Genomic DNA, 144179 nt, shown 5'->3' on the forward strand with positions numbered 1-144179 from the left:
ATGAAAGGGGGTTTAAATAATTGAGATTACATTTAAGCCTGAAACAGTCCATTTCTCATCCTTTTCATGGAGAAAGAGGTTAATCTGCTTCCAGTGTGAAAGCTGTTATTTATTCTCCCTGTGACTTCCGTGCTGTAGTAAAATGGGTGACTCAATTTCCATTTAAGTCCTACTGAGCCAGTCAAGAACTCTTTGCTTCCACCTCTTCCTTTCCTTATTCCACTTTTGCCGGCTGTCATTTGGTTCCCCTTAGTCTGTGTGATTGCTTATTTTGCAAAGACAAATACATATTTGATTTTAAGGTTTCAGTTGACCAAGGGCTTGAGACAATTTCTCTTTGTGACTGGAAATTTGCTTTCTGGATACCAAGACACAGATTGCTAGAGGCAGTAAACTGGTACCAGATCTTTTCTCCGGATTTTATGTAAATACAGTAAAAAGGTCACTCTGTAAAATTAGTTGCCCATCCAGGTTCCACTCGTACTTTGTCACCACCCCCACCCCGCCACGTACACAGGTATGTACTCATAATTTCTTCAGATGTTTTCACATGACGTGCTGCTATTTTTCTAGTCACCTATTGTATACTTGCTTTCCTAGTAACTAAAACTGAAAATACAAAATTGTTAGCCTAAGTGGGAATAGGAATGCATAAGTAGAAAGAAATGCGTCATGATTATTTTGCCACTCCCATGGCTAAAAAGTTGTGCAACTGATGTCCTTCTCCGGAGGGGTTGTACATTTTCCCTCCTTCCTGTTTTAATACTGAGTAATACCTTTAGTCCAATAGTGCATCTGTTTGCAGCTTGTCTGGACTTGTTTCTAGACTTATATTTCAGTATGCTTTTTAGGATGCAAAATTTCTGTCAAATTAAAGAGTGCTCATGTCTTCCCGCTTCCAGCAAATCACTTGCAGCACCTAATAAATCCAGCTGGGGTCCCTTCCATAGCCCAATGCTGCAGAGAAATCATTATTGTCCTGCCTTGTTTCATGTCAGAGGCCTCTTCGCCTCATCTGTCATGAAACCAATTTCACTTTATTTACATCCATTTGCTAGTTTAATTACTGTGCTGATGAATAGCCTGAAGGAATTAAGTTACGAGTCTTTGGAAACCCAAAGCGACAGATATATGGGCTACCTTTTAACTACAGGGAAAGAAATGAAGGCTAGTGGCATGCACCAAAATTTAAAGATAATAAGTGTTTCTGCCTAGCTACTCTTGGAATTCCGGATGACTCTGTCTTTATGTTTTCATCATTTCCTGGATGAAATATAATGCTTTGGAAACTCTCATATTTACAGATTGACTGCAGTTCTCTACAATACAATTATCTGCTTCGGATGTATTTACTGAAAGAGTTACAGATGACTTTCCAGTCAAACCAAATATTCTAACATAATGCTGATATTTTTAGTTAAAGATGTCAACCAGTGTTAACCTTTCCTTGTAACTGGGAACTTATTTCTGTATAAACACAAATAGGTGCCTTTGTGAAAATAAAAAATATTTAATAATCTAATATAATACACAGTACAAAGAACTTCACTTATATACTATAAATAATGTAACATGATTTTTAATCGTTCAGCACAATTTCAACAAATTTCTTTAGTGTATTTTTGAATCACAAATAAGGATATTTTAGCTTCCTCTCTCTTTTGTATATCCAATATAATAGACTACGAGGAATCTATGTTAATGACAAATATTTTGTGGCATGGGGAATCTGTGTTCCCATATGTAAGGAGTCAATCATTTGTGTGTGTGCACACGCGCGCGTGCGTGCGTGTGTGTGTGTGTGTGTGTGTAAACCTAAGATCAATAAAGTTTTCAGTCATTCCATTAGCCTATAAATCAGCTACTGTAGTATAAGTCTACTAATCATGACACTATTAAAAATCATGCCTACTAATCATGGCAGTATTAAAACTCATTTTCAAGAGTATTCTTTCCCAAAATTTATAATTAATTATAAATTGTAAAACATGAAATTGATAACCAGAAATTAAGTCTTCATATGATTCATCACTGACTACCAATTACAATAATAATCTACCTAAATTGACATTGGATTTCGTATTTTCTCCATCCTCAGGTAATACTGCACAAGAAAAAATACAACTTTAAAATCTAAGTGCCTACATGTTTTCTTTTATTCTTCTGTTCCTGATATTTTAAAATCAGTGCCTTCATTATATTTCTCTAAAAATGATGAGTTTATAGCACATGACAAATATATCACCATTTCAGAAATGAATCTAAATTTTTTTCTTATACATTTTATATACTCATTTATACCATTTCCACTTGAGGACATACTTCTAAGATTGTGCAAACTTTCCAAACTATTTATCTTAATAGGAATTTAAAAAAAAAAAACATTCAGGACAACAGATACTTCTAAACAAAGCAGAAATGAAAAAATAAATGAGGGAATAAGTGCTTTCTCATTTCCTGTCTTCCTAAAAGAATTAAATACTTTTTGCACCCTGCAGACTAGTTTTATTTATCACAAAGCCAGTTTATGGGAAAGAAAAAAAAATGTAAACACTTTACATTTACTATCAGAAGACCTGATGGTGATGAAAACTACACTGTCTGTGCAGATATATATTAATAAATTATATATTCATCACAAATCCCCCAAGCATCTCCCTCCATGCCCCCCACAACCTAAACACACATTTGTTCCATTTCCCCACCCCTTGCACTTTTAATAAAACTCACCTACAAAACAACAAACATAACAGAAACAACATTTTTATACGTAGAGTCTTGCTTATAAAAGTTTTGCAATCAAGAAACCCTAAACAGAACCCACCAGGTAAAATCTCACTCTATTTTAATTGAACCCAATACAATTCCAATTATATTTACTAGAAATTTGTGAGCAGTCTTTAACTTGACAGAAAGGAAATCTGGATTTGGTTGAGTTGTCTTCAGTGATTTTTTTACACTTTTTTTATGAAAGAAATGGAATGGTAGGGGGTTTAAAATGCTTTCTCTTTCTATTTCCCCTCCCCCTCTGCTCCCATTCTCCCCTTTTCGAAGACCCTCTCCAGCTCTTTTTGATTAATAGATCCATGTGGCTAACGGCCTGACATATGGTGTGCGAAGCAGCTTGAGATAGTACCTTAGGCATCCCCTACGGCCATTAACATATTAGGGGCTTATGTGCAGTCAGACAGTCAGACCTCATCGAGAGCCTGCGATTTCAGAAAGGCTGCACCCCAGAGCTATTTGATAGAGAGTTTCAATAATGCACCACTCTTCAATTTTAAGGGAGTTGCTTCTGGTGCGGAAACACTGGGACTGAACTAGAATAGAGTTTAGAAATAAAGACTTACATTTAACAACAACAGTAAAAAATGTGCTTACATCTGTTTGTAGATGGATATGCACGTGGAGACACAGCTTCAAGCTCACAAACACGCACCAGCTCCTGAGTATTATCAGTAAACAGGCAACGTCAGCTGCCTGGATTTATTTTGTTTAAAGATTTATTTTGTTTAAAGTCCTCTTTATACTGAGAACACTAACAGTGCAATAACAGTACAGTTACTGCGAGAGATGATCCAAATGCAAAAACAAAATACAGCATACCATTCAAGAAACTGCTCTGGATCATGGAGCTTGATGTTTTGCCCGAGTAGGATAAATTACAGGTATTTTAACATCTATAGGCTTAAAATAAGAAACAGAAAGGAAACAATGAAAATATTAATTTTAAAACATGATTAAAGATATAGTTGCAGATCAAATCCCTGGAGAGTTAACTCTTGCTGTACAAAATGTGCAAGTTTACAAACAAAAAGTCTTAAAAACTCTGAAAGGTGGGGAAAGCCTCTGGATGCACATATATGCATATGTGTTATGCTATCTAGAAATATACAAGTACGATGGCTATTTGTATAAATTGTGAGAGAGATGGTATTCGAAATCAAAGCAGACATTCCATTTGAAGTTTATTTAATTCCCGTTAACATCTTAACTGAGGCTTGAAATTCTCTGAGCCCAACGTTCTTTTTTCAGCCTCCTGCTGATAAACCACTGTACCTCTTTTGAACTGTATTCTGACTGTTTGCTTGGCAAATAAATGCTGTTACGCCCTATTAAACCTTTTAGGTAGTTTCATCTTCGGATTTCTCAAATACAGAGCTAATAAGGAGATGCTTTGATGCTGCTTTACTTTCAAACTATAGCCTCGAGGCGTTAAAACGCGCAAAAGGTAACCGAAAAAAGTAAATTGCCACGAGCAAGGCGCACCCTCCCTTTCAAAATCGCTCCGACCCTCTGCAGTGCACTGCGTGGCAGCCGAGAACCGCCCGTTTCTATGCAGAACTAGGTCCCGTTGGCAGCCCCTGGGGTTCTGAACCCATGCCACGTTACCAGGGGGATCTGGAGAGGAAGCACTTTTAAGTTTAAAAGCTCTAGAATCCCTTGGGGGCGGTGATGGACGGGAAGAGAGAGGTGGCAAAGCTTTCCCTAAGTTGATTCTAAGCAAACAAATATCAGAAGGGAAGTGAAGACTAAGAAATGGCAGCTTGATTAAGCAGCCAGTAATAAAACTTTTACATAGGGCAAGAAGAACAAGATCTTGCTCACAGGCTCTAAAGCTTGTTTCTAATCTCGGACTCTGATTACACTTTGGAGAGAAGACCACAGGGCGCGCTGATGCCTGGCGCACACTTGATTCCCCCTACACATGCAGACGCACAGAAGCGCTCTCGCACTCTCTCTCTCTCTCTCTCTCTCTCTCTCTCTCTCTCTCTCTCTCTCTCTCACACACACACACACACACACACAACTCGGTGGTTGAATATAAGCAAATGAAACAATTGAAGCACCTCTGTTATTTTTAAAGTGGGGTGAAAGTCTCCCACTTAAAACCATCACAATCCGTCTTCCTTAGGTACATTTTCAGCAGAAATGCAAGCCTTCAGGAGTTACCTCTGCCCAGAGTCCAAAGGCTCCTACCTGCTTTTTTAAATGCCTGTATTTCCATGGCTAACTCATAAAACACATTTAAAGCGGGACAGTTGAGCTCCAATCTCAGCCTCAAAGCGCCTTGTCACATTCTGCTTCTCTGTCTCTTTCCTTCATCACAGCGCTCCCGTAAAGTCGCATAAGTGATCAAAATTAACATAAATCATTATTAGTTATTAGGATTTGCTCTAAATTACACTGTGAACATCGCACCAGCCCCATCTGCCGCCCCTGCTCTCGCAGCAATAGATTGCAGATAAAATAAATGTCCTTACCCCATTAGAAGGTTCCTGTCTCTGTAGCCAAAAGCCAAACAAAAGCAATAAATACCGGGCTTTTTTCTCTCCACTATTCAGCTGTGACTCTTTTCATCAGCTCTTCCTCTAGAAAAGCTCGATAGCTGCCTGAAAATATTGCATTTTATATCACCAAAGGGCGATTAATATTGCATTAACTGTATTTAACATTGTTAAGCGCGAGTAATCTACAATGAGTTAGTTTCTGTTGGTAAGTTAAGGAGGTATCAGAACCACTGCAGACCACTTAAGATATTCTTAGAAACGTATTATTTGTCTTACACGTTGTTGTTGTTTATGTTAGACTGTAGCGCGCGATGTTTGAAGTGGAAGGAGCCGTGCTAATGGTCTGCTTAAAGGATTCTGACACTGACTGGAGACAGCCAGGTCCCTGCCTTCATTAAATGTTTATTGTCAACACTTGGCGGGGGTGGGGAGGGGGGACTAGACGGATGTAAGTGAATTTCCAAGGCTGGAAATTGTCAACACTTTGTTTTATTCTGATCCACACGTACCAAAGTTTGTATACATTATGCGACACTGAAGCCAGGCGTCAGAGTCCCCAACTTTGGTTTGTAATTCGCGTTGCCTAATCAGTGCAAAGGAGTCTCTCTCTGAGTCTCTCTTCCTCCTCCATCAATCCTCTTGCCACCCGTCCCTCGAGGCTTTCCCTCAGCCCTTCCGTCCCTTCCGTTTCCCTTCTCCCGTTCCAATCTCCCCTTTCAAAATCCCAGAGACGCAACCTAGCCCCGAGCGCCCGCGCGCCTGGGAAGGGGGGGCGGCGGGGCGGGCGCTCGCGGGGCCCCGGCCGGGCCGCTGGGGCGGGATGCTGGTGCCGCGACTTGTGATTTACGGGTTCCGCTCGGACCCGAGTTTTTCAACCTCCGATTTGCGATCCGAGGTTCCCCTGGATTGCCCGGGAGGAGAACCCAGCGGGCGCACTTGCTCCTGCCCTGGTAGAATCTTTGCCTGATAAGGTCAAGTTCGTGGAAGCGCTTTGGCGGTGCGCCCCTCGACTGCAAAACAAAAGCCAAGCTCTTTTTGCTCCAAATTCCTTTCCCCCAAAATGTAGACCCGTTTTGAAAGTTTTGTGGTGTTCTAGGCGTCTCTTGACTTACTCCCACTGGGGAGTGGAGTATTTTTAACCACTGCGCGATACTGGTAGTCCCTGCGCTCAAGGGCCCTGGCGGGGTGCGAGCGGACCTCGGGGGGCGTCTGGTCCCCGGCTGCGGGGCTCAGCCCGGCCGCTCGGAGGGGCCGCGGCGCTCGCTGCGCATGTGCGGACCCCGCGCGCTCCGTGCGCGCCCCTCCCGCCTCGCGCTCCCCGCGGTGCGCCCGGCCGCCCCACCCTGTGCACGCGCGCGCGGGGTGCTGCGGCCCCAGGACCTTGACCCGCTCCCGGCTTCCGCGGCGCGGCCCCCTCGGGCCCGGGGCCGCCGGCCGCGTCTATCCCGCCGTCCGAAAGGAGCTGCGGCCTCGGGCCGCGGGAAGCCTCGGCCAAGCGTCTCCCGGCCCGGGGCGCAGAGGTGCAGACCCGGCACCGCGGGGTCCTCGGCCGCGTCGCGCACGGTCCGGGCGCTGGGGGTCCCCGCTCGCTGGTTTCGGGGGTGTCTCCGCGGGAGAGCGAGAGCCCCGCGTGGTCGGGGGAGGGCGGTCCCCTCCTGGCTGCAGATCTGATCCAATCAGCTCCGCCAGTGGTTTGAAACGACACCCGCCAAGCCGCTCGGCCCGAAGTCCCGCCGCGGAGCCCGGCGAGCTGCATATGGCCGGCGGGCAGCCGGAGCAGCCCCGCGAGGCCGCCTCCGAAATAACGTCCCGAGGCTGGGGTGCGCCGGCGGCTCAAGTTACGAGGCCCTCCCGGGCCTGCGCCCCGCCCAGGGGAGCGCCCAGATTTCCGGGAGGGGGAGCCGGAGGTCGGCCCGTCCCCCGTCCAGCTGACTTGACAACAATTAAGAAAGTTTTTAATTAGCTTCTTGTTATCATCCGTTTTATTAATTTCCAGAGCTCTCAGACCATGAATTATTCAAGGCGCAGGCCGGCCCGAGCGGGGAGCTGCGCGCCCCCGACGCACGTGCCCGGCCCGGCCCGGCCGCGCCACTCGCCGGCTGCCCGGGAGGGTGAGAGCCGCCCGGCACCGCCGGCCGCGGGGGCGCGGAGGTTTGATCAAATATTAAATAACGTAATTATGGCGACAAGACTTATCTCGCAGGTGGAAAAGAGGCGCCCCGTGAGAATTAAAATTCGGCTATTTTTTAAAAAATCAATTAAGCTCACGGTCTCCTCTGAAACCGTCCGCAAGGACTGCGTGGCTCTCACAGGGGGACTAGGGCCATGGCGGCCCCAGCACCGTGGAGCAGAACCGCACCAGACAGCAATTGTGCGCATCGCCTTTATCCACCTGCTGGCCACCAGCGCCGTGGCGTGGGGTGCGCAAGGCCAGGGGCAGAAGCCACACCATTCCAGCAGCTCGGACTGCTCTGCGAAAGCCCCTCCACGTGGAAGGTGGAGCAGGGGTGCGTCGCGCAGGGTTGGCGGGGAGGGGTGGGGGGAGAGGCCCAGGCCAGGCGACAGGGCTGGGGATGGAGGGCTGGAGCTGGTCGAGTGAGTTCTGGGCCCAAGGTGCCCAGTGCTCTCTCGCGTGGCCACGTGTTGGAACCAAGTGGTAGTATCACAAGAAAGTAAAAATCGATGCAATCATGGCAGTGGGTGCCTACGGTTTATTTATGAGTGTAATCGAAATTGAGAGCAATTTTAGAACACGCATGAAACAAACAAACAAAAATCTATCCAGAAGAAGATAGGTGTGTCTTGAGGACATCTTTTTTTTTTTTTTTTTTTAACCTATAGAAGTCGCAGGGCCCGGGGCTAGGACTGAGGAGGAAAAGAGAAAATGTAGGACGAATGGATGGCATAAATATATAAATATGGCAGGTGTGTTTCATGCTTATTTTTCTTTTGGCTTCCCTATTTCATCGCCGCCCGAGTTTCCTAAGAAGTTGAAATACAAGTGAAGCACAATTTCACACTTCTCAAACTTACTATGCAGTTATTCTTGAAAAAGAATCACAGGCACACGTACTTTTTCACACCCAGTGAGTGGTGCCGCTTAGAGTGAAGTTCTGCTCTTCCGAACCTGAAAACTTTGAAAAGTCAACCGCTGAGTGGCAAAGCTTTACACTCTCTTCAGGAGGACGTTTGTTAGTTTGTTTCTTCGTGAACTGACAGTTAAATGCCTTAGTATAGTCTTATTATTCGTCCCGGCGGCCTTACACAGATTCATTCACCAGATAGCAAAGACTATTTCGTTTTGCATAGTTTCCTACTGCATAAAATAGGAAACTCTGCAAAGCATGTATTTTCATAATCTGTTTTATTACCATAATATTGTCTTCTTTTTTATTTGGTAAGGAATTTACTTAATACAAAACAAATGCTTAAGTTCATATTACATACATTGGTCATTCTATAATACAAATGTATTTGCCTGCAACATTTCCGTTTGGGGCAGATTAAAAAAAAAAAAAGCCTCTGTAAATCTTTTCATTTGTTCATTTTCTGGTTCTCCAACAATGAAATCCGGTCATACTTTTCTATAAAATAACATGTCTTTTTACAAATGCATTTTATTAAAAACTTTGATGACATTTCAAGTCAGTAACAACAGAAACAAATCAATTTCAATGGAAGAGATCTATTTTTAAAAATACCTCTAGTGCTTATTTTTAACATGAACAACTGTTTAAAATTACAGCTTTTTAAATGTACTATTTGTTTTTTGAACATCAAGCGTTTTGTTTCACAGATCTGCCGGTGAAATTAAAAAGATTTGGCTAAAATAGGATGATTTCAGAATATATAATCCCAGCTATTAACAAACTTTGTACATTTGGCATCTGATCTAGTCCTAGGCCACCAAGTATTAGTGAATCTCAGGCCCCTTCTGCAGCAGTAGGTCGCACACTACATGTTCCAAATGAACAGAGGCATTTGACATGATGCCGGACAAATCAGTGATTTTTTTTTTTTAATATTTACTAACCTCCAAAGCGAAGTGATTTAGGTACAACATTTGTTAGAAATGTCTTCAGTTCCAACAACATATATAAACCTGCAAATGCCTCTGCTCTGAACCCTGAACCTCCATTCAAATATTTTGGGGATGCCTGGTTACTTATTACCTTCTACCACAGTGAGGCAAGGGCTATGGTTTAAGAGTTTCTGCAGTTAAAAAAAAAAAAGAAAAGAAAGGAAAAGAAACTTTGATCAACACAGGCAACTAATATAGAATTCATTTTATTCAGAGCACCGCTTTTCACATGTTATCTGAAAGTGAATTCTGATTCAGCAGAAAAATACATCATTCTCACCCTCTCCCCTCTTCTCACCCCCTTGCAACATCCTCTCCCTTCCCTGTATTTTTGGTTGAAGTGAGTCTCGTTTGTTAAACGACTCTACCAGGACTTGGCCCAGTATAAACACAAAAATGCACCCAAATCATAAAACTGTTCTTCTTTCAGTTATGTTTTATTTGTAAGTGTACTGGGACACATCCCCCGGTTGTATTCTGGCGCACAGAAATGGTTCTGCTAGAAGTGGGAGGGGGGGAGGTAATAGAGCAAAGACATAACCAAGGAGAAAGCTCAGCAGACATACATGGACAGATAGATCAATCCGTGGGACATTTCAGGATTAACGCTGGCAGTTTGCAACCACTATGTGAGTGTGTGCATGAAAGAAAATATTTACAATAATCTTCCTTGTTTTCCTTTTCTTCTAAATACAAGAATATGACAAGAATGTTGTGTTTTCGGTGAAAACAGGCAGTCGACTGTGAAATCACACTATCCACAAAACCGTCTATCAGAAAGCTAGCCCAGTTTAGTGCTCAGTTTCAAATGCATAGAATGTTTGCCCTGCAAACAATGATATACAACATAATTAAATAAATAATGTCTAACCAGAGTGAGTCCTAATTGTGTTTCTTTCTGCACCTTTCAGATCATGCATGGTTTATTTCAGTCTTGTAAAATAGCAGGGTTTTTTTTCTCATTTGTCCTTTTTTCGTTTTTTTTTAATGATTAAAGAATGGTCACAAACCATCTTCACATGAGCTCAAGAGTATCTTGTGCACAAAGCAGGCATTTTACCTAACCACCTTCAGCTGTCTGGTCTTCATTTCTCCATCAGCAGTTCATAAAGTACCTTGATAATTACTATGAAATACTATACATGATTTTCTATTTGGGAGACTGGTAGTGCAAATTAAAGTTCTTGCTACCCAACATTTATCCCCAGCAATAAAGTAGTTTTGAATAATAATTATAATAATGAAACGCGGTTGTCCTGCTTCCCTCCCCCACCCCCCATCCCCAACATGCAGAGGCTTTTGAAACAGAGGGTTTTAAATCTGTCTTCCTCTCCTCTGGACATTAGTTGATTTGCTCACAGTCAAGTCCTGCTCCCGTTGAAAGCTGAAACTCTTCAGTATTTCAGCGATTTCCTATTCTCCAAGAGAGAAGGAAAGGAGACCTGGAAGAACTAGATGGGTTTGTCTGCGGAGAAGACAGGAGAGTCTCTCCCCTCGTATCTTCCACCCCGTGTGTCTATTTGAATCGTTAGGGAAAAAAATTCAGTACCAAATTCAAACCATATTCAGAAAAAGTAAAGTAAATGAATTGGGCAAGCAAGTTGTGAGTGGGGAACAAAGCTCATTTGAATGGTCTGTTTTGGAGATTTTTGATATAAGAGCAAAACATGTAAAGGGGGGGGGGACCTTGTTAAAATTTTTAGTTTCCCAGAATAAAATATTTATTACAGAGCCCCTTAATTCTGCCTTTTAGTCAACTTGCAGACTGTGCCTGTCTCGTCCTGAAAACGTGCACCTGCACCATGCCCAGGTCACAGGAGCAGCGGCAGGGCCACAGGGGAAACTGGGACTCCAGCTAGACCAGCAGGCACAACCATCTCCCCCCCAGCTGCGGCCTGACTCACTTTCTAGCCCCGGGGAACAGCCGTCAGAGTCTCCTTGCAGGGGTGACCTAAGTTAAAGAGGACATGGATAGGGTGGAGGTGAGACTTAGGGGGAAATTAAACCAACAACTAGCTCCCTACCCAGAATTTTGGTTTTCTTATTTTGACTCAGTCCGCACGTGTGGCTGGGGCGGGGGTAAGGATGGTGGCGCTTTCTCTCTTCCTTTGGGGGAAATGAAGCTGCAGGATGCGGCTCCCCGGAGTTAAATTTCTAAAGCATTTTTTTTCCTTTGCTTTTGTTCTGTTTTGTTTTAGTTGGTCTTTACCTTTCTTTTTCTTTTTTCTTTCTTTTTTTTTTTTAGTTTTTAATTTTTTTTTTTTTAGTGGTGGTTGGTACATTTGTTTTTTATATAGTTCCTTGGTCCCCAGGAGATTTTTGTAAGTGTCTCTGGTCAAAAACAGTCCATTCCCATACCCTTCCCGAGCTTCCCCCCACCCTACCCCCCAGGACCATCCTGCTCCTCCAAACCCCTGCTCTGGTGCCTACTTTCCTTCCCCGACTCCCTGCTCACCCAAACGCCTCCACCCCTGCTTCTCCGGCGTCCACACCCAGCACCCCTGTCTTCCAGGCTGGGGGCAGCAGGGGCAGGGCGAAGAGAGGCACGCAGGCGGGCGCGGGAGGCCTCCTGGACGCGAGCAGGCGGCGGCCTCTGTGCGCCGGGGGCGGGCGGGCGGGCGGGCTGGGGGCGCGGCGCGGGCCCTGGGAAGCCCCCGCGCGCCCGCTCTGCGCCCCCATCCGCCCCTCCCGGCACCGCCCGCCCTCAGTAAGTGGCGGAGAATTTCATCCGCTTCTGCTTCTGTCTCTGGTTACAAAACCACACCCGCACCACGTTCTTTTTGAGGTCCAGTTTCTCGGCGATGGCCGCGATCTTCTCGGAGGAGGGCCGCGGCTGCACCGCGAAGTAGGCCTCGAGGGAGCGCTTCTCGGGCGCGGCGATGGAAGTCCGCTTGCGCTTCTTCTCGCCCCCGTTGAAGAGCTCGGGCTTGTTCATTTTCTCGCGCTGCGCGCCCTCGGCCTCCTCCAGCCACGCCTGCAGGATGGGCTTGAGCGCGATCATGTTGTTGTGCGAGAGCGTGAGCGACTCGAACCTGCAGATGGTGCTCTGGCTGAGCGAGCCCACGCCCGGGATCTTGAGGTTGGCGAGCGCCGAGCCCACGTCGGCCTGCGTCACGCCCAGCTTGATGCGCCGCTGCTTGAAGCGCTCGGCGAACGCCTCGAGCTCGCGCGGGTCCGTGTCCGAGTCGCAGATGGACGCCAGCCCCGCCGCGCCCACCACGGCCGCGGCCGCCGACGCCGCCGCCACCTGCCCGGCCGCCGCGGCCGCGGCTGCAGCCGCCGCGCCGTGGTGCGCCGCGGCCGCCACCAGCCCGGGGTGCGGCAGCCCCGACGGCATGTTCATGGCGGCCGCCGCCGCCGGGTGCGACAGGTGGCCCAGGCCGTGCATGTGCGGGTGCGGGTGCGCCGAGCCGCCCAGCAGCCCGCCGCCCGGGCCGGCGCCGCCGCCCCCCGGGCCGCCGCCGCCCCCGGGGCCGCCGCCCGGGCCGCCGCCGCCGGGGCCACCGCCGCCCCCCGGGCCGCCGCCGCCCCCCGGGCCCTCGTGGGCGCCGCCGGCGCCGCCCGCCGCGCCCGCGCCCCCCGCGCCGGCCATGAGCGCGAGCGAGGGCGAGGAGATGTGGTCCAGCAGGTCGCCGGGCTCCAGCGCCTGGTGGTGGTGGTGGTGGTGGTGGTGGTGCGCCAGCGGCACGGTGGACGTGGACGTGCAGGGCACGCTGTTCATCGTGTGGTACGTGGCGTCCGGCTTGAACGGGTGGCTCTTGCCCTGGGACACGGCGATGTCCACGGCCGCCAGCGCCTCGGCCCGCGCCAGCAGCGTTTCGTCGAGGCTGGCGAAGAGGTTGCTCTGCAGCTGCAGGCGACACAAACCAAACCAAAAACCACAAAACCAAAAAGGCCACACGCGCGCACACACACACGCACACACACATACAGACACGCACGCGGACACGGAACACAAGCCGGAAAGCACGAGGAGCAAGGGGCAGACACAAAGCAACCAAAATAACAGCGGGGGTGGGGAGGGCGCAGGCCGGGAGACACGGAGCGGGGGGCACGTTGGAGACGAGACGGGGGGCGACGAGAAGGGGCCGAGTGTGGGGGGGAGGCGGGGAGATGCGGGGAAGAGAGGGGAACACAGTCCGGGGACAGGCGTGGGAGACGAAAAAAGGGGGGAAAGAAGAAATGAAGATGTGACTCGCAGCTGGGGACCCGCGTCACGCGCGCTACACGCACGGAGACCCCCTTTCGGAGGCTCGGAATCGGCAGAGAAAGTGCGGGGAAGTCGAGAGTCGCGGCCCCGGCGGGGAGGCAGGGGCGAGGGGAGCACGACCCGAAGCGCCCCTGGACAAGACGAGCCCGGCGGCGGGGTCCTCTCCCCACCCCCGGCCGCTGATCCCCGCTCCGCGGCCGGCGCGCGCGCAGCAGCAGCAGCAGCAGCAGCAGCAGCAGCGGCCCCGGCCCGGCGGCGCCGGGGAGCCGCGGAGGGGGGCGCGCGCGCGGGCCGGGGCCGCGGGCGTGGGGCGCTTACCGGCGGCGTGGGCAGGCAGGCCCGCCGGATGGCCTCGGAGCTGGAGTGCAGCGACGGGTACTTGTGCTCAGGGAGGGTGGGATGCATGGCAAAGTGCGGCTGCTTGCTGTTCATGGACATCATCCTGGCGGCTGGGCATGTAAATCCACAAACACCCCGAAAGTCCGCGGGAAAAGTGCGCCCGCCGGCTGCCCCGGCCTCTCTCCGGAGGGTGCTGCGCGGCGGCCGCGCCGGGGGCCGCTGCTGCTCCTGCCTCCGCCGCCGGGCGCTGCCTCGGACCGCTGAGCGCGCCGCGCGCCGGCCTCGCGATCCCACTTCTCGGAGCGCTCTAGCCCGGCGCGCCGACGGGATGCTCTCCTCTTACACCTGCGCCCCACTTCTCGCGGCCGGGCCGGGGAGCTCTCGCGAGAGCTCGCGGCCCCGCGGCGCTGACAGGCAGCAGCTGGCTCCGCCGGGCTCCGGCGCGCGCGCCTCGACGCGGCGCCGTGCGTCTGCGCGCGCGCGCGCTCGCCGGGCCGCCGCCAGCGCGTGGGAGTCGCTCTGCGAGTGACCACCAGCAAGGACAGCGCAGGTGAGGCACCTGTAGCTGCCCGCACATGCGCACTGCGCGCCTCACCTTTCGCCGCGCGGGCCTGCAAAGATCAAAAGGGCCAGCTATTGTCTGAGGGAAGGCGCCTTTTAGGGGGGAGAAATACAACAAGGGAGCCCCCCCCTGGCTCCCCGCACTGTGGTTTCCGCCCGCACCCCGCCCCCCTACCCCGGATTCTCTCCGGCTGGCCCTGAGCGTGTGCGCTGTGCTGGGGCGCATCTCCTCTCCGGGCTGCCTAACGAGCTGTCACGTCCTGCATCCAGCTGGCCGTGCAAGTGTTGCGGGATGCCCGCGCATTCCTCTGTGTGCAGGGAAAAGAACGGCAGAGACAGGCAGAAGGTGCTGTCTTTTGCTGCAAGAACCTGTTTCTTGCAAGGCTTATTAATAGGTTCCTGGAGAATAATCGTGGTGACAGACGTTTGTTTGAAGCAGTCGGACGCTATTGATTTCCATATAATTTCATTTCCTGCACACACTTTGTTGTTGTTGTTGTTGTTGTGAATATAACTGTGTCAGGCACCGACAGTGACAGCCACTTAGGAGCCACAAGGAGCGTGTGCTTTCTACTCGAGAACCGCTGTTGAAATGGAATTGTGCGTTTCTCTTATTGTTTGTCTCCTTTAAGCGTGTACAAACCCTCATTTCAAACGAGCTCCGGGTGATCTGAGACTTCTGGTAATCAAAAGGAAAAAGAGTTAACAGGGTGTTCTTGGGATTCTTTCCTCTTCTCAGTTCTCTCTCTCCCTCTCTCTCTCTCTCTCTTCCTCTCTCTCTCCCCTCCCTGCCCCCCCCTCCCATTCCAGGAAAATGAAATCGTTTCAGAGAAAAAAGGGAATGAGACATTTTAAAGAGAACTTTCTTTTCCTTGTCATCGTTTTGCTGCTCTACCTCTTATCTCTGAATGGACGGATGGATCCATCGATTGGACAAGAGACATGATCAAACCACTTTATTAAAAATTATTAAAATGTTAATTCAAACCAATTTGAAAGAATGGGCCCCAAGCTCTGGTCTGGCCTTAACCTATTTTTTTTTCTTTTTTTCTTTTTTTTGGTTTTGTGAAAGCAAAACCTAAACAGAAGAATAAATCAATTAGCCGACCTGTTATATGGCCCTAATGTGGCAGGCAAATCTGAGCCTCCAGGGAGAACCACATAGTTCAGGTGCTGGAGTCTCCAGGGACTCAGCGCTTGCCAAGGGTGATAATAACAGCCCAGATGTTATCACATCTGCAATGAGAGAGCTGGAGAGCAGCAACGGGCTGTATATGGGAAGCAGAGATCAGATAAATAATCTTCCTGATCTCTCCAACACCAATGTAGCCTGTGTTTCCCAAAGAGTAGATCTTATTTTAATAAACCTAAATTAGCATTTGCATGGATTTTATCTTTTCTTTGGATAAACGCCTGCTTGTGTATTTAGCATATCCACTCCCTACTCAAATTTCCAAGAAGAGACCACAGGCGTCACCATGGTTTTTTCTTTTTCTTTTCTTTTCTCTCTACTGCCCCCGCCTCTTGCAGCCTGAGAGGGGAGTGAGAAGGATATTCACTAGCTGTTGCAAGAAGGAGCGGGGATCCATCCATTATGTGGTCCCCCTGGGAGTGCTAAAAGCAACTTAATCTCTATGGGGAATGGACGGGGAGCAGGACATCGCAGGGGGGAGCAGGGCATCGCTGGGTGGAGCAAGAGAGTCCTCTGGCAGTCATCGCTCCGGGTGTCCAGGCATAACTAATCCTTCCTGACACCCTACCGGGAGGTTCCCTGCATTCTCCCCTGGTGGGAAGGAAGTGCCCTGCAGAGGAAGGCCTCTGGGAAGCTGGGCAGAGACCCTGAAGGGGTAAAGATGACACACACGCAAGCTAATACAAGTTTGGGGCTAGGTGGACACTCAGAGATCAAGGCAAGTCCCTGAGTACCTCAAAGCTCACCCCGGTTTATCTTCCCCATCTGTGAAGGCACCTGTAAACCCACTGGGGGTTCATTGACCCACTGAGAACCCCCTTCTAGCTCACCTCTCTTTGGTCAACTGGAATTCCTGCCCAGGATATCTAGAATTTGCTGGGACTAGAAAGATAACGGCAATTCCCAGCCCAGCCTTCAACCAATGGACTGGAAGGCCAGTTAGGGCACATCTATGTCCTTGACGGTGCCCAGCAAGGTACTTGTCATTGACTAAAATTGCGCCTCATAGGAGGACAAGGAGCAGCAGGAAAAGCCAGAGAGGGTTCAACAAGCTGTGTTAACATGGGCTGAGCAGGAAGGCCCCCAAAGGCGTCTCCTCTTCTTCTATAAAGGAGCTAGAGCATGGACCTGGGACGTGTGTTGTCCTCATGCAGAACTAGGAATCTTGATCCGGCCTATTCTTTCTCAGAGGCCAGTTATTTTATTGCTCACTCCATTTCTACCTTATCGCCCTTCTGCAAATGCTACTGAGCATCAGCCTGGGCTAAGGGCAAGACGCTGGAGAGAAAAGGAGGCATAAAATAGGGTCCTTCCCCTCCAGGAGGTGGCAGTCTAGGAGAGTGGGGCGGCTACAGGTAAAGAGGTTTATGGTGCAGGAATTAGACTGGGTGCGGTGCCGTGGGCAACAGCGCTTGGAAAGTGATGCGGGCACACCTCTGCTGAGCCTCAGCGGAGACCCAGAGTGGCGCACATGGGCGGCGCGCTGGCCCTCCACAAGCCTGGCCCCACTTCCTCACAGGCTAGTGAAAGAAAGGGGTGGTGGGCTGGGCCAGCCTCCCCATATGTCACTGCTTTGTTGCCCCCTTCAGCAACCGTAGTAACTAGCCGGCCCCTGCCTGTGATAATGATGCCCACATGGGCTCTGAGACTTGGCTCAGATTCCTGGGCAGGTTTCCGCCTCCTCCTCCTTGTTTAATGACCAATGTAGACCCCTCCTCCATCACACCCCCATCTTAGAGCTTTGCATTTTATCAAGAGGGGCATAATGAATGCACAGCTATTGATTTCCAAGGAATTTCTGCCCCCAGGGACGGGGAGTCTATCATCTGGATCAGAGACACATTTCTTTCCCTCATTAATTAATTTTCTCCTCCTCCTTTGGCAGCGCCTCTCTCCTGAGCTCAGGGAGCAGACCTGCGTTGGCGGGAGAGAGGAGCCAGGAGAGGGGCGCTGTGCAAGAGCCCTCACTGTTGGAAGTGAACTTTGCCCGCCTTTGACCCCCCCAACACACACACACACACGTACACACACACACGCACACGCACACACACAGCTGTGGCGTGCGCCTGACAGCTGCTGCCCGCTCGGGCGCTGCCCTTCGCCTTGGAGAGGGACGCGGGGAAGTGAGGTCTGGGCTCCGCAGCCCCCGCCCGCGCCGCTCCCGCCTCTCCCCACACACCTCCCGGACTGGGCCCGAGTTATTGCTCGGGACTTAGAGACAAGGTGTGGCCCTGGGAATGTCCATGTAAGTGACAGCAGTTCCGGTGTGTGCTGGGGCGGGGGGTCGGGCCCCGGGCTCTTGCCGGAACTTGGTACCGGCTCTGCCCGCAGCCCCAGCCGCCTCGGGTTCTGGCGGCCCGGCCCCACCCCCGCTCCTGCCCCGCTCCAAGCGCACCGGCCCCCAGGCGGGTGCCCCGTTTGAAGCTCGGTCCGTGTCGCCGCTCGAGCAGCCCCCAGAGCGCGGAGACACCCAGAGCCCAGCCTCGGGGGTCCACGGGGTAAAGGCGCCGGCGGGGGAGGAGCAGGCCCAGCGCTGGGGCTTGCGGGGAATCAGGGGGTTTTAGGTTCCAGAAGCGGAGTGCGCCGGGCGGGGTCAGCCCCCTCCGCTCAGACGCCCGGGGGCGGGGGTGGGGGGCGGGTGGGGGGCGGGGGGGGGCAGAGCCCCGGCCAGGCGGCTCGGGCTGCTGCTCACCCTCCCGCCGGCTCGGGCCCCCACTGCGACTGCGTAGTTTGCTTTCGGCCTCTCGGCGCCCCCCTTCTTCGCGCGTCCTCACCCGGGCCCTCTGGTGGCGGGGGGCTGGGCTCCTTGCTGCCCCCGCCAAGGTCCCCGGGCCTCCCCGCGCGGTCCCCGGGGCGTGGGCGCCCCACGCCGCCCAGCCTCGGACTCTGGCCCTGCCCTCCGCCGCCCTCGGGCCCAGCCTAGACCCGACGTGCCGCCCGGAGCCGCCGCTGCTAGCTACCCAGCCTCGGCGCCAGGGGGGCGCGTGCCACTGGGGCGCGGGGGGCTCCCGCTGCACGCGCGGTCAGCCCCGCTCTTGCCCTGGGCGCCGGCTGGGACCTGAAAAGCAAGGATTTTCCTTGAATAACCGGTAGAAGACCCAGTTTTCTTTCTTCTGGCCGTTTAATGAAAATGCACCTTCCACTGGGGGACAGTTTCGGACGCCGCCCCCACCTCTCCCCTCCCCTCTTCAGAAGGCGCTGAGGCCCTCGCGACCGCTGTCGGGCGTCTCAGCACCGTCCCCGCCGGCCATCCTCAGGCTCAGGGCTGCGCCCGTGGAGCTCCGTGTCTCTCTCCACGCTGCGCGCTCTGTGGCCGGCAAGCCCACCTACCTGTGCAAACCCCACGGGTGCGGCGTGACGCTCCCTCCTGCAAAGGGGCGCAGCCTCCCCCGCCCGCTAGCTGCCCGAACCAGCCTCGCCGCCGCCCGGGCAGAGCCGGACCCTAGCCCGGCGGTGGGTTTAGGTCCCAGGGGGGCGGCGAGGCCCGCGCTCCGCCCCCGCCCCGTCGCGGCGGCAGAACGCGCTGGTCGGAGAGGGGGTGTCCAGGCCCCCGGGTTTGAAAACAACCGCGAAGAACCCAAACTCTGCAACAGACACACCCGCCCGTGGCCCCACTCGAGGTGACGGAAGTTCTGTCGCCTTCCCTTCCCCGCGCGAGCCGCCCGCCGGCCGCCCGGCCCCGACGCAGCCCCCCCGGGTGGGAGGGAGCTCCCGGGCTCCGCGGCGCGGGTCCGAGGACCGAGAGGCTCGCGCCGCAGGCTCAGCGCTGCGCGCAGCACTCGGGTCCCCAGGAGGGTCGGGAGGGCGCGGGGCAGCGCGCGGAGCCGCGCGTCGCAGCCGGGGAGCGCGGAGCCGGGTCCCGCCGCGCGCCGCCAGCCGCCCCTCCGCCGCCGCCCGCGCGAGCCCAAGCCCCTTGCGACGGGCTGGGAAATAGTTGCCTTGTCATGGAACACATTGCCCTGATTTATTATAAAATTTTAACGAAATCATGCATATTTTAACAGCCTTTAATCACTGCATGAAAATTTAATTCATGGACTGTAGCGCGTTTAAATAAATGAAGTGTTAATTCATTAGGATTAATTAATTTGTTAAAGGATTGTGTGCAAGGTTAAGGTGGAAAGAAAACTCTTTGTTGGCTTCGCGTCGTCTTCGCCAGGTTTCGCGAGCGGTGATCAAGGGGAAGGGAACCCGGAGAGCCGGCCGTGTCTTCGGGTGCTGCCTGGGTGGGACTGGCGGAAAGCGCCCTCCAGAACGCGGGGGGAGCCCCGACCCCAGGGGCTCCGGGCGGACGGGAGGGGGGGGCCGGGGAGCGGCGAGGCTGCGGGACTCCGGGAAGGTTGGGGTCGCTGGAAACAGAGGGAGGGGAGCGGGCTCGGCGGCCAGCCAGGCGGCCCAGACCGCACGTCCCCACCCCCAGCACGAAGATGACCCCAGTGAGGGAGGAGAGGTCGCCCCTGCCGGCCCTCGGAGCGCCAAGCTTCGGCTTAATGGACCTATGATGAGCCAGTCCTGCCACCTTCTGAGCCTTCCAGCGCCCTGGGAGCCACTGTCTCGCCATCGGGCCGCCGGCCCAGGCGGCGAGGGCGAGCCGAGAGCCCCGGGGGACGCTCGGAGAGAAGGCGGAGCAAAGGCAAACTTGCAAGCTCAGACTGGAGCAATCGGGAAACCTTTTTCAAAAAGGATCTCTGAGGTTAGAGAATAGTTCCTTCAGCACCTCTCCTGGGACATGGGCTGAAGAGGCGCCGGGGCTGAACAGGAGAGCTGACACACAGCGCAGCGCGGGGGTCCTCGTCGGCACCGAACTCTTATTCATCCTTGAAGACCCCGTATAAGTAGCACCCCCGTGAAGCCGCCCTGAGTCATCCCCAACACGGACACTTCGTAAGAATCAAAACTGACAATTAAGACCTCCCTCCTCACAGTAAGGCTCAGTAAATGGCCAAATCCAATTCTTGCCCTCGAGAACTGGATCTTCACAATTCCAAATTAAGACAAACGAGGCGCATACTTTTAATTATTTGCTTAAAACAGCGTAACATTTACCAGAGAGGGTCTGCTCTCAGTTTAGGCACAGCGAACCTAGGAATCTACCTTGTTTCAAGAAGTGGGGCTTCAATTCAAGGTATTCTACGCTGCCCTTATCGTGCAAAACTGAAGATCACCCTAGTCTAAGCTCCAGATGGGATCTTAAAAGGAATCTGCATCTTAATAGACGCTTCCTCGCTCAGAGTGGGGTTCCGAGAATTAGGCAATAAATGTTCACTGCACACTCTGAGATCATTGCTTAAAAGGTTTTCTCTCTGCCAAGTTTTATTAAAGAGATCGGATTACATTGTGATAGGCAGACTCTGTTGTAGGACTCCCACAAATAGGGATGAAAAGACCTTCTTAGGAGACTTAAGGAGAACCTAACAGGCCACACTCCATAAAGTTAAGCTGTTAATCTTACGTTCTCTACAAATATCATGCCAGGTACAGATGGGGCTGGGGGCGAGGGAATCTAATAATACTAGAACTGAAGAACTGAAAGTCACTCAAATATGTAGAAACAAGTTCCTGAAACATAGGGTTCAAGGACAAAATTCTCCCCTTGTTCAGGGGTGTCTTTGTTTCAAGCCAGTGTAGATACCAAAGAGATAAGAAAACAAAGTTGATACAAAATGGTCTGCTAAATTACAAATCAGTTTCCACTGATTAAAACAGGGAAAAGGCTTGTCATGTTTGGATGGGATGAAAATTTTTAAAATGAACACTCAAGGTCATAACCAAAAAAAAAAAAAAAATCTTATGATGTCACATTCCCTTAACCATATAAGAATGAAGTAAAAAAGACGCTTTTGCAAGGATATAAATTGATGTGTCTACTTCATCACTTGTGTATTTTTTCCCCTATTTTCTGCTATTTAACCCTGGGGGTGAAATTCATGTAAATGTCAGAATAGGAATCTTCATACTTCAAAGTGGCACACTTAATTCCCATAATTGAGCTTCTACTTACCCTCCGAGTTAGACCCAGAAACACAGACAGGAACTGTGTAGTAGTAGTGAATGCTATTTGACAAGAAACATTCCAAAGTACTTTATAAAGAATCCTTGGAAACTTCAAATCCATTCATCCTTTGGCCTTCAAATGTGAAGTTCTATGCTTGGGGACAGGAAGAGTACTTACCAGGCTCTGGAGTCAAAAGCCCAGTTCTAGTACATGGTTGCCTCCCATTCCAGCTCTGTGAGCCCTAATCTTCCATTCACTTCTTGGTAAAGTAGGGTTAGTAGCTCTTGGCTCTCAGGGTTTGAAAAAGATTGAGCTAGAAGTTTGCAAAGTATTCGGTATCATTAAAAGGTAGTTTTTGGTTTTTTTTTTTTTAAGAAAGTGTACAAACAGGTATATTTTAAAATGTGAGATCATATTTGTCACAACAAATTTGTTAAAGAATGCAAACCTGTGATTAAAATTAAACTCTGCAGATTCGCCTCAGCAGAAAACTATCACTAGGTCTGATTGGATTAATATGTGAAATACTATTTAGGGAGGATGGAAGTGTTCCTGAAGCTCCTGAGGATTGGGTATTAGTAAATCAAGTTACAGACTATGGATTTCCATGGAACAGGATCAGTGTGTACTTGGATTAAAAACAGACGCATTCTTGGTAAAGGAGAGTTTCAGACAGAATTAAAGTGGGACTTTATTTATCCAAATTTACTTTGACCATTAGTTCTGAAAAATTTTTTCTATTCTACATGGGATAGAATTTCTAATGTATAGCTTAACATTGTCAAAGATATTTATACACTGCTAAAATAACATCTCTCAAAATATCCATTGGTTTTAATATACCAGAAAGGCAAGATAATAGTTATTGGAAAATATAGATGATAAAACAAAAATTATCCTTTATATTACGTGGTTGGGGGGCAGTGGAGAGCTCTTATCACTTCTAAAAGTGGAGGGCATGATTCTCCAAATCATAAAAGTGATTTGTTATACTTTTATTGAATTCCCAGAGTCTATTATTACAGGGGGCAGCAATTTTTCTGTAAAAAGCCCAAGTAGTAAATATTTTAGGCTTTATAGACCATATAATCTCTGTCACAACTATTCAATTCTGCCGCTGCACTGCAAAGGTAGCTATAGATAATACATAAGCAGATGAGTGCAGCTGTGTTCTAAAACTTTATTTAGAAACATTGAAATTTGTACTGCATGTCATTTTTCTATTATGAAATATTATTTGGATTTTAAAAAACTATTTAAAATGTAAAAGCCTTAGCTTGCTAAAAGTTTTCGTTCACAGGCCTTTCACAAAAGTAGGTGCATACCAGATCTGGTCCAAGGGCTATAGAGGTTGTCAGCCCCTGACTGATAAGATCAAGTAAAAATGACACATTTTAGTGATTCTTTATAAACTCAACATCTGAGACAACATCAATGACTACAGTGCTTATGACATCCTTTATTCAATTCACATAGAAAAGCATGCAGTATTAATGTAAAACAGTACAGTATTAATGTAAAATGTTCAGTGCACATTAGATAAACAAGTCATTAGCATACAAACCACTTTTAAAGGCCTATATAGGCATACCAAACATGTTTAGAATAGTATACTTTTTCAGAGTAAATTAAAAATTGTGCTTAGTTCACCTACTTTCAACACCCTCTCCACACTCTTCATGGAAAAAAAAATTTTGTCCTACATAAATGGTATTTTATTAGCCAACTGAAACTTCTTTTTCATAAGTAAGGAAAACAGTCCAAGCAAGAATGCCACCATGCAGAGTTTTCACAAAGAACATTAACATGCAAACGACAACTTTATCACTCCAAAAAAAGCTTCCGGGGATGTAAGTGGATCAAGAACTTAGCAATGAGTTGCTTTTGCACCTGTGTATCTGGAAAACAAATGTGCGTGTGCAGGTTTCTCCAAACCCAAAGCCGAAACCAAGAGGGCTCAACTTCCCATTTAGAACACACATAAAAAGGGAAGCAAATGAAGTTACCTGACATAAAACAAATATTTTCATACAGAAAATGTATTCTTCCATACCAACAAAACATTTTTACAAACACTGGCCAACACACAACGTTAAAATGCAAACGTGAAACCTAAAAAAAGTAAAAGAACATCAGACTAAGATTAGAGTGCTATTTCTCCATCATGGCTTTACATAAAATTTAGGCCATAACTAAATAAACATAAATAAAAAGGGTTAGGCAAAAATAATTTCCACCCTAAGAAAAGTAAAAAAAAAAAAAAAAAAAAAAAAACTCAAATGTGTTAAGAACAGTGAATAGACAACACTTACAGGTTTTATTTAAGAAATTCGAGTTCTAACACAACTGAGGCTCATGAAAAGGTCACTGTATTGAACAGTTGAATCAAAGTCCAAAAGAACAAAATATACCCAAAACCAGAAACATAGAATATTCTTTAAAAAGAAGCCCTTTCCCTACCTTTTCTGGTCAAAAAGATCCCTAATGAAAATGAACAAAAGTATTCTGAGTATAGGCTAATCCACCATTGTGACTTGACACTTGAATAAAGATTATCAATTCCAAATTGTATAGAATTTTTATGAGGGTGAAAAAGTAACTTGAAACTTCTATTCCCCTCAGGACAGAAACATAAGTGACACTTTCTAAAAGTGAGTCAACTTTTAGTTGCTTTGGATGGGCTGGCATTGGAAAGGCTGCTCTGGATTTTTCGTTTTGTTGATTGATTCACATTTTTATTTCTCTTTTCAGGCACAAAGGCAGTAGACCAAGGAGACTGAAGATGGTTGTGAAGACTGTGCATCTCTGAAGACATCTTAAATAAAGAGGACCCAAACCTTTGATCTTCAAATAGCCGGTGTGAACTGCTTAACAAAACACCCTGAGAAAACTCAGTCTGAAACAAACAGCTTGGGGGTTTGATTTCCTCAGTCCCTGGGTTAGAATTGGAATGGAGTGAAAAATCCTCATTCATCTCTTGGTCAGATGGGGAGAGGAGGAAAAAAGAACTGGGTTTCCATTCATTTCCATTTTCTAACTGATCGGCAGTTAGAGACCCTTTGGAAAGGTTTGGCTTAGTTCTTTCTTCCAATTTACCAGGCTCCTCAAGAAAATCACTACCTTGAGACGACTTTGACAACCCATCCAAGTCCGCCGATTTAAAACCGCTGTTACAAGGACTCTTGCTGTTATCGGACTCTGACATCATCGAATCCAGCTCCGAGATCTTGTCAAGGTAAGCCGCGTCCATCGACGCTTCGCTGGATGTCCGGGTCCGATTCATTTCGAAAGAGCGAATAGAATTCAACCTCTTGGATGAACACGAGCCTGACTTCTCACTCAATTTTGAAGTGATTTCTCCAACAGAATTTGCTATCGTGCTCCCCTCTGGACTTTCAAAGCCCAAGCTTGGGGCATAGCTTGAGGTGCAACAATCCCAAAATCCTGTTTTGGGGGAAGTAAAGCGTTCTGATTTCTTTTCATTTTCACTTCTGTCGTCTTCTGAAGAATCTTTATTACAAACACTTGGAGAATCACAAAAATCATCAAACACCAATTTTCTGAGGTGGTTCGAGGGCTTTTTGGAACCTCCCGTTTGGACTACAGAGCTCTCTCTATTTTCAGGAGTGCTGAGCTGAAGGCAACTAAGGGACAAAGGAGTGCAGGGAGCTGGGAGATCATACAGTTCTTCATCCTTGTAGAGTACACAGTCACTGGGCTTATTACTCCATTCTCTTTCCAAGTAAGTGTCCATACTTGTATCTGGCACATCTAACATTATCTCCACGCGCTTCTGATACAGGTCTTTGCTCTTAGAACTATTTGGTTCTGTCTTGCTGGTGCTTTCCTGCCTGGCAGAACTGCTAGAAGGCTTTGCCAGGTGAGAACTGGAGGTGGATGTGCCAAGCTGTTTTCTGGCACCGTCACCTTGATTCTTTGATGTCAGAGCCTCCTCACTGCCTTTGCTGCTCTTGCCGTCTGCCGAAAGTGCTCTCTGGCAAATGGAATTCAGAGCTTCCTTCTCTTCACTTGAATTTTTCAGCTGTGCAATTTGAGATTCTAGTTCCTCTATATACTTATCACTTCGTTCCAGGGCTTTCTTGAGGCGATTGGTTTCACGTTCATACTGTTCTACCTTGGACTGAAGAGCAGCCACGGTAAACCTTCCGAACCTGCAAGGGACAAAGAGATAAGTGACCCTCACAACTCAAGTATTTTTTTTCTTTCCTTTTCAGAGTTGAAGAGTGCAAACTGTCTCAGTTCATTCTTGCATCGCATAGCAGTGACATTTCAGACAACTCAATAAACAGGGCAAAGCAATGCCAGGTGTAGGAGCATAGAAAGAGGGTTCCACACTTAAGTAGTAATCCATGTTAGAAAAGAAAGCCAAGATCTAATAGGATACTTTTGTGGTCAGATCACACCAGTGTGGTAGCAGAGGCAGAAATCTGCTGATGATTTCCCACATAAGAGCTAATTTTATCAATTCAGCTCATATATGCATGAGGAGTTATCCCCTAAAACAATGACAAAGATTTATGATAACATTTGAACAGTGGTCTACATCTTGAAATATTTACATTCAATCATTTTCCTATTGCACAGCAGTGTTTTACAATACATTTCTTATACAATGTCACCTTGTCACACATTAAATGCCAATTTGAAATGCAGAAATCTTAGTAGTCCCAGCAGGGGTGGTTTTAAATACTTATTTGGACCCTTTCAATTACAGCCACCCTCCATTTGAAGTTTTTACTTGGCTCTTCTGAACACTGTGCTTTAATTCATTTCAGCTCACCTTATTTTTGGCATTTTACAACTGTGTGGGCTATCAATCTCATTCCTTCCAACTTTGAAATAGAGAGTCAGTGCTTGTGGTTCCGATATAGTACACATAAAAACATTTTACGTTTTCTTAAAAGGAACATTTTGCAGAGTAAATGAAAAAGAACACATCCCAGATTCACCCTTCACTCAGGATTACCTTGTTTTTATTATAGACTGGGTTCAACTCAGGAAACAACCTGGCTGGCAGTATATTTGGAGCTGGTGATACAAAGATCAATAGGAGAGTCCCAACTCCAAGGGACACAAAATGTCTACCTTTATCAGACACCAAGGAAAATTCCATCTTTTAGGAAACTGCTTATTATGAGCTAAAAACACAAGCCTTACATGCTAACCCTATAAAAACAACTTCTCTCCAAAGTTCTTTCAAAAATCCTTTTCTTGGGCCTCCCTGGTGGCGCAGCAGACCTTTCCTGGCTCGCCCGCTGCTCCCCTCAGCAGTGTACTTCGGTCGATCTGCCTGTTCTGTTCCCCACTCTGTCCCTGATGAGTCCTCTCACCCCCCCGCATCTCTGGCCTGTACCCCAGCTCTTGTATGCACAAATAAATAAATCTTCAAAAAAAAATCCTTAGGGATTTTTTGGATGAAATTACTGATCCAGCTTGAAGAATTCAGGGACAGTCTGGAGGAAGGATTTTGAGAAAATAACCTCAAAAAATTGCTTGTATCTGTGGGTTTATCTTTATTTTATCTCCTTCCCAATTTAAAAAATAATTACAATTAAGAAAATGTACTAAGTATCAAGAAAAACTATAAAGGAGAAGTCAACAAAATTGCACCTCTGACTATGACTGCCACTTAATGCCCATCACCCCCTCCTAAACTGTAGCTCAATTCACTTTCCAACTCACCCCCAACATAATCCATGCTTTTGTTAAAAAAAGCAGGGGAAAAGGTAAATATAGTCATAAAATATTAGAGTTAGCAAGGGCCTTAATAGACACATTGCCGAATATTGATGTATTCAGCGCAATTAACTGAACTATCAGAAAGCAGACTCCCCTCTACCTCTGAAAAAAATGAAGCAAAACCACAGGTTTTGTTAAAGACAAAGGTTATTACAATGACTATTCCGCTGAATGAATTTTGGAAGTTTTTCCTTCTTAATGTTTATGAGTTCTTGATTATAATTACTCTGGCATAATCAAATAGCTCACATATTTTTAATGGCAAAACTATATAGAACATTTATTTAATTCAAACCAAAAAAGTGAGTCTTTCATCTACTTATCAAGATAAAATTCGTTTTTAAGTACACTTTTTATAATAAAGGTATACTCAGATGAAAAAAAATCAAACAAACAGTTTAAGATCAACTGTTACTTGGTAGTAAGTCACTGTTACAAAAAGATGTCACTAGGAACTCAGAGCTTACATTCAAAAAGACTGGTGACAAATCAGGAAGGTTTCCCAAAATATGCATAGCTTCTTATTCCAGGTTTTAGTTTGGACTTCCAGAGATAATGTCATCTAACAATGATACTGTATTTGCCTTTATGATTTTTTAAAATTGTGTCTTTAAAAGAAGTAATTTAACAAATGGTTCTGTGCAAAGTCAAAATGATCGTGTTTCTGCATTATTTCAGAGAGAAAGCCATCAGAAACAGCGATGGCCAGCAGCAGCGTATACATGAGTGGGAGAAGTAAGCGGCAGAAGTCACTGATGATGTCAGCTGTTTTCTAGAAGATCACCGCTCAAAATTCCACTTCAATACTTTGCAAGTCTATAATACTTTGAGTGATCAGACCTTTTTACCATGCTAATAAGGTACCTGTGCTGATGGGCAAAGTAAAAGAAATGTGTGGTGAAAAGCATGGAACTGATCAATTAATCAATCAATCCATTTAATTTATTGTCTTCTCTCTCTCTCTCTCTCCCCCCATTAGAGTACACGCTTCAAGAAAGCAGGGAATGTGGCTGGCTCCCCAGTACAAGTCCCCAGGTAGTGTATCCCTCATTTAATATTTCTTGAATACTGTCCAGATAGAGCCAATACCGCAGGATAAGCTAAACATTCTTGGACCCCTTTATACGTAAGTTTTATGAGTCACCATACTGCTAAACTAAATGTTTTATACATTTGACTATTTTCCTTTTTTCACTGACACCAAGGAAAGCAACAGAGAATGACACATAAACAGCTTTGTCATTGTACCTTGTTCCATTAAAAAAAACCTCCCATTTTTACCTTAGTAAAAGAATGCAAATAGATGAGAATTTTGATATACCTAGTGGGGATTTTTAGCTTACCCTAGATCCTAAATTTGGCAATGAGCATTTTACTTGATCATACAGAAATAATAATTAGGGATGCATATTTGATGTTATACATCCATGGAAGAAGACAATGAGGATAAGAGCTTCTTTATCTTTGGGTTTTTATACTCTCTTATTCCAGATATTTCACAAATTCCAGATATTTCCAGAGTACATAATATTAAATGAATCAATGCCAAGGCAAGCCGGAGGGATTTCTAATATCATTTACCATACTTCCTTTTCCCGAGCAAATTTCAAAATGGAGTATTTTTATAAACATTCCATTAGAGACCAAAAAGCTTTGATTTTCAAAGTAGCAGTGATGGCCAAAGGCTTCATTAAGCCACAAAAAAACATCGTAGAGCAGTTTGGGATCTGCAACTGATATCAGAAGTATATTCTGCTAGAATCTAGGAGAAGCCGAAGGGATTTTTCCGCTTACAATGTTAACTGATGTACACAATCTGTCTGAGGGTGCCCCTTGTCCTCACAGCCACAGAAGTACAGTATAATCGTTCCTGTCCTACTAAAAATGAATGTCCTAAAGGTCTGCACTTTGTGGTATCCTACCAGATAAGGATCTCTCTAAGAGTGAAAGGCTGCCAGTGGACATGTTCTCATAGGCCATTGCACAGTAGGAAAAGGACTGTCTAATGGGGGTCAGAAGAAAGCAAATGTGGTAAAGAAAAAATGCCAGAACCAAGTATTAAAAGTATTACCCTCTAGTTCTATATTGCCATTAACTAGTTGTGATTTAAGCAATCCACTTTGCCTCTCTGGTTTTCAACAGCATCCACAACAATAGGGATAAATGCAGCAAGCTCAGTGGGTTGTTGAAACCATAAAACTTTAGAGACACTAGAGAAGTGAGTCCACCTGCTTCCCATGTATCTTTGATTTATATCTTCTCTTTTCTTTCTGTGGTAACAGTGACCTAAAAAAGACAATAATTCTTAGATCTGGACCAATTTTTGAGATCTGGCCTGAATGTTGTCAATACTGATGTGCTTGCTGCAAATGGCTCTGATGTGCACCAATTTCAGTTACCACAGTTTAGTTAAGTAATACCAGTCACCTAACAATATGGTTCAAATGTCAGTTACCACATTATATTAACATAGTTGTATAAAGGTAAAACTTTGCCACTAGCTCTCAGTGTACAGAACACTATGTAAGTTCCAGACAGGCATCAAGAAAAGTGAAAATCAGTTCATTTCTTTCAAAATCTGAAAGTGACAGGCCACTGTGCATGTGTTACTCAGTTCACAGACAGTGAGGATGTAGTTGTGCAGCCACTTGACATTTTATAAAACTGGATAATTAAAAGATGGAACTGACCAAAAAAAGATAAAGGTATGGCGAAAAAAATAAAGGAAAATCAGTTAAAACATAAATATAGTTATAGGTGTCTCCTGTGCAACGACAGAATACGAGCTGACCAGGGGACTGTTGAAACTGCTGTCATTCCAGAGGCCCTAGACTTGCCAGAGGAACTTGGGAGAAGCATGTATTGACATAAATAAGAAAACAGTTTTGACAAGAAGGATAAAGATGTCTAAGGGAAGTGACAGGCTGGCAAAATAGCTTTACATTGAAGCAATATGGAAAAATATCACAACACTGGAAGCACAAAGGAAAAAAACGTTTGATGCTGATGGAAGTGTAGGAATGTGACAAAATTCATCAAGGCATTAGAAGAGATGCTAGCTTTGTGTCATGAGCCATACGATGAGAAGGTAAGCACTATACAGAATATTGTCAAGTTATTTACAAAGAAAACATTTTAATTTGCAATGTTTCTAATTTAAACTGTAGTATATAAATACTACTTCTACTATTTGTTTATTCTCACATATGTTTATAGTTGACAGAAAGTGTCGATGCCTTGACAAAAATTCCTAAGAGTTACACAGCAATTTGATTATTTCCCGTTGATTAGTAAGATTGCTTTGCAGTTTTAGCTTGAATGGTCATTTTAAGGTCCTATACAACCATGCTCCGTGAAGATTACCTATACTAAAGTAAGGGTTGGGACATGAGAAAGCCACAGAAGCTGAGTTTGATTTTTAAGAAAGAATAACCCAGTCACAGAATGGATTTTATTATTGAGTCGCTTGTTTATATAGCTGCAATTGCGTATCTTTTCATTTCTTTCAGACTCCCGAGGAGGAATGTATTTTCTTTACTTTAAACAGAGGGGAAGCAGAGTTTCAGAGGGAAGTGCTTTCTGTTGTACAGGTATACCCCACTTTTTGAAAGTTTCTTTTGTCACTTTTACCAAAGACCTATGTGAGCACCAGTTTTTGCAAATCGGAAAAGAAATTCAAAGAGGACTGACCTTCAGCCATTCCTCCTCCCTCTACCTCCCAAAAGTACTATTTCAAAATTGAGGCAGAATCTGCTTTGCAAGCTTTCAAATAAAAAACAGGATTTAAAAATAACAGTGCATATTAACACAATTTTAAGGAAAACTTTTTTCTATTTATTACCCATGCTTCCACAGTTAAAAATTGTGTTGTTTAAAATGCTTGCGAGATACCTAGAGATTCTTAAAAGAAACAACCTGAGTGCTAGACACTGCATGCAAGTTGTAGAGAGAGAGATTCCTGTTTTTGGTCTCTAATAAGGGCTGACCCACCTACATCTACTTTGGATCCTTATTCATGGCCTATGGCGGTGGACTGTTCTTTACTGTGGAATAAATTCCCTCCTATTTGATAAATATATTTCATTTCAATTCCACAAATACATGCCCTAATTCTGTGCTCCCTTACCCCATGAAAAAGATCCATCTTGATGTTTGCATGACATCCATGAGGACCCTAATCTTTCATGGAAAGAGAACCCTAAGGCATGCTACTTAATGTCTTCTTACAGGTCTAAGAGGAATAAAGGACTTTCTACCTCTTCCAAAATGTAATAACCTTTACAACAACAACAACAACATCTCAATAGTGTAAAAGAATATACAACTATTGTTAGGTAAGAAACAAGCTTACTTAAAAATCTCTGGATTTGGAAATTATATATATGTATCTTCAAAGGATATATACATACTTCTCACTAAAATCTGTTTCTCCTTCCCACCTCAGCATGAGTAACACTAAAACAAAATTAAAAAGTGTGATCCAGTCACCCTGTCATAACTACTCAGATGACAGTTAATGAGGATACTGTATGCTAAGGGAGGCTGAGGACGGAAAACAAAAGGAGTAGCAGGCATTACCCTTGTTCTGAGCACTTCATAATCTTTCTGACAACCTCACTGCTTAGTCATTAGCATGCATTGCAGGCTCCTAAAATATCTTAACACAATAAAGGCAAATTGATAGAAACCACAGTAACTGTCCATCTCCAATTAGGTGAACATCCAGAGAAGGGCCCCTCAGGCCGCGGAGGAACTGAGTATGGGTGGCTGTCAGTCTGGCTCCAGCGTAGCATCAGGCTCCCCTGACAGTCTACAAGGTCCCCTTTTGGAACAACCAAAGGGCAAGGCAGGATCAGTCACAGGATCAGGCTGGGGTCAAATACCAGGAATCACAGCGTTTGTCAGGGCAGATTTTGAGAAACAGAAAAGGTAAGAATAGGTCAAAAAGGCACAGTAGCCAAGACCAGAGTGTTACTGAGGAAGTCAAAAACCTGGGGTAGTTTGAATAGTACTGGCATGTCTGGATACAGGTTAGGAAGAGCAGGTCTGTGACCTAGGAAGGGGCCACATCTCAGCATCAGCAGGGAGAGGAGCAAGGGCAGAAAATCCTGTTTCAAGTAGGAGATTCAAAGAAGAAACCTGTTCCAGAGCCAGGCAAACCTTAACATCGACGCCTCCTTTCCCCTTTCTAACGAGCAGTCTCTGGTTCAGCTTAGACAGGAAAACTTCAGGAAATCCTCTGCTCTCTTCATTTAGAGAAAATGCCAGGGAAGCTCTGATTTTCTGGCCTTGTATACCCTTTGTACTTTAAGCTTCCAGAAAGCTCAAAATCTTAAGTGGTCAGTTCCCTCCAAGTGGCATCACAGAGTAGTAGAGTGGAAGGATATTTATTTTTCCTCCTGCCAGGCCCCAGAGAAGGAACATACACTCAGGTAGATGCACATAATTTGTATACATATATGCATTCCATGCATTTTAAAAATATGTTTTAGCTCCAAAGAACTCACAGAATTACTAGGCATCAGTCATGAAACTGATGAGCATACAATATAAAAACAGTAGAAAAAACAAGTGAAAAGTGATACCCCTGTCAGAGAAGGCAAAGAAAAGGGTATGAGACAAAAAGGTACAACAGTATGTCAAATTATGTTACATCTGGGCCCTGTGAGAAATTTGGTCTGGCCAGTCAGTTACAAGAAGGGGGACACTGGAGAAGAGGCAGGAAGGTTAAGCTGAAGACATATCAGTGGAGAGCCTCACACTAAGAGATCTGGACTTTAATTTACAGGCAGTCACCGAAGATAATTAAGGAGAGGAATGAGATGATCAAATTTATATTCTAAGATTCAGGCAATAACAAATAAAACTTTAGGGTTAAGAAAGGAGAACAGGCAAACAGTAGAAAGATTGTTAAAAGAAACTAGCAAGAATTCATGTGGATCTAAACTAGTGGGAAGGAGAGTAAGATGGATGATAGAGGCACTTACGAGCTAGGAGGGCTAGACTATACTGACCAATTAGGTGTGGGATGAGGAGAAGGGTTGTAATGAAACATAGGAGCCTGAGTGTTTTTATCTTGGGCAACCAGGTGAGGAGTTGGCAAGGAGTTAAGCCATGAAGGATAGGAACAAAGCAGGGGATAAACAATCTTTTGGGGGGTGGAGTTGGAGAGGATACTGGATACAATTTAGACACACTCCTACACCCCTTCTTTGTGCTGCATGATGTACTAAGGACATAAAATCATATCTGTTAATCCTTATACTGGCACATTATCCACATTTTACACACACTGGTTCAAAGAAGTTAATTTATCAAATGTTATTTATCTATTCATTTAATTATTTAACAAATATTTATCAGGTGCCTTCCAGGTGCAGGGGAATTGCAAGTGAAGGAGATAGGCAGCAAAGTCTTTAACCTTGCAGAGCTTAGGGTTTAGAATGGAGGAGACAGGCAACAAACAGGTCTCTTAATTAAATGAAGAAGATAATTTCACACAGTGATAAGAGCTAAGACAACAATACTGTAATATTGGTTGAGTGTTAATGGGCTCTATTGCAAGTGCATTTCAACTTTTACTTCATTTAACCCTTACGACAACCTTAACAAAGCTACTAACATTGGCCCCAGAAGTTACTACTATTGTCCCAAATAGTAGTAGCAGACAAAAACTCAGATAACAATGAAGTTAAATATCCTCTTCTCCCAAATCACAGAGCAAGTAAGAAGATAAACCAGAATTCAGTGCTGCGGAAACTGGCTCTGGAGTTTATGCTAATAATCACACCAATATTGCTTCCCCCTGCCAGGATGTTATTACTATGAGGTCATATAGTAAGTGAGTAAGGCAGTAGCTGGTGCTGGAGAAGAAGTCTACTTTAGACTGAATGATGTAGACAGGCCTCTCTGAAACTGACAACAGAAAAAGACAGCCACATAAAGATCAGAACAGTCTCAGAGTAGGAACAAGCCCAGCCTGCTGTAGAAACAGGAGGCGGCTAGTTTGACTGGAGCAGGATAAGCTGGAGGAGGGAGAATGCGATGAAGGGGGCCGGCATAGACCAGCTCGTGTAAAAAACAAATCTTATTTTTGAAAAATACTGCATGGTTTTAGGTAGGAAATTAAAACAATTTGATTTACATTTTATAAAAAGACAGTTCTGAGCATGGTGAAACGAACTGGGAAGGGAAGAAAGGGCAAAGTGCAAGCAGGGAAATGAATCCAGGCAATCTGTCTCCAGAGTTAAGCATTCAGCCATTATGCTTTGTGGTGAATTTAAGGTACAAGGTCTTGGGTAAAATTTTAAAATAGAACAATGGAAATATGAATCTATAGTTCAGGCCAAAAATAATTCAGATTTTATTTTGTAATCTCTGAAATAAAGGTAGATGATTATTAAAGCTATGGGAATAGATGAGATGGTTCCAGAAACACAGAAACAGCAAAAAGAAAAGCAAGACTAGGTCACAATCTATGAAGCTTATTCTTTCTTCCTCAGAGCACTTCTGTTCCTGTACTAATAATAGGAAATACTGCTCACATCCAGAGAGTATCTGGAGTCTGTCTCTTCCCCCAGGAGGAGCTGGGCCTGGGTGAAGATAAGGCCTGTGGTGGCTGTGCAGTAAAAGAGCTGCCTGCCGGGAGACATTACCGGACCCACAGATCTCACTAAAGACACAATGATAAGAACACGTAACAGTTCTGAATACATATTTATAGAAAGGAAAGTCATTAATTCAGTTATAACCAAGTTTGATATAAACAACCTACAGACTTATGTAAGCTGACTGTATGCTTTTTTTTTTTAATAGAGGCATGTTTTTTATTTATTTGTTTCGTTTATACATGCACTGGGTACAGTCAGAAGCACGGGAGGGTGAGAGAATTCACCAGAGCCAGAGCAGGGAGCAGAGCAGGCAGAAGGACCGCAGGACACTGCTGAGGGGAGCAGCAGGCGGCAGGAGAGGTCTGCGCGTCATGTGGGGCCCTCCTCTGGTGGCCGGGGAGCAGCCGGGGATTGAACCGGCGCCGCAGAGGCCGCAGGGAGCTTTGCAACCCAGCTCGCAACCGCTGCGCCACCGGGGAGGCCTGCTGACTGTATGCTTTTAAGGTGAGTTAGTATCTGAGGACAAGTAACAGCTGCTGCGCTAAAGCCTCAGAATTGCTGGCAACAAGGCACACACCCTGCCTAGCTTGGCAAGAGCAAAAAAAGGCACAACTGAATAGACAAGTCTCAGAGAATGGGTATGGAACGTTCACATGTTTTACAAGTCAATTCTTTATACCTCTTCAAGCTAAAAGATCACGAAGGGACTCCTAACTTTATCAAGGGCAGATACATGCACATTTCCTGGCACAGTTTAGAAGTAACTAAAGCCAAGAGAATTTAAGAACATGAGAAATGCAGTGCTAAAAACTCTCCCTTTCAGTTTCTTTCCGCTCTCGTGTGTCTCACTGTGTGGAGGTGTGGCACATTTGGTATCTCCCTTTAAATTTGAGACCGAGCACATGCCTTTCTACTTAGAGCAGAGACCGATGGGTGCAGTGGAGTCATGCAGCCAGCAAAAGCAGTGGAAATAAATGATACACCAGATCTTTAAAAGATTATAGTATTATTTTTAAAATACCATGAAATACATTACTCTTATACAACACGCTCTGCTAAAGACCATTGTTAAAGTTTGAAGTTCCTCTTGTTTACATTAGATCTTTAGTTCTGGGACAATAAATAGCATAGTTGTTTGATGTTGCTATTTGACAAGAAATACCTTGTACTACAGACTGAGCTGTATCTCTCGAATTCATATTGAAGCCCTAATCCCCAAAGTGACTATATTTAGAGACAGGGTCTTTAAGGATGTAATTAAGGTTAAATGAGGTCCTAAGGAGAAGATTGTAAGCTGAAGGGACTATATACTTCTAAGAAGAGGGAGAGTAAACAGAGCTTTCTCGCTAACATGTGGATAGAGTGAAAAGCAGGCGGTACACAAGCCAAAAGGGTGAAGCTGAAACTGCTGAACTTTAACCTGGCCTTCAGAGTTGTAAAAAATAAATATTCAATGTTAAACACCCTATCGCCAGTATTTTGTGTTGGCAGCCCAAGTTGACAAATTCACTTTCCTAATCTTACTCCTCTCTACTGTCTAAATTTTAAAGCCTTTGCACCGCCATGCTTTGTAAATGCACAATTTGTAGCATACAAAAAACACTAAGGCTATGTGTACAAAAAGCATACCTTCATGCCTAACGAAGTAGACAAGAGAAAAATAATGGGCCAAGGCACTTCTGAACCAAGGGAATGAAATGGAATGGATGGATTTTATTTATTTATTTTTAAAGGGAAGGAACTTTAACACAACTAGGAAACAAGACAGGAAAGGCAAAGAATCTAGTTTCTAAATCAAGCACCCAAAGTTACCCGTCCCCTCGTGGGTAAAACTCCATCCAAATGGGATTGGCCCAGAGCAAGGCCCCCAAAGCCTGCCCCAAGTCTAAAGCATCTTCCAGTGGGACCCACAGAAAAGGGTCAGAAACAACCAGACAAATCCGGGAGGAAAAGAGCAAAATCAAGACAAAAACTGCCATGGTCACCTCCCCATGGGTCTCACCCACATCTGTGTCACCCCATCCACGACCCAAAGACAAGCGCAGTTTCTTCACGTGTCTCCCGGCTCCATGCGCCTCCTCCTGGCTCCATCCCGCTTCCTTCCTTTCTCAGTCTCTGCATCATCTTCAATCCCTGCTCAGCTCCACCCTCCCTTGGCTGGGGAGGGAACCTCCCCTTTTCCTGGGGACCCCCCTGTTACACCACGTCCCCCGTTGTCTCCCTCTCCACCTCCTCTCTCCGTAGTGGCTCCAGGATCTGAGTCTCCTTGACCCTCTCCACTCCGCTCTTCTGTCCCGCTCCATGTCTCCCTCCTCCACCATTCTCTTCTCTCCTACCTGGCCACCCCTCTGCCTCAGACTTTCTCCTCACTGCTCTCTGGGCCCCCGTCCATCCTCTCTCCTGTTAGTTCCTTCCCGTATGGAAACCTCCCCACTCTTTTATTTCCCCCCTCATGGATCGAAAAGACCCCCCCCCACCTCCCCCGTTGGTCTGGAGCCTGGGGATCGAACCGGCGCTGCAGAAGCACGGGCAGCTTTACAGCCCAGCGCTCAACCGCTGCGCCACGGGGCGGCCCTCCTCCGGCTACTCAAGACTGAAGCTACAGAGGCTGCCGTGGAAGCTGATTTGTGGGATGGATTTTATTTGCTGACATTTACTTTTAAACTCTTACAATTTTCTTTTCTCAACACATATAGGAGCTCTCCTCAGGTGAACCATATCTAGGTACTTTCAGCTTGTTAAGCTTCTCATTGAATCCCACTAGGATTTGGTAAGTTGGTATAGGGTAAATGAAGACTGCTGAAGGCTTATTGTGCCATTGGCCTCTGTGGCTATCACCTGTGGCCTTGAATGCAGGAGGCGCTTGGGCTGGAGTACGCATGCCCAATGGTGGACACCTGGAGTGTGGTGTGGGCATGCATAAGTGGGCACGCCTGAGCCTAGAGACTGTGCATATAAGGGTGGCATCACAGAGAAAGGTGGGCAGCAGAGGACTTTACGGCAGAGCGCAGTGGAGAACGCCAGAGCCAAGATTCGCAGGGGTCCAGGAGGCCTCCTGGCCTCCGGGTCCCCTCACCTGCCCCACACTTCACTACAAATGGCACAGAAAGTACATTAAAAGCCAGCAAAAAAAGTCACTGAAGGCTCCAGAACTCTACCTGTATGCCAGGATCCAAAGAGAGCCTGCCCTGGGCCTCCCCTGGTGGTACAGTGGTTGAGTGCTGGGCTGCGTGGCTGCCCTCAGCCTCTGTAGCGCCGGTTAGTTCCCCGGCAGCCGGCGAGGGTCCCACAAAAAACAAACAAACAGAGCCTGCCCTGTGCCGTCTTGCCACTACTATTGGCCCTAATCAGCAGGATTCAACACAGACAGGTATTGAGCCCTCTTTAGAGCTTGTGAGGGACGGGGGCGGGGGGGGGAGCATGAATGTGTAGTGCTTGGTGGCCAGCCTCCTCTCTGTGGGTGCCTCTCTACGGTGAAAGTGGAGAGGCCTGCACCTGGTGGGGAGGCACTGGACGGACACGGGGGTTGAGAGTTCCTCACAGTTCTGCAGATGGTGTCTAGGACAACGCTGGAGGCACCTTGGCACCATAGGGGGCGACCAGTCAAGGAGCTGCGGGAAGAGTTAAAGATGCTGCAGGAACACAGGAGGTGGACAAGGTCCCAGAGCTACAGGACAAGACCGCGAATGGAGGAGGAGACTGCCTGCAAGGACCAGCCCAGGAGCTCTGAGGCCGCAGACTCCTCAGGAAGGAATGGCCCACGACTTGGGGCTGGTCCACGACTTGGGACTGGCCCAGTGCCGACTCAAGGACAGTGGTGATGGACTTGGACTAACAATCCCGCCACAGCCTGTGCAAGGCTGGGAGGGTGCATTTGTACACCCTAGGAGATGAAAATCAAGGGGTGGCTGGTGGCCCTGGTGACTAAGGCAGCTTCTGTGCTGCCTGGCACTCCCAGGGCCACAAGCCAGAGAGGCAACCGCCAGAGTGGAGGTCCCTAGGGGAAGGGGCAGGCCTGAGAGCAGCCGAGGCCAGCAACGGAGGAAGCCCTCGCCCTGTTCTCGGCAGCCAAGCAGGAGATGTATCAAAAAGCCAAGTTAGAGAAAACAAAAGGCTGGAGCCAAGGTCGGGAAGCTCTGAGCTGTTAAACGGCTGAAGGCTGTTAAAGAAGGCAGGTGAACCTCTCAGTATCACCAGTTGGTGATGCCGTGTTCACTTTGGAATAAGGATGAGGTGCCGAGGAACCAACCTCGGGAGTGGGGTGGGATACCTGGCTCATGGTGCCTACAAGGGAAGAGGGGACAACAGAGGCCACAGGGGAGCTTCTGTCCAGGGGGTCCCCGTTCCACATGCCCGAGCCAGGGCTGGCCTTAGTGCAGGTGCAGGGTCTGCCGGTCACATTGCTGGCAATGAGAGTGGGCGTGACACTGGACATCTCTGGGCTATGGGCAATTAGCCCCAAAATTCAGTGAGTGCATCCAGGGGTGGGTGCTGGGCATGGCCTGGGGCTGACCAACACCCAGAAAGGCCAGGAAGCCTGATGGCCCCTGGCAGGTGCCCTAGATGCCCTGAGAAAAGTGTTCCCCCACCTTGAAGAAGCAGTGCCTTTAGCAGAAGACTTGAAGAATCATCCTCTGGCACCAATGCCATCTTGTCTTAGACCCCAGGTTGGTGAGTAGCCTGGGCTGAGTGGTATTCTGTGGGACTGTTACATTCAGGGGTATTCTCTGCGTCTGCGGGCAGGTCTGCAGTGTTACCGCCAAGGAAACTATGCAGATGGAGCAGCAAAACCTTGAGGGGTCAATAGTAGGTACCTAAGGTGCTCAGGCTTTTTGTGCCTTAGACTTCTGCTGGGAAATCCCCAGCAGATTTGATTTTGCAAAACTGGTTTCAGAAGGGTCTCACCAAGGCTTGATGGGAGGCACTTGGAGCGTGAGCAGTGTGGGCTCCTGCAGTATGGTGTGGGCATGAGCACCTGTACACTCCTGAGCCCAAAGACCAGCGCACAAGGAAGACTTGAGAACTGTAAGTAGCAGAGCTCTCTGCAACAGCATGCGCCCCCACAAGCCCTGGGTAGAGAAGGGGGAGAGGCCTGGGTAGGGAGGAAGGGGGAGAGCCCTACACGCAGACGCACTCCATTACCTGCATGCGTTTCTGATCTGGTAGAAGGCTCTGTCCAGAGCTTTTTAAGTGAAACTGTTCCTTTCCCCTAAGGAAAGGAGTGGAATTTAAAGATGGCAAAACCTAAATATATACGGGATCCAGATGTATGGCTGTTTGAGCAATCAGCGGCCGGGTTTCTTCAGTTCTGATTTTAAGTTATTTATCGGGTAGGAGCTATGGATATTTAAAAACACACATCTTGGTAGCTGGCATGAAATGTGAAATCTGGTGGGCAACGTTTCAAGAAATAAAAGCTACAAGCAAAATAGCTTTAGTTCCATTGAGCAGCTGTGGGAACGGTAATGGGCAGCGCTAGTGTGACTGGAAGGCAGGAGGCCAATACATGAGAGAAGCAGATTCAAAGCACCCATAACAGCAACACTTCCTAAGCTTATTTCACTAATTTGTCAAAGTAGGACATTATCCAAAGTGAAAGAAAAACAGGGTTGGAGAGTGCAGGGAAGGAACTATTAAAATATAAAAGCTATGCTTCTGTCAGTTCTCTCTGCTTGGAGTAATTATGGTTTACTCCTACCACTCCCTGACACCACACTTGGTTTTACTGAAGGCAACATTATCTCTCTTTCAATTGATAAGCAGAGGGGTTGTCTGGGTAGGATAAATTTCCATTGTTTGCTTACACTGGCTCTTTTCCAAGAAAATGGAAAAACACGTGGAAGCCCAGTGGCTGGAGAGGAAGTGTGCAGGGAACACTAACTCATTCCTCAGCCTTTCACCAGTTCTCTCTCAGATGAAGAGGGCCTCCACTGCTGGTCCTGTCTTGTCTCCACCTGCAACTCATGTTTAACTGTTTTATAATTTAAAATCTATATGTTAACTGTAAAGTGTGCCAATAGTTGCAATCTCTTGTTCTGGAATGGAATGAAAACTATCTCATAGTAAAGGAAGACTAAATTCACTTAAACGTATAGTTGAAATTAGTACAAACTTCAACAATTTCTTACGTTCTACTTCAGATAGGCTTCTTTGTGTAATTGTTTTCAGTGTAAATGTAACAGGACATGGACTCAAATCCTATTCCTACCACTTACTGGTTGTGTCATAGAGCAACCCCGATACAAAACGGGGTGCCTGACTGTGGGTCCTCACCCGCACGCTTAAAAGGACTTATCAGTGCTCTACTGCAGGCACACGTGAAAGGTTAATAAAAGGTTTATTTACAAGGGAAGGGGAAATGAGGAAATGTACAGCTCTGGGAGAAAAGCGGGAGACAAAGTTTTAAATGAGTCCTACCCGATCCGCCGATCAGGAATCCCAAAATGGCGCTCTCGGAGTTGGCCGCCAGCCAGGAGCGGTGAAGCCAGGAGGCGAGCGATCGCGAGCCAGAGAGCCCCGGCAAGGCCCACGTGTTTGGTTTTTATATCCAACCTGGCTGCCCAACTCCACCCTCAGGTCCCAGCCACCCTCCCCTTGGTGGTGATGGGATTTGTCTTCCCCAATGTCCTGATGGCTTTAGTCTGGAGTGGGGGTGGAGTCCACAAAGCCTGTATGAGATTATCTCAGGACATCCTTTCCCCCTAACAATTGTACAGATTTGAATAAATTCAATCTCTCTGGCTCTACTTCCTCATTATAAACATATTAATTATGGTTCTTATTATTGTACCTTGCCATGAAAAGTACTATTTGAACATTAAAATCTTTTAAGATCTAAAAGGTATTATCTTCACTACTTGTTAGCACTGTTAAACAGCTAATGTAAAAACCAAGTGCATAGTCACCTATCTTGAGGCACATAAGACAAGTCTCTTGGTAATCAAATAAGGAAGAAAAATGAAGAATGAAATTCTTCTCACTCAAATCCATTCTATTCCACTTAAAGAAATTCATTATTTAAAATTAGCCTTAACTAAGATCAAGATTTACTAAAAACTAAAGAAAACACTTAACTTTTAGAGGCAAGGCATTCTACTTAAATCCACATGATTTAAAGAAGAATCAAATGAAAAAAACTCTCATAGCAGCTTAAAAACTCATAATCTGAAACAATGAACAAAATACGTACTTCTGGGGTGACCTGTTATCAACTTCAGCCTTCAGTCGTAAGTTCTCCCTCACCAGGCCACCATTTTCCAATTTTAGTTTTTTATTTACCTTAAAAAAAAAAAAAAAAAAGAGTTGAAGATTAAACAAAAACTGAAACAAAAGTGTCTTGCAAAAATTATATGAGCCATCTGTAATTCTTAGAGTGTTATCAGGAAACTGAACATGTCTTTAAAAACTTAACCCCGAGGCCACCAGGGAGGACTAAGAGTTTAAGTGTCAGCACTATTAGATCCCAGGCCAGGAAGCTAACCCACATGACACAGCAGCCCTCTCCTGTCTCGCCCCCTGCTCCCCTCAGCAATGCATTTTGCTGCTACGGAGCAAGAGAAGTTCTTTGAGTAGAACTTTTAACAAAGTGAATGGATGACAAAAAGCAATTGTCAACAAAAAAGTTTAAAACAAGATAAAAAAATGTTTTTCACTAATTTTCAGAGCTTCTGTATTTCTTGCCATCTCCCCCTCCTCTCTGCCCCTCAAGGACCCAAGCAGGGCGGAGGTCATCCTTTTGGACACCAAGCCTAACTTTTTCTTTGATCCAGGCTCCTTTGGGCTTGAACCTCCTGCTTATCTCAGTGGTTGCAAATCTACCAAGACACTGGAGACTTAAATCTTTAAGTGACTGATAAACACCATTACTTCCCCTCTGAAGATAAAGGAAAAGTCATTTGCTTCCTTATACACACAGGACAATGAATTAAGCTCCAAGCACAGCACCAGTAAGAGAAGGCACTTAGTGAATGCTTTTTGATGATAAGCTTAAATTAGAAAATCATTTGATTTTTTTTTTCCCTCCATCCCCTTCATACTATGTAGTTACATTTCAATGTATCTCACTAGTCCCATGGCTCTCTAACATTCTCATTATGAGCTGGCCAGCTGCTTAATTGCCAGAGATATTTTCAAGGTCAGAAGGTTTAGGTGGATAAAGGTTATAAAAGACAGAATTCTGCCTATTTGTTGCATCTAAAAAAGTAATGAATACTTCAGCTAACTATCTTGCATTCTTAACACTGATTAGGTAATGATACTGGCCTCATGAGGGCTCAAAAGTCATCGAGTCCTATAGAAAAAAGTCCATTTCACTCTAAGTAGTCCTTTCATCTCAATCTTTTGTATTCCTGTATTTGACGTATAGTATACAATTTTGTTCTTCACACTCAAGTTTTGTCTCTACAGCCGGTTTTCTCAACTCATTTATGTTCTAGCTTATTGCTAATAACTACCTAATATCATCAGCAGGCACTGAAAATGGGTGTATTAAACATCCCAAATAATTCTGAGGCCTCAGAGTAGCTTTACAAATTAAATTTAACATATAATCATTAAAAGAGCAAAGAAAAACTGTCCCCTCCTTTTACATGTATCCGGACACCATTCGTACACGAAACCATCTCCTTTTAGCATAAGAGGACACCATCATGGATGTATCTGAAGTCAAGCTAAAGGTAGGTGGTCCTTTGGCCTACAAAGCTCTGCTGCACTGGAGGTGCAGAACCTCTAATTCTAATAAAATGATTTCATTCTCCTTTCCTAGACTGTAAAACCCAAGCATTTGCCTTTTTCACCTAAACGCTTTCTTATTGGGTGGATGAAAGAATAACTGATAACAATAAACCCACCACATAAACCAAAAATATTTTCTCGCACAGAGTAGACTAAGGCAGCTCCTCAAAACTCTCTTAAAGAGTCATTGTCCTGGTTCTCCCCGGTGGCGCAGCAGTTGAGCGCTGGGTTGCTAAACTGACCACAGTCTCTGCAGCGCCGGTTCGATCCCCAGCTACTCCCCGGCCACCAGAGGAGGGTCCCACATGGCGCGCAGACCTCTCCTGCTGCCCCCTGCTCCCCTCAGCAGTGTACTTCGGTCTTTCTGCCTGCTCTGCTCCCCGCTCTGGTGAATTCTCTCACCCTCCCGCACTTCTGACTGTACCCAATGCTTGTATAAATAAATTAATTAATCTTAAAAAAAAAGTCATTGTCCTTCTTAAGTTTTTACAAAAATAGAAATCAGATAATGGTAATCCTAGTAAAGATATGGTCCAAACCTTTCCTTTTACAGGTAAGGAAATGGATATTTGTTTGCTTTTATGTATACAGAATAGTCAGGAACATTAGCTTAAAAAAAAAAGTTAAGATAAGCCACAAAGAAGGGGAATAGAAACATCCTCTAAATTGATGTCACTCTTCTAAAAGAAGATGCAAACTCATATAGAAGCACTACTGGGCCTCCATTTATAGTCACAAATGGAACCACCTGATACTTCTTGGCAGCTAATATCATTTAAGGAGAAAAAGTTTTCCCATTATTATAAATGCTCATCCAGGGATTTCTGTACATCCCCCACAAATCATCCAATGATGAGTCAAGATAATGGGCTATTTATACTTTTGAAGGTACTTAAAACTTTATAGAATTTTTAAAAACAGCCATAACTTTTAAAACTACTGCAACTTACCTCCTTTAATTTATCCACATCATCTTTCACTTTTTCATATATTTCATTAGCTGTTCTGAGTTTTTTCTTCCATTCTGCTACAGTTTCTGGGTCAATTTTACTTGGATTATCTGCAACTGGAGGTTTGTCTTCACTTTGGCTGCTCTGCATCAAGGTTAAAGGATCCAGAATAGTCTTGATCTGTGACTCCAGGCTCAGATTTTTACTCTTTAGCTCTTCTACCTCTTTCTGCAGACAATCTATTTCATCCTGGAAAAAAATCATGCACAGCCATCAGGTAGACACAGACACTAGTCATTTGTTTACTGACGCCAACGTGTTTTGAAATTTTACACTCAAAAATCTGTGGCTACAGGAGCCTCCCTGGTGGTGCAAGGGGTTAAGACTCAACCTATGAGGCTGTCAGCAGCTTCTGCAGCACGAGAGTTCGTGCTGCAGTCCACGAACAGTCCACATGACGCAGCAGACCTCTCCTGTCTCGCCTGCTGTTCCCCTCAGCAGTATATTTCAGTAGATCTGCCTGTTCTGTTCCCTACTCTGTCTCTGGTGAATCCTCTCACCCCCCACACCTCTGGCCTGTACCCCAGCTCTTGTATGCATAAATAAATAAATCTTTAAAAAATTATGTACCTACAGAGATTCTTTACACATCAGAATAGTTTTATAGCTACACAGTCACAAAGTTGAAATTCTTAAAACATATTATGATGGATAAAATTGGCATTTTTCAATGTTTTTTTTTTTTTATTTCTCTGGGTAGGTTGTTGGGGCAGGGTGTGAAAATACACATTTGTAGAGATTTAAAACTGACACCCAAAGCAGAACAATGTAAACTTATTCTACCTCAATAAACATAATTTAAAAAGAAGCCAAATCCAAAGACATATATTGGACATTTACACAGCAGACAATCTGACAAAGCAAAATACTTATTAAAAACTACAGGAGGGCCTCCTTGGTGGCGCAAGGCGTTAAGACGCAACCTATGAAGCTGTCCCAGCCCTTGCAGCAGGAGTTCGATCCCCGGCCAGGGAGCTACCCACATGATGCAGCAGACCTCTCCTGACTCGCCCGCTGCTCCCCTCAGCAGTGTATTTCATTCAATCTGTCTGTTCTGCTCCCCACTCTGTCTCTGGTGAATCCTCTCACCCCACCCCCCCATACCTCTGGCCTGTACCCCAGCTCTTGTATGCATAAATAAGTAAATTAAAAAAAAAACCACTACAGGACACTGATAACCAAGTGAGGCTGTTGAGGTTGGGGTGGCAGAATGAAGAAAGGGTCAAGGGGATATAAAGGGTGGTGGTCAAATCACTGATTCTATTGCAGATCGTGTACAAAAAACAGATAGTCGCATGAATTCAACAAGGAAGCAGATTCCATTTCAGAAGAAAATTCTGAGGCATGTTAACTGCTTTACTGAGGGAAATTAAAAAATACAGTATTTGTCAAAGTTATCTACTCTAGTTTTGTCTGATATTTATTTGTATGCTTATAGATGAAGTAGGAATGAAATCATATGCCATTTCCTCCCACTTTCTTTGTCAGAATAATACCTGCAGTTAATTTTTTACTGCTCTACATGTTGGTTCTTCAATCACTAACATGACTCTTCCAAGTATATTTTCCCCATCTGGGACTGCTTATTATCTTACATCTAGTCACTAAACATTTGACCCAGAACTCTTTTCTGTAAAGCCATTTATTCATCTATAATGGACACCTGATCTTAAACTAAGATGATTAGAAACGCTGTTGTTAGAAAATAAATTCCAGCTAGCTCAACAGGGCAGTGATCTCCCAAAGGATTAATTTTGATTAGTACCTATTAATGATATTCATTACTTATGTAAGAATTCATTTTAGAGTTAACACAGAAAGTACTATTTACTCTTTTAAATTACAATATATTTCAAGTTAAATACTATTACACAATGAGAAAATTGCTTTATTTGAATATATTAATGATTAAAAATATATAAACAAGAAAACACATGAATGAACACTTATTCATGCCTTTCTTTATTTAAAAACATTTCTGAGGTAGCTGAAATAGCCTCCATATATACAGTTTAACTTAAAGACAGTTTATGTCAGAAGAAGAGATGCATGATATTTCCTTCTAATCAACATAAAATGGCAACTGGGTTTTAATTCATAAGCATAGGTATTCCATTAGCATGAAACTAATTTGGAAAAACATTGGAAAACAATGTTGTAGGATGAATAAGTCCAGAGATCTAACGCACAGCATGACCGCTGTAGGTAACAACACCGGAAATCTGCTGATAGTAATTGCAAGTGCTCTCACCAGGCATACCCACACCTACCCCACACTCACCCCCGCATACCCCGCAGTATCTATTTAAGAATATTAGTTTGACTGAAGTAATCACTTCATTAAGAGTATGAGTATCAAAACAGTTTAATCCGGGCCTCCCCTGGTGGTGCAGTGGTTGAGCACTGGGTTGTGAAGCTGCCCGCAGCCTCTGCAGCGCCAGTTCGATCCCCGTCTGCCAGCGAGGGTCCCACATGGCGCGCAGACCTCTCCTGCCGCCCGCTGCTCCCCTCAGCAGTGTATTTCGTCAGTCTGCCTGTTCTGCTCCCCGCTCTGGTGAATTCTCTCACCCTCCTATGCTTCTGACTGTACCCAGTACTTGTATAAATAAATAAATCTTAAAACAAAAGAAAACAAAACAGTTGTAATCCTTAAACACACAGAATTATTTAAAAAAACATTTTCACATAAAAAAGAGTTAGGGGCCTCCCCCCTGGTGGGGCGGGGGGGGGGAGGTGCACAGCACTTTGAAGCCATCTGCAGCATGAGTTCGATCCCTGGCCGGTCAAGGGGCAACCCACATGACCCAGCAGACCTCTCCTGTCTCACCTGCTGCTCCCCTCAGCAGTGTATTTCAATGAGTCTGCCTGTTCTGCTCCCCACTCTGTCTCTGGTGAATCCTCTCATCCTCCCACACCTCTAGTCTGTACCCCAGTTCTTGTATGCATAAATAAATAAATCTCAAAAAAAAAAAAAAGGGGTTAGGAAATAGCATATTTCACACTAAAATCTCTTTGGTAGTAGTTGAAAAAAGTATTCCTATTTTACCAGAACTGATCAGGCTTATAATTATCAATGAATTTATAGGCTGAAACAAAGGTTATAGTCACTGTTTACTGGAACGTTCATAATGTCTTGTGGAAGACTGGCTTTCTCAAGTATGGTTTCTCTCATATCAAGTTTTGAAAGAGCAAATATTGACAAAACAGTATGTGTTCTGAGGACAGATTCTGAATTGAAAAAGGGGAAAAAAAGTAAATTCTTGCATCTGTTCCTTTTCCCTATTATAGTAAAGGGGAAAGAGGAATTTATCAATAAAGATATTTTAAAGTAACATTTCATTGGATGTTTTATTCTAAGAAATCCACAGACTGCGATAGCTTTGTTTTACCTGTCATCATTTTAAATGTTAATTATTCTTTACCTCATATTCTTTGTGGAGTAACTCAAGTCTTGTTTTCCGAAGGTGCTTCCTGACTGTGTGGCTTAACATAGGTTCACTTTCACTCGTTCCTCCTACAGGGAAAAAATACACATATATAATTTTCATTCTGATTTAGGGAGCATAAGAATGAAAAGCCCTTTTCTTTTGGCTAAATATTAAGCCCTTTTCTTATGGCTTAATACAGTTCCCCAGTTAAAATTCCTTCCCTTCCCCTTATATACACACTTAGGGATACCATGTAGGCCTTTATTTCAATCCTGAGAAAAGATAAACATCAAATAACACCATAAGAAATACCTTCAATAAAATATCACTTTGTGTTTACTTACTTATAATACATTACTATAGGAAACTCAATGAAAGCAAAGGTTATATTTTATTAATTATCACATTTGGACTATAGTAAATGCATCAGTTAGATAATAGTAGACAACTGTTAATGATAAAATCAACAGTTATATTTAACCAATAATTTATATAAATATTATTAATATATTTCATATATGGCTATTAAACATATATTGCCTACATATGATAGACAGTATATCTATATTATTACACTCAAGGTATTCATTCAAACATACCTAGTTACTTGTAACACAACTGAAAAGATTCAAGTGTCTTTTCACTGATTCTGATTTACTATAAGTCACAGCATTAATTGTTTGATCATCATGACTCATTAAAAATATCCTTAAAGTGAATTCTTCCTGAGAGTTTTTTAAACTGGTTACCTTCTTGGTATTTCTTAGCATCATGATAGCAAAGATATTTTACAGACATTCCTTTTTCAGGATAGTCTATACACACACAAGGAAGTATAAACTACTGTACTTGAGGGTATTTATGAAATTCACTTAAGACATTAATGAATGAAGGCAAGAGAAGGGATATAAAGAGAAGCTGAGGTAAAAACCATTCAAATTATTTGAGTCACCAGAGCTCAAATTCGGCAAGAAAAGACTTGACTCTTTGGTGACAGGTAAAAAGTAAGGGCAAAGAGGTTAACACTGCAACATGGAGCCCAACAGAGAAGGCTTCTATCAGGGTTCACCCAAGTACCCAACAAACCTTGGGTCATCGATGCTTCCTATTGCTAACATCTTACTGAAATCTATTTTGTCCTAATTTGGGATTATTACAATGAATTCTTGAGTTTTTTGAAAGGTATTTTCTATACACAGCTAATTATAGATTTACTTTCAGTTTTTCTAAAAGCAAAGACAAATAAAAATCACTTACATTTTTATAATCAAAGAGAAATAACTTCTATGAGCAAAATAAAAGCTGAACACCAAAAAAGTTCATTAAATGGCTTATTTTTCAAGGGTCATATAGTCCAAGTTTGTCACCCATCATACCTATACTAGTGGAGCATTGAACATTCTTTACCCTTAATCCAGACTCTCATTCTCCCTCACCTGAGCAAGAGTCTCCTACCTGACTTACTCATCTTCTGTCTTTCCACTGCAGTTCAACCTATATATATCATCACCTATTATTCCAAAAAGCACCTTTTGATTCATATCACTCCCTTGCTCAAACCATTATGTCCACCTCACCCATCTTCCAACCCACAGCCCAAGTCCCTAATTTAGTTTGTCATTTAAGATTCTCAACTCTAAAGTTTCAATTTACCTTTTTAGTTCTATTTCAGTAGGCAGCCCCAAATTGGATTACTGTCAATCCCAAACATGTCTTTGTTTTCCAGTTTCTAAATCTTAGCTCATGCTAGTCCCTCTGCATGAAATGCCCTCCCCAGTCTTTACCATTTGAAATTTTATTCCTCCTTAAATCTCTATCTTAAAGGCCACCAACTTCATGAAACCCTTCTCGACACTCCCAGTTAAACTTACTCCTTGTCTGAATTCTCTGGTACTTTCTGGGCCTTAAACATCTGCTTCTTTAAACTATTAATACTTTGGCCCACTTGCACAGCCTCTACTAAAATGTAAATTCCATGAGGTTCTAATATTTCTTGTGGCATTCTTATAGGACCTTGTGTCCCAAATCGCCCCACACATAGATTATACAAATTACTAATTCACCCATTATGATAGTGGCAAAATAACATCCTTGAAAGTTGTTTATTTCAGTCTTCCTCCAAATATACATTATTTACAGACTTTTCCAAATGTATTTCCATGTCTTTATAAAATGGGGCCCTTACCGATAATCTCTTTGCAAGGATTTTCAGGAGTGATGGGAACTCTGCAGGCTGGACACTGGCTATTATTCTTCAACCACAAATCAATACAAACTGAACAGAATACATGGTTGTTGATGCATATGACAGGCTGGCGTACCTTTGAAAAGAGAAACATTACTTTCAGTACAGGACTACTGCACTAGTCCTAACTAGAATCCCAGTATGGCGTAGAATAACTGCTTCCCTAGAATACAGCAGAGTAGGGGCTTTAAGAGGGAGCATCTAGGACTTAGAAAAATGTTGTTCCTGTTGACCACATCGTTTCATATATATATATGTTTCATATATATATATATATATATATATATATATATCTGTTTCACAGATAACTAGGTGAATCAGAGATAGAGACAGAAGCTTTTGACATATAAAATGGTTTTATTTGTTCCAAATCACATTCATGGCCAAACAAAAATACTTTTCCACTACAATGGGAAAATTTACCTTCAACTATTCTATTTTAGAATCATGAAGGTTCTTTCAATATCATTTAGTCCAATCACCCATTTATTATTTGAAACCTTCTGTCAATTCATTCCATTATATCACAAACAGCAACCAACCATTAAACACTTACATCTTATTAGAAATTCCCCAAAACCAGAGGCATGAAAGCTTAAACAATCCTAAAAGGTAAGAGTCCCATTCTCAGGTGGTTTATAATCAAAACAGCTAACAATGCTGACAGAAATACCAACATACAGCAAATACACAAATATTTGGCTTCATTTCAACAAATACAAATAATAATACATTATTATTTATGTATGCTTACCTTTTACAAAGAGCTTTCATATGTATTCTTTATGTTTTGGCTTTTTTTTTTTTAAATAACTGAGGTAAACAGAGTAAATATACTTTGCAAACAAGGAAATTAAGGCATGAGAAAATTGTGGTTTGCTCAAGATTAACTGGGTATTTTGTCTGCGTGTAACTGTTTCATCAGGGGGAAAATCAAAGAGAGTAACTGCCTGAGTTTTTTGCCTAGTATGTGTGTTTGCTTACCTATGTATCTTCTCTGTTAGAATGTAAGCTCCATGAGAGCAAGAACTTTTTCCTCTAGTTCATTCTTACACCCTGGTGCCTAGAATACCACCTGATAGGTAGTAGGTACTTAATAAAGGTTTGCTGAATGAATTGTTATTAAGACAGTATTTAACATTCAATTAGTTGGACAATTGGCCAGAGGGACTGACGATATTCCTCAAACAGCAGAACTTTAACTATAAAAAACAAAAACGACACAGAAACACTTAGGCTCTAACTGTGAGTTTCAGAACACTTTATAGCCATTTTCAATTATTTTCCTGTTTAATAAAAACAATGCAATCATTCAGTTTTCTGCAGACCGGATTAGAAGAGCAAGGGACAGCAAAGGAAGCATAGAGAGAAACAAAAGACAGAAACACCACACACCATTTCCCTCACAGAAAACACGTGAGCTGTTCTATGTCTGCCTCAGAAGGATACTCTGAGTATTCATTAACTCAAAAGGGGTTCCTACCCACAAAGAAATCACAGATGTGTGAGGACCGGTGCCTGGCAGGTGATCATTCACATGGCACTGCCAAGAGCCCTTTGGCCTAAGTCTAGCTCTCCAAACTCAGATGCTCCCTGGTTATGAACACTAACATAAGGAAACTAAACAAGAAGATAATTCAGCATGGATTTAGACTTCCTTTTGGAGAAACCACACTCATTCAGTTCAAAAATCTTGACAGAACTGACTCAAATAAGTGAGTAAAACCAAGAAGGACAACTTTTCAAACTCTTCTTCCAAAGCGCCCCTACAACAGCAAGGACGGAAAGCGGATATGGGCTTACCCCGGTCAGTCTCTCAAGCAGCAGACAGGCCTGGACTTTCTTTGCAGATTTTGATCTTTCCGAAAAATTCATGTGATTTAGAAATTCAGACCATAATATATCACGTGTGTTTTAAATTTATCTGTAAGTCATGAAGTGTTTTAAGAACAAAAAATTCTAGTGGCAGGAAGACTACTGTTTATCCAGTAGCTTCCCTCAAGGCCACATATGCGCACAACCACACCTCTATTCCAGCCACACTCCCAGAAGTATGCAGACCCCAAATTAAGAAGCTTGCCAAAGAGTGACTTCCTTGAACTTTCAGAGGATTTTCAAGTCACAACCTCATCTCGAAATGGATGACAACCAATGGCCAAAAGATAAATCTGTGCGCATTATTAAAAGAGATTCAAGCTGCTCTCCCTCCTTAAGGACACATTTAAAGGCTTCTTCTTGTTCTGTGTATTTGTGCTCCCACAACAAAGATCAAATGTCTCCCTCATCTAAAAAATGGCTTTGAACAACTCAGTGGACAGTACTATCATTAACTAAGGTGAGAAAGACAGGTATGAGCAGCTTTCACATGTGGTAGAAATCTAGAATTGTTTGGCCTTGTTAAATGTGTGAGGCCAAGCCAACGTTTCAGTGGACAAGCCTGGCAAGGCAGGCTCTGAGGATCACTGGCACACAAGGCAGGAGACCCCTGCACGTACAGAAGCGTTGAAGATGAGGATTCCAGCAGGCCCAGGAAGCAGGGCACGAGCCGCAAATGGACCTGAGAAGGAGGGGTCTGTGTGGGAGGAGAGGGGAATATCCTCTCACAGAATCCAGAGAAAAAGGTTTTTCACTAGGGAGACAATAGCCAACTGTCACACACTGATGACAGACCGAGTTTCATGTGGACGGAGAAGAGACTGTGGGATTAACCGCGTGGAAATCACGGTGATTTGTTACTGACAATCACTGCTCAGTGAATGGTGGGGTGGACACTTGATGGGCGCGTGAGAGACAATGAAAGGTGAAGGTAAGAAAATACAATTTTTCATGTTTTACTGTACAGGAAAGAGCATGAAAATGAGGTCATGGGGCCTCCCTGGTGGCGCAGCGGTTGAGTGCTGGGCTGCGAAGCTGTCTGCAGCCTCTGCGATGCCCGTTTGATCCCCGGCCACCAGCGAGGGTCCTACATGGTGCAACAGACCTCTCCTGCCTCCGGCCGCTCACCTCAGCAGTGTACTTCGGTCCTTCTGCCTGCTCTGCTCCCCGCTCTGGCTCTGGTGAATTCTCTCACCCTCCCATACTTCTGACTGTACCTAGTGCTTGTATAAATAAATAAATAATTTTTTTTAAAAAAAAAGGAAAGAAAAATGAGGTCATGATAAGGGGTGCCAAAGGGAAAGATGCAGTAAAGAGAGGCCATGAATGCTGGAGGAGCACAGGGAGGGGCCACAGCACTGGAAGCGAGGCCCCTAAAACACCAACAGGGAACGAGGTTCAAAGTACAAGGGGGTTATTTTGGCTTATTCTAGACAGGAGTGAGACTGTTCTGCCACTGCAGCAAAAGGGAAGGCTGGGGGAGTGAGAACGCATACAAAGGGGCTGGAAGATGTGTGGGTGGAAAGACAAAATTCACAGTAACAACCGTTTCCATTGCTTCCATTTGTCATTAAACATAAGGTGAGGTTACCAAATGGAAATGAGAAGGGAGGAGAGATACTCACTTGAGACAAAGGAGAATAAGGTAGTATTTTGAAGAGTGAGAAAATAAATTTACTAGACACACAGCCAGCAGAACTGCCAATCTGGGCTTCCAGTTGATGTCTGTGGTTTGACTGTAAAGGAGCAACAATTAACACAGGTGTGTATTTTTCTTACTATTATTAAGCTGCTCGAGTTCAGGCAGGAAGCAGACTGGCTGGATTTGCCCCAAGTGGGGGCTTTGCCAAGGCGGAAGGGAAAAGAAGGGACTGATAACAAGTGACCACGGGAAATGCGTACCAGAGTGATGATGACAGGGAACCGAGCATCCATGGAGGGGTGCCCCTAACTCAGGGATGCTGGGGAACAGGTATGACAGGAAGAGGATGAGAGAGTGAAAGGCTTACAGGAAAAGTGCTGAAGACAGCAAAGCTGCCTTCTCTAGCATTGTGTCACAGTTCTATCTGACACAGAACTATTTTCTCTCACAATCTCATCTGTCACATGGCCTTAACCTCTCCCCTATGCTAACAGTTCCTCTAAATCCTCTGTAACTAGAACTCAGTAGTAGAGCTGAGGCTTCAAGAGACAAACCTGAGGTCAACTCCAGCAGGAATGGCAGACATCAGTTTCTGCCTCAGAAAATTGTGGCTTAATCTAGCATATTTTTGATTCAGGTGTTGTTAAAGATTTAATAATGTCACATTAGCAGAGAGATTTCCATACAGCAATCACTAAAACAAAACAAAAAAAAAAAATCCAAAACCCACCAAAGATAACATTATTATATCTAAATGCCCAGGAGCCAACTCCATGAGAATCCTTTGGTTGCCTTATCTATGTTCAAAACAAAACTAGGCCTTCTCCACACATTCGCTCCGCCTCCTGCACACTCTCTTGTCTAAGTCCCTGGTGCTACCACTTCACCGGGCTAGAAGACTCAGAGCTGTCTGAGTCAATCTTTTCCTCCCCACCATGCAATCTGTCACCATGCAATCTGTATCAAGTCTAAGAAGCCACAGACTTTAACATGCACCAATATTTTCCATGCTACTAAGATACAGGAAAGGAAAGTACAGGTTATTATGAATGTAAGCTACACCCAGATTTCGGAGACGTCATAAAGCAAAAATGAGTGCATCCCGGAATAGTCAATATAGGGCAAGTCTACCTCTGGGGGTACTTTCCTCTATACCTTCTTTCCCAGCTTCACCTCAATAATGAGCTCAGCTTCTCATCTTTTTACCCTGATCTACTGCAATGCCCTCCTCCCACGTTTCCTTGTTTGCTCATGTTCACTTCTCTTGTCCACTTTTTATATTGATGCGAGAACCACCTTCCTGAAACGTGGGTCAGCAGTTTTCACTGTTCCCCTGCAATGCAGAAACGGTATTTCCCTGCGCAGAGTTTTAAGCACAGCATTCAAAAAAACAACACAATCTTGATTCTTAAGCATCCATTCTCTTGATTTACTATTTCAATACTCGCGTCCACCTACACTTCAGCCACACGAATCTACTTGATGTTCACAAAAAAAAGAACACAAACAACAACGGCTCCATGTCTACGGTCAGCGCCTTTCCTTGCTTGTTATGTCCTGCAGGCCTCTAGCTGAGCCTCCCCAATCAAAATAAAATCCCTCCCACATTTTTAAGATGAATCCAATGTAACCTTCTCTACAAGGCAGTCACTCACTATATCTTCTCAGAATTAACAAGGTCTTTGATTCTCAAAAGGATAGTCATACTGCATTGATTTAATGTTTCTTTCCATGGTTGTGCTGTACCTAGAAAATTGTTTACATCCTGCTTTCCCTACTAGATTTTATGCTGCTAAGGGATGGGCAGTGTCCTGTTCATTGTTGTATCCATCTTCAGCACCTAATACAATGCCTTGAGCACTCCAAAATTAATAAGGTTTTTGATGTATTAAAATGAAGGACTGAGATAATGCTCCCAAAAGCATAGCAAGAAGCAAGAGGTCAACTGACCACAGCCAAACTGAAAAATCAAAAGTCTAACCTCTCCATTTATTCTGCCCAGAACCACCATGGAGAGATCACATGGCTTTGACTTCCAAGAGCCAATGGTCATGTCACCCACAGGAGAATCATTTTCACTGCTCAATACCTGGCTTTGTCACGATCATTATGTTGGTACTTTGAAATAGTTGACTTATTTCTCTAGACTAAATAATTATCAGGTGATGACTTCTAAACAATGGTTTAAATTTAGCTTAGGAGAACAGAAGCATAAAAAGGAGAAATGACTATTAAAACAAGTTACTTGTTTAGGTATAACCCACAGGAACAAAATACAAAGAATCCAGCAGTCCCTCAATCTCCTGTCTTCCTATCTTCTTCTACCCAGATCCCACTATATACAATACCCAAACAGGCACATAATTTTAATAAGGTCTTCCCAGGATATGAAAATGATCGCAATTTGCTTGTGTTGGAATTTATATCCAACTCACTCTCAATTAAGACCCATGGCAACAACACATGAAATAAGAACATGTAAAACAACAATGGCAAGGGAAAGTGACACAGAATTCCAGACTCATCTGGAGTAGCATATGCAAGTGATATACCAAGGTAGCCACCTTCAGGTTGGTGAGGAAGATCAGGAGGAGGAAGAAAGAGACAGCAAGGTGTGAAAAGCAGGTGCTTCCACAGGAATGGGCCGGAGGGGGTAGCCCTGGGAACAGGATTAATGCTACCACATCTAATGCTACTACACAATTCATTTCCTTTATCTAAGGATGTATCTGTTTTAAGAACTTCTAGGACTTGGGAATTGTATGGGGACTATAACTAAGATGAAAATGCATACATTGTGCAAAAATGCAAAATGATGTAAAAAATATATAAAATAAAAAAATAAATTGAACAAAAGGAAAAAAAAGAAAGAATTTCTATCACTGAGTGGGAGGGCTCCGCAAACAAAGATGGGCGTGGGTCCCCAGAAAGCACCAGCCTGACTGCAAGGCTGTTGGATAGTGGAGAGCCCCCCCCCACCCCCTTCGGAGACAGAGTGAAGGCTCAGAAAAAAATTAAAAGAGGTAAAAAGAGACAAAGATGGTCACTACATTATGACTAAGGGGACAATATATCAGGAAGATATAACACTCGTCAACACATCCTTGCCAAAAGAAGCAGCACCAAAACGTATCAATTATCTATCAGACAAATTGAGAAAGAAGGAATACTACCAAATACATTTTATGAAGCCTGCATTACACTAATACCAAAACCAAAGACAACAACAAAAAAGAAAACTACAAGCCAATCGCCCTAATAAACACAGATGCAAAAATCCTCAATATAATACTTGCAAACATGTGCTGATCCAGTTTTCCCAGCACAATTTATTGAAAAACTTCCCTGGTGCTGGGAAAATTGGACCACCATAAACAAAAGAATGAAACTAGACCACTACCTCATAGCACAAAAATCAACTCAAAATGGAAAAAATCTCTGAACATAAGACCTGAAATCATAAAATATATAGAAGAAAATATAGACAAAACACTACATGACATACATCTCAGTAACATCTTTAAAGACTCATCCCCCAAAGCAAAGAAAGTGAAGGAAAAGATAAACAGCTGGGATTACACCAAACTGAAAAGCTTCTGTACAGCAAAAGAGACATTAACCAAAACAAAGAGACACCCCACTGATTGGGAGAAAATTTTTGCACACAATACAACTGATAAGGGACTGATCACAAAGATCTACAAAGAACTCACATGACTCAACAAAAACAAAGTAAACAATCTGGCAAAAAATGGGCAGTTAAAAAGACACACCTCCAAAGAGGAAAGAAATACAAACGGCTGACAGGTATACGAAAAATTGTTCAACATCACTTATAATCAACATCACTTACAGTCACAGAAATGCAAATCAAAACCACAATGAGATACCACTTTATACCAGTGAGAAAGTCACACATTAAAAAAAACTAGCAACAACAAATGTTGACAAGGATGTAGTGAAAAAGGAACTCTCCTATGCTCTTGGTGGGAACGCGAACTGGTCCAACCACAATGGAAAGCTGTGTGGAGGTTCCTCAAATTACTAAAAATGGAGCTACCATATGACGAAGCAATTCTACTCCTAGAGATCTACCCCAAGGACACAAAAACATTAATTGAAAAGGATACCTGCACCTCTATGTTTATTGCAGCACTATTTACAACAGGTAAGATATGGAAACAATCCAAATGCCCCCAAATAGATGAATGTATCAAGAAGTTATGGCATATATACACAACAGAATGCTACTCAGCAATCAAAAAGATAAACTCATGTCATTCACAGCAACATGGATGGAGCTGGAAAGGATTAGGCTCAGTGAAATAAGCCAGAAGAAAAAAGAAAAATATCAGATGGTTTCACTTATAGAAGGAATACAGGGGAATCAAATAAGGGATCAGGAAAGAAAATAATAAATAAACAAAATTATCAGGCGACTATAAATCAGAAATATCCTGCAGGGTAAGGGGAGGGAGAGGAATCAAAACAGGGGAGGGAAGAGCACAAATGACTACAGTGATAGTACACAGGTGAACTGGTGGTGGGAATTTTACAGGGACTATAAAGAGAGGAGAAAGCAAACACTGTACAAAAATGAACAATAATGTAAAATGTAATAAATAAATAAATAAATAAGAATTTCTCCCACCAAAATCCCTTTCTTAAGAAACAAACATACATTGGAAGTCATGTCTTAAGATGCTGTCATTAATATTCATATCATCCTAGACTCACTAGGAATAAGTTTAGGACAGGAGTTTCTCAACTTTGGAACTACTAACATTTGGGAACAAAGAATTTTCTGTTGCAGGAGGACATCCTGTATGCTGAGGGTTTAATGAGCAGCATACCCATTAGGTACCAGTAGCATCTAACCCTGCTTAGACATTACCAAATCTCCCTGGGGGGTGAAATCCATTCCCACCCCCTTGAGAAGCACTGTTCTAAGATATTCACATGAATTATTCTAACAACCTAATGAAGTAGGTAGTATTAAATTCATTTTTAGCTGTGTAAATGAAGACTCAAGGAAATTAAGTAGAACCAGCATTCAACCATTCAAATGTGATTCAACTACAAATTGAGTGCTCTTTCAACTAAGAAAGTTGTGTCTTCCTTAGAGTAGGGTTAATAAACAATAACCTGGGAGTAACAGAGAACATATTTTTTCCCTGAAAGCAGCAAGAGACCAGGATCAGTAGAGGATGCCGAAAAGGGGCATTTATTTGATGGAGGTGATTAGGGGCTGGGGGGGGGGGGTTGGCAATTACACTAAAAAATGAACTCTTCCACCCTTGAATCCTTTGTCTTTAAGAAATAATATTCTTGCAACTATGTCAGAATTCCTAGTGTTTCCCTAGTGACACCTGGAAAGTATGAAAAGGCTGAAGGGTAGGAATGACTGCAGAAGAGTTACACATTCAATCAGAGGAAGCTTGCAACTTTTCAAAATAAAACTCCTAGATAGTGACTGCTATCTTTTAAGAAATGTCTGGCTCTGGACAGAAATTCAGGTTCTAGAACTTTAAAACTGCGTGATCCTGAAAACCGTGTTACTTACTGCCTATTGTTCTGGGCCCCCATTCCTGCTTAGGTAAATGGAGAGAGAATAGGTTTCCCCTCCCCCACTTTATCCCTACCTGGAATGCTTTAAGGATAAACTGGAATGTTATTTGTGAAGTAAATATGTCAGCTATTACATACCAACTCCGATAATTATTAGGATACAGCAACTCTTCTTTGAGTTAATTTTTACTATACACAAATGTAAGGTAAAGAAAATATCAGGCTTTTCTGCCCTTCCGCCATCAGGATAGATGATGGATCCTTGAGGTCCTGAATGTATGCCTGATGGCGGGCACCTGGAATAGGGTGTGGGCATAGGTAGATGGGATTCAGCTGAGCTAAGACTGTGCTTTTTAAGGGTGGCGTCACGGGGAGGCCAGCAGCAGCAGTAGAAGCCGAAGCCGAAAGAGAAGCCGAGAAGCAGCAGAACGAACTCCAGAGAGCTCAGATAGAGTGAAGACTTGCTGGGGGCTGGGAGGCTGGCACCCCTGCCTGCCATATGCCTGGTGAACCCCAATAAAAGACCTGCAAAAAACCCACTAAGGACTGACTCCTCCTTTATCCGGTCTGCATGGGATCAGAAAACCTGCCTTGTGTCCTGTCCTGACCCTACAACAAAGTACGTAAAAGCACACTACTCTTACGCTTTTCCAAAAGTGTCTGCATTCTTCATAATTTAATCTGAAAAAGACAGAAAAATGCCGAAATTGTACTCCATATGGCTTTTTGCAAAGCAAATTACTTGTGACAACTATGTGCAAGGCCAGTTCTCAAATCTACTCTTTGGAAGTGAGAGGCAATCAAATCTCAAGTGTGGGCTCAATGTCCCGAGTTGATGACTTGCTAACCAACAGCCCCCCAATGTGAACACTGATTAATGAATTTAATCAACACAGATAGAGTGAGGACTCTTAAGTGCATAAAACTTTACCCGTAGGCCCATCTTTTCAATATTTTTAGTCAACAATATGGGTGGAAAGCAAAGCAAGAGGTCCTTCCTCAAAGAAGGGATCCTTTCCACAGAATTCTTAGTAAGAAATAGGCCAGCTTAACACTGAACACTTCAAGAGACGGGCCCCCCATGGTAAGGAAGTTGATTTCATCTCTAATTATTTCAGCCATGCTTGTCACTCATGGCAAAACAGAGACACGGTCAATAAAAGTATTACATGCCACTACAGTTGGCTTCACAGCTTGAATCCTAATTGAAGAGATAAATGCCTGGAATTATCTAGAGAAAAACTGGTCTGCAGCGTTCTGGGAGCAGTAGCAAAATGTCATTTTAACAGATACCCTGGGCTACATCATTCTACATTTCTGTTTGCTGGTCCACTAGTCAAAAGGATGGGGAAAAATTAAGGCAAGAATATTTTATATATAAATCATACCACAGGATGGATCTCTAAATTTATTCAGGTTCTTACAATACTGGCAAAGCTGGGGCCTTCCTGGTGGCGCAGGGGTTCGAGTCTCAGCTATCAAGCGATTGCCAGCCACTGCAGCATGAGTTCATGAGTTCAATCTCTGGCTAACCTACATGGAGGCCAGGGAGCTAACCCACATGGCGCAGCAGACCTCTCCTGTCTCACCTGCTGCTCCCCTCAGCAGTGTATTTCAGTAGATCTGCCTGTTCTGCTCCCCACTTTGTCTCTGGTGAATCCACTCAGTCCCTGCACCTCTGGCCTACACCCACCCCAGTTTTTGTGTGCATAAATAAATACATAAATAAAACTAAAAAAAAAATACTGGCAAGGCTGTTAAACATATAATAACTGAACAGAGAAAATCCAACTTTAAAGCTCAGATTGAGATAGCTGGAGTAAATGAAAAATGTCTCACTTTCTGATTTTCAGCACACTTATATGCAATACACAGCACACTGACTATGTGCACAGTTAGGCTCTCAACATAACTTCTTCCCTCCCTATTCTTCCCCATCCCAATCAGTATTTATCTCTTTGGATTTAAGGTCTCCCCCATTCCCACCCTCTTCAAGGTAATAACCACTTTTTTTTTTTTTTTACACAGTAGCCCTTCGGGGCAAATGGACCATAAATCTGATGAACAATGAAAAAAGAAGCTTGCTGATGGCAAGACTTGGGGATAAATGGTGAGGGCACCACAGAATGATTACTGGAAGAAAGCTAGGCAGCAAGGACCTCAAAGCAGATCTCAGAGGTGGCCAGAGATGCTGTGTGTCAGGGAGGTGAAGGTATAGAGGGAACAAAGAACTGCTCCAGAACCTGCTGTCTTTAGTACCCCAGGAAGGGGGAGTAGCATAAGAAAATAAGATTTGCTTTAACTACAGAGAAGGCAAGAGTTATACGGAACCAGTTAAAACCACTGGATGTACTGTGGCACTTTCAAGAACTAACAAGACCCACAGTGCTGGGAATACAAATCTTTACCTAGAAGGGTGCCTCAGTTTAAGGGCCTGCCTCAGTGCCCACAGTAAAGGTTAACATTTCTTGAATATTATTATGTGCCAGATTTCATGCTAAGCATGGGACTTTACTCCACTTAATCCTTCCAAAAACACCAGTGTAGAAACCCATTTCATAAATAAGGAAACTGCATTGAGAGAGAATAAGTAACTTTTCCACAAGTGAGTTGGAATGCCTACATTAGAACTCATGCAGTATGAACACGGAATTTAGGCCCTCAACCACCACATCTTTCTGTCTCCACAGCAGACCATAAAAAAAAAAAAGCCTGTTTACAAATTGTTACTCTTTTATTATCAAATTTCAGTTTAGAATAAAGATAACCAATGGGTGAGGTGAAAAGACACCAAAAGTGTCATCTGTCATGAATAAATTCAAGTGAGTTAAGTTTATTAACTCAAGTGAGGTATTAATTTCCAGAAGACATGAATGATAACACTAGCGGTTCAAATCTTAAGCCTTAGTTTTAGTTCAAATGCTAAACCTTAGTTTTCCTATCTCTCCACCCCATCACTGGTGAAAGGAGTCAGTGAGACAATTAAATGCATTAAAAGCATTCTGTAATCTGCAAATTACTACATTCTATTAGGGCATCACTTTACTAGTTAATCACAAAAAGCCTAGGTACGGAAACTCAAGCAGGCAGAACAATGCACAACTACAAAAGTCAGCCTATTTGTTAATGCAAACTATTTAGAAAGTGTACAACCAACACCGAGGGAAAATTATTTTCCAAGAATATTTTTATAGCTTTTAGGGCTATTCTTGGCAGTAATTTACTTAGAACTGAACATACATTATGGGAATATCACTTCAGAAGATAAACACAGGTTGCAGCAAATAGAAAAGTCATCTCCTCCTCCCAATCCTGTATGTAGGCTGCAGTATGGTAGGCAAAGGCCAACTCAAATACCAACTTCCAGGATCCCATTCTTGATCTCTCCAGCCAGAACTGATCAACCTTTCACCGCACAGTACTATTGCTCCGCATTTCATTCTGCGTGGTATCAACACTAAAGTTGCTTCCAAGCCTGACTTCCTACTACTTCTTGAGCACAGAACCCAAATTCCTAAGGCCCGTAATCAAATGTTTGGTCTGTGAAGCAAACATTTTATTTTTCAATCCTGGACTTTAAGCTGTAGTTTCAGTCTGAGCTTGCAGGTAAACATGCAGTCAAGCAACACACACACACACACACACACACACACACACACACACGCCATTCAGACAGGGGGGAAAATTTGTTCACAGTATCTTCTCCATTCTTGTTCTAACGATAAAGAAATGCTTATGCAGCCAAGCACCACACACACCCAGACACACACACACACACCCCCAGACACACACCATTCAGAAAGGGGGGAAAATCTGCTCACAGTATCTTCTCCATTCTTGTTCTTAACGATAAAGAAATGCTCTTTTAAAAACCGAGCGGAAGGCACAAAAGGGAATGCAGAAGACAGATGCATGACAACCTTCAAAACTCCACTTCTAATTCAGAAATACTTTATCTAGTTTCACAAACACAGGCACCTCTTGCCTCACAAAGAGCAGGTATTCCATTCGTGACTGTTCAGTTCTGGGAATTAAAAACCACACCCCTCATTCTAAACACAGGTCAGGGGCGCATCCTCCTTACTTTCCAAATCCTGAGCCAGGAGAGCCGAGACCACCCTCAAGGCCAAGGAAAGGAAAGCATCCTGCAAAAGCAAGACTCCCCACGGGCACGCTAGGCCCAAGACGACGAACGCTCTAGTTGTGCCGGGGACCAAGGAAGCTCGGGGGGAGGCTCCCTGGAAATGTGCTTCCAGCCCTTCAGCGCCCGGCGTCAGGGGCTGCACATGGGACCTAAAACAGACCCGCGATTCCCTTGGGCTCAGGCCTCTTCGACGCCCGCCGCGGGCGGACGCCGCCCGCTCACCCCGCCGCCCTCCCCTCAGACCCAGGCCGCTGTCACCCCCGTCCGAAAGCGCCGGGAGGAGCCCACTCATCGCGGGCGCCCCCTCCGGGCCCAGGACGCGGCCTCCCGCCGCCCGAGGAGCCGGGTGAGCGCCCCCGCCGCCCGCGCCCCGCGCCCGCCGCGATTGGTGCCCGCCGGCCCCGGCCCGCGACCTCCGACCCGGCCCCGGCCCCTGGCGGCGCCTGGAGCCCCCCGTTACCTTCCCCAGGCAGATGTGGCACGTGATGGGCAGAGTGAGCGACAATGTAACGTTCTGCACGGTCTGAGCCATGGCAGCGTTCAGAATCCCGCCAACACGGAAGTCCCGCCGCCGGCGGGTTCTCCCCGGCCGGGGCCGCGCGAGGCCGCTACGGCAGCCGGGCAGGGCCAGCCCGCCGCGAGGGACGGAAACGCGCTTCGCCAACGCGCGCTCGCCGCGGCGCCCCCGGCCCGCGACCCCCCGCGACCCCCCGCGAGCCCCCGCTCCCCGGAGAGAAACAGAAAGAAAGAAAAGCCCCCCGAAGTTTCCCGGCTTCGGGAGCTGCGGATTTTCCCAGGGTGCGGAGGAAGGAGATTTAAATTGGAAAGTTTAATGAAATAGTTTAATTAAAAGTTTAATTTAATTACATAGGCGAGGGGACGGGAAAGTCACGTAAAATCCCCCACTCTTTCCCCCGAGGCGGAGGGGCCGCGTGGAGATCAAGCCCCACGCGGCCTGAGGAGGCACCCTGTGGTCAAAGACCGGGGAAAACGTTGTCTGTGCCTTTTGAGTTTTCCAGTCCTCGTGAAGGAAGGGCCCGCCAAGCAGCAGCGATGTCTCCTGTTTCTGAAGAGTTTCGCAGTTTTTTCCTGAAGCACTTTCACTGTCGACCCTGGCGGTTTCCAGCCACAAGAGGTGTAAGGGTCGAGGACACACACTCAGCTTTGCACTCACAAGTGAGGAAGCTGCAAATGGTGCTCACCAGCCTCACACCGTGAATGCATTGTCAGGAGCCTTAAAAACCATGTCAGGTGCACGGTTGCTTATGAAATGCAGCACTGTGCTGTGAACTCCAAAGGAGATGCGTGAGGATACATTAGTATTTCCTACCAAGCAGAAAGAAGTACTCTAAAAGCTCCCAAAAAAGTCTTGGACATAATAGATTTGGAATTTAACTGCAATTTCCTTACAGTGACTAAAAGCCCATGTGATCAATTTATGCAAACATGCAATCTGTCATTGGGATCATTAAAAAACAAAAAACACAGTGTAACTACCTTTAGTAATCATTAAGAAAAACAGGCAGTGTAATCACAAGAAGGAGTAGCCTGGTTGTTAAAAGAGTCCTGGACTTAAATTAAGGGAATGGAAATCGTGGGACAACTTCCTGGATTTACTGATTTCGTACAGTTTAGCCTTTCTGCTTCTTAGCTTCCTCCTTGGTAATTTGTGTATAAACCCAGGCTCATGCCTAAGGTGATATTTTAGGGCCTGCATTCCCACCTTCTGAGTGGAGTGTAGGACGGAGAACGTCCTGCCTCTCATCTCTGTCTCTGGTAGCAGGTTAATGTGTGCTTATGATCATGTCTATGACTGCAACAGAAGATGAAATTGGAGCACCTAATAAGTAACTCACTTGAAGAAACCCACATCGGGTTCAGAATTGTCTTATAGGTGGAAGTAATATCTCAGTAACTTCATTTCCCAGCAACTGGAGGCCATCACGTGCTTGGAGTTTAGAGAACTGGGCAAAATAGTCAAATTAATTCCCTGTTTAATGGGTTTTTCCCCCCAACATGCCTGCTGTAAAGTTCTGGTTTGGCTATTTCCTGGCTGTTTGAAGGCAAAGTCATATGAGATCTAGAATTCATGTGTTTTGCTAATGCATTTTTTCCTACTCCTGGCTATAGAGTTCAAGTCCAGAATTGGGAAACTCCAGATTATTCGCTATCAGTCTAGTTTGGCCACTTCCCCATGGTACTCTGTTTTTTCCTATTGTCATCTTGCCCAGGCTTATACCTCAGGTGATATTTTAGGGTCTGTCATTCCCACCTTCTGGTGGAACGAAGGACTGAGAATGTTGTCTCTCATTTTTATCCCTGGGAGCAGGAAGACAAAAAAAATAAAAAGAAAGAAAAAAGAATTCCATTGTTACTAGGACAAGTTCATTCTGAACCATCTTGGTAACTGGTATTAATACTTAGTCACAAAGATTTTAAGAATCATAACCTGCTTTTTAAATATTATAGAATGTTAAAATCTGTACTGTTTCCAAGATCCCTCACCATGTTACACAGCTGAACAGTGCTTGTTTAGTGCTCTGCTCAAATAGCTCTTATTGTACTGATCATTGTTTTATAGTTGATTGTTTATGTGTTTGCCTAGTCAATAGATTGTTTCTTGAGGTCAGGGTCTGGTTTATTTATTCAATAGTATCTGGTAAAAAGTGATCATTTCACAGATGATAATAATTTCCTTAGCTAAAGTCTACCTTTATTACCTTTAGTTTAAATGCTTTAGTTTAAATGTTGTCTTTATTTGTGTTTCACTTCAGAATAGGAAAGAGTATTGCTTTTTGCTAATTATAAGAATCATACAGGCTTAGCGTAAGAGATTTAAGTCGTTAAAATATATAAAATAATAAGCAAAAATTCCTCTATATTTATGCCACACCTCTCTATCCTGTGCAGTAATCACCATTGAACATGCTAGAGCATATCCTTGCCACACAGTTTAGTTTGTGTATTGTGTTCATAGCTACAAATAGGCTCATACCATAACTTTGTTCACTAATGCTTTGTGGTTAAACAAACATACATGCAAGAGTGCAGGCACACGCAAACATGCACAGACACACGTATCTAAATAATACTGTTAGCATTACAGGCTGATTAGGACTTTTCTCTAGATCCAGATTGATTCCAGGCCAATTCCCAGGCTTTGCTTTTAATAATGCAAATAGCTTGAGGTCAGAACTAGCACTTCTCTGTGCTGTATGAAGGGCATTTCCTTTTTTTTTTTTTTTTTTTTTTTGGACAACTCATGTTGTCATGGCCCAAATCACTAAGTAATACTGCCATTACTCTAATAGGAAAACAAAGATTACAAGGCTCATTGACTTTCTGCTTAATATCTTTCTCAACTTCTCAGGAACCTCTGGGGAGTCCTGTGAGCTGAGGAGTTCTAGCAGCCTTAGCACCTGGGATAGAATACTATTTCCTTAGTCCCTAGAATTTAAACTTTTAGAACTAGAAAGGATTTTCGGGATTTTTATACAGGTCTTTCTTTTCACAGACAAGGAAAATGAGGCAAAGATTAGGGAAACCCCCAGATAATGGTAAAATTGGAGTTAAATCTTAGGTTTGACACAGACTTTCTGAGATTCTTGGCCCAATGCCTTTGCGTAAGTGCAAAATGTATTATTATTAATAAAGTAGTTCAGTAATAAAAAGTCAGTCATAATTGAATTTCTTTGCTAAGAAAACCATCAAACAGCTATGGAACACCTTTTACCCCTTGTTTAAATCAGATTCATTTTTATGATAAATTATTTAAAAGCAAGTTTAAAAAAATATAAAATCTTAAGTGCTATTAAAAATTGATTAGGAATGCATTATTCTTTCATTGACTGAGTTCAGATTGTTTTTTAATTTTTTTGGTCAAAGCTAATAAATTTGAGTAGATGTTTCAGACAGACGTTTTGTAATCATTTGGTCATCAGTCAATTAATCACAACTTCATAAATATTGATTCAGATTACATTTATTTTTCATTCCTGAAAGACCGTCTTTTTTTTTTTTTTTTGGTTTTAAATTTAACCACCACCCCCCAACTTAGATTGTGGTTAACAAGAAGAAAACTCATAAAAGTTGGATGAAAAATTAATCAGGGGTGCTGGCCCATTTGCGTGGATGTCAGGAGTGGTTCTGTCCTCTCACAGGCTGGGAGTTCTGAGCTTAGATGCTCTAGGTGTGCTCTGACAGAGGCTTGTTTCTACAGCAAAGAAACCTGGGTTTCTTTTGCACTGTGCTTTTTTTTTTTTTAAATAGATTAATATATGTGCTCCTCATTCATTGTGAAACTGCTGGAAGTTAGCATTTATCCATTTAGGGTATTTTTATATAAAAGTATTAAGGAACAACTAATTCAAAGTGTTATTTGAGGGAGCTTCCATTCCAGTGCAAAAGTGATGCTGCTCTGGCTGGGAATCAAACTCTGGCCTCTTAAGCAACATTTGAGCTTTTCATTTTAAATCTATACATTCAGTTTGTGTGTAATTCCAATAAAAGTGATTGCAGGATGAACAAGTGAATGAATGATTTGTTGTTACACACCAATATTTAAATATCTTTTTATGGGCCAGCCACTGGTGTAAAGGCTGGGTATACAACTATGAAGTAAGCAAGATCTCTGCCTTCATTTATTCATTCCACAAATACTTGATTGACTATCAATGATGGTGCTGCCACTGCACTACTAAGGAGCTACTTTATAAATGAAACTCATGAGCCCGATTTTCCCATTCCATCATAAAATGCCTATTTCTATAATAATTTCTCCTCTGGATGCTCTGATTGTTGGTTAGCCTCTGGCATTGTGACATAGCCAGTTATGTGTTTTAAAATGTTGCAAAATTGGGTGATTGTTTTAAATTAGATAATTTTCATAAGAATATTATAGTTTCACCTAAGGCTAAGTGGTACTTTGCAAATGTTTGTTCCAGGAATATCGTAACTGAAATCACAAAGATGAAGATGATGGGTTTTGCCCAAGTAGCAAAGATCTGACTATTCTGATCTCTACCCCAGCTCTGAGATCCTGACTGCTTTTGTCCATCATATTCTTTTTCTCTCCTGCCTTTATATGAAATGTAAGCGGACCCTGCCGGGTGAGATCTTCCCATAGGAACTCAAAACCAGGCCCCTGTTTTGAATCTATTGACTGAAACCCTACAAATAAGAGGCGGAGTCCTCTCCCGCCTAGGCATCCACTTGGTCACAGACTCCTCAGCAGCAGGCTGGCGTGTTGCCGAGTTGCTTTACCCCTCTTAGCTAAAGCATCAGCATCTCCTTTACACACTCAACACTCCCAGGCATTGTTTTAGCAGCTGAGTCATGTATTACAAGTGCTATTTAAGATATGACTTCATTAACCCAGATTGCCATCTTCAACTCTTTGATCTATGACTTGACTTTTTTCCCCCCTCATACCATTCATTATGACTCTAAAATCTCATTTCATCTCTTTCATGATGCTTTTCTGTCTGCTCCAAGCCTCCTCATTATCCCTTTGCATCTCAAATCCTCGATCACTTATGATCTGTATTAACCAATTATGTACCTCATTCGTTTATACTACAAACCCTTGGTTAACATGTGTCAACTGCAGGCTAAACACTGTGGGCCAAACACTGACAAATTCTAAAGCTAAAATGTTGAAAGACAGGTCCAGCCCTGTTTTGGTGAAGATTATGATCTAAATGCAAGCTAAACCACCACTTATATAGTGAGTTAACTCTGGCAGGCGAGAGGAGGGAGACCACCTAACAGCCTTGCAGAGAAATAAACACTTGTATTGGACTCCACACTTTTGAAAACTATCCCTCTAACTAGACTGAAGACCACAGGGGTACCCAAGAGATCTATGAAATAGATTGAAGTGAAGGAACCGGTGAACAGTTTGTCATAAGACATTACAGGCAGCATCATTTTGGTGAACTTGCTTCAGTTTCTGGTCCCAGCCTTGCAAGTCCAGAAACTGGAATATATCCTTTCGGTCAATACTTACAAGATTCACCTTAATTAAATTCACAGACAGGCACAGAGACATAAAGACAAGTAAGAAAGATGTAAAGTCGTGAAATTACGAAGGGGAAAATCCTCTTCCAGTAACTTGCGTCTTTCATTACGGACCACTGCTTTGGAGCAATGGGAGGTGGAGAATCTACAGGGACATTGTTCTCAGCTATGCAGAATCCTGGAGAGATACACCCAGAAAACTTCTCTCTGCTCTTTGGAATCAGAGGGTGTCTACTAGAGCAGGTTGACGTATACATATCCTGGCCATAGGTCTCTGCCTGGCTTTCTCCCCAACCCCCCCCTTTAGTATCTCATTTTTTCTGTATGTTCTGGCATGCCACTATTACTACCTGTCACCAAACTGTGGGTTTCTAATACTATCTTTTTTCAGTAGATCAGTCATGTGGGCAAGTTTAACATTCTAGTTCTTTGTTTAAAGTCATTGGGACATACACTGTGATAGAAATCAACATTACCTCAATAAATATCACTTAAAAAAAATAAAGGTACTGGGGAAAACCCATAGCTCTTATCTTACAGGTATAAAAGGACCTCTGAGAGGTCAAGAAGCTGAGCCAGTTTGGTTTTAGTTTATCATTTATTTTTCAGATTCTGCAGTATATTAAAAAAAATTAAAAATGCCAAGAGAGTATCACAAATATTTCGGTATATTTAAGTACTTACATACAACTTCCTTTAGCAAAAAGAGACAATGCACTATTACTATCACATTGCCCGGTATCATTTTAGGATTCATCTCAGAATATTAATCCTGGCATCATAGACGGTGATGTCTTGGAAAACTTCTATCCTGATTTTTGTTGTTCTCCACCCATGAATCACATCCTCCATTAGAGTGTCATGAGACCAATTAGTGGGTAAAGGGCAACAGGGTATAAACAGTTACTCACCCTCTCCCCCACCTCATGCAGGGTGAAGCAGTTGAAAATTTTTACATGGGATTTGTGTTGGCTCCCTTCTAGGCCATGTGTTCTCAGTAATTTAGACTGACTTTCCCTGCTTTTCCTACCCCCTCCTCTGTATTTCCATCTGGTCTGGTTGCAACCAATTTTCTTTTCTTTCTATTTTTTTTTTTTAAATAATGAAATTTTTTTAAAGGATTTATTTATTTATTTATACAAGCCCTGGGTACAGTCAGAAGTGCGAGAGGGTGAGAGAATTCACCAGAATTCACCAGAAGAGGTGGACCGACAACATACACTGCTGATGGGGAGCAGCGGGCGGCAGGAGAGGTCTGCGCGCCATGAGGGACCCTCGCCCAATGGCCAGGGATCAAACTGGCGCTGCAGAGGCTGCAGGCAGCTTCGCAGCCCAACGCTCAACCGCTGCGCCATCGGGGGAGGGCCCTTTCTATTTTTTTTAAAAAAGATTTATCTATTTATGCACACAAGAACTGGGGTATAGGCCAGAGGTGTGGGGGGTGAGAGGATTCACCAGAGACAGAGTGGGGAACAGAAGAGGCAGAGTGACTGAAGCACACTGCTGAGGGGAGCAGCAGGCGAGTCAGGAGAGGTCTGCTGCGCCATGTGGGCAGATCTCCCGCCGGCCTGGGATGGAATTCGTGCAGTGGTGGCTACAGACAGCCTCACAGTTGCATCTTAACCCCTTGCACCACCAGGGAGGCCCTGCAACCTATTTTCAATAGGAGAAAATGGAACACAAATACACATGTGTTGCTTGTGTAATGTTATAATTTTGACTAGGTTGTGATGTAAAATAGACTTTTTTGAGACCTAGTATCTGAATTACAAGTTTAAACTGAATGATGGTTGCCTCCTTTTAATATTGTCAGATTGTCTCTATGATAAGTAATTTACACCCTTTTTTAGGTAATGTTAACAAACCAACCTTGAGTCATCTGATAAATGTAAAACTTGGGTCAAATGAATCTTTAGTCTCCCTACCTGGCCCCATCTACCCTAAGCAACCCAGATGGACTTTGATAAGTGTTTTTTTTCCCTGCTCCTGTAACCTCCTCTTCCCTCTCCTCCATCAAAGCTTAATGTTAAACACCATACACTTTTAAGAAATAGTTTCCAACTCAATAGACTGGCTTTTCAAAAACAGGAGGGAAGCAAAAGGAAAAAGGTCTGATTTTATTGTAATTTCTTTCAGATATAAAACACTGGCAGATTGCAAAAGATAACCCGTAAGAACAGTGGTTCAGCCCAGCAGACGTTTCTGAGTGCATCTTACGTGTGATAGATAGCCTGCTGTTCTCCCTGCTTTATAGTTAGAAAATTGAGGTTGAGAGTGGTAGCAAAACTATGTAACCATTACACGCCATAATGGCTTTTCTCATTCATGTTCACTGGCTGTTCATTCGACAATCATTGGTTAAGGATGCATTGTGTCCTAGGAGACTAGTATTACCCCTGGAAGCTGTAAACTGAGGAGGCATGGCATCTGCCCTCAAGGAGCTTCAATCACTCTGGGGCTATAGATAAATTTAAAACTCCATCAAATAAAGTAAAACAATATAGTCATCACTTGAGAGCACTTATGGGTCAGGTGTGAGGTCTAAACAGTACTGTGGGAACCCTGAGGAGAAAGCTTTTCTGTTCTCCCTGGGAAAGGATCCAGGAGCCAGAGGGAAAAGCAAGGTGCTTCGGAAACACGCCACAGGAACTGTGTGTGCAGAGGAACTGGCTGGACGAGAGGGCGTCTTCTGTTTCCAGGTGCCTGCAAGAGTTTGGCTGGAGGGTTGTGGGGGAAGGGGAGTTTGAAATATTCCAGGATTTTCACTTGGCATGGACTGAATATAGGCAATTACTAAATTTTATAAGTTTCCCCAGGATTCTGTATTCTTAACACAGACACTCACTGGCTGGAAGAATGAACACTTTCCAGACTGCTAGGTTTATATTTAATCACAAATAACTGAATTGAAATCAGTTATTTCTGTGGTGGGAATTTATTATGGAAAAACAGATTGTGTGTCTTGGTATACTCCAAGAAGCAAATCTCTCCAAGAAGGAATCTCTTGAATTAAAATCTACACTGAAAAGATTAATGAAATAGAAAATTAAGTTTTAGAATATTTGTACAAAAATAAACTCTAGAAATATAAATTATATTTATATTATAAATATTAGGTAGGGAGAGGGGGAGAGTGAGGAACAAAGGGGGTGGGTACCCAACGGCCTATAGTGGAGGGCGATGGGTACTTTGGCGGTGGGCATGGTGTGCTAACACACCTCTGAAGAGGTGTCAGCTTATTCCCCTAAAGCATATACAGTGTTGTAAATAATGTTAAGTCAATAAAAAAAAATCCAATTTGGAAACAATGTTTATACAAATGTGAGAAGCTGATGAAATAGGTGGATAGCAGACAGGCAGTCACCAGAAGACAAAGTCTTGTTGAATGATAATAGGATGCATTTAAAAAGAAATTTTCATTTAATTGAAGTTTGAATAGCTCTGTCATTATTATGTCATTTTAACCATTACTTGGACAGATCTGAAAGGGATACAACATCACTGTTTTAAAATAAACTGTAAGTACAAAAGCACAAATCTTTAGGATTCAAAAGAGGTGATGAATAGGAAAAAATTTAAATTACTGCTTAAAACTCCCTTTTTAAACTGGTGGAAACGTTTTATTTAGAATGCACTTGCTTTTTAGGGCCTCCCTGGTGGCTCAAGGGGGTTAGCCTTAGCACCACGAAGCTATCTGCAGCCACTGCAGCATGAGTTGGGTCCCTGGCCAGGGAGCTCACCCACATGGCACAGCAGACCTCTCCTGTCTCCCCCGCTGCTCCCCTAAGCAGTGTATTTCAGTCAATCCACCTGTTCTGCTCCCTTCTCTGTCTCTGGTGAACCCTCTCACCCCTCGCACCTCTGGCCTATAGCCCAGTTCTTGTATGCATAAATAAGTAAATCTTTCTTAAAAAAAGAATGCACTTGATTTTTAGGGGAAAAATGGAGGGAATTTTTTAGAATGGGAAAACAAGGCAGTAAGGAATGTATACGTCCTATATTCACACCATATGGATGCCGTGTGTGCATATATGAGCCCTGCCACCACGCACACCTATATGGCTATGGAAAAAGCACCTGTTCTTCAGTATTCAAACAGCCATACAGCTCAGATAGCCAGTATCAGTGCAGGTTCCCCTGCTTTCTGCCAGTAGAGCTTCTTATGGAATCTTCCCTATGCTGAAAACGCATAAGAAAAAGAAGCAATTACCATTAATTTGTATAGAAAAATTTTGAGTATTCCAAGACTCCAAAAATAAACCACCAAGTCATAACCAATTCACAGATAAAACCTTAATTAATATTGACATAAAATAAAAGCAGGAATGATCCAGTAAATACACAGCCTGTATAAAGTAGTTCTCAGAAAGAAGCTTGGGGGTGCCACTCTGGCTACCAGGGTACCATTGCCTCGATAAGGACTTTTGCAAAAAAATGCTGAATGCTATTTCGTCTTTCACCTTCTGACACAGAAGCAAAAATCCTCTTTAATTTCTTTCAGTTAGTGAACAGAGGTATTAATGAGGGTCTTTCCTAAAAGTGAAGTGATTGATGTAATACAAACTTTTGAAAAGCAGGGGATACCTCTATTGAACAATTATTATTGGAATTCTTTGTATATATATATATATATATATGTATAATGGAGTTTCAGTGATGACTTTCTGACTCTGTAGGATCTTGAGATGCCTCAGGAATCCACAAGGGTATATTAAATTGTGTCAAGGTCAATGTTGTTAATAATATTTCATTATATTATTTGAGTATTAGTTATCCTACTGAATTATACATTGTTTCTCTCATTTGATCTAAATATTTAATTAAAAATGCTTTAATTTGCTGTGTGTGAATATTTGTGAAAAAATTAGTTAATATGCACATTTGATTTCCTAACTGGTCTTCAGCTATGTAGATGCATCATTTGCAATAAAAAAAAAAAATCCCTTTAACATAAAGAGAATCTAGCCTACCCCCACCACTGATTTATATGCTTGCTTCTACACTAATTTTTTGAAGCATTTGGTAGAAAAAAGATTTTTCTTCAGTTTATGAAAAAAAAATGACACATAATATTAGTCTATGGCATCAGTGAACAATTTTGTTTAATTGTTCCAAGTTCTGATTTTGGTGATAATGTTTAGTGCGGTAGACATATCGCTGGACAAACAACTTTTTAAAATGTGCTTTCTAATTTTGTCTAGATTTGCCATCCTTAGGAACCAAGATGGTGTGTTCAGATTAGAGGACGCATTTTTTGGAGTCTTTTCCTTGCACTTAGCACCATTGGGAAGGAATAATCAGACATTGTTTTCAGGATAGTAACAATGACCAGCTCAACAGGCTACTTCCAGTCCCTGTTAAGAGCATTATGTGCTTCTATTAATTTAATTAACAGATACAATACTCTGTGGTTACTTTTTTATTTTTGAGAAAACTGAGACTCATTCATTCATACTGAATACATGCTATGTTTCAGGTACTGCTCTAGGTTTGGGCATGCGTCCAAGAAAAGAAAAGGCACAAATTTGCCACCTTAAGAGTTTACATTCTGGTAGAGGCTCTGGCCAAGACAGGAGATCTTGTGTGCTGGGATATAGTGCCTTTTGAATTTTAAATCAAAACACTGCATAATCTATGTAGTTCACCAAGTATTCCTGATTGTCAACTGTACATGGCTTAATAGAAATAGCATTAGAGGGAAAGGCATCCTTATAGTCGAGCCTCTGACACTACCAAGGGGCAGGTTCCTAAGCCTTTCTGGCTTTACAGTGACTAGATGAGATGTCACTGAGCTACTTCAACTTTATTGTGGTTCTATGTACCTAAATTTTAGTTGCAACATAGAAAAATGTATGTACTCCAAAAGTAAATGTCAGATGCTGAGCTTAGGGAATGCAATCCTCATGTAGGATTTTGTAATTTTCAAAGCTCTATCAATGCATTCATTATCTGATTGCCTCATCATAATGGCCCAGTGAGCAGAGTAGAAAGATGCTATTATTTTAGCTTCACATTTGAAGAAATTGAGGCTACCTGGCTTGCCCTAAGACACAGAACTAGCAAACAGTGGGACAAAAGTCAAATTCCTTTCTGATAAAAAATTCTTGCCCAGTTGTCTTGGTTTGGAAGCCACAATTGAGTTTGTTTTGGAAAGATGTTTATTAAGATGTTAAAATATTCAGGACACTATGAACAATGATAAAATATTATGGACCCTACCTATTCTGAAGGTTCTTGTTATCAGCAAAGGGCAGAACACTACACAAATAACTCCTAAAAAGGAATAAGATAGCAAGAGTCTTAAGAGACATTTAAGAATGTGGCAATGTGAATTGGTTGATGATAAAAAAAGAGAAGGCATGCAAGAGAAGTCCTCATAGAAAAACACCATTTGGGGTTGTTATATGTGAGTGTATGGACTAGGGAGAGGGGCATTCTAGATGGAGGCGGTAGTATGGGCTAAGTTATGGGAATAGGAAAGCATTAAAAAACAGCCCACAGTTCAGTTTAGTTGGATAATACACCGGGAAAGGGTATCAATAGAAAAGGCCATCAGATGGACTGAGGCCAGTGGGAGAGGCCCTCAGGACGTTGGACTATGCTTTGTAAGCTCCTGGGAGCCAATAGGAATTTCTGAGTCAGAGAATATATGATCAGAGTTGTCCAGTGTAGAGAATGGATTACATTGTGGAATAGAAAGAATATTATATGTGCTGCATGCAGCCAAGAATAAGAGATGAATCTCTCTATAAGAAAATATTGAAAGATTTCCCTGAGTAGGAATGACTTAGTCTGGATGTAGAAGAATAGATCGATTTGCTAAGGGGAAACACAAATGAAGTTGAGTATTCATTCTCAGTGTCACTCTGATCATATTAGGCATAAAAATACATATGTCCTTTGAACAGCAAAGTGAATAAAAATGAGTTGCCCCACAGTGAATCTAAGGGACCCAGAAATTTTGGAATCAACCCAGGGTGCAGAGTTAGAGGCTAGATACGCTTTCTGAGCTGCATGCCCTAATCTGAGGGCGAGATTACACCAGGGAGAATGCCTACCACCACCTCGGGGGCCACAAAACTATAATTCAACTCTTAAGGAGACTATCAGATTTTATGGTGTTCCCAATAGCATCAAAACTTAAATAATCGTCACTAGATTTATAGAAGATCAATGGAAGAAATCAAACCAGGTGGCTGGACAAAGCACTGCAATTCAGTGTATAGTAAAGCAGATCTACTGTAAACAGCTGGGAAACAGATGCAACTGACAGCCCCTGCTGGCAAGCTGCTGTCAGGGACAGATGTGCTCTGTACCAGGAGACGTGTCTTGAAATCAGCAAGGCAAGCACTGGGGCACCAGGCCTTGCACATCAACCCCGAGACATACTTGACAAGGGAAGCCTCTTTCTGCTAGTTGACTTACTGTGTCTCACTTACCTGGGAAGGAAAAATTTCAGCAGATGATCCTTCTTGCTTCAAGGGCAGATCAGGAGACTGTTTGAAATTTCTTAGGACTCACATGCCATTGATATCTATACTCTAATCCTCCTGCAACTGAGAACCCTTAGTCTATTAGTGTGTCTGTGTTTCAGAAACTGCCAAAATATTATCCAACGTGATTTATCATTTCACATTCTCACCAGCAGTGTCTAGGAATTCCAGTTGCTTCCCATTCTTTGGTATGATTAGGCCTTTATAAGTTCAGTAGTTATCCTAATAGGTGTGCAGTAGAATCTACTGTGGTATTAATTTGCATTTATCTAAAGGAAATTGCATGTGCTTATTTGCCATCATATGTTTTATCTGGTGAATCATATGCTCAAATATTTCATCCATTTTTTAAAAAATTGGAGCCTTGTCATTATTTTTAGTTGTAAGGTTCTTTGTGTATTCTGCTCTAAGGCAAAAGTCAGATATGTTTTGCAAATATTTTCTCCCAGTCTATACTTGTCTTATTATTTTCTCAACCCTGTCTTTGGATGAGAAAAAGATACTTGTCTTATTATTTTCTCAACCCTGTCTTTGGATGAGAAAAAGATTCAAATGTTGATGAAGTTTTTGCTTCCCCCTTTCTCATGTCTTTGATTTATGCAAATCCATGAGTGGGGTAGGTTCCTTTGAGCAGAGTCTTGTGAAATTGTTGCCTCCATAGTTCAGACATTCTCCTTTCTATATGGTTGTGATTCCATGGTTATGGCGGCAAAGAATAGGAGGATAGAGTGAAAGAGGTGTGGGTGTGGTGGGGGACTTTCAGGGAGTTATGATGAGGTCCTTAAATTCACACCAGACTGGCACTCAACCCACCCCTAAGGGCTTTGAGGGAGTTTCTTTTCTATTCAATGAAAATGATTCCTTTACCTGTATCCTCTTGGAATCCCCTGCACCCGATGCAAAATGTGACTTATGTAGCAAGAGAAGATTTGGGTCTGAGACTTGTGATTTCCTTGAAGGACACTTCAAGGCACATGAAAATGTTGACCTTGCATCAACACCCAAACACTTCAGAGGCAACAGGTTACTTTTTGTCTAATAAATTTACTAATTTATTTGGAGAGTACACAAGGCCTACCCTAGAACAATAGGTCTTTAATAACCAGACTACATCTGGAATATCCTTTAAAAAATTGCACTTCATCTTCCTCTAAACCTGTTCCTATATTGGGGTCTCCCTGGTGGCACAGGCCATTGAGCACAGCGCTGTGAAGCTGTCTGCAACCTCTGCAGTGCTGGTTCCATCCCGGCTGGCCTTGGAGCAACCCACACGGTGAGCAGACCTCTCCTGTCTCACCCGCTGCTCCCCTCAGCACTGTGTTTCGTCAGTCTGCCTGTTCTATTTCCCGCTTTGTCTCTGGTGAATCCTCTCACCCTCCCGCGCATCTGGCCTGTACCCAGCTCTTGTATAAATAAAATAAATCTTAAAAAAAAAAAAAAAAACGCTGTTCCTTTATTAGAACCATCTAAGTAAAATCAGATGTTTGTTTCCAACCCCAGTAATACTGACTCAGAATTTCTAGGTTGTGGGTTGCCATGGGATTCTCATGTACACACAAAGTTCAGACACATTGATGGCCAAGTTGCATAATATTGCCAGAAAGAAAGGCAGAATTTATATCCAATCTCATAACTTTTATAACCCAAAGTGTGTACTTCTAAAGAAAGTAGAAGAACAGGAAGAGATTGTCACAGCTATCTCTGGAAGGGAAGGAGTTAACTTTCAGGATGCTAACTGGCAGGGCTGGATTATTACCTGCTCTAGGCAGGAATGAACCTATCTTTAATGGCTGCAGGCAGTGGAGTCCCTACGGGAGTGGGGCAGAGGCATCTGGGGTTGGGAGGTGTTATTTATTGCCTATTCTGTGGGGCTGAGAAAAGTGGATGTCATTTTATTGAAGTCAGAAAGAGTGGAGAAGGACAGAAGTCATTTGCTAGAAGTTTGGCATTTGGTTGCAGAGGTAGAATACTAGTAAATATATATTGTATGTTTACATAAATATAAAGCATGGTTTTACATTTTTTTCCCTAAAGAAACACAAGCCTTCTTGATAATCAGTATGTCTACACAATGCTGAAAAAGATATCATGTTTATCATGAAATACAAAAAACTCTGAACAAGTAAGATGTTCCTTTTATCTATTGTGTGAGACCATCCAAAGCCAAATGGGACTTTGCAACCATACTTTTCCACCTCTTTGCCAGTCTTCGCATTTTCCTTTAACTCTTATCAACATTTGAATCATTTTTCAACGATTAGCATAAATTCCAAGCACAGTCTAACCTTATCCCCACTCCCACCTCTATTCCTCCTGTTTGTTCTCTGCATATGGCTGCTGTCTACTTTCAACTCCTCCTTCCTGCAGGAACTTACTGCTTTGTTCAGAGATGTCTCCTCACTGACCTTTCAATGACAGGCATAGTCTAACGTGTTTCATTTTCATTTTCTACTGTTTTCCTGCCACCCACATTATAAGGTCAGAAAGAATCCCATGTCCTCCTCAAGTTCTTGCATGACCCTAGATCTACTATTATTTCTGCCTCTTTTGTTATTTTAAGCGTCTGCAGCTCTTTATTAGCATTTTTTCATAATTGGTGTTATTAATTATCTTTTCATGAGTTTTATCTTTCCAAACAGATTGTAATTTTCTTGTAGGCTATATGTCTTCAACTTTCTCACATTCCTTTTAAAGCTGTTTTAGAAATCTGGTGATTCTACTGTTTGCTAGTGAAATTCAATCTATGAAGAGAAGATTCTAGAAGCTGGAGTAACACATTCTCCTCTACAGGTTAGCCTGTGCTTCTCTACTCAGCAGATGGTCAGCATTCAGATAGCAAGGAATTTCATCTCTATCTTTGTATTTTCTAGTTGATAGTAAATTAATATTAGATGAACTAATGATTAGGAAGAAATTTATTGTAACATTAAATAGCATGATAAACACCATACCAACCTCTCATCATTCCTTCTTCTCTTTTTTAATGTGCTTTGAAAAACCATAGTATCCTGGGTTGCGAAGCTGCCCTCAGCCTCTGCAGCGCCGGTTCGATCCCCAGCTGCTCCCCGGCCACCGGAGGAGGGTCCCACATGGCGACCTCTCCTGCCGCCCGCTGCTCCCCTCAGCAGTGTACTTCGGTCCTTCTGCCTGCTCTGCTCCCCGCTCTGGCTCTGGTGAATTCTCTCACCCTCCCGCGCTTCTGACTGTACCCAGTGCATGTATAAACAAAACAAACAAATGAACAAAAACAAAATAAATAAAAAAAAATGCCTCTATAAAAAAAAAAAGGTTAAGTTTCTAAAAAAAAAAAAAAAGAAAAACCATAGTATCAATGGAAAGAACTGCTAGAATTAGAGGTAATACCTGGTAGATCAGGGACATGATCTGCCACCTCCTTGGCTCATGCAGCACTTCTCTCTGGAACACTCTTTTCCTTTCTTTCTTTTACTTGGCCAACTGTAACTCATTCCTCAAGCACCAAGTTCAGATCTGTCTCCTCTAGGAAATCTTACCAGAATTCTCATGAGTTCAGTTGCCACTCCGTGTTTCCCAAGCACCCTGTACACACTATTTTAGCCCTTATGCATTGTTGCGATGTTCTGCCTATGTGCCTGTCTCTTGTTAAACTGTACTCTGCTGCAGGTCACAACTGTGTCATGTATGGGCCCAGATTATTTCTTAACCTAACCTTTACCTGTCTTCCCACCCCTCCCCCTTATCTGGCATAAAGTATACTATAGGCATCGAATACATGTTTTTTGAACTGTTGGCCAGTGATTCTCAGACAAGGGATGATTTTTGTTCTCCAGAGTGCATTTGGCAAAGCCTGAAAATATTTCCGATTGTCACAATGCAGAGAGGGTGCGGGGAGATGGTGTTGCCACTGTCATCTAGTGGGTAGAGGTCATTGATGTTGAGAAACATCTTACAGTACACAGGAAAGTTCTTCCCCCATACCTATCCCCTCACCGAAGGAACAAATAATTAACCAGTTCAAAATGTCAGTAGTACAGAAATTGAGAAACCATGGCTTAAAGTGTGACATGGAAACATGTTGTTTGCTAAAAGCAGTGTTTTGGAAGTAATAGAGGCTTTGCTCTTTAGACAATTTCTCCATAAGACCTTTTAGACATGCACTGTTGGGAATGAACATGAAATAACAGCAACTAGTGATATGCTAGTAAAACTGCTTGGCTTCTAAGTGTGATCAATGTTGGAAATTAGAAAGTAAAAGCTTTTGTTCATGCAGGGTTCTGGAGGTTTTCTAAAAACCTCTCTATGCAGCTATTTGAATAAGTTGCAGGTGAAATTTAAAAAGATCAAACCTTTGTGTGTGAAAAATAAATCCCACGGGAATTCAGAATAGCTGCTCCTGGTCATTTATGAACTGAACGGGGGAACTTTTTAAATTTTATGTACTCAATGTAGCCATACTCCCACATAAAACTGCAGGGGGAACTGTACTTACGCAGGAAGATTCTGGTATGAAGCTGCACGCACACTCAGCTTTCAAATGACTTCTACTCACCTACTTAGACCAAAGAGGCTGTCAGTTAATTTAACAAACTATCCCTGTTCCCTGATCTTTGGGCCATAAAAATTGTTCATCTGCTCAGTCACAGGCCATTTAATTTTGGATGCATCGTTGCCAGTTGGTTACAGTAATTAGCATTCCCTATATTGTGGCAGCTTCCCTGAAGCTATGCTAAGTAGGGTTGCACTTTTTGTGTGGAAACATAAGCTGGGTTGTGCAAATGAGCCTGGCCACCCATCTTAGAGACAGAAGCCCTAACTACCGTCTTCTTGGCTTGGGGTGCCTTCCAGGCCCACCTGCAGATCTTATTTACTGATTATTAATGACAAGAACTGTAGGCAGCTGTGAAAGGCACAGCATGGCAACTTAAAGCTGCAACTCAAAACTATCCTCCCTGGGACTGTAATTTTCTTGAATGACACCTGACTTCATTTTAATTTCTTTCTTTGCTCCAAATGCACTTGTGCTGGAGAAATGCAATAGAAATTCAATGAGCTCCATGTTTAATAGGCAGACTTGCAACATTTGTTGGTGCATCTGTTAGTTTCCTGGCAGAAGCAGGGCATTTGGAGAGGAAATATACATTTGTGTTTGTTCCAGAGTTGGCACACAACCTGTAAGGCGATGATTCAGCAGTGCCCCTGGTGAGATACCTAAGAACAAGGTTACCTAGTGGTTCACTAGTTGCCAGTCTATGGAGATCATACATTACATGGGTTTAAAATCAGATTTGATTGAGCAAATTTCAATCTTTAACAGCTTCTGCGCTCAGACTTAGGAGATCAGATCTTTATTAGAATTCAGAGGACAACTCTGAAAATGAAGGCTCTTCCTTAGGAATGAAAACTGGATTTAGTCTCTGAAATGCACAATCTGCATTTTAGTTTGTGCACCGACAATGTTTTGGTTTCCCAGGAACTGTCACACAAGACTTTGTTAGCAGGGCTCACTACACATTGTTTTATATCCAGTGTGATTTTATTTCTTTTTCTAATATGCTAGAAAGTAATATTTCATCAGTGGGATTCATTTTTGCATGTTTAATTTTCAGATTAATAGGACAAACACCTTGAATGTAATTAAAAATAGGTTATGTTGTTTTCTTGTATTGACTGATGTTAATGCAAATATGGGGCTTTAGCTCACATTTGTTACTTTCTTGTCTTTTATTGCAAGACTGAATTGTTCAGATGAATAAAAGCATCTTAAGTTGAAATTTTGGGGCGTGAGGAACTTATAAATTTTATGATGGATTAGCCATTTTGCTGTCCTATTTAATCACCATATTCTCTAAGCACAGTGAACTCTGCTAATTAAAAAATGATCTACGTAGTCTGGGTACAATTAATCTTTATTTGCATAAGTTTTGAGGTAAAATAAAGTAAATATTACAAGTAGAGAAAAGAACTTCCTTCTGTCTCTGGGGCTTGTGTGTGGTGGGAAATGTTGATGATGACAGCTGAGAAGCAGTAAGGAATATGCTCCTTTAGTGTGACAGTTTAACTTATGTTTAAAAATAGGAATCTAGAAAGAATCATTTTCATAAACGGGGGCAGAAGCATAGGAACCTAATAAGAAACAGATATTTTGTATGAAAACTGGGCCAAAGTCCAGTGATTTCTTCTTTCATTTGGGGTATAGGGGTGGGGGAGGGGAGAGAGAGAGAAAAGAAGATGGAAAAGGAAGACACAAATGCTCAGTAGAATAGCCACAGCAGGGAAAGCAAGAAGTAAAAGGATTTGGGGCTCCATTTTAGAAATTCTTTTAGACCACATCAGAAGTGCTACAGTAGGAGGAAAAAGTGGGACAAGTTCTCATTGTCAATGATGTATTTCTGTTAGACTGGGTATCATTTAAAACTGGGATAGAAAAGCTAAGGTCTGCTTGCAATTGCCTTCTGCTCCTATTCTTTTTTTTTTTTTTCCAAAGGGAACAAAAAATAGTCTTGCTTTTGATAGGGGAGGAGGAAAGAATGTAAATACTTGTCTAAGAGTATTTGGTGAATGGCTTTTGGAAAGTTCTATTGACAAGCTCAACCTCAATTATAAATGAGGGGAAAGGCATAGTGTTTGTAAAGGCAGCCTTTTTATTGGGGTCTCCCAGCAGGTTCTTCTGGTCAATGTCCAGAATGAATCACGAAAGTGAGGAACTCGGCCATTAAAATTCTTTGCTCCATCTTCAACAGGTCTATTTCTTAAGTCATTGCAGGGAACTTTTATTTTGGCCAAGAAGACTTTTTCTAGGAGAGTCTGTGGCATAGGAAGAAACAAAGCCCTAAGTGTTTGAACTTTACAAAATTATTTCTTGCATGAAACAAATACATATATTTTGCTCAGTCTCATCTGCTAAAATTAACAATAACAATTTATACCTCCTAATAGTATCTCAGGGAGCTCTATCATAAGTGATGAGAAAAATAAAATAATGGTAATAGTTATGACGTCATATCGCTTAAGTAGTGAAAGGAACCTTGAACATCATCAAATTACAGGAAGTAAATGAATAAGAAATGTGTTTCTTCCCTGGATTCAAGGAAAAGACAATTTTGGGCCATGGTGGCTTGCATTTAAAACAGTGGTCAGGCTTCTTAGTTCTGTGCTGCCCATTCTGCATTGCTGGTGATGCCAAGAAAATAACAGGACAGTTTGTCAGAAACCTGAGGCCGATGCTCAAAAATTCTCTGAAGCTATTACCCCAGCACTGCAATTCATTCATGGATATGAAGCTGGCCCATTTTCTATGTGGCTGTTATTCAGTCCTGGAATTTATCCTGGGGAGGTCCAAGTCAATTATCTAGTCATTCTGGACATTCTTGTCTACAGTGAATTTGGAGTGGAGACAGGGAGGTGTTTATTAAGGAATAGATTTTCATTCTGATGGTGACACCTTAGTTTGTGGAAACTTAAGGGAATCTTCAGCACCCTCACCCCCTCAATTATCTGGAGCAGGTTTCATTGGATGACTGCTTTAAAATAGACCCTGGATTTATTTCATCAGCAATAGTGAGGCCAAGAGATCATGAGACAACTGCCGTGAAGGAAGAAGCTTTAACTCTCGATTCCCCCCCAAAAGGAGGTGCGGTGCACAGGGATTACATGCAGAAGCATCTGGTCAATCAAGAGGCAGAAGGGATGAGGGCCAATCATGATCACACCTTTGTTTTGTGGTTTCTGGTGGGCAAGGCAAGGCAGTGTAGGGTAACCAATTTAGGGTTGGCTAGTTGCAATAATTTCAGTGGGCTCTGGGCTATAGGGGTGGCCTCTGGTTGCCCAGTACCTGAACTTAGAGTGATTTAGTGCAGGGGAAATAATAGATGGGTGTGTGAGAGTGTCGGCCTCAAGAAGGCACCAGCCTGTGAGGCCCAGCAAAGAAAATTGGCACGTAGAGTGAGCTCATGAGGACAGCCAGGAGCACTTCTGGATCTCTTCTCAGACTCCTCATCTATATACTCTCAGACTTACCCCCACTCAGTTCCTCTGGAGAAGGAGACAGTGGTAGGGTGCAAGACATGGTGGATTCTGTGGTGTCTGATCTGCACCTCTTGGTGCTCTCTAACCTCCCGGCCTTATTTAAACAGGGTTCTGAATATTAATATTGACAAGTTTCAGCTTGACAAAAAGAGGTGGCTAGAGCTACAGAGGTTGTAGGAACTAGAGAATCCTGGGAGGCACAGTCCCCCTCTGCTCTCAAGGCCCCCAGATGCCAAAGAATCATAAAATATAGAAAATAAAAAACATGACTCGTACACGGATGCTCCTCAATCATAAAACCCTGTCCTATAGGATCGACCTGTAATCAAAGGTGAGATCTTGAGGTTGGCAGGATGCAGGGCTTCCTCTCAGTGGGGAAAGTGAGACCTTGACAACAGAAGGGAGCTTACTTTAAATGTTTGCCCAAATAACCCTCAAGGGAGTACAATAATAATCGTAATTACTATTTATTGATTTGCTTATCTGTGCCAGGTACTATGCTGTGCACTTGACATATATTATTTATTTCTTTTTTTGACAATGTAGATACTTTTGTCTCCATCATAATATGGGTAAACAACAATTTAGAGAGGTTTAGCAACTTGTCTATGGTCATTTCCTTAATAGATAGCAGGGCAGGGATTCTTATCTAACTCTGACCACAGAGGTCAATGTGTGTGCTCTTACCATCTCTACCCAGATCCTGAGATCACACAGAACAATAAAACAAGATCACAACAATAAAGAGGAGACTGGCTGAGTGTTGCCAACATTTTAGTTTTGGAAAGCAAGATCACTGAAGAAGTGGGACATTTAAAAAAAAAAGAATATCTGAAGAATAGAAGAAAGATGTCATCTCAGAATATAAGGCAACTGTTTCCATGGATATGTGAGCTTAATGTAAAGTGACTCAGGGCCTGCTCTGTCTCTGTGTGTGGTATATGAAGGGCCTGGGTCTGGGGTTGGTGTGGGATCACATAGCAGCACTGAGTCCTGATACAAGGTCTAGGCCCCTATTGGTATTACTCAGCTGGGGTCACACCCTGCAAGAGGCCCCCAACATCATGAAGAGGGACACGAGGTAAGTGGCAGATGAGAGGTTTCATTTCTAGAGACATTTTCCAAAGCCAGAGCATGAGAATAAAATGATATAAGGTGAATACGAAAAGAAAGGGATAGACTTGGTATTTCGTTTGAGTGAAAGACAACAGGAAAAATGGTTTGTTCATAAGAAGAAATTTAGCCTCGCTGATGAGCAGAAAGGTGAGGGATGATTGAATAAGGGTGCCGGAACATTTTGCAAAGATGACTGGTGATCATCTTCATTAAGGATGAAAAGGGGACACGGGCTAAAATAGCAGCAGGAAGGTAATCAATCACACAAGAAGCACATGGTGACTGCAGGGTTCCTGAAATACTGGAATAAAGAGGAAGATGCCCTGTTCCTACTTCTTAGCCTTCATTAATTCTTTGCTGTTGACCAATATGAACAATGAGATCCATTTTTCAGATCCTCTCATTGCTATCTAGAGCTGAAGTGAGTTTTAGGACAGGTTTTTTCCTTTTTTTTTTTTTTTTTTCATTTCTTTTTCATATGTATTGCTGGGGGAGATGATGGAGAGGATGTGACCTGCAAGCTGAACCTGTGCTCCTTACCACCTCCCCTGCCCTTGGCAAGGACGTCTACCCTCCACTCCCACACTAGGAGCTGTTTCCAGAATGTAGCCTTCATGGCCTCCCTGGTGGCTCAGGGGTTAAAGTCTCAGCGCTCTGAAGCTATCACCAGCCACTGCGGCCTGAGTTCAATCCCCAGCCAGGGAGGTGACCCATTTGGCGCAGCAGACCTCTCCTGTCTCGCCTGCTGCTCCCCTCAGCAGTGTATTTCAATAGATCCTCCTGTTCTGCCCCGACTCTGTCTCTGGTGAATCCTCTCACCCCCAATACCTCTGACCTGTACCCCAGTTCTTATATGCATAAATGAATAAAAATAAATCTTAAAAATAAAAGAATGTAGCTTTCAGAGTGTAAGGTGTTGAGACCATTAGGCTGAATCCTTGACTGAACCCTTTTAAGGTCAATATATAAACTGAATATTCTGGAAGGTAAGCGTGGATGAGAGAGGAAAGGTCCCGGAACAAGTACAGAACAGGACTCAAGGACAAACAATTTGCAAGAATTGCTGTTCTCATGGGTTGGTAAATAAGAGGTTAACAACCTGGTTAACTCTAGGCCATTAATTTTCAGACCCGTTGATTTTACTAATTTCTTCCCAGCCTGGGCATTTTTAAGTTCTCCTTCCACACCTCATCAAGTTGGCTGCAAGGCAAGAAGAGGGGGTTACAGTCCCAGACCTTGAGACCAGATAGGTTCAAACTGGATTGTGGGCCTGCAGCCTCCGTGAGATGCCTGCCTTGGAGAGGATCATGAGCCCTGCAGGGCACTGCACTGTGCTAATGAAAAATAAAATGATGTTAGCCACGGCCACTCTCCTTGCTTTCTCAGTCAATAAAGTTTAATTCCCTTGTTGGCAAACTCCAGTCCTAAAACCTATACAGACCCCTAACCCCAAACTTTCAGAGAGTCTATCTCATGCCCAGAGAGGTCTCTCCCTGAGGTCTCTATCTTGCTCTTCCTTTAAACAATAAATGCCCTCACTGGTGTCTGTGGAATCTGTGTGTTGGTGGCTGGGGTCAGGATGAGGGTCCCCAGGCACCCTCCCTTGTCTAGTGACGTGGACATCTACATCAGTCGCCCAAGAAAAGCCTCCTACGTCAAGTCCCTTGCTTATTTAAATTGCCATCTACCAATCTAGATTGCTCTGCTTTTTTCTTAGGTCTCTCCCTGTCCTCCACGCACAGGGTCTGTTTGCAAACCAACAGTTATCCACAATACTATAACAAGGAACTTTCTGTTTTAAAGTTTGGAAAGACAAAGAAGGTAGACTAAAGAGGGAGATGTCCTATCGAGGTCTCAATTTGGCTTTTGGAAATGACAGCAATACTATGTCTACATACACATAGACTAATACTAGCTGTAACTGTGATATTATATATATCACAGGAATGTATAACTCAGAAGTTCAGGAGGCAACCTGGAGATGGGGGAATACGAGCTTGGCGATAAGGAGCCAGAAAAGTCAGACATGGTGTGTGATAGGCTGGCACTCAGGACATCCAACTTCATGTTTTTTCTTTCCCTTTACCCATTTGGGAACGTTAGCTTTCTTTCTGTGCGTTTACAACTTTGCACTTACCATATTATCCACTGGCAAGTGATGGTCATTAACAAGGAAATAGCAGATATTCTTGGACTTTTTGAAAGACTATCCTTAATAACCCTTAGCACATTTTTGAGCATAATTTCACCAAGGCTATTATCTTTTCCTTATGACAACCTGGTAAGGAAGTTATCATTTTCTCCATTTTTAAGATGAAGAATCTGTGACCCAGTGAGGTTAGGAGACTTGCCCAAAGCCCCAAAGGAATGGAAATGAGCTTGAAATCCAAGGCTGTCTTGTTGTAAAGAGAGCTGGGTCAGCAGACATGGCCTGAATGTCCGCATTTCTAATATGTCAGTGCATATGGCCTGTGTCACTGCTCCCTGGACCGTACTTTGAGTAGCTGTAGGGTAAAGAAAATGTCAGGCTTTTCTGCCCTTCCGCCATCAGGATAGATGATGGATCCTTGTCCTGAATGCATGCCTGATGGCGGGCACCTGGAATAGGGTGTGGGCATAGGTAGATGGGATTCAGCTGAGTTAAGACTGTGCTTTTAAGGGCGGCGTCACGGGGACACCAGCAGCACCAGCAGCAGCAGTAGCAGTAGCAGCACCAGCAGCAGCAGTAGAACCTGAAGGAGAAGCCGAAGCAGAAGCAGAGAACGCCAGAGAGCCCAGATAGAGTGAAGACTTGCTGGGGGCTGGGAGGCCTGCCAGCCTCCCAGCCCCCCAGCCAGCACCCCTGCCTGCCATATGCCTGGTGAACTCTAAATAAAAAACCTGCAAAACTACTGAGGACTCTGACTCCTCCTTTACCCGGTCTGCATGGGATCAGAAAACCTGCACTGTGCCCAGTCCTGCCCGTACAGTAGCATAGCATCACTATCTAATTTATTGATATATATGGGTTTGATGATTCTGTTGAACTTTTTATTAATATAAGCACAATATGAAGAATTCAAAAGGCCCAATGATAGATTTATTACCACCTAGTTAATAATTCTGGCAATATTGAAAGCAACAATAACACAGGCTACAGTGAAAGACACAGGATGTGCTGCCCCAGTTGGTCATTACATGGCCAGTCACTCTATCTTCAGTGACATTCACTAAAACTGTCAAATATACATCATAGTAGAGGAGATAATATCACTGACTTTTCCTATCTTCTGAGCACTTTTAAGTGCTATAGAGTTGATTGTGTGAGTCTTTGGGAAACCACAGAGAACGGAACCTCCTTTCTTCAGTCAGCCCAGGATCAGTGGGAGCCACCATGTGAGCAGACTATGGGGAGAGACTCCACTCTCAGGAATCTTGTCTGGAGGCTTTGCCGCAGCATCTGGTGATGAGTCACATCCTAAACAGCACCACTGCTGTACCTGGGAAAGACCTGCGCCCACAAAGTTCCCCAGGTGAATCTTTTCCCAGCTGGGAAACTGCCTTCCTTTGCATTGACTCTCAATGACTGACTTCAGGCAAACACCCAGCTGCAGTCAGAGGTGTGGTTTAAAAGAGAGCCTTGTATTTAGTGAATAAGTTCCACATGTGGATTTGGGTGACATCTCTCGCTAGTAGTACATACAACTTGTCATCGATCAACCAGGGTGCAGGTAGGAGAAAATGGCGTAGGAGAGGAAAGGAAGAGGTAGTGCATATGATAACAGGGCTACTGCTCACAGGTTTGTAGACTTTCTGTCTACAACCTCCCTTGTTCATTTCATTAATATGATTATAGCCTTTTCATTTTTTCTTTTATATACCACTTGTGACTTGGATCATTAGCACATGCCCTTTGCAACAGGGGAGGCTGACTTGAGGTGAGAGGGAAACAGCAGGAGAATATGAACTTGCAAAGATTCAGCTTTCTTGGCAGTCCTGCAGCTTGAAAACAGACATAGAAAAATAGAGACAATATCACAGATAAGCAAAGGTATTGTTGATTTGAGTTTTTGTAAATAATTGCTGGGATACGGGCAATTTTTTAATGTAGAAAAATGCCCTTGGGGACTTGGGGAGTAAAAGCAAACCACCTGAGATATTCGAGCTTAGGAAAAACAACTATTTAGCATGCATAGTGGCTACTTTTTCTGCTGTATTTTAATGTATGCAAATGCAGTTCATATTGTAACAATAATCTCATGGCAGGTCCGAATGAAGCCAATGTAGGTGGCACTTTGATGCAATTTTGATTTGAAATTACTGTTAGAAAATGATGAGTTCCTCATGCGGTGGCAGCTTACAGATAGTGCAGGGTGAGAATATTGATTTTTTTGCACTCATTTTAAAATAGAGAAAGTGTTGTATTCCAAATGATGTGATTAGGCAAACTATTAACATCATAAAGCTCTCCATAAGATTTGCTTTTTATGTGTTTTGGACAAACAAATCAATATTGAGTTCTATTGTTAGTCTACTGTAACTTGTCTATTTGGGCATTATTTAACTTAGATATGAGGGGAGGAGGAAGAGATCTTGATCTTACATAAGCAATTCAAAGATTTTTTTTTTGGAATCATTATAATTTATTTCAATATAAGTCATAAGTACCGACCGCTCTTTAATTTGATCATTAATCATTTTTGTGGATCTATAGTTGCAATCATGTTGTAGAAATCCAGCTTACATGGAGATAGTGGTGATTCAAACCTGCATATTCACAGTCTTGATGAGACATTTTGATGTCAGCACTTAGCAATGATTCAATGTTCATTGTGTGTGGAATTGCTTAAGGTGTGGAAGAATCCTAAAAATTGTAGAAATTTTAATCCCTAGCCTCGGAGGATGAGAGGGAACTATGATTTATGAATTACCTACTTTCTATGACTCTCTAGGTTATTTTCATGTTACCTCAAGTAAGTTGTACAACAAAGCCTTGAAGCAGGTATGATTACCTCTGTTAACAAAATGGGAAAGCGGAACCTCAGAAAAGTTAGTCATTCATCATTACACAGCTTATTAGAGGCAAATTGGGGATTAAACTCAGATTTCTCATATCCAAATCTTTCCCTTCCCGTTAGGAAGAAATACAGCATCCATTCAGCCATTTTGTCGTGGGCACAGCTTTTTTAGCCTAATATAAAGTTGATGAGATGATAGAAATATCAATCGGAGTTAGAGTTAATCCAGGAAGACTTCTTGGAGAGTGCATTTTAAGCATTTTATCTTTAAGTTATGGTATTAACATTCCGTCCATCATCCTGGCAATCTGGCTGTTCTACTACTATCTTCTGCTTTGTAGAATCTTCATGCTAATTTTTAACAAATTTAAGCATGTGCATTTTTCTGAAATGATAGTTGTGGAAAAAACAGTTTGTTTCTGGCCATTCCCATGTAGCCATAGCATCCATTTCATTTTACAGCGTCACAAAATGTGGACTTGTAAGGTAGAAAAATCATGAAGAAATAGATTATTTCCTAATAACAATAAGAAACAGATTATTCACTTTAAAGGCAAAATGTGATAGCATCAACTAGTTCAAATCTGCACCCGTAATACCATGGTAGCTCTTTTCTTTCTTCTTAAATAACCCACACTTTAATAGAATTATATGCTCCGTTGGTAGTTTGTAGATTTCTCAAAAATGCTAGTAAGCAAATTTCTGGATGATAATTTTTAATATTTATTATGTTTACATAGGAGAGAAAAATAAGAACCCTGAGGGACAGATGAAATTGGGCTGGGTAAAACTTCTCAAGAAGTGCCCAAGTCCACGGTATGTCAGTTTCAAAATTATGCCACCATTGTTTTCAAGCTGGCTCTGTTTGATATGGACTAGAGTTCTGTTCAGTAATACGAGCGGTAACACACTCAGTATTGCAAGTTGTGCTCCTTTCCTATATTGTAATGCAACAAGCAATAACCCCATCTTTGGCTTATATGAAATATTGAGTTTATTAAGGCAAGCTTTCTGTCCCTATTTGGGGCATGGTCTCCTGCTGGGAAGAAACGAGTGGATTCTAAAGAAACCGACAGTTTGCCTCCTATAGAATGATTTGGGGGTCTCTGAGCTCTTGGATGATTATCTACAACAACTAATCCATAAATCAATACTGATATTATGATCTGAGAATGGCTTTATTGTATTTTACAAATTAAAACACAAGCTTCTGATTTTTTTCTTTAAAAATTAATATGCTGATTTATCTTTTTTTGAATTAATGGCATGGATACTAACAGTATAAAATTATTTTAAGAAGTCAATATGAAATGATATCCTTTAATTCAGATGAGAAATAAGATACAAAGTTTAAGCATATATTGCTTAGAAATTCCTCTTCCATAATCTGGTTGTTTATATCAGTAAAAGATAAACTGAGGTACATTACATTTTAAAAGTGTTTCTTTAATCAAACATGGATTGGAATCTGGGAGTGCCACAATGAAAGTGGTCAGATATACTCCACCAGCAGGAGCAGAGGGAAAGACTTTTACAGAGCAGAGGCAGAAGCAAGCAAGGAAATGATTTGACTGGCTAGAGCTTAAGTGGTTAACTTGTTTGACCATTTGTGATTGGATTTTTTTTTCAATTTCTTAACCTTGAGGTATTTATAGGAGCAGACTTTGGCTTGGGTTTGGGGTTCCATAAGCGGACTCCCAAGGCATTAGATACATCTTAGGCTAATGACCTTCTCGTTTAATTGTTTCAACAATATTCATTTCTCACATTATGTTGATTCTTAGATAATGTTTTCATTACTCAATTGCCATGGATTCTTTACTTTTTGAGAATATTCATTCTTTATACTATTAAGGCATGTATTTTCCTAAATTGTTCTATTCTTTTAAACTTAATACTTTTGATAACCAGAAGTTCTAAACATAAAATTATTAAAGATATATTGACATTTTCCTTAGCTTTTCAATTAATTTAAAGGATAGAAAGCATTTCTTCCTATAGAAATAAGTCATGTTTACTAATTTTCTTATACTTTTTAAGAGCTTTATCTTTATATGGATTTCTGAAAGCAACTTATAGTGTATTTTAGTGTCTATCATGAAGACTCTAAATAATTGTTTCTACATACATAGTTTCCTCAGTGACATAACTTGAATATTTCATTCCTTTTCCATTGTTTTATGATGCCTGCTTTATCACATATTAAATTTTTACATACACGAAGGCTTATATGGGCAATTTATGTTGATACTTCCATTTATTCTTTAAATGGTAACTATAATACATTAGCTCTTTTATATTATATTTGAAAAAAATTAAATGTAAAGCAGTCAAAAATAATAAAACAATGATTTATATTCCCACTATCCAGAATTAATGTTGATTAGCATTTTCATATATATATATACATACAATAATTTTAGTGATTTAAATTTTATAATATTTTATCATAACTTGAGGAAACTTCCATAATAACTCTTTTTTTCCAAAAGTTTCATACCTATTTTTAGTTCTTCATTCTTTAAACAAACAATAAAATCACTTTTTTAAGTGTTCCTAAAAGTTAATTGATTTTTTTCATAGAATTTTGTTGATCCATAAGGCAATTTATAAGGGATTGATATTCCCTACCAGAAAAAGCATATTTTCTTATATATTCTTTATATTTTTAATAGGTTCTATAGTGTTTATTAAACAAATCTCACATATTTTGATTTGAATTATTTCTTGGTACTCAGTGGTTATTTAAAGTTTTGGTATCTTTTTTTCCCATTGTATCTTCAAATTGGTTATTGCTACTGTACTTTTGCATATTTATCCTCACACCGGATTTGAGGAACTTAGTTGGAATAATAGGATACCTTATCCAAATTGTACAATGGAGTACAAGGATGAGATTGCACCCATGTCTTTTAACTAGAGGAACATTACTCTGTCTTCCATCACATTCTGAAGTTTGGCAAAAGCCTAAAAAACACTGAAAGAACTAGAACACAAAGCACAGGGTCAAGTGCTGTCATGGAGAAACAATATTCTGAGAAGTGGTCATTGCATTCAGGACACATTTATTTTTTGAAAAACAAAGTTTAAGTCAAAGTAGAAATCACATGCAATTCATGAGAAAACATCCAAAGAAATCAGCCCTATCACTTTGCAATGTCAGTTGCTGGGGTGGACCTCTGAGTTAACTGGCTGCAAGATGAGTTTTCACTTAATTTCTGGTTTTCGTTTTTGCCTCTTCCACCCCTTTTTTGGCTGCTGCACTTTTTACTGCTCCGGCTTATTTTTGTTCTGGCTTCTAGATGCCTGTGGCTGTGCATTCACCAATGTTAAATAAACAGTCTATATACTCCAGCTGGATACCCTGCTTTTCGAGAAATATCTGTGGTTTATTGCAACAAGTCCTAGTGCAACTTGGTCCAATTATATAAACTTATTAAATATTATATGAATAACATTGCCGCCGCACTGATGTATGTTATGATTCACTCCCACGCGACTCACAATAAATAGCCATTCCCCTAGACGGATCAGCTTTTGCAGATGGCTACCTCCGCTCCTCAGGGGCTGCGGGTCCTCTGAAGCTGACTTGGCTCCAGAGCCACAGGAACGACAGTGTAACCAGAATGCTGATGAGGAGCACGCCTGGAGCAGAGTGAAAGGGAATCATTTACCGCGGGGTAAAATTTCTCCCCATCTGCAGGTATAGGAAAGAGACACAAGATAAATTCATCCGACAGTTTTATTTTTTTAAAGTGAATATCTGGAAACATATATAGTCAAGGGCTGTGCTCTTGAAGACAATCATCTCGCTTCTAATTCTCTTCTTCACTTCTCACTCCTTTCTAATTTTTCTTGAGCATCTTCCTTCAGAACATGCCTTCATTATGTTTCCCTGTCAAGAGTCAGTGGCGTTTCAGCTTGCTCCTGATAGTATGACTTTGATTTCTGGAAATAGCCAAAATTCACTGGAAATTAAATCTACTCTATAAAATTAGTAAGCAAAATAAATAACTGGATTACATGTGTGTATCAAAGTCTTTTTTTAATTTTAATTTCTTTTTTATTGAGGTATTGTTTTACAACTCTGTGCTCCTCAGATGTAGGTCACCACACGCCATACCCACCCAACGCACCCATAGTCCTCATCATCATCCATTGTGCCACCTACCATCTGCCTCCCTCCTTGGAAGCCTCAATTCCACAGCAATATTTCTAGGGCATGTTTTGCTTTGGTTTGTCTGACACTTTGTTTTGGATTTTTGATGATTTTTTTTTAAAGATTTATTTATTTATGCATGCAAGAACTGGGGCACAGGCCAATACATGGGGGTGGGGGGTGAGAGGATTCACCATAGACAGAATGGAGAGCAGAACAGGCAGATCCACTGAAATACACTGCTGAGGGGAGCAGCGGGTGAGACAGGAGAGGTATGCTGCGGCATGTGGGTAGCTCCCTGGGCAGGGATGGAACTCATGCTGCAGTGGCTGCAGACAGCTTCACTGTGCTGCATCTTAACCCCTTGAGCCACCAGGGGGGCTCTTTGATGATGGATTTTTGACGATTTTTGATGATGACTCAGATGTGACTCTGATGTTTATTTGGAAATTGAACTGGTCTTATCAACAAGGGAATTAAATATAATGGTAGCCTCATTGGTTTATATAGATTTGTAAGTTTATAATTCCTGAGGTTGCTTTTCTTTTTTTAAAGTCAAAACTCATTTGTTGCAATACGTTCTAGATTGCCTAGTTAAGTGCCAGTCGTATTATCTGAATAACCTCTTTCACATTTTGTCAGGAAATTGTAGGATTAACTAGAGCCTTACTCTGTCCTGCTGCTGCCAAACTCAGATTGCTTCTCTCTCATTTAGTTTGTTCTCTGTCTAAAGGTTTGGTAAAACCCATTTGTAACATGGTCTCATCCAGTCCCTAATAGAAGAGACAATTTCTGAGTATTAGAATGATTACTGGCCGTCTGTTGATCTTAGTGGCTTTTTTTCTCCCTGGAAAATTGCAGCCACTTTATTTCTTACTTTGCTATAGTTTGATGAAATCCAGATTTAAATTGACTTTCTTTTGTGGTGGTCTCTTAACTTTATTCATGAAGAACTTAGGCAGACCTTCTAAAATAATTTTGATAAAATGTTAAGGGGATTACTCAGCTCAACTCTTTTTTTTTTTAAAAAAAAGCAGACTGATGGTGATGGGTCACAGGTCACTTAGTGGTGAGAATTTTATGAGGACTACACCTGAGAGGAGAAAGCAAACTGTACAAAAATTAATAATTATGTAAAAAAGGGCCTCCCCTGGTGGCGCAGTGGTTGAGTGCTGGGCTGCAAAGCTGCCCACAGCCTCTGCAGCTCCGGTTTGATCACCGGCTACCGGCGAGGGTCCCACATGGCACGCAGACCTCTCCTGCCACGCCCGCTGCTCCCCTCAGCAGTGTGTTTCGTCAGTCTGTCTGTTCTGCTTCCTGCTCTGGCTCTAGTGAAGTCTCTCACCCTACCGTGCTTCTGATTGTACCCAGTGTTTGTATAAATAAATAATCTTTAAAAAAATAATATTGTAAAAAATATAGATAGAAATAAAAAAATTTAAAAAGCAGTCTGAATATTTAGTTTATGAAATCCAATTAACCAATGATAATTAATGGACATATAAGAGCAGGCTTATAAGACTTGGCACAAGGAAGAATAAAGAAAAAAATTTCTGGAAACATCATCAGGTTAACAATTGTAATGATACACTGAAAGTGTGCCACATGCACTGTGTTAGGTATATTTCTGGTATTATCTCATTTAATTTTTATATTAAGTAACTATTTCCCACCCATTTTAAGGATTAGGAAGCTGAAGAGCTGGACTACAGATCACATAGTGATAAGTCATAGAACGTGATAGTAAATCCATGTCTACAAAGCCCATTTTCTTTCTCCTATACTTTACTGGATTTATACATTGGCTAGTGTATAAAAGATGTGTTGGTCATTATGGTACAGCGAAGAAGGAATCTCTCATTTTCTTCTACCAGCTAGTTTAGAACTTGCTTCAAAATGTAGGAGTGGAATGAAACTTTAACATTCCATGATAGCTAGATTGGGGGCCCTGAGAAAAGACATTTAATAAAACAAGACAAAACTGACCTTTTACAAAGAAGAGCACAAGAGTAAGTTTCCTTATTAAAAAATAAAAGCATTTCAGAGTCATCATTTTGCATAATCTATAACGTGTGAGGGAGGTTATCTCTACACAACATTGCACACTTTGATGTTTCCATGCCCTATACCATTTTGGCTTTCAGATCCAACACTTACTGTATAGTTTATCTCCCTCTGAGGGATTTTTTCCAGATCAAAAAAAAAAAAGATGGAGTAGCATGGATTATTTTGGTCTGTGCATTGTTCCTTCTCTGAGGCAGAAATGTTTGCTTTTCTGCAGTCAGGTCACCAGGAGACTAGCTCTGCACATAGAATTTCAAATATAGCCTTTGCATTCCACTTCTCTTGGTTAATTTACATATTGTTGCTATCTCACCTGTTAACTTTGCAGAGAACATACATTCAAATTCAGCAGGAAGTTTGCTGTCGCTCAATGATTAGGTCTGACATATTTGAGTAGGTGGAAAACTAGATTGAAGAGACAATCATTTCTTATAATATTCTTGTTCCCTCTCTTTTTCATTTATGCAGCTTTTAGAAACATCAAGAGAAGTTTTTATTTTGATTCACTTGATTTTTTGTTTTGTATCATCTCTCATGATAATATTGTTCATCCCCACCCATTTTTCTTCTACTTTTTAAAAGTTCATTTTCTAATGTCTTGTCACAATTTATTGTTAAATTGCTTGCTTGTCAAGCACCCCTATTAGACCATAGCTTTCTCTTTTAAAAAATTTTATTTATATATTTTTAAAATTATGGTAATGTTAGATATCCCATTAATTATTACTAAGGCAGTGTACCCACCACTAACTCACTCATAATGCAGCACCACAGACCATTGTGCTTCTTTCCCTCTTTGTTCTTACACCTACTCTACCTTGGTGCTACAATTCTATAGACAGCTATCAAGGAAGGTTTTTAAGCTTGTCTTTAGCTGGCTATTAGTTCAGCTACTTTATATTCCACATATTAGTGGCAACACCTGGTATTATTTTTCTCCCTCTGACTTATTTCATTTAGCATTATCCTTTCAAGCTGCATCTATGTTGCTGCAAATGGCATGAGTTTATCATTTTCAGTGCTGAGTAGTATTCCATTGTGTATATATGCCACATCTTCTTGATCCACCCTTTTGTTCTGGGGCTCTTTGGCTGTTTGCATAATTTAGCTATAGTGAATAGTGATGCAATAAACACGAGAGTGCAAATTTCCTTTCCAATTAGTGTTTTTAAAATTTTTGGAATAGATGCCTAGGAGTGGAAACACTAGATCAAATGGCAGATTCATTTTTAATATTTTGGGAAACTTTCATAATACTTTACATAGGGGATAGGCCAGTCTGCATTCCTACCAGCAGCATAGGTTCCCCTTTCTCCACATTCCAGCCAGCACTTGTTTCTGGTCTTTTCAATATGGGCCATTATCACAGGTGTGAGGTGGTATCTTATTGTGGTCTTGCTTTGCATTTCTCTACTGAGTCATTGTGAACATTTTTTTCATGTCCTTTTGGCTGTTTGAATGTCTTCTTTGGAGTGGTGTCTGTTCAGTTCTTTTGCCCATTTTTAAATTAGGTTATTTGTTTTTGTAGAGTTTTATGAGTTCTTTGTATGTCTTTGATATCAGTCCTTTGTCAGATGGATGGTGTGCAAATATTTTCTCCCATTCACTAGGACGTCTTTATGTCTGAGTTATGATTTCTTTTACTGTACAAAAGCTTTTTATTTTTATTTTTTAATTTTTAGATTTTTTTATTTTAACATTTATCATTTTTATATTTTTTTAGACAATCTTTGCTTCCCCCCATCCCCTCAGATTGAGTCCCCATATTATTTCCTTCCCCAAGGCACCCATGCACCATCACCACAGTGCCCTGTGCTCCTCACTCCCTCCCTCTCACTCCTCTCCCTCCTCCTCTCCTGCAGGATGTCTCTGGTTTATAAGTGTCTATACAGAAGCTTTTTAGTTTGATGTAGTCCCAGCTGTTTGGGTTTGACCCTCAGCAATCACATTATTTTATGATGAATACCTGGTATTTTGTTCTTACAACCTAATCACCTGAACATGTGATATTTTTGCAAAATATATATTAAAAGGTTAAAATAAGCTGAGAAACTGGCAAGAAAAGGCTCAAGCGCCCACATATACAGTCATCAATTGTTTTGTTTTGTTTTTTCCTGGTTGCAGAGACTGAATCTTCTCCAGTTTAAACTTCCCTCTTCAGCTACTTGTCTACAGGGACCATGCCAACTTCCAAAGCTGTGCAGTCATGGAGACTGCTGAGAGATTGCTGTCGATAGGGAAACTGAGGGGATAATGCTAACTTGGGCTGATGCTGTCACTAGAATTTATTCAGATTTTAACATTATAATTCATGCACTTCCCACATGTTCAGAAAGACCCATGTTTAGGAGAAGGAAACTGATATAGTGGATAAGCCATTTTTTTTTCTTTTGAATTAGAAGGTGATGCGTCATAACTCAAGACAATATAAATTCCTGGATGTTTATCTTTATCAACTCTTTATTTTTTCTTTTGCATATTTTCTCTATTTCAAGTATTTTCATTTTGTTAGAAAGGAAGAAATACAGAAAATGTAGAAAAATAATTTGTTATAACTTTTTGTTTCTATTCAGAAACAATATGAAGTATATACCTATTTACAGTAAAAGACTGACAAAGGTGAGTTATCCTAATGTAGGGTTAACTTTACTCTTCAATACCAACGTTATAACATGGGCCTATTTAATTCAATTCAACAAATATTTTTTAACCACTCTATCGGCAATAAAATATGATTAAATGATCCTTATAAATATAATACGTATTTAAATGAAAGTGAAAATGAGACCAAGCCACACAAAGAAATGAACAGAACAAAATGTAGGCAACATTTCTTAAAAAAAAAAAAAAACAACCAACAACTAAATCGAAAACTGAGATCATTTTACGGGAAATATCTTTTTTTTTTAATTAAATTTTTTTTCTTTTTCAGTGCTTGTAATTGCTATTTTTCTTCCAAAGACTGTAGACTGAGTCCATGAGCTGCCGCCCTAAGGGCCTGAGTCACTTGGAAAGTAACTAGGATGTTAAAATTTCAAATAGAGTTTGGACCGTCTATTTCCTTAGGCAAAAGATTGTTCTTGTATTGCCAACTCCACTGATGATCTTTTGCTTCTAGAAAAATTTGAAAAAGAATTCCTCAGAGTTTTTTTAAAATCAACTTTCAAAACCAAGAAACAGAATAGAGAGCCCAGAAATAAACACATGCATATAGAGTCAATTAATTTATGACAAAGGAATCAAGAGCATATAACAGAGAAAGGACAGTCTCTTTAGTAAACAGTGTTGGGAAAACTGGACAGCCATATGCAAAAGAATGAAACTGAGCCATTATCTTATACCATACAAAAAATTAACTCAAATAGATGAAAGAATTGAAACAAGACCTGAAACCACAAGGTTTTTTGAAGGAAAAATAAGTGGTAAGCTCCTTGTTATAGGTCTTGGCAATGATCTTTTGAATCTGAAACCAAAAAACAGAAGCAACAAAAGCAAAAATGAACAATTAGGACTACATCAAACTAAAAATAACTTCTGCACAGCAAAGGAAACTACCAAAATGAAAGGACAACCTACTGAGTAGAAGGAAATATTTGTAGATTATATAGCTAATGAGGTTAATATCCAAAATATATAAAGAACTCATACAACTCAGCAAAAAACAAGCAACCTGATTTTAAAATGGGAAGATCAGACTAAAAATTTTCCTAAGAAGACACACAGCTAACAAGCACATGAAAAGATGCTTAACATCAGTAATCATCAGGGAAATGCAGATCAAAACCATGATGAGATATCACCTCACACCTGTTAGAAAGACTGTTATCAAAAAGACAAGAAAATAACAAGTGTTGACAAGGATGTGCAGAGAAGGGAAGAATCTTTGTTCATTGTTGATAAGAATATAAACTGATACAGCCATTGTGGAAGACAGCATGGAGATCCTCCCACCCCAATTAAAAATATCCATAAGATCTGGCAATTCCACTGTTGGGTATATATCTGGAGAAAATGAAAACACTAACTAGAAAAAAATTAATGCACCCCATGTTATTTACAATAGCCAAATATGGAAACAACCTAAGTGTCGATCAGTAGATGAATGGATAAAGAAAATGGGCCATAATGATATTATGGGAGAGAATGAAAAATGGTGAAGTCAAAGGTCATTTCGGGGTTTCTGGTCTGGGTAACCAGTGCTGCGATTTATTAAGATAAGAACATGGAAGAAGGGATTGGGGGGATGGGCAATTGATAAGTATGTTGAGGCTGGAGGCAGTTTGTGTGGAGCTCAAAAAAGTCACATGAGCTGGAGAGAGGGTGGGTGAACCTCAAAGAGAGGAGCTATTGTGGCCATAGGTATGATTGAGACATCCAGAAAGTGCAGAGGAAAATCAAGTGTGGTAACCAATGTGGACATTATTAGGTTACCTATTAAGTGATAATTCACTGGGAATAAAGCCTTGGTAGCATGTGTGAACACTTTAGCCATCTTAGAATAACAAACTTCTAACTGGTATTTAAATTAATTCCCTTATTGTTTATTTTGCCTTTCTTCCTTCACTCTGTATTGCTTTATTCTCTGCTCACAGGTAAGTCTCCATTAGTAGGAAAAAGCTTAGATGAATTTCCCTAGTTATAATGATAGACATGCACAGTTCTCTGTAAACTTGCTTTGTTTTCTTTTGGGAACAGAGCTGTCATCTCCAGGCTGGGCAGCACAGCATATGGGTCTGGGAGCTTCAGGTGGCATCAAGATAAAAGCTCCACGAGTTTGTATGCTCAGCCTCTCTAGTGCTTTCCAAAAGCCATGAAGGATGTACTGGGGGCTCTCTACCATCGTTGGCTCTTTGACGGCTCCCTGGAGTAGAGAAGGTCTCCCTACTGTTCTTTTATTCTTGTAGGAACTGAAGTCAATTCAGCGTAATGGGTAAGACATCTACCATGCATGAGATACTTTTAAGTGCCAGAGATAATATTCAGAAAGAGTTGTTGTTTCTGTTTGGGGGGGGACTTGTAATACTATGGGGGATACAAACACTTACCGAAATGATAAAAGGGTCAGCGTTTTACACCTTTGCTTTCTTTTTGCCTTTTTATTGACTTCTTACACAGGACCTAGTCATTTTTTTTCAGTGGAGAGAACAGTGGAGAGAGTTTATTTCATACTTTTACTTCAGGGGAGGCCACCCCTGGCCATCCTTCTAAAATGGCAGCCTCCCACCATATACACCCTCCATCCCCTTTTCCTGTTCAGTTTTCTTTTTTGTATTTTTCATCATCTAACACAGCATATATTTTACTTATTTTTCTTATCTATAATCTGTCTTCTGTGCCACGAAGGCAGAGATTTTTGTCAGCTTTACTCTTTGCCATATCTCCAGGACCTCAGTAAATATTTGTTGAATGAATGAATGAATAATTAAATGCATGCACAAATTCTTTTGACAAAAACCTAGGGTCTGCCATGTAGTTGGGATGAAATGGTGAATCAAATTTCCATGATCCTGTCCTCATGTAGTTTACATTTATTGCAAGAGATTGACATTAATGAGTTGCTTAAATACATAAGTACAAACCCTATTCACATATCGAGCCCACATAAGTGATCAACAATTACCACTGGAAACTCTAAATTATCTAGATCTTTCTCTTAATCTGCAAACTAGAGAGACAATAATATAGGTAAAAAAACAGCAAAATCAAACATTTCCTGGCAAACAGACATGTTTAAGGGCGAATATAACCCTATACTGCCCTCTTTCAGTCTGTCCTGTCCAGCATCTAGAAAATGAATTTCACCAAGAAAGTTAATATAGTATATGCATAATATTACCTTCTTACCAGTTCAGAATGTTTACCCAGTGGGATGTCACCTAAAGTGCTAAGAATGCATGTGACTACAGATATATTTTGGGTTAATTTGTTTTTAGAGACGTCTCTTGTTTGGGAACTTTGTGTGGTATAGCAAGACTATCAGATTTGTCAACATTCATTGCGGAATATTTTAAACCCTTTGAGTTTTATTTTTTTTAATGTCAATATACCCCAAGTTGTTTTTCAGGTTCAAAACATACTTGTTTTGTTCAAGAAGTGCTTTTGATGCTTTTGATATTACTTTAAAGATGAATATAATTTTTGGCTTGAGATTGAATTTTTAGGGGCAGACATGGTAAACTTAGTTTGGGGGAGATTATTTAAAAAGGATGCTAATCAGCAACTACTCAATCTTCTGTTATATTTCCTTGCCAAGCAGTATAAACAATATTTGTTGGAAAGCTTTATCCATGATTAACCCCAATATTATAATTCTGCTTCCTGTTCAGTTCCTATAATAAGCAATCTTCCAAGTAATAGTTGGTAAATAAAGTTGTTATGTATGTTGACAGTAATAACTAAGCTATCACTGTCCACAGCCCCATCCACCCAAAGATTGCAGAAAATTAACATAGCATATATATGTGTATGTGCGTGTGTATATATATATTTATATTTAGAACTCAATACATACCAGCTGCAGTCTTTTAAAGTCTCATATCATTTTGTTAGCACAATGCCTGCCTACGTGAGCAAAAACATGGGAACTGCATCCTAATGCAGTTGACAAGATTTTTTATTTTCATGATTACTTCTCTGCCTTTTTTTATTTTGCCTGCAGGCAAAGGTTGGCATACATGTCAAGAGAATGTTCTCCAGCTGGGGCCTTCAGTACAGAGAATTGTATATACCAGAGGGCTCCTGGGACTCTAGGCAGATTATTATGGTAATATTGGAGGCTGCTGTCCTCTCCCTCCCACAGCTGGGCCGCCTCTCTCATTGTAAGTATTGAAGCAATATGTTTTGCAAATTATACGTTGGGAACAACAGGGACTCAGTAAAGTGAGGAAAAAGAGAAACATTGCAAAATGTTGCCTTTAATATTATATTTTTCTTGTTCATCAAGCAAAATAAATTAAAGCTTTAATTTTTTTTAATTAAATGAGGATCATATATTGAAAAAAGAGCTATAAGAGTAAAAACTTAATATTGATTTTATTGAGTGAGAGTTTTAAGAAAATATCGTTACAGAGAAATTAGACAGTAGCCTGATTCAAGAGAATCATGGTAAGATTACATAATAGCTTTTATTATGGATTTCAAAAGTCCTTTTGAGTCCAATGAAGCTGGGTTAGCAAAACTGCACAAAAAATATCATTTTAATTAGTGCTAATGTGATCTCGTCATGGTCCAGCTGTTTCACGAAGGATGAAAATGTGTGTTACTTTATTAGTAATGCATCTTAGAAAAAAATGTCACTTCTGATTTCAAACATTTGTTATTAAAGTACATTTTAATACAATAGCAGAGCAACATGATTGATTTGGCAAAATGAGGCATTAGTGACATTCACGCAAAAGCTTAAAAGCCTTAATTGAGGAAGAAATGTTTTCCTTCTATCTGACCTTCATTTCTGGAAATATTAGTAACAAATCAAGAGTCATATTTCTGTAGAAGATTTTGAAGACTTACCATGTAAGAAAGAGTTAAAATATCAATAATTTACAAATAAGCACCTTTTCCTTTATAGAATAAAATGTTTCCCCCAAATTTAAAGTTGGGGGCTAAATTTAACAGATACTCTGCTGTTTTGCTTTCAATAATGAATTTAAATTTATTCATCAGCAAACATCTCCATGTCTCTCTCGATAAAGAATCTACAACTCATTCTTTTGGATTCAGCTTTCATTATTTCCTAATCTGGGTAGGAAATCCTGCATCCTTAAAATAAGAGCTACCTCCTGATTTCAAAACTTAGGAATATGGTGCAAATCTTTTCCTTACTTTCTTATTTGGTTTAGGAAGATGGAACCTTCTCACACAGATAGCAATATTAAGTACAGTACATTTGTCTATGATTCATCTTCTATTCCTTTGCCATAAACCTATAAAACAGCTCACCATGTACAATCCGGTGCCAGACTAATATATTTATCCATTCTATTTATTTGATATCATGCCAATATATTTTAGTCTACTATTGATAGAGGTGTTCACATATAATTTACTCCCCTCAACTAAGTATTCATTTAAGAGGAATTTAGTAAATAAAAGTCTAGTAGGAAGTGATGCCCTACATAAATGCCAGCCTCTATGATCTTTACTGAATTATAGCTATCACTGGGAAGTGTGTGTGTGTTGGGGGGAGAACTAGCCATTCTCTATTGTTTTTTTCAGCATTGTTTCTCATTATCCCAATCACTGTCTCAGTGCTTAGCCAAAAAGAACACAAATGCTCCACTTGATTGATGCTGCCTGGGAACTTATTTGTCTGGCTCAAGCTTCTAATGCTTGATGTAGGACAGCGCTATTTTACCATCCTTTTAACTCTTCTTGAAAGGTGTGCTCAAGGAAGTTTATTCCTTTGAAAGTCTGAGATACTGAACAGAAAGCAACTTTTGATTTTATAAAATAGGCCCTTTTTCAACACTTCCATCTTGTGCTTTTTTGGTGGAGTCTTTGTAGGCAAAACAGTTTACAAGTCCTTCTAAAGTGTAAGCAACCAATCTTTTTGAATGGGGGCCAGACCCTTCCCTGCCTGCCATTATTTTCCTATTCATAATGCCCTGCTATAGTGAATGGCGGTAATGTGAGGTTCTCGTCTGCTTTTACAGGTGAGAGACCATAGGCATCTGGAACCCTGAAAAAGTGAGTGGGCGTGCATCCTAGTTCTTAGATGGTGTCGATTCTCTTACTGCATCCTCAGAATGCACTTCACTAACGAGTGGGAGAAATGATTTTCCACATTAGCTGTAGTCTCTTTATTTTCACTTTGAAGTTTGAGGACTATGGAAGTGTGCTTCACGGGTGATATTTCTCATGTTTTGAAAGTGCAGGTGCCTGTCTGCTTGGGAACACCACCAGCCTAAATCTGTTGGGAGGTGAACCGAAGGGGGAAATAGACCAGAAGTGACTGCAGGATGTTTTTCTTTCCTTCCCACACTAGAGATATGCATGGATAAAGTGGGTCTGGACTAAGTTTAGATTTCTACTGGAAAAGATGGGATTCTCGCAGCAGCCCTTCCGCCTCCTGTGCCTAGGCAGGTGCTCCTCCTCACCAACCTTCTCCCTCTGCAATGCAGCAGAGGCAGCTCTCCCCTCGAGGCTCCCGCGAGGCCTTCCTTTTAACAAACGTGTCCCTTTCAGGAGCAACTTTCTGCCCGCTGTGTCTGTGCAAGTGTCCTTTGCACTTGTCCACCTTTTAACAATAGATCTGCCCTTTTGGATATAACTAACACACACACACACACACAGATGAGAGTCTCATAATGCCAAATCCATGCTCTCTGTACATAGCGTGGATGGAGGTGATCATGGGTACTCTCAAGACTGGCAAACAGGGCTGGTGACTCCCAGGAATACTGTGCACTTTGGGGGGGATGCTTCTGATATTCAGTAAATTCCATTCCTGTTGGGCCTCCTGGGTGGCGCAAGGGGTTAAGACAGCACTGTGAAGCTATACACTACTACAGCAGCCACTACAGCATGAGTTCGATCCCTGGCCTGGAAGGTGACCCACATGGTGTAGCAGACCTCTCCTGACTCGCCTGCTGCTTCCCTCAGCAGTGTATTTCAGTCAATCTGCCTGTTCTGTTCCCCACTCTGTCTCTGGTGGATCCTCTCACCCTCCATATCTCTGGCTTGCACCCCAGCTCTTATATGTATAAATAAATAAATCTTTAAAAAATGTTATTCCTGACAATTAATTTTTATTGAATATCTTCTATGTGCAAAGGTGTGGACAAGACATTGCAGTGGAATTCAGAAGAACGTGAAGATACAGTTTCTGCCCTCAGAGGAACTTAATTTTTTTTAGGAAGCTAAATAAGGATGAAGTGTAGGCTGAAAATAGCCAGGTTCTGAATGAGTGGCACAGGCGTCAAGGGCTACAGGACACCGGTGTGGTCACCACGGGCTAGAATATCAGGTCAGGTCATGGTGCCAGAGGGGGTTAGGAATGGAGACTTGTAGGGCTGGGGAATGAGGTGAGTGGAGAGACTGAAGTGGAAATGTAGTTGACCCTTTCTCAGCATCAGGTGATTAACTTCTATCCACTTTGTAACTTAGCGGCAACTCAGGGATAAGTTTTAACCGGGACATTCTCCCAGAACACCACATCTCTACGAATATTGAGTCAGGTACAGAGGACTGCAGGCTGTACTGATTCACTGATATTGACTACATTTAAATTTCTAATTATTTCTTATGTATTGAGACAATTTTCCTTCATGGCTAAATTCTTCTGGAAATAATTCTCATCAGCCTGACTCCAAGATGTCAGACTGCATCATAATTTCAACTAAACTAAAATATTCTCTTAATGAAGAGTGGTGACTTCCATATGGACATATCTTTTCAATGTCTGTGGAAATTGGAAATACGCTGAAGCAGTCCAGCAAAACACTAAAAGAAATGGCAACAAAATTCTGCCAATAATTCTTGCAAGTGAAGGATCATACCTAAAACTCAAGTCTGTGGATTGTTTTCAGGGTGACTGTTTCCTTGAATTTTATAATTTTATTGGTACCTTTACCTGTGTTCTGTTGAAGCTTCCCTCAGGATTAACTTTTCTGTTATATCTCTTTTTTCTAAAGTACATTCAAAGAAAAATATAGTATGATAATCTGGTAGATTCTTTTTAATATAATCCTGCACACTGACTCCCAACTACACAGTTATCATTTCACCACATGCTAATTCAAGATCAAGTTTCAGAAATTCTTTTGTTAGTATTTTTACGGACTCACAGTGTTTCTTCTCAATTGCCATCAAGATGTGAAAGATATAGTCTTAACATAAGCTTTAAGAGGCTTCAATAGAATCAATTAATTTGGGCCTAGTCTGCATTGAGTAAATAATATTGTATGCATGACTTTAAAGATGTATAGATGATATATAAGTCAGATAGACAGACAGATATGTGACATAGCTAGATGTATATCAATTCTCTAAGTGTACTTTTTGGGAAGGACTTAGTAGAATGCAAATTCTTTTACCCCACCACAGACTTTCTGAATCAGACTCTCTATGAGAAGATCATACAGAATCTGCACTTTTGACAATGTCTCTACTTGATATTAATATGCAGAAGAATGTGAGGTTTTATCAGTATAGACTTTTCACAATGCAGACAACTTGGCATTTAAGAGATTACTCATGGCCGACAGGCAATGAGATATAGAAACATCACAATAGCATCTATGAAATTCAGGCTAACACAGTCACAGAGTCACTAGAAGCAGGTATGGCTCTCGGCTCTTTGATACATATTTTCTTTTTAGTTCTCACAATAATGTCGTAGGGGCGGGTGTCTTCTTTTTTCATTGTACAGATTGGTAAATAATCTCAGAGAGGTGTATGCCTGTCTGGAGATCACCCAGGAATTAAGTGACAGCATTGAGATACAAACCACTACATGCCATCTGCCTCCATGGTGCCCTCCGCTGGCTTCTCTCTGCTGCCAGGGGGGAGCCCCATGTAGTGTTCTTGCTAATCAGCTGCTATGGTCTTAGGGAAATTGGTTTTGTTGTTGTTGTTTTGAATTAATAGCCTAAGAAGTACTTAATGAGGAGGAAAAGTCTACGAAAGTAACATTGCATAATACACACAATCCCTTCTTTTGAGTAGCCGCTGCTCTCATTAGCACAGCAATGTGATGGTTGAGTGTAACAGATACCTGGAGAGAATGTGTAACACCACTTGACACTTCACTTCTTTATCTTAACCTTCACACTTAATCTACATTTAATTTATGAAGGCATCGAAGACTACAAGGGTAGCATTGGGACCAAGGTGAGGTATGTGCACCAAGGATATGTCAGTTCGATCCATCCAATCCTTACAAGCCTTATGAAGTTCTACAATCAAGCATTAGTTGCCTTACAGCACAGTGGATAAAGACAGGGCTTGGAAGTCACATGATCTGGGTATAAATTTGCCTTCCATCATCAACAGCTGTGTGATATCAAATGAATTGCTAATATTTCTTGAGCCTCAGTTTCCTTATCTGTAAAAGATGAATAATGATAGTCATCCTTTTTAGACAGCTGTGAAGATTAGACTACGTGACTCTTTTCTTTTTTTAAGATTTATTTATTTATTTATACAAGCACTGGGTACAGTCAGAAGCACGGGAGGGTGAGAGAATCCACCAGAGCCAGAGCGGGGAGCAGAACAGGCAGACTGATGAAGTACACTGCTGAGGGGAGCAGAGGGCGTGGCAGGAGAGATCTGCATGCCATGTGGGATCCTTGCCAGCGGCCCGGGATCGAAGCAGCACTGCAAAGGCTGTGGGCAGCTTCGCAGCCCAGCGCTCAACCGCTGCGCCACCAGGGGAGGCCCAGATTAGGTGATTCTTAAAGAACTTTTAGGACAATGTGACTTATGCTATCATGTTCCATAAGTACTTGTCATATTAACAAAATGAGGCTCAGTGTCTGGGTGTAGTAGTGCCTCAATGATGTCTGTCAAATACATAATATTTGTTTCCCTATCTTCAGGGATACAGTGTTCTTTGACAGTTCCCCTTTTTTTCCTCTCCCTCCATTTATTTTTTTAGAGATTTATTTATTTATGCATACAAGAGCTTGGGTATAGGCCAGAGATGTGGGGGATGAGAGGATCCACCAGAGACAGAGTGGGGAACAGAATGGGCAGATTGACTGAAATACACTGCTGAGGGGAGCAGTGGGCAAGACAGGAGAGGTCTGCCACGCCATGTGGGTTTCTCCCTGGCTGGCCCGGGATCCAACTGGTGCTGCAGAGACTGCTGATTGCTTCATAGTGTGGTGCTTAATCCCTTGCACCTCCAGAGAGGTCCACTTTCTCCCTCCATTTAAAGACTAACCTAGCTTATTTTGCTGAGCATGATCCCTTCCAGCTCCATCCATGTTGCTGCAAATTGCATGAGTTTATCTTTTTTGATTGCTGAGTAATATTCCATTGTGTATGTGGACCACATCTTCTTGATCCAGTCATCTATTTTTGGGCATTTGGGTTGTTTCCATAGCTTACCTATTGTAAATAGTGATGCTATAAACACAGGGGTGCAGGTGTCCTTTTGAATTAATGTTTCTCAATCCTTCGGGTAAATACCTAGGAGTGGAATTGCTGGATCATATGGAAGGTAGCATTCCATTATTTTTATAATGTGAAAGAGTGCCTACATGGAAGTATTAGGATTGTTTAAATGTCAAAACTATCTTGCCTTTATATATATATATTTAAAGATTTATATATTTATTTATTTATACAAGCACTGGGTACAGTCAGAAACATGGGAGGTTGAGAGAATTCACCAGAGCCAGAGCAGGGAACAGAACAGGCAGACCGATGAAATACACTGCTGAGGGGAGCAGCGGGTGTGGCAGGACAGGTCTGTGCACCATGTGGGACCCTCGGCCTGTGGCCGGGGATCGAACCAGCGCTGCAGAGGCTGCAGACAGCTTCGCAGCCCAGCGCTCAACCTCTGCGCCACTGGGGAGGCCCTTTTTTTTTTTTATATTTTAGAGATTAATCTCAGGAAGATAAAATCCTCAGAGTTGTCTGAGGATAAGATTAATGCGACAAAAATAATAAAATAAGTGTCTAAAAACAAAACAAAAATAATAAAGACTAACCTAATACTAGTCAGTTGATTCAATGGAATTCCATTTTAGGCCCTGAGTAGATTCTACCCTTTTCTGAGGAAATGCTAGTTTTTTTTTGGTTTTTGGTTTTTAGTTTTTCTGAAGATGGGTGATTAGGATGGGGAACGGAGAGGAGGAGGGTGGAGAAGAATGTTTTCAGTCCTAGTTTTAACATCTGAGCATGGATTTACCTATCTGACAGGTCCACCTCACCTTCCCCCCCCACCCTGGCTGTCACCTGGGCATTCCTCTGCTGCTTCAAGGCACCAGGTGCTGGGGATCATTATCCTTTGCCTCCCACTCACCAGCTGTGCTTGCCCAGGCTTTTCACTGCCCCCCACCCCTCCTTCCAGCCTACATGCACTGCTTTCTCCCTTGGAAGTTGCAGAGTCCTTCTTAACTTGCAACCTTTCAAAGCCCAGGAGTAAATAATTACCTCATCTAAAGCAATTAAATTAGAAATATCTTACAGTCAAGAATTCTGCAGGTGGAAATTAGGATCATTTGAATAAGTTGCCCTTTTTTTTCCCTTTAAAAGTAGAAAAAAGCAAAGTTGCTCAGTGTTTGGGCTCACGGCAGAATCCGTAGGAAGCCCATTCAGACTACACAACCACTCTGGTTCTCTGATAGCCTTTCCTCCCTCACAGGGCAACTGAATGAATAAGAAGTAGAAATCACGGGCTGTGTGCATATGTGTGGCAACAAGTGCTTTTAATACAAAACTTTTCTATTCTTTCTGTAAAATTATTGGAAAATGATGAGTTTTTTCTATAAAATCTTTGAAAGAATTTGGTTTGGTTTAACTAGGTTTTTGTGTCTGATTTATTTGCAAGAAGAACTAGTAGCAGATTATTTCAATATCTTAATTTTATATCTTGAAATTGCTACCTATACTGCTCAGTATACTGGGGTCATTTTATTCTATGACTGCTATTATAAGAGAAAAACTATCTGTTCTTTCATATTCATGACAGTTCTGCGTATAGTCAGCATGGGATTAAATAAAAGAAGATTTTGAACTGTTTTCAGAATTCCTGTTTTCCTGTTTATATGTGCTTTATGAAAAGGTTTCTTGAGGGACTTTTATTTTCTGATTCTTTATCAATTTTATTTCTCTATGTATTATGTGGTGCATTACGGCTATTATTGTTTATCTCTACATCACTACTGAAGACAGTATTGCATTTCCTTTCCTGGATTTTTTTTTTTTTTGTCTAGTATGAACAACATCAGGATTTAAATATTTATGGTAGGGATCATCTTAAAAGGTATTTTTCTTTTTCTCCTAACCACTTCTATTATGAGACATTACAAGAGAGCAATATGAGAAAGTTAAGATAATATTTGTCTTTATTGGTGTTTTCATGCTGTTTTCTAGTTGATTTATATCATTATTTAATGCCAAAATGTGAGACCTGATAAAATAATAATGCAAAATGCTGTATGCTTGCTTGGTTTTTATTATATCAATTTGTATTGAAAATACATAAAATATTTAAAAAATAATAATGCAAAAATTAATTAGGTCTGATGAACATTGGGGTGTTCATCTTGACAGTCCTTGAATAACTGTGTTTTGTTTCTGAAGAGAATGCTCTGTTGATTTGGAAGAAATGAAGACTTGGTTGAACAGAGTCTAAAATATCAACTGTCACCTCTTACCCCCAAGTGTTTTAATTTTCTTCAAGAATCCCACAGAGGTTTCATGGGTTGTTGAAGTGCTTGTTACTTGGCAGGGATTAAGCAACAAGTATTTATCACAGATATTTTACCAAGTGCTTGTTACCTGCATTTTCTAGAAAAAAACCTCATGTTGAAATGACATACTATTAACCCCACAGCTAATTAACATCAGAGCCTGATTCCAAATTCTGAAATAATATATTCCCCTGCTATAGCAGGGTCTATGCTAAGTATTTTTTAAGCCAATTCTGCAAGGTGATATTGCTATGCTCACTTAGAAATGATCAGACCAAAGCTTAGCGAAGTCAAGAACCTTCCCAACAGCAAGCAGCATGTGGCACCATGATGACAACAAAGGCACATCTGACCCTATGCTGCATTGTAACTCTGGGCTGTCTCAGTGTCCTTTCTACTGACTCCCAAAAGAAACCTCCATGCTTAATTTTTCCAATAATCCATAATACACCATTTTGCAGAGAACAGTAAGAATTATTAAAGGCAAGTGAGATAGTTCCTCTCTTTTCATGAGTGAAAAAGTAACCAGAACTGGGACCTTTTATTCAAATTTTGTTTTGCCTATTAAAGGATGCTGAAGAAATTTTTTCAAGATCTAAGTAGGAAGGCATACTAGTAAACATTTGTGATGGTTCACTGTCCCAGCTAAGTCAAAAGAAACAGACTTAAACTGTGAAAGGAGAATGCAAATTAGTCATTTTCACTATGTATGCAACTGAGGGGTTCTGATAGGGTACATGAGGAATGCAAGACTAGTCTTTATCATGATGGTTCTTAAAAATCATCTGAATAGACTAGATCTACATGTGTACTCACTATATATGTTGTATATGGATCACTTAAGAATTATGCTTTTATTTAGACATTTTATATTTGCCATCTCCTAGTGTAATCCTAACTTCTGTTTTGTACTGAACACCTATAATTAGGGAATTTTAAATGACCTGAAAATACTTAACTTTATATTTAATATAGAGGAACAAGGATCAGATTTACTCTTCCACCTGAAACCAAGTGAACCAGACAAAATACTTAACACAACAAAGGGCAATGATTCAGAAGAATCATAGAATGAACAGTCAGTTCTATGGCTGCCCTAGCTCACTGGATGGAGGAAGTTTTCAGGCTTTGGTTCAGAAAAGGGAGCCCAATCTATAACTGGCAGCTCCCTGAATTGGGGAGACAGAACTAGGAGTCTGGGAAGATCAAGGCAGCCAGAGTTTATAGGATGAAGTATTTGAGAAAGAGCCCCAGAAATCTGCAGAGGTCTTTCTTGCATACGCAGTTGAGTACTGACCATTGCACAATTGGAGCTGTCCATGCTGTGGTATGGACCATCTGAAAGGATTAGAGGGGAGGAAAATCACACACACACACACACACACAGATACACATAGGGCTAGGAATAGTGTCTGGTCCAAGCAGTCAACCTGGAAAGTGTTATATTTCAAGGGTTATTGGTAGATTACTCTGAGGGATTTACCTCACTCCTGGTGGAAAAATTAGTCATATATTAAACAGAGCTTTCATCTCAACTAACAAATATTAAAAGAAATTAATTAGATTATTTTTAATTAGATTAATTAGATTATTAATTAGATTATTTAGAATTAGAATTATTTAGATTATTTTTAAGTAACTTAACTCTATCCCTTAGCAAAGCTCAAGAACATTTAAATTAGAATTAATTAGATTATTTTTAAGTAACTTAACTCTATCCCTTAGCAAAGCTCAAGAACATTTAAATTTATAGGAATATAAAATCTTCAGTATTCAACAAAGGGAAATTCATGGTGTCTTATATCCAATCAAAGATCTCCAGACATGCAAATAAGTAAGAATATATGACAATTTATGAGGAAAAAAATGAATTGAAACCAATCCAGAACTCACAGAAATATTAGAGTAATGGACAGGATTTTAAAATAATTTTAAGACTTTATTTCATAATTTGAAAGGTTAAGTAGGGAAATGGCCTATTAAAATAATTCAAATTGACCTTTTGGACTTGAAAAATAAAATGGATGAGGTGGAAATTGAATTGGATTAATGACAGATTAGACATTGCAAAAGAAAAGTGAGGCCATAAAAATAGAAACCCAAAAAGAGAAATGAATAAAAATAAATGAAATCAAGATCAGTAATATGGAGACAACTTCAAGTGACCTTACATATATGCACTTGGAATTCCCAAAAGAGAAGAGAAGTTAGGAAGAAGAAATAGTTGAAGAAATAACGGCTAAAACATTTCCAAATTTGACAAAATCTATAAACCACAAATCCAACAGCTCAACAAACTTCAGGCATGAGAACATGACAATTACACCAAAATATACCATAGTCAAGCTATCCAAAACTGGCATTAAAACTATTAAAATTACCTTGAGAAAAAAGTTCTGTTACTTATAGAGTAACAATGATAAAAATAATAACAGTATTCCTTTAAGAACCATGCCAATGAGAAGATAGGGAAGACACATTTTTTAAGTGCTAAAAAATATCTCAGTCTAGAATTCTATACCTAGTGAAATAACCTTCTGAAAAATGAAATGTGTTAGAGATTTTTTTCCAGACATACAAATTCAGAAATAATCACTAAGAGACCTGTACTATAAGAATGTTAGAGGAAGTCTTTCATATAGGAGAAAATGAGTCAAATAGAGGGTTCAAAATAGAACCACATTGATTGCTCTAAAAATGCAATAGTAATTTAGTGGAGAAACATAGTCATTTATGTTAAATGACACCAGAACAATTGCCATTTATGCAAAAACAAATAAATAAAAACAAACAACCAAAATTTGCATTCATGTTTTGCACCATATAAAAAATTAACTTGACTGATCATGGACCAACATGTTAAATAAAAAATTTTTAAAACTCCCAGCAGAAAACTTCAGTGAAAACCTATGTGGGGCCTCCCCCGTGGCGCAGCGGTTGAGTGCTGGGTTGCAAAGCTGCCCACAGCCTCTGCAGCACCGGTTGGATCCCCGGCTGCTCCCCGGCCACCGGCCACCAGAGGAGGGTCCCACATGGCGCGCAGACCTCTCCTGCAGCCCGCTGCTCCCCTCAGCAGTGTACTTCGGTCCTTCTGCCTGCTCTGCTCCCCGCTCTGGCTCTGGTGAATTATCTCACCCTCCGGTGCTTCTGACTGTACCCAGTGCTCGCATAAATAAATAAATAAATAAATAAACAAACAAACAAACAAACAAACAAATAAATAAACAAATAAATAAATAAATCTTAAAAAAACATTTAAAAAAAAACTATGTGATTTTTTTTTTAAAGATTTATTTATTTATACAAGAACTGGAGTACAGGGAGGATGAGAGAATTCACCAGACAGAGTGGGGAGCAGAGCAAGCAGATGGAGCAAAATAACTGTTAAGGGGAGCAGCAGGTGAGGCAGGAGAGGTCTGTCTCACCATGTGGGTTTCTCCCTGGCTGACCAGGAATCAAACCTGTGCTGCAGAGGCTGTGGATGGCTACACAGCACAGCGCTCAACCCGCCGGGGAGGGCCCAAAAACCTATGTGATCTTGAGTTAAGACTTCTTAGCTATAAACTCCACAGGAGAACAAACTGATAATCTAAACTTCATCAAAATTAAAAACTTCAAGGGCCTCCCCGGTGGCGCAGCGGTTGAGCGCTGGGTTGCAAAGCTGCCCGCAGCCACTGAGGCACCGGTTCAATCCCCGGCTGCTCCCAGGCCACCAGAGGAGGGTCCCATATGGCGCGCAGACCTCTCCTGCTGCCCGCTGCTCCCCTCAGCAGTGTACTTCGGTCCTTCTGCCTGCTCTGCTCCCCTCTCTGGCTCTGGTGAATTCTCTCACCCTCCCACGCTTCTGACTGTACCCAGTGCATGTATAAACAAAACAAACAAACAAATAAATAAATAAATAAAGCATGCCTCTATTAAAAAAAAAATTAAAAACTTCAAAAGACCCTGTTAAGAGGATGAAAGATAAGTTATGACTGGAAGAAAATATTTGTAAAGCTTATAGCTTATAAAAAGACTTGTATCCCAAATATTTAAAAACCATCTAAGGCTCTATTGTAAGAAATCAGTTTATTTAAAAAATGGGCAAATTTTTTCACTGATCTTCACTAAATAAGCTATAATCAAAGTTTGTTAACTGACATCATTAGTCTCAGCGAAAGGCAAATTACAAGTCTATTGAGATAACACCTATAAGAATGCACCTATAAGAATGACTAAATTTAAAAACACTAACCATATCAGTTGTTGATGGGGATGTGGAAGAACAGAAACTTTCATACACTGCTGGTGAGAATGTAAAATGGTACAACCATTTTGAAACAGTTTAGCAGTTTTTTTTTTAAAAGTTAAACCACAATTTCTGTATAATCTAAACATTCACCTCATTCATTTAGCCAAGAAAAAAAAAGCATATGTCTATACAAAGGCTTGTATAGAATATGAATGACAGATTTATTTATACTACACTTGATCTTAGCCAAAAGACCAAGAAGTGATGACAGATTTATTTATGATAGCAAAATAAATCCCGTACGTCCATCAACTTTTGAATTCCATCAACAGATGAATGGATAAACAATGGTGGTATGGCTATGCAATGGACTACTATACAGTCAAGAACAGTAATAGACTACTGACATGCGATAAAATGCATCACTTGTTAATGGGAATGTATAAAAGAAGCTAAACAAGAAATTAGAACATGTATGATTCTATACAGTATATAGTACTGAGGGATTCATTTATTTAAAACTTTAGAAATGACAAAGTAATCTATAATGAAAGAAATCAGATTAGTGGTTGCCTGGGTGGCAAGGGAGGATCATAGCAAGGCTTAAAGAAAGTTCTGAGGGTAACTAACTTGATTGTGGTTATGGTTTCATGAGTATATAGATATATTAAAAACATCAAATTCTAACTGTGTACTCTATTTTATGTCAATTATATCCCAATGGAGCCATTAAAAAAAACTCTAAGAAACAAAAGTATAAATCAAGTTAAAAATAACAGAATAATCATGTGGGGGAAAAAAAATCATAATATTTTCTTCCTCAAAAGAAAAAGAAAAATACCGGATGGTCTCACTCATAGCAGGAATTTAGAAAACCTAAATAAGAGACCAGGAAAAAGAATAGTCAATGCAAAGTAATAATCAAAATCAAAAAGCAACTATAAACCAGAGACATACTACGGGGGGGATTAGGGTGGGACGAGGAGAGGAAGAACTAGAGTCAAAATAAGGGGGGGTGCAATTGTATAGGGAATATAACCAAATTAAAATGCATACATTGTACAAAGATGAAAAATGATGTAAGAATTATATAAAATATTTTAAAAAATATATTTTCTGCCTCTTAGCACCTTATAAGCTCATTCACACTTTTCCATCTAAGCATTTGGTCTTAATCTCATTTTTTGTAGTTGCTTTCCATTTACAAAAGTACCTGACAGAACTCCAGTGTCCCTGTCCTCATACAAGGCCCTCTGGATATGTGACAGTCTTTTCTTTAATTTTCTGCTTTTGGGGTTCTTGTTGATGGTGGTCATTTCTAGAAATTATTTGGCTTTGCTCAGACAATTTCTTTATATATTTTTACATGTGTATATTTAAAAAATTTTCACCATTGAAATATTTATACTTAAGCTTCTAGATTTTCAGACACTTTTGGTGATGTTTGGGTATATTGTGATATTGTGTATTCAATATATATTCAGTATTACAGTCATTGATCATATTAATTAGCAGATAGAGGTCAAGAACTCTAAATACATCCCCTTAGGGCAAGAAAAGACCAATGAGAAAGCACATAGAAATATAGATTGGTTTGAGAAAGCCTTCAAGGTATGCAGAAAATAAATATGACAAGTATTTTTTATTAAACTGATAAGAATAATATAAGGCAATATTCTCAAACCTAACTAAATATTAAAATAGCATGCGAAGATTTTTTTAAAATATCCATGGTTGAACCCAACCTATCCAAAACAACCCAGAATCTTTGGGGCTGGTGATTTTATAACTGTCTTCAGTTGATTCTAATATATTGTCATGGTTCCAAGAACCTTGAATGTGGTCCTTTGAATCAGGGGCATTGGAATAGAGTATCCTCTGCCACTTTCTGAATGACCGGGGTGAGCTATTATGAAAAATATCAGCTGTGACTGCACCTGGGAGTCATCTGCAGAGTTTGAGAAATGACTGTGACTTGGATCCATGCCTCAGAGATCCTGGTTTCTGTGGTCTGAGAGGCAGTCTGACTACAAGCAAGACTTTACCTTTTGCGAAAAGTATTGGCTTACAATGTTGTGAATGCAGGTCCCCTGCTGTCAGGAACTGGTTGAAATAGGTTAGTTGAATAAAAAAACCTGAGGGTTTTTTTTGTTTTTTGACTAAGGTTTTCTGCTGGCCAGTGATTTGTTGTGGTCATCAAATATGATGGTTTCCTATTGTGAGAGAAAAGTCACTAAAAGCTAAAAGACAAATGGTGCCTCATAAGTGTCCAAACTTTAGCACATAAATAAAAGCCTTTGCCAAGAATCCCTGGGACTGACTGGAGCTGGCTGCTGCAGAGCACTCTAATATAAATAGTCATATGCCATTAGTCATGGGCTATTATCGCCGCCATCATTTATGCACTCGGACCTTCACCTCCACTACATCAGCCTCTGATCACCCTTTCCCTCACGTCAAAGATCGTGTTCAGCCACTCCCACAGGAAAGGTGGTCCTAACCTTCTTAAGGTGCTACTTTGATATTATGACTTCTAAGACCCTTCATTAGCTCCTAGTTCCATCAAAATAAACTTTCTTGGGGCTGTAAAGGCAGCCTTCAACTCCCTAATTTAATTAATTGGCCTATTTTCCAGAACAGTCAGATCCAGCCTGACACACCTACTTGGTATCACCTATATGGGCTTTTTCCTCTCACATTTAGGGAAACACCTTGTGTCTCTTGAGGCCTCACTCTTTTCAGTTATGGTATCAGTCACAGTGTTATTATCTCCATATAACTCATGAGAAACTTGAGGTTTGGAGATAATAGATAATTTGGTCTGGAGTACAGTTTCTCTTCACCAAGTAACATGACTTCACAACTAGATTCTTCCATTCTTGGGAACAATTCTAATCACTGTATTCTTGATTCTAATGAATTTTTTTCTTTTAAATTGTCACACTCATGTTCTAAACATAATCTCTGAGATTTAATGTCCCCCGAAAGTCTTATTGCTGTATGTATTGGTTTGTTGGGGCTGCTCTAACCAAGGACCATATACTGGGTGATTTAAATAGCAGAACTTTCTTTTCTCACAAATTCTAGAAGTTAAAAACCCAAGATCAAAGTGTCAGAGGGTTGGTTTCACCTGCACGCTCTCTGGCCTGCAGTTGGTTGTCTTATCCCTTTGTCTCCGTGAGGCCCTCCCTCTGTGCTTGTCTATGTCCTAACCTCCTCTTATAAAGATTCCACTCAATTTGGATAAGGTCCTGCTTTAATGACTTAATTTTCATTTGATTACCTCTTTAAACATCCTATCTCCTAGCAAAGTCACAGTCTGAGATACTAGCGGTTAGGACTCCAATGTAGGGATTTTTGGTAAACACAGTTCAGCCCACAACAATGTACATATTCAAGTATGTGCACAGGTAACTTGATCTAAGTACCCGGGAGACCAGAATGTGATTGCTATTTAAAATAATTTTTATGAGATTTATATTAGGCATTGTACTTGCCTTAGTCACTAGAAACACTATCTCCAAATTCATACCCTAGATATTTTCTTCTTAAGAAAAGAGGATAGTTTTTGAATAACTATTAGTTCCTTTAGAGGAGGGACAAAGTATTTTATGGACAGTATACTATAAGTCTTCTGAAAATGTACCCTAAGTCTTTTTTTGTAGCTTCAACTTGGCATAGTAAATTACCTCTTAAACATGGCAGAAGAAAATGTCTTTATTGTCAGCTCCACCCTCAATTACATGCTTGTGAATTAAGCCCCTACAGGGTACCTATGACTGTTGATTAAAACTCGATTTTCTTGCTGCTCACTATTGTGTGTGGGGAGGAAGAGATTACAGATGTATACATTTTCTGACCTTCACATGTACTTGCATTTATTGAGAAATCAGTGCCACCCCAAGCACATTCTGGTGACTCGATATTGACTTGCCACCAGGCCTGACCCTGGGAGGAAGAAAGAGAAGGATGCAGAAATGCTGAAAGGTGGGTGTATTTTCTCCTCAGACATTCTATTTGTCTCTTCCTACTAGATTTATTTTTGGCACACTGAAGAGCACATCCATATGGGGAACATTTTAAAATTGCTTGTGAAGAGCAGGCATATTTCCAAGAGGAAATGTAACCTTGCCTTCATCTGGCATATCAGATCAATGCGCTGTAAAGGATCATGTTCAGTTACCTCATTTTTTTTTTGAATTAGAATTAATGGCTCATTAGTCTTGATCATATCAATATTATAACACCACTTACATTTGATAGAAAAGGGAAGAAGGCTGATGGAGTGCACTTATTTCCTTTTACTCTTAGTGAGCAGACCATGTGCCAGCCTCAGGGAAAACCAACAAGATCACGGAGGTGGCCCTTTGCAAACAGGCCCCATTTAGGGCAAATGTGGACTCTTTTGTAAGAGGCTCTAGGAAGAAGAGTTAAGAGGTTCTAAAGGTTCGGGTCACTTGGGACACATATCAGTGCTTTCTCCTAATTCAGGCAGCAGTCCGAGCTGGGGAACCAGACACCCTTAGCATTTCCTTGGCCACATGTTGGACCATATGTTGGAAAATGGGAAAACAGATGTAAAGAATCTTCTCTTGAACATGTCTCCCAGGAGGAATTCCATCTATAAAGGAGCATGGATATGTCTGCAGGGCTCAGAGAGGTTGACCCTTTTGAAATAAAAATAAGAAATATCGCCAGGGACAAGATGGTATTAAGATGTTCTTCTTTTCCAATCCCTAAATTAAGCCAAAAGAAATGATGTCTAAAGGGCTCCAAAATTAAAACAAAACAAACAAAAACAAAAGCCAAACAGAAACTCAGTTGATGGAAGGAAACACTAGGCCAGTGGGCAGGGGCTCTGACTGCACAGTGACTTTGTCACTAGCTCCCGAGTGCCTGTAGGCAGTGGGTGTTCAGGACTTTCTGCCTAGACTTCCCTTTTTTTCTTTGGGAGCTGTCCCCTCTTCTCACCCCCACCCCTGGCTGGGCTCTGAGCTATAACACATGAGTTAGTCTTTTACCTCCCTGGTCACAGTGGTGGACTCAAGGAGGAACAGAGACCAAGTCAGTTCGTTTAGGGTCATCCCTGGGATTTGCTGGATCTACCAGCAAAGAGATGCTTGCTTGTCACTGGCATTATGAATTGAAAGGATAATCTGAACTGATAGCTGCTAGTCTCCATCTTTGCCACTAAAAAGCAAGCTAGAAGATGTGGTACATATATACCATGGAATATTACTCAGCATTCAAAAAAGATAAACACATGCAATTTGCAGCAACATGGATGGCGCTGGAAGGGATCATGCTCAGTGAAATAAGCCAGAAAGAAAAAGAAAAACACCGGATGGTCTCACTCATAGCAGGAATCTAGAAAACTTAAATAAGGGACCAGGAAAATGAATATAAGAAAGTGAAAATCAAAATCAACAAAAAACTATGAACCAGAGACACTCTATGGGGGGTGGGGGGCAGGGAGGGGATGAATTGGGGTCAAAATAAGGGGATTGTAATTGTATGGGGAATATAAAAATAAAATTTATTAAAAAAAAAAAAAGCAAGCCAGAGGAAGGCAGTCCTGAGAAATGCGAGGAAGCAGAGCTGGCTGACATGTATTTGAATTCCTGGAGCTGGTCACTCCTGGAATTGCTTGTTTTGCTGGGCAACACATCCCAGTTGTTTCAGCTGGAACTTTGCCACTTGGAACCTGACTGCTATACTTGGTATATTTACCTTCACCTCCCGTGCTCCCTGTTCCTCATTTGTGAAGAATATAGTCAATTTAGTGGATTCCTACATTTCTTTCCATCTCTGAATTTTTGAAGACCCTAAATCTAAACCTTTTGGCATCTAATAATTTGTTGTGATAATGTTTATCCTCATAAATAGACAACAATTCTCTGAGAAATCTCCAAAATTTGTCTTAAAAATTTCCTCCTATTATTTGGGACTTATAACTACATCACACATGAGGTTAAATTTATCTTTATACTAACAATGAATGGAGTGTTTGATGAGAAAATTGCTAGCATAAACGGGGTCAGAGAGTACTATTTAAAACCCTTTCAAGAACACGAAGGGTTTTGAGACAAGAGGGAGATAGGATGAGAACCTAACATCTATTCATTAATGTGTGTCTAAGTGTTAAGTACAACATTGCCTCTACTCGAAAGCAATAAAACAAAATAATTTCCTAAAAACTTAATAATTGATACTAGGCAATCCCACAAATTATTTCAATTCTCTACACCAATCAAAAATATAGAGTCAAATTTCCCTTACACAAATGTTTTTAACAAAATCTCCTTTTTGCCCCACTCAGTGGTAGAGTTGATGCTAGCAAAAAAATCAACATCGGTAGAGAACAATCTGCCTTGAGAACAGGCATTCAAGAACTTTGAGGTGTTAGTCAAGATTAACCATTACAATTAAAACAAAATTAAAAGATAATGTCCTGAGTTCAGGTTTCTTTCATTACTCCCGACCTAAAGTTAATAACCTTAGTCAGAGAGAAGTTGGAATGAAGAAGGAACTAATAATAAATACTTTACCCCTTTTACCTATTGCAGAGACTCGCAAAATTTTACTAAGCTAATATTTAAATGGAACCCAAAGTACATGGTAATGTCCTTTCAGCAACCCTAAAAATATTCTCTCCACAGAACAGGCTCAGAAGTATAGGTGCATCAGGTGAACCACTGATGTGCAGACTTCACGTGCCTGTGGTACTTGAGGCAGATGACAAAGTGAGGACACAGATCACCAGAGTGGGGGAAAGGTGGGCTTTAAAGAAGAAATTATGCTCAGAGCAATAAGCCAGAAGGAAAAAGAAAAATAACAGGTGGTTTCCTTTATAGCAGGAATATAAGGGAACCCAATAAGACATCAGTGTAAAAAAATAACAACAGTGCAAAACATAACAAAGCAAAAATGGACAATTATAAATCAGAGACATCCTGCAGGGGAGGGGGAGGGAGAGGGATCAGAGGGAGGCAGGGAGGAGCACAGGGGACTGAGGTGATGGTGCATGGGTGCATTGGGGAAGGAAACTCTATGGGGACTACACCTGAGGGGGTGGGGGAAGCAAATATTGTTTGAAAATGAATGATGATGTGGGCCTCCCCAGTGGCACAGTGGGTTGAGCGCCGCACTGTACAGCTGCCCCAGCCTCTGCAGCCTGGGTTCGATCCCCAGAGTTTGATTCCCAGCTGGCCAGGGAGAAAGCCACATGGCGCGGCAGACCTCTCCTTCTTGCCCACTGCTCTCCTCAGCAGTGTCTTCAGTCCATCTGCCTGCTCTGCTCCCCGCTCTGTCTCTGGTGAATTCTCTCACCCTCACGTGCCTCTGACTGTACCCCAGTTCTTGTATAAATAAATCTTTTTTTAAAAAAGAAAATAAAAAATAATGTCTGTTTAAAAAAAAGAACAATGATGTAAAAAATTTAAAAAATTAAAAATTAAGAAAAAAAGATTAAAAACACAAGGGTTTCAGAACTCGCAGCTTGTGACTGGGTTGTTGGAGCGCCTCCGCATGTTTCTCCACCTGGACTACCTGCTCTCTGAGGGGAGGGGAAGCGACCGTCTGTCCTTCCAGCTCTCAGGGACTGTCTGTCAGCGACTCCGTTGTGCCCTCACAGTGCTGTGGCTGAGGTTTGGGAAAAATGGCCTAGCTGTAGTTGTGGAGTCTCTAATGTATCCTCAGGAGCCTGAGGGAGAAAGATCATCTATTTTCTAATGCAGAAGTGACTTGGGAAATCCCTGATGGGGAAGTTCATCTCTGACTGTTTTGGGAAGTGTTTTCCAGCACTAATTTCTATGAGTAGGTTCTGCGGTTGGGGCTTCTCTGCTGCAAAGATCATGTGCACATCTGAGGAATCAGTGAAGACTCACACATCATCTGCTCTTAGTGGCTCTGAACAAGCAGACAGAAGTAAAACCACCGTGTTCTATTCCTAAGACTGCATCTGGCAGACTCCCTCAGTGCGGGCAGGAGATGAATTCTGCCTGCTGGTCTTTGTGAATTCCCTCTGGGTAGTAGCCCTGAGTGCGTCAGTGGTTCTTAAACTGGTGTGCGTAAGATTCACCTAAGAGCTTATTAAATGATTGTTTTTTATGCCCTACGTGCAGAAATTCTGATTCAGCAAATCCAAATTTGCAGAGTTTGGATATCTAATCCCCACGGAGGGGTTCACAAACACCCTTAGTTCCTAATAGCACCATCCTAAGTGCTTCATGGACTGTAGAGATTCCTCACTGATCATCACTCAGTAACAGCCAGATGAAAGCTAGTGACACCAAGGTGACACAGATCATGGCAAAGCCCCACAAAAGATCAGCCAGAACAGCACTGCCCAGGGGTACACAGCCTGACATTTTAGAGTGTGAGGAGCTAGATTTAGACATGAAGGAGCTTCACAAAGAATTTTAAAAGTAAATTGTTCTTTAAGGAAAATCATATTGGGTATACCCATTCTTTTTTTTTTTTTTTTATTTTAATGAGGCAAGTGAGATCCAGAGAGGTTAAATGACTGACTCATAATCTCTCAGTTAGGAGCTGAAGGGGAAGGGGCAGGCACAATCTTCCAGTTGTGTCCATGAGTCACCTTGGGAAAGTCTGCTTTGGATGCAATGGAAGTGGGTATACAGATTGGCATCCTACTCAGAAGACATGGGAAACATGGCTGAATATTTATACTGCTTTTGCATTTGGGTTGACAAGCAGAGGATAATGTGTCAGTAACTTTTAGTGATATGCAAAGAATATTCCAAATGGAAGGCAGACTCTGCCAGGATTCTAACCTGTACAGTTTTTTTTTGCTGATTTAGACGTACAGACAGTATTTTATTAACTAAGAATTACTGTGCATGAGTTTTTAACATGAACTGTTTTAATCGTCTCTAGAAAAAATTACCCTCTAAAGCAGAAAATATTATACCTAATTTACAGATGAGTAAACTGAGACATTGAAGGATTAAGAAACTTCCCCAAGTTTGTACAACTAGTAAGTGTGGATGCAAATTGAGGTTGTCGACCTCCCCTATGCTCTATGCAAAAGCTTATAAATTGGTACACAATGGCTCCTGATTGGAAAGGCAGCTAATTTGTTGGATTGTTGGATGACAGAGTTAGGAGTTGGAAAAGATCCTGGTGGACTGAAACTAACTTAAAAGGGATAAATATACACTCTACATTTAAGATAAAAATCAGGTGCAGACACTTAAGGATCCTGGCAAGTCCTGGCTTACATGAAATACTCATGAAAAAGACTTTGAGGGCCTCCCCTGGTGGCGCAGGTGGTTGAGCGCCACACTGTGAAGCTGTCCACAGCCTCTACAGTGCTGGTTCAATCCCAGCCAGCAGGTGAGAGTCCCACATGGTGCCCCAGACCCCTCCTGTTTCACCCGCTGCTCCCCTCAGCAGTGTATTTCGTCAGTCTGCCTGTTCTATTCCCCGCTCTGTCTCTGGTGAATCCTCTCACCCTCCCATGCATCTGGCCTGTACCCTGGTTCTTGTATAAATAAATAAATAAATCTTTAAAAAAAAGACTTTGGGTCTTCTGCTGACTTTGCACTCATAGGAACAAGTAATGCAGTGACTGCCAAAATGCTTATGCAATCTAAGGCATAAACCAGAATCAGTCCGACGAGCCCCATTTAATTTTAGATATGTAGAAATGTTAGACTAGAATTGGAACTAACTAAGAAAGAGATAAATTATTGTTTTAGAAGACAAAGACCACTAGGTCGAAGTCTGTGTGGCAAAGTGGAAATCTGTGGTCTCGCTAGTCCAGCATCTATTTCCTCATAGTCTTTGCCTCTCTATTCTTCTTTTAATGCTAACACCTGTTACCTTTTATGGAACTACCCACCTTCACCCATTCATTGTGGTCTTGTAATTCATAGTGTCCTTCCTTCAATTCTAGCCCCTTTGACCTTGAACAGAGAGATACATGAAAAAAGATGGTTGGAGAAAAGACCAAGTCTCTGCGAGAGACTGTGTGCTCCTCACCGTGATTTCTGCATGCTGCCCTGTCCCTTGCTTCCTGAGGCTGACAGTGGGAAAGTGTAACTAGGTTTTAACTGAGGGAAGACAGAATCAGTTATCCCAGCAGCATAAGACCTGGGATAGAAAAAACCCTGGTTCAGAAGAACCGAGAAAAAGAGGTAAAATTTCAAAAGGAAGGGAAAGAGGTAGATGATAGTGATAATTTAATGTTTTTTAAATCTGCTAAGTATGTTCTCATTTTCTTTCTTGCTTCCTGTGATGTCTTTAAGGCAGGTATCATCACCCCTGGTTTTTAGGCAAAGCATCTAAGGAGCTGGAAACTGTGACTGGTTCAAAATCCTAGAGCTAGTAACGACCTGGATAGATCGCTCAGTCCCAACTCCTCCGCCCACTTCTCTATCCCTCCTCTCCATCAGTACCTGTGATGGCAAGTTTTAGTTGAAAAAGATTCTTTAGAGAAAGTTTCAGTTCCCATTTTCTTCTCTCACCATGCACCATGCCTTCCATTATGTTGGGACCAACTGCAAAACTCATCTTTGATCATGCTCTAAACAGACAAATGCTCTAAACAGACAAATGCTCTAAACCAGATGGCACTGGACACGCTCTCTCCTACTCTGGCTTCCCAATAATGTCTCCTGGGTCTGCTGTGCAACTCTCCCAGATTCTGGGTGGAAGATCCTGTAGCGCTCATGAAGGGCACCCTTTGTTAGTCACTAAGAATCCTCTCAGTCACCACAATGCAGGTGACTGTGTTCTGGTCAGGCCTGGGCTTGTCTGCCCTGAAATCAGGCTCACCCTAGTCCTGAGAAGATTGGGGGAAAGGAAGAACTCTTCAGCATTCACAAGAGATTTTTCTGAAAGCAAAAGGTCCAAGAAAAGAAACTAACTATGCTCTGAGTGGAGTTTAAGTACCTGATTCCTGCTGTGAACAGTGATATGTGGTTGTTTTATAAATTAGCCACATTTGAATTCTAAATCACTATAGGTGCTACAGAGCTTTTGATATAAGACTAAGCTTATTTTTCAACCTGCAAAATAATTGCTTAACATTGGCGAGTTGTTGGGGGAGGGGAGGGGAGATTCTGCTTTTTGAGGAACTATACCTGCTACCCAGATAATATTCTGAGTACCTGACAGTACAAAATAATGGTATTGATAAGATGAATAAATCTGATCCTGGCTATTTTGTGTCAAATTGGTGGAAGACAAATTTTCATGCAACTATGCAGAAAAGTAATAAACCTGCTTAAGGAACAAATTTAATGGTTTCTAAGACTATATATTTCTAATAATTGTTTATACTTTTAATTTAATACTATTATTTCTAGCTGGAAGCTTGTTTCAAGTTGTGGAGAGACTGGAATAAAACTGAAGAATCAAAATTTTCCAAAGGGCAGTTTCCAAGGAAATTCAACATGAGATATCATGTTCACTTCTTTGTCTCAAAGATGACTTTTGTAAATAAATGTCAATAGACTTCCATGGCTCTCTTCCAGTCTCCCCTGGGGGTGTGGGAGGTGAAAAGAGAGGAGAACTAGGTTTTACAGACTTTTTCTACAAATTATTTTTTTAGTTGATTACTAAAGACATCTCCACTCTGCACATGCATACATTTGAGCTCTAGCTTGAGAAGTTAAAAACATCAAACCTTAATCCAATCGCTATTTTCAAAAGTCAAGCGAATGGGAGCAGTCAATGCAGGGTTTGAAGGAATAGTTTAACAGAGGCATTAAGCAAAACAACACAGTGACTGTTCTTCGCTTTCTGATAAATTCTGACCTTTCTCCTTATCCCACCACACCTTCCAATTCATTATCACCTCTCCAGACCTTCAGACTCAAAGTCCAGGATGGCACTTTACAGAGCAAGTTTGAAGTCTGTTGGCAAGCTAATGCGGAAACTCCTGGGCCTCTGTTTAGGATCTGCCTCTTCTGGGGATATATAAAACCCTACCTTCAGGGCTGCCAAGTCAGCGCTTTCCAGGAGCACTTAGAAAAGATGGCATCCCTACCTCTCCATCAACGACAGCCGAAAGCCCTAACTACTGGTAATGGCATAATGGGGAGCAAGGGGGAACGTTAAAGGGTCTCAGGAAATACTTTTCCAGAGCCAGTCAATATGAATATGAGGTTGTCTTCCAGAGTGAGTGGTGAAGTCCTGTCACCCGGGTTCGCCTGCCCACTGGTGCTATTAATACTGTTGCTGCTCTCCAGCTCTGCACGTTGATCAGGCACGACCAGTGCATTAGGCTCCTGGTGGAACAGACTTAGACAGAGTGTCTGCAAGATGAAGCACTCCAAAATGTTCCGCAGGAAACAACCCATGCTGACAGGGAGAGAGGAATGGATGGTCTCCTTCCCAAGTCTCTGTTTCTATTATAAATTAGATGCCTACTTAAAAAAATGAGCGAAGTATAAATTATTTATAACAAATCAAAGGCCTTTATTACCACCATTGTACCAGCCTTTTGAAGCTAACTTGTCTACCCAGCACACTTAAGGAGGCTTGCTCTCTGCTATTTCTTCCATAATGATGTGTATTCTGAGAAAAAAAAAAAAAACAAACACAGAAAAATAAACCCTGGCTCACATCGTATCCTGTCTAATGTCACTTCCAAGTTCAGGGCCCTGGGGAGCCAGAGTTCATGCCTGAGATGGTCCACACCCACCATCAAACACGAGTTCTCTCCCTTGCTCCTCAAAGGCATTGGTCACTTTAAAACCAGAGTGGAAGATTCCAGGACAAAACCATGAGGATGCCCTGGGAAGCCTTTAAAAGCAAATATTCATTGACCCAGCTCTTCCCACTGTGCTTTTAGTTGTTACTGCATCAGCGCTGGTAAAGCTGCAACTTCATCCACTTCCTTTCTATGTTATTTATTTTTTGTAGTTTTCAAGTCCTGATGACCATACCTTGACTCTACTATTGCTGATCACATTTTGTTACTTATCCATTAACTGCTTTTAACTTAGGTTTGTATTTGTGGCTCAGTGATTAGATTCCTTTATATATAAAATGCAAAAATAATTTCACTGGAAAATTAATGAAATGGCGATAAAACAATGAAACAGACAACATCCTTAGTGAATACAGATTTTAGACTTTTAAGGGATCTCTTTATATTCTCAAAAATTATTGAGGATCCCCAAAGAGCTTTTTTGTTTTGTTTTTAGGTGGATTATATCTGTTGATCTTAACTATATTAGCAATTAAAATGAGAACTTTATTATATTTAAATTCAATTAGAAATAATAATGGATGCTTAACATGTTAGCATAAAGAACATTTAAAAAATATATAGTTATACATTCCATGATGGAAAAAAATTGTGATGAGTAGTGTTATTTTGCATTGCCCAAAAAATTTTATTATTTTTATTTATTTATTTATTTATTTTTATAGAGGCATGCTTTATTTATTTGTTTGCTGGTTTGTTTGTTTGTTTTGTTTATACATGCACTGGGTACAGTCAGAAGCGCGGGAGGGTGAGAGAATTCACCAGAGCCAGAGCGGGGAGCAGAGCAGGCAGAAGGACCGAAGTACACTGCTGAGGGGAGCAGCGGGCGGCAGGAGAGGTCTGCACGCCACGTGGGACCCTCCTCTGGTGGCCGGGGAGCAGCCGCGGATCGAACCGGCGCCGCAGAGGCCGCGCGCAGTTTCGCAACCCAGCGCTCAACCGCTGCGCCACCGGGGAGGCCCCCAAAAATTTTAAATGTCTGGCTTTTATATATAAAATTTGCATTTCATACATGCTCTTATATGCAATATATTGCACTATGCCCTTTTTATGGAAGCATATCACATAAATCCTACATCACTCAGGTGTGTAATTGAAAAGTGAGGTCTCATGGGTCCTAATAAAGTGACTCAGGGACCTGGAATCCTGGGCCACACTTTGAGGATGACTTGTATAGAATGATCACAACTGTCTCACTGAAGGTATTCAGCCTTATGGTCTCCAGTGATTGATTTAAATCACAGTGGTTTCAGATCTAAGGGCAAAGCATATCTAGGGAGTCCAGGTTAGCCAGGGAGAACTCATCAAAATGAAACGGGTATGAGCTCTAGAACAAAATGTGAGTTGGAACATTTATGGGAAGCTGGGTTTGGTGATGAATGGTTCCTCCAGTGTAGGCATTTGAGAGGGCTGCTTTATAATTGGAAGACAGCTGCTTCAAGCATGAAGAATATTCTGTTTCATCTCTCAAAGGCATTCGGATGACGTAATAAGCCTTGTTTGACATTTTAGAGGTGTTTTTCTGAGGTGTTCTGGGGCTGGAAGATTTGATTCATTTAAGCAGAGGATGGTTCATAAACTTTATGCAGCTTATCCTCAAAGGGAATTTCTTCCTTCTTTTTCCTTTTTTCCAGAAAGATCATTATCTCTGCAATTTCTGAGCAATTATTTCTATGATTCTCTCTTCTCCATAAATTAATCAATTCAGCAGTCTGTGGAATAGGTTGTAGGTTCGATTCTTTTACAAGCTGCCTCACTACCCTGGGACTCTGATTATAGAATTGATCTAGTCTCGTCAATTCTGTGACCATTTTCCCTAGTTCCTGCTTCCACCACAAGAGCCCACTAATTAAAATGACCAACAAGTTCAGAGGCAAAGTCTATTAAGGAAGGACTCCCTTATGACATGAGATTCCAGAGCTTCTTTCAAGGGGACTTAAAATCCTCTAGGTCTTTTTTGAATTTTAGTTTTATAATACAGATTAGGTATGCTGATTTCAGAGGCAACTAGCTAGTGAAGGCACAGATAGGGTCTGTTCAGAAACAAAATGAAGAAACGGGCAGAGAGAGTGAGTTCATGGGGACAGCCATGTGCACTTCTCGCTCCTCCCTGTTCCTGATATAGGGCAGAAAGGGGTCTAAAATTGGCCAAGGACACTGCCCAAATAGTTTGCCGGTCACTGTCTGAGTTCTTCACCCATGAGCAATTGTAAGACTACTTAGGTTCAGAGAATAATAATGAGATTTATTTAGCAAACCAGGGAAAACAAAGTCACTGAGGCCAAAAATGGCCTTTTACCTCACCCAAAGCAGTGTCCAGTGTTTAAAGTCTCAAGCACAAATGCTCACAAGATGGTGTCTTCCCACTACTGAGGATGTAGAGCTCCTCTCTCCAACAACAGGCCACATTCTCAAGATGGCGTCTTCCCGCCACTGAGGACCTGGAGCATGCGGCAGCCAGATTATAGGCTAAGTTCTAACTCACAAAAACAATAGAAGACACAACAGAAGATGCTCACTGGAGCTGCCAAGATGTGCCAACACAGCACCAGACAAGCAACATTCAAAACGGCCACTGCAGTGGCTGAACCACTGGACAAACAGCCACACTCACACAACTCAGCGAGGCAACCTCTCCACTTCCTTCAGAGGCCCACAACAGCCTTCTGAAAGATTGGCACGGTGGGGGCAGAAATTGCTGACCCCAGAATCCTTGAAGATCCTAAAATGCTGAAATTCTAAATGCTGAATCCCAAACACTAAATGCTCGAACGCTGAAACCTGAACACTGAATGCTGGGGGTTGCTTCTGCAGTCCCTTATATTTCTTATCAGAGTCTCCACCCCAAATGCAATACTTTGTTCGTATTTTCCCTGGGACTATCTATCCTCACCAGCACCCTCCTCCAGGGGGTGCCACCTATAACAATCTTTGGCTTCAGTCACTGGGTTACATTCCCATTAATCTATATAACCTCTGAAAGCCCACCCCTACAGTTCCCCAGTGGACTAAATGCTAGGCATTATGGGTTCTGTAATTTCTGATCTTTGTGTGTGGAACTATCAACCCCTCCCCCCACTTCATTTAAATAATGTTCTGAATATTAATGTCAATAGTTTCAACATCATAATTTTGTATGTCAAAGACTTCTAAGTGGTGACTGGTTGCAAAGAAAGTTTGCACAGGGCATAATCATCATTTAACTTGGATTCCCCTTGAGCTCTAGTATCAGAAAGTCAACCCTACCATAGCAACACAGAAGTTCCCTTTCTCTCCTCCCTGTTCTTTTTCTGGCCCTCTCTACCCACCCTTCCCTAGATGGTAGAGATCCAGGATTGCCTCTGGCCAACTCCAATATCAGTGTTTGCCTCTCAACTTTTGCCTTCTCCTGCAAATTCCCTGTGGAATTTCTAAAAACAGCAAATCTGGTCAGTATTAGAGAGGCTAACCCTCTGGGATATCATCTTCCTCCTCCATCTTCCTCACAACCACCATGTTCACTGAGCTTTTCATCAGGAAAGAGTGTTAATGTCTACTGAATGCCTCCTATGTTCCACCCACTTCTAGAAACATTTCATAGCTCATTTAATTTTAAATAAATTTGCAACTCTTTACTTTTGTAGACAAATTAATTTTGCACAAGGTCAGCCAAGGGTCCAACATTCATGCTTTTGTGTCACTCTGCTGTGCTGTCTTAGCCCAGGAATGGCCTGATTATCTTTCTTCCAGAGGCAAAGTTGGCTATGTTTGAATCTTTGTTTTCTCAATACATGATATGAAACTCATTCCTCAATCCTTTCCATTCCACCCTTGTTTTAATCCTAATGGTTGTCTTCCTATACCACAATTCTACTATAACCATATTACTCAGGTCCTTATATTATTTCAGATGTTTTTTGCTGATGGTTTCCTCACTGGCCCTCTTCACTCCACTCTCAACACCTTCTGAAGCAGCTGAATGTGAGGTTGATGATCAAGGTGTGGGTGCTACAGGCAGATTACCTGGATTTAAATCCTGCCTCTGTCAAATTCTGACTATCTAATAATCTTGGATGTTGGTTTAATTTCCCTAGGTTGGGCCTCCCTTGTGGTGCAAGGGGTTAAGTCTCAGCACAATGAAGCTATCCACAGTTTGATCCCCGCAAGGGAGCTACCCACATGTTGCAGCGGACCTCTCCTGACTCACCCGCTGCTCCCCTCAGCAGTGTATTTCAGTAGATCTGCCTGTTCTGCCCCCCATTCTGTCTTTGGTGAATCCTCTCACCCCACACCTCTGTCCTACACCCCAGCTCTTGTATGCATAAAAAATAAAATAAATCTTTAAAAAGAAATTTCTCTAGGTCAATAATGACAATACAAGTGTTTACCTCCTAGGATTTCATGGTAACTAATGGGTTGATGCACATAAAGTATGGCACACGGGGCCGCGTGATTGCAAGCTGCCAGCTCTCTTGTCCTGCTGCAGAGCTCAGATCAATGTGCTCCTTAATCAAACAGACCTCGAGAGAACCCCATTTTGCACCAAATAAAGACCAAACTCTTGATCGTGGCCTCTAGTCTTCCTCCCACCTATTTTTTCCAAATTTCTTTTCAATTATATTGCTACATCTTTTCTAGTCAACCAGAGCTGCTGGACATCTGTGTCTCACAGTGTTGCTTCCATATCGCCATCCTCTGCACCTTTAACTCTGCACACCCAAGTCCAGTCCTGCCTCAAGACTCAGAACCCAATGGCTTCCTTTTCAAGAGGCTACCTTGATCTTCCCTATTTACCATGTAAACTCCCATAGCTCTTTATTATAAATTTCTGTTGGTCCTGCATCATATTTTATTATAAATTCTAGATATTTGTATATTCAATTACTCAAGTAGCCCTCCCAATGTAGGGACGAAAGTATGTTAATCATTGCATTTTCCTACAGGTCTGTACAGTGTCTTGTTCATAAAGAGAATTTAATAAAAACATTCTTTGAATGACTGTGATATGAGGGTTTTTTTAATTTATAATTTTTTAAAAGATTTATTTATTTATTTATACAAGAACCAGGGTAGGCCAGATGTGCGGGAGGGTGAGAGGATTCACCAGAGACAGAGCAGGGAACAGAACAGGCAGTCTGAAGAAATACACTGCTGAGGGGAGCAGCGGGCAAGACAGGAGAGGTCTGCTGCACCATGTGGGACCCTTGCCAGCTGACCAGGATTGAACCGGCACTGCAGAGGCTGTGGACAGCTTCACAGCACAGCACTCAACCATCTGCGCCACCAGGGGAGGCCCTGTGATATGAGTTTTATGTGTTCAGGGTAATTACCACTTACTGAGCTCTTCCTCAAAGCCAAGTAGTGTGGAGGAGGCCTTTGATGTGTATTAGCTCATTAAATCTTCAGATCAGTAAGATACTTGGTATTATTCTTCCCATTTTTTGGAGGAAGACATCAAGTAATTTGCCCAAGGCCACACTAGCTGCTGAGTGACATAATCTGGATTTGACCTCAAACCCTTGTCAACTCCAAGCCCAAGCTCAAGTCCACTGTATTAGAGAGCCTCTCTGGTTGTCAAAGGAAGACTCCATGGAGCAAGATCAACGCACACATGCACTTCCTGGCACCTAATTGGCCATCGGGCCTGCTGCCATTTCAACAGGCTCATCCCGTATACCCATAGCTCTGTCTTAGCTGAAATGCACTTCCTTTCTGGGGAGGGCAGATTCCAACAGCAGTCACCAGGAGACTTCTCCTGCCAGCTCTGCTTCTTGGGAAAGGAACTGAGCTCCGCTAGGTGGACCGACTACAACGAATTCTCTGAAGGGTGTGTCAGTATTTATGCCATCCTATTACAATGCTGCAAACAAATCATTCACTGCCTAATGTGCAATGCACTGTAGTTTCTTTGATAGCATATTTATGCACACGTCTTCAGAAGCAATATTCTTGTAAATCTTGTATCAAAACCTTAGGGAGATATTGGTAATAAGCAGGAGATCAGCAAACACATTGATCCTACATGCTCTATGATGGTAGCAGTCGTCATGAAATTGAATTTCATCTTAACATATTAAAATCAATATACAGTGTTCAGTTTAATTTAGAATGTAAATACCATCAAGGGTTTTCAAGACAGAGAAAATAATAGTTTCTAACTTGGTATGTATGTATCATTACACAGGCCACTTTCCATTATTTAGAATAAGTATCACCCTGGAATAGAAAAACATCTAGCTCAGCCTGTCACAGTAATGGGAGTTCTGCTTCTCAACTGATCAGAGTCAGTAGCTAGCAAGGGGTGCTCACAGAAAGATAAAATAGCAGCTTTGCTACTCCTCTCCATTATTGAAAGAAATTTTTCCAAATTTAAAATGAAATTTAACTAAATTTTTGCTGTGCAATTTTCTAAACTGCAAGTCAGAGAGCAGTACCTTATGTAAAACTCCAGTGGGAAATCATTGGGAAGATGCTTTTATAGCATATTACAAAGCAAAATTCTCTTTGACATCATGGGACACTGGGCCCCAGGGATACTCTTCAGTTTGGATTATGGGATTACGAAGTTCGGTCAGTGTGTGAGGGCCCCCGAGTTCTCTCACAATCTTATTCTTTCCTCCTCTAGTCTTTTCTAAATTCATGAGCAAGATGTGAAAGGGTAATTATGGTGATTACTATCGCATACAATTATTGCATGTTTATGAATGAAAAAAATCTCAGGGATGACAACAATTTTTTCACAAATGTGATTTTGACTAATCCTCTAATGCAGGCCTCCTTACTGTTTTCAGTTCAGAGTCCAGAGATTTAGAGGATTAACATGACTTGTCCAAAGTCACACAGACTGTAAGTAACACTGGAAATCCGATCCTGGGCTTGGGGCATCTGGCACGCATGGTCTTTTCCATGACTCTTGGTGAGAGGTGGAGGTAGCTCTGCTCCCCCGGAGAAAGAGTCTGTCTTCAAACTACGGCAAAGCCTCACCTCTAGAGAGAGTTGAACAGAAAGCAGGAGAAGGGATGGTCTTAGAACCTCAACATGGAAGTGTATTTCCCAGGACCGGGGGTAAAGAAAAGGGTGGACACAGGGGCCATTAAGCAGCAGTGATTATGTGGCTACCACACCTTCCATTTTCAGCTTTGCTGCAGGCCCTGGTGAATGTAATATTTCAGTAGGATCTCTTTTAAATACCTGAAAGGCTAAAAAGGAAGTAGGTAGTCAGTTGGGTAGTTTTCCAAAGTACACAGCTGTACGAGCAGGCCTGCGGAGCACATTCATCTTTCCTCTCCCCCAGACTGGCATGTGTGTGGTGCCCAAAGAGAACGTAATCATCCAGGCCAAGAGCTTATTGCCTGTGCTACCTAAGCACTCTGAGAAGAAAAAAAAGCCTCTCAGTGGTATTTAAGTAGTCCCACTTTTATCCTTAAAAGAATATATATTACCCACTGGCTTCTAGATTTCTTGTGGTGATTGAGTAGGGGTGTACTTTTAGGAGCCTCTTCTCAGGTTAGGATCACAGGGATGTTGTGAGGTAATGTCTGGAAAGCACTTTGAGCTCCGTTGAGAAAGGTGCTACATCAATACCAAGTATTATTATTTATTATCAGCCTGAGAGAAAAGCACAGGCAGGAGATGCCTTTTGTCTCCTTCCCTGGATACAACCAGGCTGGGGCGGAGGCAGACTTCAGCTGTGGGAATGTTCCAGGACATGCAGCCTCTACTAGAGAGATGCAGATAGCCTGGGGGTGTGGGGCATCCTAGGGACTGTGGATGGGCTTAGTGCCACAGATGAACAGGGCCACATTCTGTGATAGTGCAAGCCCAACTGTCTCATGACAAGTAGAAACCATACTTTTCCTGTGCAGGGAGTTAAATTTTTGGGGACAGGGAGAGTGGATTTTGTATACCTGGCAATAGTAAAGCACCCCTTAAAAAATCAGTACTCAATGTAATTGCATATGGGGGGGGGTTCTGTCACTTCCTGCCCATTCTGCTCATGAAATGTATGCCTGTCCCAAGTTGACCAGCTCAACCAGTTTGAGCTCCTTTGTCTCCTTGGTGACCTAAAATAAGTCTCATTCCTTTTGTCTGCTACAAAATGCAAGTCATCTTTTAAGCTCCAGCTCATATACCATGATTTCTTTTTTAAACTTTTCAGAATAGCTGGAGGAGCTGAACTGTGTCCCTCTAAATGTTCATAGGTTGAAGTCTTAAATGACATGCCCCCCACCCCAGTACTTCAGAATGTGATCATATTTGAAGACAGGTCTTCAAATAAGTAAAGTTAAATGAGGTCATTGACATGGGACTTCCTCCAAAATGCCTGGTGTTCTTACAAGGAGAAGAGATTAAGACACATGCATGCATAGTGTCAGGCTGCGTGGAGACACGGAGAGAAGGCATCATCCACAGGCCAAGGAGAGAGGGTCAGGTGAAACCAACCCTGCTGACACCTTGATCTTGAACTTTCAACCTCTAGATATGTGAGAAGACAAATTTCTGTTCTTAAGTCACCCAGACTGAAGTACTTTGTTAGAGCAGCCCTCACAAACTCATTCAAAAATCAAAAATTAACAAAAATGATCATGTGTTGACAAAATCTTGCTTCTTAAAACTGTGTTTCACAGGCCAACAGCATCTGATTCTCTTTCACCTGATAAGAACTACAGCTCTCAAACCCCATCTAGACCTTGGGAGTCAAAATCTGACCATTAACAAGGTCACCAAGCAATCTGCATGCATGCTAAGATGTGAGAAGAGCTGTCAATGCATGATTAAGTTTAACTCCAAAACTACCCCAAAACTTCGTGCTTAATGAATGATGCCTAATTTCGTATGCTTCCATGGGTATCTGGATGTTTGCTCTTTTGGTTTCCTGGGCTTTTCCACGTGACTGCATTCACACAGTATATATTACATGGCTGCAGTACATCTTATAGGGATTTAGGATGAGAGGCACTAATCGTACATTGATGGCTGGAATACGAAATTTCATTTTGCATTTTTTTAAGGGAGTCAATGCAAAGGAAATTCCTAATAATATTCTAGGTTGCATGAAGATGGCAGTGAAAAGCCTGAAATTAGTCCATAAACTGTTAAGGTTTAAGAAACACTCTCTTAGTTCAACATCTGCAAATTTTCCAAGGAGTCAAAAATCTGGCCACTACTTATATAGAAGAAGCTTTGGCAGGAGGGATGATAGGGAAATGGAAAGATACCAGGTCATTAAGACATTTCTTTTCACTTAGACCCAGGAATCAAATAAAAACACTGGTGGAAGGGAGAATCGCCTCCCCACTCCCCTTCTTACTGTGCTTCTTTTCCCCCAGGATTATTATGGTAATATCAGTACCTGACATTTATGTGGGATTTCATCACTGAAAAGCTCCCACACGTGCTTGATGTCATTTGATCTGCAAAGTATTTGATCTGTATGGCATTTATCCTATACAGAAAGTGAGTAGAGTGATCGCCAGGCTTTGAAGGAGAGGACAGACTGGTTATTGTTGGCACCTTTCTCCCAGTAGGGGCAGTGCTTCTCCTAGAGGCAGAGTTTTCTATAAGTCTGACCCTGTGTGTTGGAGGCCAACTGTGACCATGGTCTTTTGGGAATAGCTGGGTGACAAAGAATCAGCATTAACTGTATGTTTTCCAGAAAAGTCAAGGTCAACAAATTGAACTGTATGGTGGAAACTGGTTGGTTCTGATCCAGGAACACTGTTTTACCATATCAGTGTCCTTTGCAGCCTGGTCTCAGCAGGCACATTTAACATTTGAAGCTACTGGCATGAAGATAAGTGTCCTCTGAAGTCCTCAGCCTTCAAGTCCTAATTTAAATGACAATTTCTTTCTTTAGTCTCTTACAGTGGAATTTCTCTTTCCTGTCCCTAGAATTTCATAGATATTGGAAGGTTTTTCTACTATACTATTTGTCTTACATGGCTTTGTTTTGGAGTTGTTTGCATTTGTGTCAATTTCTAGTACTAAAGTGCAAGATTTTGAACAAAGTCCATGTTTGTAGGGACCAGAGTCCAAACCAAACTTTGAATGTGGCAGGAACTGAAGGAGGCTTTATGTACTGGAGAGTAAAACACGAGACACTAATTATTAACAAAAAAGAAAAATTCCAAGTTTGTTGTTTTGCATAGATATATTTTTGAGACTTGGTAGTTTGTGAATTGTAGTATAGGTGATACAGGGCAGCAAGGTGCACTAAAACGGGCCAAAGATACAGCCTAGGGGCCTCCCCTGGTGGCTCAGCGGTTGAGTGCTGGGCTGCGAGGCTGCCCGCAGCCTCTGCAGTGCTGGTTTGATTCCCAGCTGCCAGCGAGGGTTCCGCATGGTGCGACACACCTCTCCTGCCATGCTTGCTGCTCCCCTCAGCAGTGTATTTCTTCGTCAGTCTGCCTGTTCTGTTCCCCGCTTTGGGGAGTTCTTTCACCCTCCTGTGCTTCTGACTGTGCCCAGTGCTTGTATAAATAAATTAATTAATTAATTAAAAAAAAAAAAAGATACTGCCCAAAGAGTTTACCAGTCACTGTCTGAGGTTTTTACCCATGCGCACAATTGCAAGACCACTCAGAGAACAACAACAAAGAGATTTACTTAACAAACCAGGGAAAAACAAAGAGTTACTAAGGCCAAAAATGGTCATTTACCTCACCCAAAGCTGTGTACAGTGTTTTTAGTCCTAAACAAAAGCAGTTAAATTGGTGTCTTCCCTCCACTGCGGACACAGAGCTCCTCTCCATATCAACAGGCCATGTGTCCAAGACAGCATCTTCCTCCCCTGCAGACACGCAGCAGCTAGACTATATGCCAAGTTCCAACTCACAAAAACAACAAAAGACACAAGAGATGCTCCATGAGCTGCCAAGATGCCCCAGCACAGAAGCAAACAAGCCACACTCAAAACAGTAGCTACAGCGGCCAAATGACCCAACAAACAGCCACACTCACACAGCTGTAAGATGCCTGGCTCCAGGTCTTCGGTTTCTCCACCAGGCCGCAACAGCAGCAAAACCAGAAAACAGTTTCAGTTGCTCGGCTACATGCAAAACCTCCAAACTTTTTCTCTCAAAACAGCTACAGTGGTCAAATCACCCAACAAACGCCACACTCACGTATGTCAGTAAGACACCTGGCTCCGGGTCTTCAGCTTCTCCGCTAGGCCGCAACAGCAGCAAACCTGGAAAACAGTTTCAGTAGCTCTGCTACTTGCAAAGTCTCCAAACTTTTCCTCTCTGAGGTTGGCTGCTGGAAGCCTCCACCTTCAGAGGTCCACAACAGCCTTCTGGAAGATTGGTGTGGTGGGGGGGGGGGGGCCCAAAATCCGCTGACCTCTCATGCTGAATCCAGAAACCCTGAACAATCCACGCCCCCTTCTGCTGTCACTTATATTTTTTATCAGTCGCTCCAGCCTGCTTTTTAGCATTTTCCCCAGAGCTATCCATCCTCATCAGCAGCCCCCTCCAGGGGGCACCACCTATAACAGTATTTTGGCTTTAGCCACTGATTACATAGGTACAAAGCTTTGGGCCCAATTCACCCTTTTATTCATTATCAAACATCCTTTCCAGGTGTGAAAATTTGGGGCCATCTAGGAGCTATAGCTGAATCTAGTGATGCTATCCTGTAGAACTTTAGCAGATTTTAAAGTTAAATTTACATATTCTGATACATACCTACTTTTCTTAGGAGTTACATGTACATTAAATAATGGTTCTTTTGATACTCTTATGTGTTAAAATGTTCCTGGATATATCAAGTGAGTTAGATTTTAGCAGATAGAACTAATACCATATTTAGAAATTTATGTAATTTACATGAGCATTATTATCAGTTTTAACATTCAAAATAAAGAGGATTTAAGTAGGTATAGACTTTGCCAGTTGCTTTTTGACATTTTGTATAAACTATAATTAAAAGGAATAATGTTAGATATATTTTGATAACTTCAGAATTAGAGCTACAATTCCTGTGAAAACTTGGTTACCATTTCTACTGAGGTATTGCACTTGCTTTTTTCATCCCCTGTCCTGAATTTTACTAAGGGAAAGTATTTAACGTTATTTAGAGGCTACACAGTATTTCTGATCATGTACTAAACCTTGGACATATTTTGTTTATTTGTGAAATTACTCCTCTTAGCTGTGAGAATTTGGAAGTGCAGGTATGGGAACAAAATTTGTTTCATATGTTGATATTTAAAAACTGCATGTGTCCTTAGTTAGATGACAAATTAAAGCAGTTCCTAATGTGACTTTTCTCAACTTTCCATGAAAATACCCACAAAGAGCTCAATATTGTAGCAAATATGGCTCTTGGAAGCTTCCAAAACATGTCTTGGGGGGACATAAACATACAGAGATGGGAAGAGTTACATAAGAAAATGTCTATTGTTTGATTTTTTATAAGAGAGGGAACATGGGTGTAATGGGTCAGGACTGGCCACTGAGCAGGTTTTCTAGGATCCAGCAGACCGGGTAAAGGAGGAGTCAGAGTCCTCAGTGGTTTTATGCAGGTCTTTTATTGGGATTTACCTGGTACACAGCAGGCAGGGGTGCTGGGGGGCCGGGAGGCTGGCAGGCCTCCCAGCCCCCAGTAAGTCTTCACTCTATCTGGACTCTCCGGCGTTCTCTGCTTCTCTCTCGGCTTCTCTTGCTTCTCTCTGCTTCTGTTCTTCTGCTGGCGTCTCCGTGATGCCGCCCTTAAAAGCCCCATCTCAGCCCAGGTGAATCCCATCTACCTATGCCCACACCCTACTCCAGGTGCCCACCATCAGGCATGCATTCAGGACCGCAAGGATCCATCATCTTTCCTGATGGCGGGAGGGCAGAAAAGCCTGACATTTTTCCTTACCCTACAATGGGTTAAGATGCATATATAATCATCAAAATTAAAAGTGTATTAAACAAGATGAAGATTAAAAACTTGAAAGGGCTTGAATACTTCTGAAAATTAAGCTAACTCTGAATCATATGACAGAGTCCAGGAGGTGGGGGGACTTGCCACCTATGGTTTGAAGACACTGATTTGAAGACCCCAGTTGTAGCCCAAACAAGCACTTTGAAGTTTAACAGCACAACTGGGCTGGTAAATAAGATAGAGAACACATTGATTCTTTTCTTCAACTTGCCTTTTAGATGAAGAAGTAGGGGCAGTTAACTGGGCACCTGTCACCTACTGCTTAGAACAGGTCTTCCCCATTGGCCAAAATAGAAACAGCTTCTCTTTGTATATGCTATTAATTCCAATAAATAATACATCTGGGCTTGAACAGTAGACTGGTGTGATCTGGAATTCTGGAGCATGGTGTGTTACTAGGTAAAGATCAAGTACACACATGTACTTTTACTGAAATTTTAGAGAATTTGGAAATTGTAATTTGCAAGGATATCAAGCCAAGTTCTCTCACCATAATGTCATAAATAAGAACATTTTAAAAATTTAAAAAGAAATGTTCAGGCCTTTAAAAGCTAAACAATTGCTTTCTTAATAATCTAGGTAATGTAGAAATCAACAGTGAATTTGCTGATTACGTTAAACACACAAATAATCATTGAATTTATCAATTATAAGGAAGCAAAGAAAACCCCACATGGAATGTAAAGAAATAAAAATAATTAAAAGGGGAAGAAATGAGTGAATTGAGAAGCAAAATCCTGACTAGAAAATGAACCCAAGAACTGCCTTATATTTTCAGAAGTTCAGCAAATGAGAGATAAATATTAATGAAAGCTAATGATTAAATATAATAGATAATAAATAGATAAAATTCTAATTGCTTGTGTGAGTATACTATGTACAATTTTATATTAATAATTGAGCCTAAATGGAATGTATGATGATTTGGGGGAAAATGAAACATGTTCAAAACCAATTTAATAAAGAAACCTGCATAGATAACAAAAAATAGAAAAAATAAGAAGAAATTTACGAAAAATAATTGTACAGCCAAAAATATGAAAAAATGTGTGAAATTTATTGGGGAAATAAAGTACAGAGTGAAGTCAGATGCATTTGGACAGACTCCAGGATGAGCTCTGTGATGCTGGAAGCTTTAGTGGAGATGGGCCCATGGGCAGCCAGGATTCCAGAGTGACTATGATAGAGAGAGCCCTCTGCTGACCCCACTGGACATATAACTTAAGTGAGAAATAAACTTCCAATTGCTAGGCAGGCAGTGATATCTTGAGGTTGTCTGTTATCCAGTTTATCTTGACTGATATTAAAACTGATCTAAAAAATATTCAAGGAAAAAAAACCTCAAAAATAGGCCCATTATCTAAAAGAATTGTGTATATGAAAAAGAGGTGTCACAGATAAAT

At 41.8% G+C, this 144179-nt stretch overlaps 2 protein-coding genes across 2 annotated transcripts; both read right to left on the minus strand.

The window, feature by feature from the left end:
• Positions 1 to 11487: 11487 nt before the first annotated feature.
• POU4F1 (POU class 4 homeobox 1) lies at positions 11488 to 14023 on the minus strand (the record flags this gene model as incomplete). The annotated part of the gene is made up of 2 exons (XM_084235155.1): positions 11488 to 13222; positions 13901 to 14023. 2 exons carry the CDS (start codon positions 14021 to 14023, stop codon positions 12077 to 12079), a joined length of 1269 nt encoding a protein of 422 aa, XP_084091281.1. The 3' UTR covers positions 11488 to 12076.
• Positions 14024 to 24325: 10302 nt separating this feature from the next.
• On the minus strand, positions 24326 to 64249 carry OBI1 (ORC ubiquitin ligase 1; the record flags this gene model as incomplete). Its single annotated transcript, XM_084235595.1, has 6 exons — positions 64145 to 64249; positions 50396 to 50531; positions 48205 to 48296; positions 44723 to 44971; positions 42229 to 42317; positions 24326 to 25841 (listed from the first exon to the last, which is right to left on the minus strand). The coding sequence occupies exons 1-6, from the start codon at positions 64214 to 64216 to the stop codon at positions 24326 to 24328; spliced, it is 2154 nt and encodes a 717-aa protein (XP_084091721.1). The 5' UTR covers positions 64217 to 64249.
• Between the last annotated feature and the right edge of the window lie 79930 nt (positions 64250 to 144179).

The sequence above is a fragment of the Talpa europaea genome (assembly GCF_964194135.1).
Source record: "Talpa europaea genome assembly, chromosome: 6".
Taxonomy (NCBI): Eukaryota; Metazoa; Chordata; class Mammalia; order Eulipotyphla; family Talpidae; genus Talpa; species Talpa europaea.